Source organism: Alexandromys fortis, unplaced genomic scaffold (genome assembly GCF_014885135.2).
Source record: "Alexandromys fortis isolate MF-2015 unplaced genomic scaffold, M_Fortis_MF-2015_v1.1 scaffold_146, whole genome shotgun sequence".
Taxonomy (NCBI): domain Eukaryota; kingdom Metazoa; phylum Chordata; class Mammalia; order Rodentia; family Cricetidae; genus Alexandromys; species Alexandromys fortis.
In genome coordinates, this window is record NW_026068042.1 from 856,676 (window position 1) to 984,182 (window position 127,507).

At 46.7% G+C, this 127,507-nt stretch overlaps 6 protein-coding genes and 1 non-coding gene across 22 annotated transcripts; 5 read left to right on the forward strand and 2 right to left on the reverse strand.

The window, feature by feature from the left end:
• The first annotated feature begins 9,376 nt into the window (after window positions 1–9,376).
• Window positions 9,377–60,149, forward strand: Srcap (Snf2 related CREBBP activator protein). 7 transcript variants are annotated; one of them, XM_050165820.1, is made up of 34 exons: window positions 9,663–9,800; window positions 11,259–11,334; window positions 12,894–13,156; window positions 16,134–16,385; window positions 20,257–20,442; window positions 20,874–21,014; window positions 23,342–23,564; window positions 23,679–23,953; window positions 26,313–26,406; window positions 26,733–26,822; window positions 27,929–28,111; window positions 28,191–28,519; window positions 28,619–28,796; window positions 29,040–29,176; window positions 29,405–29,574; window positions 29,864–30,056; window positions 32,099–32,235; window positions 32,328–32,514; window positions 35,844–36,013; window positions 36,373–36,638; window positions 36,818–37,105; window positions 37,879–38,043; window positions 38,321–38,506; window positions 38,726–38,992; window positions 39,523–41,006; window positions 47,287–47,552; window positions 47,691–47,893; window positions 51,052–51,221; window positions 51,379–51,575; window positions 51,668–51,782; window positions 51,972–52,091; window positions 56,534–56,728; window positions 56,883–56,966; window positions 57,068–60,149. In XM_050165820.1, the coding sequence occupies exons 3-34, from the start codon at window positions 13,103–13,105 to the stop codon at window positions 59,789–59,791; spliced, it is 9,729 nt and encodes a 3,242-aa protein (XP_050021777.1). In that variant the 5' UTR covers window positions 9,663–9,800; window positions 11,259–11,334; window positions 12,894–13,102; the 3' UTR covers window positions 59,792–60,149. The 7 variants fall into 7 exon arrangements, with proteins under 7 accessions (XP_050021773.1, XP_050021771.1, XP_050021777.1 ...); XM_050165814.1 differs by lacking the exons at window positions 9,663–9,800; window positions 38,321–38,506 and adding an exon at window positions 9,379–9,520 and having other exon boundaries at window positions 36,352–36,638; XM_050165813.1 differs by lacking the exon at window positions 38,321–38,506 and having other exon boundaries at window positions 36,352–36,638.
• On the forward strand, window positions 25,788–25,916 carry LOC126515995 (small nucleolar RNA SNORA30/SNORA37 family). Its single transcript, XR_007595976.1, has one exon. It is a non-coding gene; the product is annotated as a small nucleolar RNA SNORA30/SNORA37 family (small nucleolar RNA).
• A 124-nt stretch (window positions 60,150–60,273) lies between the features above and the next one.
• Tmem265 (transmembrane protein 265) lies at window positions 60,274–64,032 on the forward strand. Of its 2 annotated transcripts, XM_050165821.1 has the most exons (3): window positions 60,274–60,735; window positions 62,008–62,178; window positions 63,543–64,032. In XM_050165821.1, the coding sequence occupies exons 2-3, from the start codon at window positions 62,011–62,013 to the stop codon at window positions 63,702–63,704; spliced, it is 330 nt and encodes a 109-aa protein (XP_050021778.1). In that variant the 5' UTR covers window positions 60,274–60,735; window positions 62,008–62,010; the 3' UTR covers window positions 63,705–64,032. The 2 variants fall into 2 exon arrangements, with proteins under 2 accessions (XP_050021778.1, XP_050021779.1); XM_050165822.1 differs by having other exon boundaries at window positions 60,274–62,178.
• A 10,337-nt stretch (window positions 64,033–74,369) lies between these two features.
• On the forward strand, window positions 74,370–85,528 carry Phkg2 (phosphorylase kinase catalytic subunit gamma 2). 5 transcript variants are annotated; one of them, XM_050165934.1, is made up of 10 exons: window positions 74,370–74,549; window positions 74,909–75,021; window positions 78,723–78,898; window positions 79,153–79,207; window positions 81,043–81,108; window positions 81,185–81,348; window positions 84,351–84,441; window positions 84,523–84,676; window positions 84,751–84,876; window positions 84,962–85,528. In XM_050165934.1, the coding sequence occupies exons 2-10, from the start codon at window positions 74,927–74,929 to the stop codon at window positions 85,253–85,255; spliced, it is 1,221 nt and encodes a 406-aa protein (XP_050021891.1). In that variant the 5' UTR covers window positions 74,370–74,549; window positions 74,909–74,926; the 3' UTR covers window positions 85,256–85,528. The 5 variants fall into 5 exon arrangements, with proteins under 5 accessions (XP_050021891.1, XP_050021893.1, XP_050021895.1 ...); XM_050165936.1 differs by lacking the exons at window positions 74,370–74,549; window positions 74,909–75,021 and having other exon boundaries at window positions 78,735–78,834; XM_050165938.1 differs by lacking the exons at window positions 74,370–74,549; window positions 74,909–75,021; window positions 79,153–79,207 and having other exon boundaries at window positions 78,737–78,876.
• Cfap119 (cilia and flagella associated protein 119) lies at window positions 85,290–90,373 on the reverse strand. 3 transcript variants are annotated; one of them, XM_050165941.1, is made up of 9 exons: window positions 90,143–90,373; window positions 89,852–89,883; window positions 89,070–89,135; window positions 88,557–88,726; window positions 87,629–87,699; window positions 87,375–87,491; window positions 87,227–87,281; window positions 87,062–87,148; window positions 85,290–85,819 (listed from the first exon to the last, which is right to left on the reverse strand). In XM_050165941.1, the coding sequence occupies exons 1-9, from the start codon at window positions 90,371–90,373 to the stop codon at window positions 85,641–85,643; spliced, it is 1,008 nt and encodes a 335-aa protein (XP_050021898.1). In that variant the 3' UTR covers window positions 85,290–85,640. The 3 variants fall into 3 exon arrangements, with proteins under 3 accessions (XP_050021898.1, XP_050021899.1, XP_050021897.1); XM_050165942.1 differs by having other exon boundaries at window positions 87,375–87,461; window positions 89,064–89,135; XM_050165940.1 differs by having other exon boundaries at window positions 89,064–89,135.
• Window positions 90,374–90,954: 581 nt separating this feature from the next.
• On the forward strand, window positions 90,955–108,649 carry Rnf40 (ring finger protein 40). The gene is made up of 19 exons (XM_050165933.1): window positions 90,955–91,100; window positions 91,210–91,413; window positions 91,917–92,084; window positions 92,160–92,301; window positions 94,204–94,410; window positions 94,923–95,044; window positions 95,145–95,291; window positions 95,375–95,449; window positions 96,224–96,343; window positions 96,429–96,608; window positions 98,741–98,876; window positions 100,225–100,346; window positions 100,443–100,870; window positions 100,951–101,068; window positions 101,226–101,375; window positions 101,529–101,867; window positions 105,341–105,481; window positions 105,567–105,668; window positions 107,571–108,649. The coding sequence occupies exons 2-19, from the start codon at window positions 91,282–91,284 to the stop codon at window positions 107,745–107,747; spliced, it is 3,006 nt and encodes a 1,001-aa protein (XP_050021890.1). The 5' UTR covers window positions 90,955–91,100; window positions 91,210–91,281; the 3' UTR covers window positions 107,748–108,649.
• Window positions 108,650–111,732: 3,083 nt separating this feature from the next.
• On the reverse strand, window positions 111,733–121,200 carry Znf629 (zinc finger protein 629). Of its 3 annotated transcripts, none has more exons than XM_050165842.1 (3): window positions 119,620–121,200; window positions 117,283–117,389; window positions 111,733–117,149 (listed from the first exon to the last, which is right to left on the reverse strand). In XM_050165842.1, exons 2-3 carry the CDS (start codon window positions 117,353–117,355, stop codon window positions 114,616–114,618), a joined length of 2,607 nt encoding a protein of 868 aa, XP_050021799.1. In that variant the 5' UTR covers window positions 117,356–117,389; window positions 119,620–121,200; the 3' UTR covers window positions 111,733–114,615. The 3 variants fall into 3 exon arrangements, with proteins under 3 accessions (XP_050021799.1, XP_050021800.1, XP_050021797.1); XM_050165843.1 differs by lacking the exon at window positions 119,620–121,200 and adding an exon at window positions 119,533–119,558; XM_050165840.1 differs by lacking the exon at window positions 119,620–121,200 and adding an exon at window positions 119,276–119,502.
• Window positions 121,201–127,507: the final 6,307 nt, after the last annotated feature.

The following is a 127,507-nucleotide window of genomic DNA, read 5'->3' on the forward strand; positions in this document are numbered from 1 at the left end:
AAATGGCTAGGTTAAATGCTCAAGCAGGACAGGCACAGTGCAACCTAGACATGCTAACTGGAGCAGGAGCTTATGCTGACTTGGCCAATCAAATTGTGCTTGATCAGTTGGGCGGTGGTGGTGCACGCCTTTAATCCCAGCACTTGGGAGGCAGAGACAGGCAGATCTCTGTGAGTTCGAGGCCAGCCTGTTCTACAAGAGCTAGTTCCAGGACAGGCTCCAAAGCCACAGAGAAACCCTGTCTTGGAAAAAAAAAAAGAAAAAAGAATGCAAATAAATATTGCAAGGAAGCCTTGCAGCCACATAAGGCAAAAAGATTAAATGAACACATCCGCATCTGCTGGGATATTGATGGGTACTTCATTCAGACCCAGGTGATTGCTGCTGCCATCAGGCCTGGCCGAGGACCCTGGACAACTGGGGATAAAACCTGCTTTAACTGTGGTGCCCCTGGTCATTTTAAAAGGGAATGTCCACAGCTTCCTCGGGGAACTACTGCCAGACCAGGAAAGTGCCCACAATGTAAAAAGGGTGCCCATTGGGCAAATGATTGTAGATCTAAGACAGATATAGATGGAAGGCCTCTGCCTGTCCAAGGCCAACAGCAGGGAAACTGGTGGAGGGCCCCACTCCAGGGCCCCAGAACCTCAGTGTATGGAGCAATGACACCAGGAGTCAGGGGGTCACACCCCAGCTGTGGTCGTATCCAGTTTGTTCCACAGGGCAATCCTTTAGCGTTGCAGACCTTGCTCACACCACCCCAAGAAGTGCAGGATTGGACCTCAGTACCTCTGCCCGAGCAGTCTTAACAGCCCAAATGGGGGTTCAAGTTTTACCTACTAATGTTTTGGGGCCACTCCCTAGAGGGACCTTGGGGTTTATCTTAGGAAGAAGCAGTACCATCTTGAGGGGAATTCAAATTCATCCTGGGGTTGTTGACGCAGATTATCAAGGAGAAATAAAAATTATGACATTGGTTACTCAAGGAGTTACAGTAATTCCTCAGGGGGATCATATTGCCCAACTGGTTTTGGTACCCCTCGTTAACACCTCCAACCCTGCAGCCAGTTCCAGTCGGGGTACTAAGAGTTTTGGGTCATCCAGCACTGCAGCCCTTTGGGTAACTAATATAAAAGAAAGGTCACAATTAGAATTGATTATTGATAAGAAGTCATTTAATGGGATTTTTAGATTCTGGAGCTGACGTCTCCGTCCTTTCCTTACAATCCTGGCCTAAGAAGTGGCTATTAGAAAGCACTACTGCCACCCTACAAGGAATAGGTCAAGCAACTCCCAAGAAGAGTGCAAAAATAAAATGGCAGGATAATGAAAGCCATGAGGGTTACTTTCAGCCATATGTCCTCCCAGGACTCCCTGATAATCTCTGGGGAAGAGATGTCCTGAGTGAGATGGGAGCTGTCTTGACCACTCAGCCCACACCACCACCAGCAGCATCCCAAATTATGCAGCAACTGGGACGGAGACCAAGGCAGGGGCTGGAGAAAAATCTGCAGGGCTGGTCGCAGCCAGTGACACCCAAATTACCAGACTGCTAGGAGGCCGAAGTGGTCTAGGCCATTTTTAGTTAGGGTCACTGTTCCCATGCCTTCCCCAATTCCTATAACTTGGAAAAATCTGGAAAATGGAGACTATTACAGGACCTTCAAGCTGTCAATAAGGTGATGCAGCCTATGGGTCCTCTTCAGCAGGGATTGCCCTTCCCTTCAGCCATACCCTGGGGCTGGCATACAATTACTATTCCTCTAGCCAAACAGGATTGCTCTCATTTTGCTTTTAGCCTCCCTTTAGTTAATTTTAAGGAACCAGCTTTGTGATTCCATTGGATCATACTCCCACAGGGCATGGCAAATAGTCCTACCATATGTCAAGCTTTTGTTGCTGCTGCCTTGGAGCCTGTCCGCTGTCAGTTCCCACAATTATATATTGTTCATTATATGGATGATTTATTAATAGCAGGGCTTGATCAAGATCAAATGCAACAGGATTGAGAGAAGGCAGGGCTGATCATAGCTCCTGAGAAGGTCCAAATGCAAGCCCCATATATTCCTACCTTGGGTACCAATTGGCCATGGATGGAATTAAACCAAAAAATTAACTATCGACACCTCTCATCTTAAAACCTTACATGATTGGCAGCAGTTACTGGGAGACATACAATGGATACGCCCCTCCCTAGCAATCAAAACAGGTGACTTAAGATATGATATACTCTTGGGAGATCCCAACCCAACCTCTCCCTGAATATTGACACCTGCAGCTAGACAGGCCTTAAGGCTTCTTCTGGACACCATTGAAAAGGTCCATCTCCAGCAGATTAATTATGATCAACCCTTAAATTTTGTAGTTATTGCTTCCAATTTTGCCCCCACGGGAGTCTTTTGGCAGGATGGACCTATTTTATGAGTACACATGCCTGCCTCTGCAGCAAGGGTAGTCACCCCATACTATGAAGCTATATTACAATTGCTTTGGAAAGCTAAGGTTGCTGCCCAGACATTTGGGAAGTGCCCTGACAAGATTATAACACCTTATACTAAAGACCAGCTAGCACATTTTACAGCAGCACCATGATGAGTGGACCCTTTTTTCTCACCTCCCTTTCCAGAAGTTTTGATTCTCATTATCCTAAGCATCCATTAATGGTCATATTCAAAAATCATCCCGTTATATTCCCCTGAGTGATTAGAGGATCTCCCATACCCTCAGTGTGTGCTGTCTTTACAGATGCTTCCCCTAAAGGTAATGTAGTAGTGATTTCTGGAGGAAAAGTATGTAAACATCCTGTGGGGGATGCATCAGCCCAAGCTGCAGAGGTAACAGCCTGCCTCATTGTACTCCAGTTCTTCCCTGGGGAACCTGTAAATTTGTATACTGATAGTGTGTATATGGCCCACATCTTTAAGCCACTGGAGACATCTGCATATATATCACATACCTCTAACGTCCATCATTTGCTCAGTTGCGTTCAGCATTTGATTTGGCAGCAGACCAAGCCTTTGTTTGTCAGAAATATCCACAGTCATACCTGGCTGCCTGGGCCATTGTCAGCAGGTAATGATTTAGCTGATAAACATAGTCATTTGCTTTACTTTTGACCACGCCCAAGAATAAGTACAATAACTATATACAATATATACAGGCATACATCAACAATGTCTAGTCCATTTGCATTTGACAAATTCAGAGAAAATACTCCATATCTATGCTATCTTGGTGAGTCTGAAGTCTTATACTTAATTTATTTTCTATCATAACTTGCATTATTATCCAAAACTTTGATATCTCTTAACTTATACACTTTACACTTCATTAGTGAATTTCTTTTCTGAGTCTCATAAGCAATGAAAACTATAACTATCTAGTCTTCAGCTACCTAAGAGATGCGAGAAGGAAATAATATAAACTGAGTAAGTGGGAAGTATGAGCAAGCGACTTCCAAAATATGTGAGAAATAAGAAACAGCTGGCTGCCTGGACAATCGCCCAAAGTTCTTCTGTCTTCAGTCTAAAGGCTTGGACTATGACACTTTCTTTGAAGCAGGATTTATTTATTTATTTATTTATTTATTCATTTAAGATTTCTGTCTCCTCCCCACCACCGCCTCCCATTTCTCTCCCCCTCCCCCAATCCCCCTCTCTCATAACCCTGAAGAGCAGTCAGGGTTCCCTGCCCTGTGGGGAGTCCAAGGACCTCCCATGAAGCAGGATTTTTAAAGAACTGTCCTATTTATTATGTATACACTATTCTGTCTGTGTGTATGCCTGCTGGCCAGAAGAGGGCACCAGACCTCATTACAGATAGTTGTGAGCCACCATGTGGTTGCTGGGAATTGAACTCAGGACCTTTGGAAGAGCAGACAGTGCTCTTAACCTCTGAGCCATCTCTCCAGCCCCCGCCCCCCCCCCATCTTGTCTTGATAAGGTTTGACAGTCAATCTTTTGTGTCCTGCTTGTCCAGTTAGGACAGCATACTATCAGCAGTTGAGGCAAGGGCGTTTTCTTGCCCAGTGATTTACTTTTGTCAGAAAGAAAGTAAACTCCATGTAGAATTAATTCAGTGCCTATTATCTTCTCTGAAGTAGATTGGTGCTGCCAGGAGTAGACATGTCTCATTGTCATAAAAAAAGAACCTACGTTATTAAAACATGTTAAATGGTACATTCTGCAATCTTTGAAGTGTTTGAAGACAACCTGTCTATTTAAAATATATGTAGGGTCTGTGGAGATTGCTCTGAGGTTAAGGACACTGCCTGTGCCTCCAGAGGACCTGGTTCAATTCCCAGCACCCACTTGCAGTTTACAACTCTCTGTAACCCCAGTTCCAGGGGATCTGATACCTTCACACCAATTCACATAAAATAAAGCTTAAAAAATTAAAAAAAAATGTGTTTAACCTTGAAAACATTTATTATGCCAAGTTTAATTGTAATAGGTAACTAATTACTAACCTGCATTTCCTTATTATCCTAAACATTTGGTAATAATAGCTTCCAAGAACCAGAAATTTGCATTACATTTTTTTTTAAAGATTTATTTATTATGTATACAACATTCCTTGCATGTATGCTTGCTTGTCAGAGGAGGGCACCAGATCTCATTACAGATGGTTGTGAGCCACCATGTGGTTGCTGGGAATTGCTTTGGAAGAGCAGTCAGTGCTCTTAACCTCTGAGCCATCTCTCCAGCCCTTACATTGTTAAATGAGCTGTATAGGAACAATACCTTGACAAGATTGGAAACAAATGTACAGTATATTCTAACAAAATTAATCCCAAATTTGTATCAATATACAAAATTTGTATATAATATATAAAAGTTCAATTCAATCCAATACATTTAAAACTAATAGTTGGGTTTTTTTTAAAGGTTTATTTATTTATTATGTACACAGTGTTCTGTAAGGCCATACTACCCTGAATGTGCCCAATCTCCTCTGTATATTGTCAACTGGTAAATATGTTGAGAGGGTTCTTAAAATACATTAGTACCGAGCCAGGCGGTGGTGGCGCACGCCTTTAATCCCAGCACTTGGGAGGCAGAGGCAGGCGGATCTCTGTGAGTTCGAGACCAGCCTGGTCTACAGAGCTAGTTCCAGGACAGGCTCCAAAGCCACAGAGAAACCCTGTCTCGAAAAAAACAAACAAACAAAAAAACCAACCAAACAAACAAACAAAAAGAGCTAGTGCCAGGACAGGCTCCAAAGCTACAGAGAAACCCTGTCTCGATAAACTAAAAAAAAAAAAAAATTAGTAGTATGAGAATAGTATATAATTCTGACTTTTGGACAGATTCATTAGGGCTTAGATCCACTTTATTTAACATTCCCTAAGAGAGAATCTTCCATTGATGTCTCTTAGGAGGTTGAGAATTATTATAAATAATCACTGTGACGGCAAATTATTCTTTTTCTTGTAAAGGTATAGTGAAGAAACAATCTTTTTTTTTTTTTTTTTTTTGCTTCCCTTCTCTCATCCCATTAGCCCCACCTAATCCCACCTTCCATCTGCTCCTTAGAGAGCATAAGGCCTCCCGTGGAGAGTCAACAATGACTGTCCCATCACTGCATTGAGGCCTGACCAATGCCTCCCGAGTCCAGGCTGAAGAAGGTATTTTTCCATAGGAAATGGGTTCCAAAAAGCCAATTCATGTACTAGGGATAGATCTGAACCCATTGCCAGTGGCCTCATAAACTGCCCAGTCCACTGTTACCTGCATTGGGGGGGGGGGTCTAGTTTAGCCCTCTGCAGTCCATAACTATCAGTCCAGATTTGGTGAGCTCTCATTAACTCATGTCACTTCTTTTTGTGGGCTTCCTCATCATGGTCTTAACTCCTTTGCTCATATTACTGCTCCTCCCTCTCTTTGACAGGACTCTGGGAGTTTGGCCTGGTGGTTAACTGTGGATCTCTGCATCTGCTCTCGTCAGTTACTGGGTAAAGGCTTGGCAATTATGGCAGTTCTCAATCTGAAGGCATGGGAAGGCCAGTTCAGTCCCACTATCCACTATTAACTTAAGAGATTCATCTGTGGTCATCCTTGTGTATTCTTGTGAATTTCCCTAGTGCCAGGCTGACCACAAGTTTAACATTTGCTTCACAAAAGGTGAATGCATGCCTTATTGCTGCCTTGAATCTCCTCAAATTTAACATTGACACAGGAGTCCAGTTAGCTCTTACATAGTCTCTATCATTTGGCAATTCCTGTAAGGTTACTGGATATATTAAAGCTGGTTGTTTGAAAACCTTAGACTGTTCCTCTTTAACTTAAAATGCAACACTGAAACTGGTTCTCCATTAAATTCCTGTTTGGATTTGAGTATCTCTATGATCGGTTTTATTAAGCTTTTCTAAGGCCTGTATCTGTGAGTTTGAAACCAGCCTGGTCTACAGAGCACGTTTCAGGACAGCCAGGGTTACAGAGAAATCCCATCTCAAAACACAAACAATGCAATACCAAAAAGAGTTTTTTGGACCAAGCTCAGGTGGCTAGCACTTTTACCCACTGAACCATTTCCCATTCCCCAGGCTGACTCTTGTAGAGTCCTGAGCTCTGGGAATTTAGGCATACAGCGCCACACCCAACTTTCAGCTATTCCAAAGTGAAGCAGAGCTCAGTGTACATTATTAATTATTACTCTGGTTTACTGAGGCAGAATTTCTCTGTATATCCCTGGCTGTCCTGGAACTCATTTTGTAGACCAGAGTGGCCTTGAACACATAGATTTACCTGTCTGTGCCTCCCAAGTGCTGGGATTAAAGAAGTGTGCCACCAGCACCCAGCTCTTCTGTTTTTGGGAAGGAGAAATCACTGTGGACCAGAATGGTATTGATATCTGTATCTCCATGCTTCTGCCTCTTGAATGTTTGGGATTAAAGTTGTTCATCACTTTTATTTAAAAAATTTTAAAATGTCGGGGGCTGGAGAGATGGCTGAGTTTAAGGACTGTGGCTGCTCTTCCAGAGGTCCTGAGTTTAATTCCCAGCAATCACATGGTAGATCACAACCATCTGTAATGAGATCTGGTGCCCTTTTCTGGCCTGCAGGTGTACATGCAGGAGGAACACTATACAATAAATTTAAAATGTGTCTTGGGTGATTTGTCTGTGTGCATTGTATTGTGTGCTTTCAGTGACAAAGAGGCCAGAAGAGTTCAAAATGTTTGCAAGCTTTCTTGTTGGTCCCTTTTGTTCCTAGGAACTGAATTTGGGCCCCCTGGTCTGTGTCAATGCTCTTAACTACTGAGACATCTCTCTTCCGCTACCTACCTTTATCTTATCTTTTTTCCTTACCTTCCTTCTGGCATATCTGTGGGGGCTTCACTATGTAAACAAGGCTGGCTTTATATTCACAGAGATTTGCCCTGTTCAGTGCCTCTTGAGAGCTGGGATTAAAGGTGAGTGCCACACCTGGTCCCATTATCTTTTACTATTATCTGGAAAGGTATTACATATATATTACAACCAAAAAGGCAAAGTGTAAAATAATATATAGTATGGTATCATTTAAATATGAGGGACTCAACACTGATTACTTCTGGGCAGGCACTGAGGACATGTGGGGAATGCTTTTGCTAACCCAAAGAAAAACATATAGGTATCTTCCTGAATATTAACCTTCATCAGGAATGCTTTTGCTAATAATTTATACTATATCTTTACAAAGGCAAACATTTATTACCTCTGTAATTTGAGATTTTATTTTTGAGTGTTTGTCTGAATGTGTATGGCTCTGATTCAGAAGAGGGTGTTAAGATCCCTAAGACAACACTTAGAGACTATTAGGAGTTTCCATGAGGCTGCTGGGACTCAAATCCTGGTTTTCTGGAAGAGCAGCCAGTCTTAACCACTGAACCATCTCTCCAGCTCTGCCTTTATAATTATTTAAAAAAAACCCAACAACAACAAAAAACAACTTTCCTCCAGAGGTCCTGAGTTCAATTCCCAGCAACCACATGGTGGCTCACCATCTGTAATGAGATCTGGTGCCCTCTTCTGGACTGCAGGTTTACATGCAGTCAGAACATACATAATAAAGAAATATTTTAAAAAAAGTACTAAATTGAAAAAAAGCAAACATACTTACTGCAAGACTATATATATATGATAATCTTGAAGTTTAGAGTATTTCCTATTGTATGTGTCTATGTGCACACCCTAGGCTGGCTTCTACCAGTGAGTGCTGGGATTCTAGGCATACATATACCACCACACCTAGCTGTGAAGAATCTTTCTTCCAGTCTCTATTCAATTGTCATTTCACCACTGTCCACAATGTCTTTTCCTATGTTTGTCACTGACTTATTTTATCCCACATGCTTTAATTATTATGTTTTGGGGCAGGGTCTTGCTATATAAGCAAGGGCTCTCAAGATCTTTCTTGCAACTGTTGCTGATTATAAACAGGTCCTTAAAATGGGGAGGGAATATCAGATTCTCAAAGGCATTTTTTTAAAAGGATTTTTATTTGATATGCATGGGCGTTTTACAAGCATGTGGGTCTGTTGTACCATGTGCAGTGACCTTTGAAGCCAGAAGAGGGTGTCCGGTTCCCTGAAACTGGAGTTATGGATGGTTGAGCTACTGTGAATGCTGGAAATAGAACCTGGGTCCTCTGGAAGAGGAACTAGCCAATATTCTTCGTCGCTGAGCTCTCTTCCCAGCCTCTCAAAAGTGTTCTTAATGCAGAAAACCTGCAAACTAATGGCACAGATGTTTGGGGGCTCATGAAAAACCAATGCTACAAAGTCAACTGCAGTTAGTAGTGATGGCTCGCACCGTTGATCCTAGGCAGAGGCAGGAGCGTCTGTTGAGTTTTAAGGTTAGCCGGATCTACGTAGCTAGTCCAGGTCAGCCATAGAACATTGTGAGAACTTGTCTTTAAAAAAAAAAAAAAAAAAGCTACTGTTGGCTAAGGTTCCACAACTAATTTGACTTCACTGGATGATCTGAAAAAAAAAAAAAAAAAACAAAAAACTCACAAACCCAAAGGATGTTCCCCAGAGCAGCTGCAAGGCAGCTCGAGTTAAAGTGGCTTCAGATCCGCGGAAGCGTGCTGGGCAAGCATGGAACCTAGGGAAGGACTACAACTCCCACCTTGCTTTGCGCTCCAGACAAGAGTCCTACGCTAGCACGCGAGCCTACCCGCCCCTCCAGCCTCCAGTTACTGTGTATCGCGAGAAGACGGGCCGCTCCGGCGGTAGCGATAACGAGCCTTGGTGGTGGTGGTGGTGGTAGTGGCGGTGGCGGCCGAGAAGGCGGCGGCCATTTTGGTGAGGCCTCGGGAGCAGCGGCGGCGGCGGCGGGGTCGCTGGGAGTAGCGTCTCCTCTTTTTCCAACTTACTGATCGCATCTCCGTGGCGCGACTAGAAGCGGCGGGAGCACGGGGGTGGCTCTAGCGGCGGCCCTTAGGGGGATTTAAAGCGGTGAAGGCGGCGACCAAGAGGGGGCCCTCCCCCCTCCTCGGCGGGAGGGGGGGTGGTGAGCACGCCCCCGAGGACGCAGGTAAGGAGAGGGAGACAAGATGGCGGAGGCTTCCCAGCTCCCCCCTCCCCTGGCGGGTGACTGCGCGCGCATCGCCCCGCGCCTCTTCCCACCTTCCCGGGGTGCTGCGCGCGCACCTTCAGCCGGGGCCCTGGGGCCGGTGAGCAAGGCTGCCTGCGCGCGCCCATAGAGACCAAGGGGAGGGGGTTGTCAGGCCTGGTGGCACCTGGTCTCTGCGCGGCTTCCCTGCCCTTCTGCGCACGCGTGCGTGAGCGAGCAAACCCCGAGAGGACGGACCCAGGTGCGCTTCTGCCCGCCCACCAACCTGCCTCCCCTTAGGGGAGAGAGAGAGGAAGAGGAAAGGGTGCATGAGACGAATAGTCCGGGCGCGTGCCCCCCATACTCCATTTATGAGAGCCCAAGGCTTGGCGCTCGAACCCTTCCTTCCTCAGCTTTTTGCGGTCTGTTGGTGTTAGGGCGCCGACGGACGCGGACTTCGGAGTCCCGCGACCCAGTCTTTGGTTTTGGGTTCTGGCGGGAACCCCCCCAGGCCGTGCGCGCCGCCGGCACACTCCGCCTCCAGCCGCGCACGCGCGGGCCCCTCCCCCCCGCTTGGCGCGCACGTTGGGTGGGGTGGGCGGCCGGACGGGGGCGTGGCTACCGTCTGAGTGGCGAATGCTTGGGCAGAGGTCGGGGGTCAGGCTGGGTCACTTTCCTGAGAGGTCTTGGGAGACTGCAGGGAAGACTAAGGTCAAGAGTTCAAACATCTAGGTTTCGGACTTCCTCCGGGCCCCGGAATGTGGAGGGTGAAGCCAGGCAGCGCTGCACCTAGACAGGAGTTAACTGGGCAAATACTTCCGGGCCTTGTATAGTTTAACTGCTTGTTTCCGGAGCATGGATCTCATTGGAGCCTGCCTTATGTCGGCTCTTTGTAAAGTTCTTTGGATGTTCCATCCCGCGTGTACAGATTTCGAAGGATCCTTTCCTTGTGACCAACTATTTTGTTTTTGGGAACTCCACCCTCATTCCTATTAAGTCCACAGTGAAAAGGCAAACCTGCAGTCGGACATCCAGAAGGCTTTGTGAACTTCTGGATGTAACGTTTCTGTCCGTCTCTTCAAGTAGTTTAGCTTTTAAAACTTTGTGTTGTTTCGTTTCCTCGCTGCCCTTATTCAACTAGAATGTACAACCCTGTGAAATTCTCTACACAAAGCACGATTTTTTGTTGCCACCACGCTTTTCAAAAAAATTATTTTGCTTTTGCATGTATTTTTGAATTCCTGCACATATGTACATATGCCACATTCATGCCAGGTGTCCATACAGGCCAGAAGAGTGGGTTGGAGCCACTGGAATTGGAGGTAAAACTGTTGTGAGCTGCCACATGAATGCTGGGAACCAAACCCAGAATTCTGCAAGAATAATAAATACTCTGATCGCTCATACATTTCTCCAGAAATTCCCCCAAGGCCTAGCTGAAATCATTTTTTTTTTTCAAGACAGGGTTTCTCTGTGGCTTTGGAGCCTGTCCTGGAACTAGCTCTGTAGACCAGGCTGGTCTCGAACTCACAGAGATCCGCCTGCCTCTGCCTCCCGAGAAATCAGTTATTTTTATTTTTCTGAAGCATGAACTGTTCCTACTACTGTTATGTGAGATGACTTTGAGTGTGCGGTCCCGGAAAGCTGGTGTGAGTAGTCTTAGACAGGCCTTGACAAATGTGGATTGCTTGCTCACTGCTGCTTTCCTCTACTGTTTTAGGTGTGATTTCCCTCTTTACAGCACGGCACCGTGGAAGTGCAGACTTTCACAGGGGGTGTGGTCTCTGCTCACACAGGTGAGCTCACTTCAGATACAATTTTCTGTGCTTATGTTAATAGAGAAACTGTTTGATAATGAGAGAGAGGTTACTTGTGGGTTTTTACCCAGGTAGACTTCAAATCTTTGCATGTGTTTTCACGGGAGTGTGACGATTATGGTCCAACAGTGGAGTCTCAGCACTCCCGGGAAGAGTACTAGGAGCCCAGTGTTCTGCAGAGGTTCGGTTTTTTTTTCTTTCTGGCATAGGGTCTCTCTGCAGAGCCTTGACTGTCTTGGAACTTACTGTATAGACAGGGCTGGCCTGAAAGTCACAGAGATATGCCTGCCTTAGAGTCCCAGTGCTGAGGTTAAAGGCATGGGCCAAAAACAAACAACAAAACAAAAAAATAAATTGGGTAGCACTCTAGGAGGCAGAGGCAGGCAGATCTCTGAGTTAGAGGCAAGTTCCAGACAGGCTCCAAAGCTACAGAGAAACCCTGTCTTGAAAACCCAAAACAAAACAAAGGCATGTGCCACCAAACCAGCTTCTTAATGTTTTGGAATGAAGCTATCAGGATTTAAGTTCTCCCACTATTTTCTTCTTTATTTTTAAGACAAAACAAAAAAAACAAAAACAAAAAAAAAACACCCAAAAACCCTCCCATAGTTTAAACTGGCCTGAAGCTGTATAGCTGAGAATAACTGAATAGCTCTGATCCTCTTGCCTCAGTTGTACAGTTATGGCACTCAACTTCATGTGATTCTGGGGATCAAGTCTTGGGCTTTGCTAGTATTTGCTAGAGTCAAGTATTCTACCAAGTAACCAAGTTCTTAGCCCTTTATCATCCCCCCCCCCCCCCCCCGCCTCAGTTTTTTTTTTTCCTTAGGGGAAGGGATCTCAGTCTGTAACCCCAACTGACTTCGAATTCATAGCAGTCTTCCTGCGTTAGCCCCCTAAGTGCTGAGATTATGGGTATGAACCACCACACCTGATATATATCATCATCCCCCATGCACGCTCAGTTTTTTGAAACAGGATTTCTCTGTGTAGCACTGACTGTACTGGAACTCACTCTGTAGACCTGGCTGGCCTTAAACTCAACAGAAATCCAAACCTCTACCTCTGGAGTGCTGGATTCAAACAATCTTCTTCACCCTATGTCGCAAATATGTTCTTCCTCTTCTAGCTAAGCAAGTACTTCCAAGTATTTGACACATAGTAAATGCTCAAGGAACATGGGGATAAGTAGCATTTTGAGACAGGACTACTGTGTAACCAGGGATGACCTGGAACTCCTGATCTTTTTGCCTCTACTTCCCAAGCTTGAGATTTAAGGTATATGCCACTATGTTTTATGCTTTGTTGGGGGATTGAACCCATGTTTTACTTGTGCTGGGTAACCAACTGAGCTACCTCACGATCCCAGGAAACAGTTCAGCTTTTTGGAGGCTGAGCCAGGAAGATAGTAAGTCCCAAACCAGCCTGTATGGTGTACTAAGACCCTATTTGTCTAAAAAAAAAAAAAAAAAACAAAAAACTTTTAATAGCCTTTAATTTTATCTTTACTTTTTTTTTTCTTTTTAATCCAACTGTAGGTGCTCCAGAGGTTGGTGGACCTGAGCGGAGGCTGGGACGCCCTGGTGGGCCCCGGGCCCTGGAAGGCAGGTCCCGGTGGCTGGTGGCCCAGAATGAGGCCAGCTCCCAGCATGCCCTGCAGCCGGACACCAGCCCCTCGGCCTGCAGCAGTGGTGATAATAACCCAGTCATTCTTCAGGCATCCAGCAAGGAGCCTGGGAGTGGGACCATGCAGAGCAGCCCCTCCCCTGCTCATCCTCAGCTCCCAGTCCTACAGACACAGGTTTGAAAGTGGGGAGGGTTCTTGTGCTTATTCTCTGTGGACTAATGATTTTGAGAAAGAAATGGTTTTACAGGTCTTATTACCTGCCTGAGGAGTTGAGTTTGGATTTTCAGATAGATTGGACTGTAACATGTCAAGCCTGTTAGATACTTTTTTTGTTGTTTTTCAAGACAGGGTTTCTCTATGTAACAGTCCTGGCTCTCCTGGAACTCACTCTGTACCAGGCTGGCCTCAAACTCAGAGATCCTCCTGCCTCTGCCTCCCAAGTGCTGGGGTTAAAGGCATGCTCCACCATTGCCTGGCTTAATTTTTTTTTTTTAAAGATTTATTTAGTTATTATGCATACAACATTCCATGTATGCCCGCATGCCAGAGGAGGGCGCCAGATCTCCTTATAGATGGTTGTGAGCCACCATGTGGTTGCTGGGAATTGAACTCAGGACCTTTGGAAGAGCAGCCAGTGTGCTCTTAACCTTTGAGCCATCTCTCCAGCCCCTTAATTTTTTTTTTTTTTTAAGACAGAGTTTATCTGTGTACTGTCCTGAAACTCTGTAGACCACACTAGCTCTGAACTTGGATCCATTTGTCTCTGCCTCCTAAGGGCTGAAATTAAAGGCATGTGCCACCGTGCCTAGCTTTAGAGATATATATACTTTCTGCTTCACATAATAATAATGTAGGCTTCCAAGGGTTCAGATCTTGAGAAGTACGGTGGCACATGCCTTTAATCATGGCAAACAGAGGCAGAGACAAGCAGATTTCTATGAGATCAATGTCAATCTGGTCTACTTAGCGCATCTTAGACCAGTTAAGGAAAGAAGGAAGGAAAGGAAAGGAAAGAAAAGACATAGGTCTTTCTTACCTTAGAGGTCGAATTAGGACAGACTGGAAATGGAGGCAGGAAAAATGCTTCTAAGACTGTAGACTCTGAGAATAGGTTAACTTCATTTGGAACTAGAACAGGGTAAACCTTAAGTGAGGCATTATTTCTTTCCTCATACTGTGGGAGTGTGGAGTTGGGGGGGTATTTTTTAAATTAATTAGCTCTACATTTGTATTTAGTAGGCTTTTCCCTCTTAATAAGACAGGGCTTCTTGTGGAGCTGGGGTTTAACTTAATTGGTACAGTGCTTGTCATGCACAAGGCTCATAGTTGGGCCCTGGGTTGGTTCCTAGTACTATATATACCATGTATGGTGACACATACTTGTAATTCCAGCACTTTGAAAGATGGAAGCAGAATGATTCAGAAGTTTGAGGTCCTTCTCAACTACGTAGGGAGTTCTAGGTTCACCTGAAGAACATGTGACCTTATCTAAGGAAGGAGAGGGAGTTGGATGTTTCCTTATGTACCCCAGCCTTCTAAGTCCTAGGATTGTAGACCTGTACCACGAAGGTAGCTCAGTTGATAGTTTGTTCATTTACTGTACTGACCTTTGAACTTAGGGCCTTGTACATGCTCAGGCAAACTTTATAATTGAACCATATCCCTTTGGGCTTTCAAATATGTTGCTGGGAGTTCAGTGCATAGCCTTGCACAGTCCAGGTACGTAAGCATTCTGTCATTGCTCCAGTGGGTTTGATACTTGGAATTTTTCTTAGCTTCTGGAAAATTTTGATTCGTAGTCTTTAAGCATTTAGCTGGAGTAGGAATTTGATGCTCTCTGAGACTTTCTGTTTTGTAGTGAATTTCATGAGTGAGTTCATTTTCCCTGTTGGGACTTTGTTTGTTTTTTAAGCCAGGGTTTCTTTGTGTAGCCCTGGCTACTCTGGAACTCAGTCTATAGACCAGGCTGGCCTTGAACGCAGAGATCTGCCTGTCTCTGCCTCCCGAGTGCTGAGACATTGTTTTCAATTATTGCTTTTATGGTCAATACTGTGTAAAATAATGTATGGATATTTGAGAGTGGTGTTTAGTTCCGTCCCCTGCATCTTCAGTGAAGAGGTTTAGGGGGCTTTTTTTCCTATTATTTGAAGTTAATTTAAATTTATTACATAGGTGGATCCTTAGTTTATGTAAGTAAAATCAAGGTTCCCTGGGTGGTGGTTGTGCATGCCTTTAATCCCAGCACTTGAGAGGCGGCAGGCGAATCTTTGAGTTTGAAGACAACCTGGTCTACAGAGCAAGTTCCAGAACAGCCAAAGGAAGGCTGCACTTCTTCTCTCAACCACCCCTCCCCCAAAAAATAAAAAATCAAGGTTCTAAAAGAACCATTAAATTTGAAATCATAGCATTCTTTTGATCGTAACACTCATGAGGTACAGACAGGCCTACCTCTGTTACTCTCTATAAGTGAGACTGTCTCATGGGTTAAAGAACAAAAGAAATCATGCTTTGTAGTAGTCTTGTAAAACAAGTTTTTGTGTTTGAGCTATACATCTAACCCTGTGGTAACAGTCTTGAATACAGGTAGTGTGTATCAGCATGTATGTCTTACATGTTAGATATTTACTAGAAATTGGGCTCTACCATTTTAATTACTTTGTTTTAAAAACAAAAAACCTTCATTTCCAAGCCTGGTGTGGTTGCACTAGCTTTTTAACCCAGTGTTTGGGAGGTGGATTGTAAATCCTAGACCAGACTGGGCTACATAGTGAGACCTTATCTTCAGCTGTAACAACTTCCTTCCATCATCATCATCATCATCTCCCCCTCCCAAGAAACAAACCAACAAAGTGTTGGCGTTGATTAAAAAATGAGACTAGGCCGGGCGATGGTGGCGTACTCCTTTAATCCCAGTACTTGGGAGGCAGAGGCAGGCGGATCTCTGTGAGTTCGAGACCAGCCTGGTCTACAGAGCTAGTTCCAGGACAGGCTCCAAAGCCACAGAGAGACCCTGTCTCGAAAAACCAAGAAAAAAAAAATGAGACTAATAGGTTTTTTCTTTTTTTGTTGTGAAGTGGAATAGAAAAATGTACTTAAAACATTTACCACAATGCTTCTCATCCTTTTTGTCCATCATTTTCCCCTTTTCTAGATGGTGTCGGACGGCATGACAGGCAGCAATCCTGTGTCCCCTGCCTCATCTAGTTCTCCAGCTTCTAGTGGGGCAGGTGGCATCTCCCCCCAACATATAGCTCAAGATTCCTCTCTGGATGGACCTCCAGGCCCTCCAGATGGTACCACAGTTCCTCTGGAGGGGTTCAGCTTATCCCAGGCTGCTGACCTAATCAACAAGGGCCCAAAGTGGGAGAAGAGCCATGCAGAAATCGCAGAGCAAGCTAAACATGTATGTATGGGAAGGCCAATGAAGATTCATGGGAATTGTCTGACTTAATTCTATTATCCCATAGATATTTTATGTGTCTTTGTTTTTAGCTGTAAGTTCAGGGTGTGAATTCCTTCTTTATCTTGAGTATATTGCTTGAAGTAAACCAGTCCCTCTCTCTCTCCTTCCCTTTCTTTGAGGACTGGGGAAATGGTTCTGTATTTTTGAGCACTGGTTAGTCTTCCAGAGGACCTGTGTTCTATTCCAAGTACCCATATGGTAGCTTGTAACTGTTTTTAATTCCAGTTCTAGGGGATCCAGTTCTCTCTTGTGCATCAGGCAGTCAAGTGGTGTTCAAACATACTTGCTGGCAAAACACTCATACAGGAAAGAAAGGGACCAACCTTCTTTCTTTCAGACTAAACTGAGGTCTCATATATGCTAGACAAGTGTTCAATTTTTTTAAAGGTTAATTAGTATAATTTTTTGTGTATATGAGTATTTTGCTTATGTGTATATATATACTACATTCATGCCTGGTCCTCCTGGTGTTCAGAGAGGACATCAGATCCTCTGGAACTGGGAGTTAGAGCCACTATGATGGTGAATATCAAACTCAGGTCTTCTGCATGAACAATTGCTCTTAACCACTGAACCATCTTTCCAGCTATAGGCAAGTGTTGTTATCACTGAGTTATACCCCAGTTTTTATTTTTCAGAATAAGAGTGTCTGTTAAGTTTACTCTCAGACTTTGTTTTCTTTTCACACTCCTGGGGACTGAACTCAAGCCTTTACACATACTAGGCAAATTCTCTACCACCAAGCTGTACCCTGAGTTCTGTTACCAGACTTAAAGTAAGAAGCAGGTGTATTGGCTCTCCCTTTTAATCCTTACAGTAGGAGGTGGAAAAAGGAGGGTCGTGAGTTAAAGTCAGCCTAACTTCACGCGGGTGGTGTATTTTTGAAAGTAAATAATTGAAAAAATTAGGCTGGGTGTTGACGCCACATACCTTGAATTCCAGCACTCAGGAGGCAGAGGCAGGTAGATCTCTGTGAGTTCCAGTATAGCCAGGGATACACAGAGAAAGCCTGTTTCAAAATACCAAGAAAATTTAAAAATTTATTTTAAGTAGATGGGGTAGCTCATACTTCTATGTCTAGAGCTCTGGGGTGATAATGCACGATTGGAAAGTTTGAACCAATCTAGACTACAGAGTGAGATATTATCTCAAAGAAAACAAAAAGTCAAAAAGTCAAAAAAAAAAAAAACAGCCGGGCGGTGGTGGCGCACGCCAGAGGCAGGGATCTCTGTGAGTTTGAGACCAGCCTGGTCTACAAGAGCTAGTTCCAGGACAGGCTCCAAAACCACAGAAACCCTGTCTCGAAAAAAACAAAAACAAAAAAACCAACAAAAAGCCTGAAGTACTGAAGTACTTTGTAAGTTGTGTTGGTATTAAAATTGATTGTTTCCTATTTATAGTCTGTAGCCTGTTAAATTTCTGTAACTGCATGTAGTTACATCTGGGAGCTTAGTAAAAATATATATCCCCCCGATTCCCTTCCGGCCTACCCATTTAAACTTTGGTTTGGTGTCCATTAACCTTTTTATTTCCTTTTTTTGTGTGTGTGTGTCAGGGTTCTCTTTGTATCTCTAGCTGTCCTGGAACTCGCTCTGTAGACCAGGCTGGCCTCGAATTCACAAGAATCCTCCTGCCTCTGCCTCCCGAGTGCTGGGATTAAAGCGTGAGCCATTATGACCTGGCTCTGCCTCTGTTTCTTGAGTGCTGGGACTAAAGGCATACACCACATTGCCCAGCCTTATTCTTTCAGTTATTATTTACTTTGTTCACTCACGTACATGATGTGGGGGGGGGCTTGCATGCTGTGTCACACATGTGTTGGTGAAGAGGACAATTTTGAATATTTATTTATTTATTTATTTATTTATTTATTTATTATGTATACAATATTCTGTGTATATGACTGCAGGCCAGAAGAGGGCACCAGATCTCATTACAGATGGTTGTGAGCCACCATATGGTTGCTGGGAATTGAACTCAGGACCTTTGGAAGAGCAGGCAATGCTCTTAACCTCTGAGCCATCTCTCCAGCCCCAAGAGGACAATTTTGTAGAGTTAATTTTCTACCTATACTTGGGCTCTGGTGATAAAACTAAGGTCATCAGATTTGGGTAGCCATGCTGTAGTGATTCCAGTGTATCATGGTCCTGTACATACATACTTACACAAACTTGTTATTTTTCTAGTCTGACTTCCCTTTGTGACTGAGGATGACCTTGAACTTCTGATCCTCTTTTCTGTCTGCCTCTTTCCTGCCTTCCTTTTCTTTCTTTCTTTCTTTCTTTCTTTCTTTCTTTCTTTCTTTTTCTTTCTTTCTTTCTTTCCTTCCTTCCTTCCTTCCTTCCTTCCTTTCTTCCTTCCTTCTTTCTTTCTTTCTAATATTTATTTACTTGTTACGTATACAGTGTTAGCTGCATGTATGTCTGCCGTACAGAAGTGGACACCAGTTCTCATAGGTAGTGGTGAGCCACCATGTGGTTGCTGGGAATCAAATTCAGAACCTCTGGAAAAAACAGACAGTGCTCTTAACCTCTGAGTCAACTCTCCAACCCTCTTTGGTCCTTTTCTGTTTGTTTTGTTTGATTTTGATACAGGATCTTAATTCTAGTTCAGGCTGCCATAAATCTAGAACTAAGTATATAACTCCCTGTGGCCCACCCATCTCAGCACTCAAAGTGATGGGATTACCGTTGTTAACACACTGATTTAGTCTAAATTTTTTTAAAACTACTTGTTAAACAGTTTTTTTTTCAAATAATTTAATGTTCTTAATGAGAAATTTAATGAATTACAAAAGCTTTTAGTAAAAATAAGAGCTTTTTGTTATTGGTAGCCATTATTAATCTAGTTGCATGTATCTTCAGTGTTTTCCCATAAAATAAGTTTTTCTAAAATTATTTTGTGTGACTTGTACTCCATCTGCTATTTTTCTGGTTATCCCTCCATGGTGGAAAGCATTATACCTGCTAACTATAACCTGTAGCTCTGTATCCAAAATAGTCTTTTTAAAAAAAATAAATACAGCTGGGCTGTGTTGGTACACGCCACAGTTTTTAATCTGGAGGCAGAGGCAGGCGGATTTCTGTGAGTTTGAGGCCAGCCTGGTCTACAGAGTAAGGTCTCGGACATCCAAGGCTACACAGAGAAATTGTGTCTCGATAAACAATAGCAACAACACAGTGTGTATAGGTATTTGTGCGTGTGTACACACTTGCATGTGCAAATCAGATGTCAGCATTTAATTGCTTCTTGTTTTTTTTTTCTTTAAAACAGGGTCTCAGAATGTAGCCCTAAATGCCGGGCGATGGTGGCGCATGCCTTTAATCCCAGCACTCGGGAGGCAGAGGCAGGCGGATCTCTGTGAGTTCGAGACCAGCCTGGTCTACAGAGCTAGTGCCAGGACAGGCTCCAAAGCCACAAAGAAACCCTGTCTCAAAAAACCAAAAAAAAAAAAAAAAAAAAAAAAAAATGTAGCCCTAATTGGTTTGGAAGTTGCTATGCAGAGTAGGTTAGCCTGGAACTCAAAGAAATCTGCCAGCTTCTGTCTCCTAAGGTCTGGGATTAAAGGCATGCCTCAACATACTAGGCTTCCTAGACCTGTTTTTGATTGCCAGTTCTTTCTTAGCTGTACCATCTCAGAAACACATTTGATTTCCCAGATATTCCCCACACCATCTGCCAAAAGAATCTATTACCTTGTAGAATTTGTAGGAGCATAAAACAGTCCATTCAGGGGTCAGGAATTCAACCATGGCAGTGAGTTGGCTTGTATGTCCAGGAAGTCTTAATCAATGTCGTTACCCCTCATTAGGAAGCTGAAATTGAAACTCGGATTGCTGAACTTCGAAAGGAGGGATTTTGGTCTTTGAAAAGACTACCTAAAGTACCAGAGCCTCCCCGTCCTAAAGGCCATTGGGACTATCTCTGTGAAGAAATGCAGTGGCTTTCTGCTGACTTTGCTCAGGAGCGCCGATGGAAGCGAGGTGTGGCCCGGAAGGTATGTCCTGTTTGCTCTACTGTCCATATATTTTTCAGGTGTGCCTTTGAAACCTTAATGGTTATCCAGGTGGTGGTAGCTGCACACACTTTTAATCTTAGCACTAGGGACATAGAGGCAGGCAAATCTGTAAATTTGAGACCAGTTTGGTCTACAGAACAAGTTTCAGGACAGGAAGGGCTACACCAAGAAACCGTGTCTTGACCCCCCACCCCCCACATCTACCATACCCCCTAGCAAAAGAAAAAAGAAACTTTAATGGGTGAATTATTTAGAAGGTGAAAGAGATGAAATTATAAATCCCTTCTTGGTGTTTTCTGCATTTAGAGGCAGTTTTTAACATCTGTGTTTTTTTACCCATGATTGTCTTTGATTGGGTGGATAAGTAGATTTAGCTTGAGTGATCTTATCCTGGGTATTTATTTCTATAGGTGGTACGTATGGTAATCCGTCACCATGAAGAGCAGCGACAAAAAGAAGAACGAGCTCGGAGAGAAGAACAGGCCAAACTGCGCCGAATTGCTTCTACCATGGCCAAGGATGTTAGGCAGTTCTGGAGCAATGTGGAGAAGGTGAGGAGTGAGGTTGGCCAAAAGGAGATGGCCTTGCCTAAGTTAGAGGGAGGCATGTTGATAGGACTGACCAGAGTTTACCAAGGAACTCAACACTGCAATTCCAGTTCTTTATGATATTTCCTTATATATTGGACCTTTCCACCACAGAATGTCCCAAGGAAGAAGAAATTCTTGGCTTCCTTTTCCTCAGTTAAAACTTTGAGTAGCATCCAGCGATCTGTTTTATAGTGTCAAAATATATGTTGTGCCTTTGGGGATGAGTAGGACTCTTGACTCCTAGACCATTTACTCTGTAGGGTGTGTAGTATGTTTTTTCTAAGATATGTTTTTGTTTACCTGCCTATGCCACTAAAGTTCCTTCTGCTTACATGTTAAGTTGTAATTATCTCTGAAGCCCTTCTCTCCCTTTTTGTGTTTGTGATTGGTTCTAGGACTCCCCGTGGGTATCTGATCTGGAGATGCTCAAGTCCAGTATATAAAATGCATATAACATATGAACAGATAATTGTGGAATTTTAAATATTTCTAGATCATTTTGATATGCATATTTTGGTATAAAAGTACTACATAGATAGTTGTCATGCTGTATTATTTGAGATAGGTATATATCTACATTTCACAGATACATTTTTTTCTTCCAGTTCTGAGACAAGGTGTCATGTAACTCGCATTGGCCTCAAATTTGATGTGTACGCAATGATAACCTTGAACTCCTGATCCTCCCATCTTCTAAGTACCCTTTATTGTTTATTTTTGAAACAAGACTTTTATGTAGACCAGGTTTGCTTCAAATTCACTGTAGCAGAGGCTGATCCTTTTGTCTGTTTCCTCTCAGGTGCTGAGTTATAAGAGTATGGTATCTTGTGGTTAGTCTAGAACTCATCTTTTTGTCAGTTTCCATTCCTGGCTACAATGTCTGCTTTGTAGTTTTTGAGACAGGGTCTCCCTATATAACGTCCCCTGGCACAGAGCCATCTTCAGTCTCCTGAGTTCTGAGATGTGCTATCTAACAACACCCAGGCTTGAAATTATTTGAGGCAAAGCAGTTCTTTTATTAGCATTTACTTATTGTATGTGTATGTAGACTTGGGGAGATACACCATGTTACACATGGTGAAATTAAAGAACAATTTGTGGGAGTCTGTTTTCTGTTTCTACCATGTGAGTTCTTTTTTTTTTTTTTTGGTTTTTCGAGACAGGGTTTCTCTGTAGCTTTGGTGCCTGTCCTGAAACTAGCTCTTGTAGACCAGGCTGGCCTCGAACTCACAGAGATCTGCCTGCCTCTGCCTCCCGAGTGCTGGGATTAAAGGCGTGCACCACCACCGCCCGGCTACCACGTGAGTTCTAAGGATTGAACTCAGGCCATCGGGCCTCCAACTCTTAGAGATCTGTCTTCCTCTGCCTCCTGAGTGCTGGGATTAAAATATGTGTCACCAAGCCCATCTATAGCTTTAATTTTATTAACCTAGGACCTTGTGCTGCTAAGTTGGTGCATTGATCACTCTGTTTTGACTCCAAGCTTTATTTTTTTAAATGGTTTTTAAGACAAGGTTTCTCTGTGTATGCCTGGCTATCCTGGAACTCACTCTGTAGATTAGTCTGGTTTCAAACACACAGAGATCTGCCTGCTTCTGCCTCCTGAGTGCTAGGACTAAAGGCATGTGCCACTACTGCCTCACTTGAGGTTTGTTTTTTTTGTTGTTTTGTTTTTTTTTTTTTGAGGTTGGTTGATAGGCTTGGCTGTTCACACATGGTCTTTCTACTGCTGTTGCTTGCCTTGTTGTTAAAGAATACACACATACACTTCCCCCCAACTAGGGCTTTGTTTATGCTGAGCATGTGTCTTCCCACTGCTCTCCACTGGTAGCCCCCTATACTCTATTATTTATTTATTTATTGGTTTGTTTATATTTGGTTTTTCAAGACATGATTTCCTCTGTATAACCCTGGTTGTTCTGGAACTCACTGGAGTAGACCAGACTGGGCTTGAATTCAGAGATCTGCCTGCCTCTGCTGACACTAAATGTGTGCCATCACTGCCCAACCACTTTTTTTTTTTAAAGGTTTAACTTCAGATAGATTTGCTAGTCTTCTCCAGGTCCTTGATACTAAGTTGACCTTGCATTTATTCAGTTTCTGGGTTTTTTTCTTTTTCCAGAAGTACTGTTTAAATCATAAGCCCCTTAAGAATTTTTAGCTTTAATTTCTAAATCACTAGGCCAAAGCCTTTCATAAAGGTAGTATCCCTAAATATTTGGCTAAAAGAGTATGTAAATTAAAAAAGTGAATATATGGGTGACTGATGCCTTTTGTGTTTATGGTAGGTGGTACAATTCAAACAACAGTCCCGGCTTGAAGAAAAACGTAAGAAAGCCTTGGATCTGCACCTGGACTTCATTGTGGGACAAACTGAGAAGTACTCGGACCTTCTGTCTCAGAGCCTTAACCAGCCACTAGCCTGCAACAAAGCTGGCTCCTCCCCTTGTCTTGGTTCTTCCTCAGCAGCATCCAGTCCTCCACCCCCTGTTTCTCGGCTGGATGATGAAGGTGTGTGTGCTCTTTGGTCCTGTTACTTTTCCCAAATGCCCTTTCCAGAGCTGAAAAACCCACCCTGTGGCTTGCAGGGCCCGTGGATTTTGTGACCTTGTTCTCCTGCTATAGATGGGGACTTCCAACCCCAAGAGGAAGAAGAGGATGATGAGGAGACCATTGAGGTTGAAGAACAGCAGGAAGGCAATGATGCAGAGACCCAGAGGCGTGAGATTGAACTGCTTCGACATGAGGGAGAACTGCCACTGGAAGAACTGCTGCGTTCCCTTCCCCCTCAGCTATTGGGCGTACCTTCCAGCCCCTCTCAAACACCCTCATCTCATGACAGTGATACCCACGATGGGCCTGAAGAAAATGTTGAAGAAGAACCGTCTCAGGATTTGGAGGTACATATAGAAGAGGTACAGAAAGGAAGATTCAGAGAGGAAGTAGATGGAGTTTCAGCTCTCAAATCGTGGTTGTGGGTCTTAGGTTGATCCCTGATTTTGAGAATCTGAATTAAAGACAGTTGGGGTTTCATTGCTAGGGAAGATGATGATTTGGGTCAAGTTGCAGCCTACAGTTGACAAGGTTTCTAATAATATAATAAGCACATTTATTGTACTTTAAATTTGCAAGGGAAGAGCTAGGGAGATAGCATAGTTGGTAAAGTACTTGAGTTCAATTCCCAGTTTCCCACACAAAAAAGGTTTGTGCAGTGGTATGTTTCAGGAGTTTTGGCTTTTAAGAGGCAGAGACAGGAGCATCCTTGGGGCTTGCTGGCTAGCTAGTCAAACTAAATCAGCTCCAAGTTCAGCCAAGAGTGATTGAGGAAGACAACAGATAATGAACTCCGATTTCCACAAGCATGCACAAGTGTGCAAACAAACACGTATACACACATATATAAATTGTTTGGTCATATGAATTTGGAAATTGTGATGTTCATCCTAAAAATCTCTTCAAACTAGATGTAGTGTCATATACCTTTATCCCAGCACTCAAGAGGCAGAGTCAGGTAGACCCTGGAGGCCAGTTTAATCTCCATAATAAATTCCAAGATAGCAAGAGGTACATAGTAAGATGCTGTCTCCAAAAAAATAAAATCTCGGGCTGGAGAGATGGCTCAGTGGTTAAGAGCATTGCCTGCTCTTCCAAAGGTCCTGAGTTCAATTCCCAGCAACCACATGGTGGCTCACAACCATCTGTAAAGAGGTCTGGTGCCCTCTTCTGGCCTGCAGACATATACACAGACAGAATATTGTATACATAATAAATAAATATTTAAAAAAAATAAAATCTTTTAGACCTTTGTACCATGGGGTTCTAATGCATATTAAGGGCCTTTTAAAAATTACTATTATTATTTTTTTTAGCTTTTTTTTTTTTAATTTATATGGTGCTGGAGAGATGGCTCAGTGGTTAAGAGCACTGGCTGCTCTTCTAGAGGTCCTGAGTTCAATTCCCATCAACCACATGATGGCTCACAACTATCGGTAATGAGATCCGGTATCCTCTTCTGGCCTGCAGGCATATGTGCAGACAACATCTTATGCATAATAAATAAATCTTTTAAAAAAATTTTATGTGCTCTTTTATTTGTAATTATGTGTAGATTTGTCTTTCTCTGTGGATGTGTATAATTGAGTGTGGTTGCCAACAGAGGCTAGTCTTCGAATCCCCTGAACCTGGAGTTACAGATTGTTGTGAGACACTTGATAAGGGTACAAGGAATTGAACTTGGTTCCTTTGGAAGAGTAGCAAATATTCTTACTGATAAGCCACCACCCTTCATTTATTTACTTTTAAATTTCATTTTATTATTTTATTTTTGAGACAGGATTTTGCTACATGGTTCTGGCTGGCCTAGCATTTATTTAGACTAGATGGACCTAAAAAAAACTTACTAGAATTTTGTTTTTGTGGGTATACATGTGGAAATCAGAGGACAATTTTGTAGTGTTGGTTCTAGCCTTTGGTTACATGAGTTCCAGGAATTGAACTTTGGTTGTCAGGCCAGCTAATGACCATTTAGCCATTTTGATGGTTCCCTCACTCCTTTTCTTGCTTTTTTCTCTTCTTTTTTTCTGTTTTGTTTTGGAGACATATTTACTGTGTATCCCTGGCTGGCTTGGAACTCATTGTGTGGACCAGGCTGGCTTCAAATTAAAAAAGCTCTGCCTCTAGAGTGCTTGGATTAAGGGCATGAGCGCGCATACTTGGTTCCACTTTATTAATTTCCTAGCACTTTCACAGGTCCTCCCTCAGTCAGTAGGGTCAGGATTTGGTAGCTGGTGCTGAGATAAAATCCTTGATTACATCCTTGCCCTGATACTGTATCAGTGCAGCTGTTAACTCAAGGGAACAGTAATGCTTTTCTGATCTTCAACTCTGTGTCTTTCAGGGTTTTATTTATTTATTTTGTTTGTTTGTTTGTTTTTGCTTGTTTTTGGATTTTTGAGAGAGGATTTCTCTGTGTAATAGCCCTGGCTGTCCTGAAACTTGCTTGTTGACCAATCTGGCCTCAAACTCAGTGATTCCCCCCTCCGCATACTGGGATTTAAGGTGTGTGCCACCATAACTGACTTTTTTGTTGTTACTGGTTTTGACTCTGGCTGTCCAGGAATTCACTATGTAGACCAGGCTGGCCTTGAATTTACAGACTTGCCTCTGCCCCCCAATGCTAGGATTAAAGGCTTTTGCCACAACACCCCAACTTTGTGCTCAAATGTTGAGTCCTTCCACTTTTTATCCTTTCCCATACAGGTAAACCCTCCACCTTCCTCTGTCACACAGCACAACCAACAGCGTTGGCATCCAGATGAAGATGATGAAGAGTTTACTGCTAATGAAGATGAAGGTCAGACCGGTTTTGTCTTTTTTGTTGTTTTCTTGGAACAGGGTCTATTGTGTATCCATGATTATAGATCAAGCTGGCCTTGAACTAAGATCCACTTGTGTCTGCTTCCAAGTGCTGGGATTAAAGGCCTGTGTCAACACGCTCTGCTCTCTTGTAGTTAATTAGGCTTATTCTCTCACCTTCCCCCTTCCCTACAAATCCCTTTCCTACATTTTGTGTCTTTGTTTTGTTTTCCACTGAGTTTTTAACCACAACTATGTGTGTGACTGTGGTTTTGGAACTATCCTTTTGGCCTCACCAATGGAAACTTCATTCTCTTTTTGTAGCAGAGGATGAAGAAGACACCATAGCAGCTGAGGAGCAGTTAGAAGGAGAGGTGGATCATGCCATGGAACTAAGCGAGTTGGCTCGAGAAGGTGACATTTACCGGATATTTTACTGAAAATCTACTTTCTGTCACTACTCTGCCGAAAATTGGTGGATAAAAAGACAGTAAATCAACTGGGCAGTGGTGGTGTACACATTTAATCCCAGCACTTGGGAGGCAGAGGCAGGTAGATCTCTGTGAGTTCAAGGCCAGCCTGGTCTACAAGAACTAGTTCCAGGACAGGCTCCAAAGCTACAGAGAAACCCTGTCTTGGAAATTAAAAAAAAAAAAAAAAAAAAGACAGTTGATTAGATAGTTTTCTCTTTATAGTTCCAGTTACTGGTTATTACATATGTTTCTTACGTATGCAGGTGTAATGACCAAGAAGATTTGTAAATGAAAGGCACTAAGTAGGGAGTGTGTGTTCATGATAGGAGTTTGAACTAATTGGTCTGAGAGCTCAGTTGAAGGGTTACTGTAGCAAGATACGAGTTATTTGACCAGAATTTTAAAAGGGTAGTTCAGTGGCTCAGGTGACAACGGTAGGTTCAGCATTGGTGGCTTGGCATCTGAGAAGTGAAGATCCTGCCAGCTGAGGCTTGAGCTCAGACTGGTAGGAGAGTTTAGACATGGCGCTCTTTCTGAGAAAGCAGTGGGGCCTTTGGAAGAGAGAGAAGCCTAAAGAGGATCCAAACGTCTGGGAGAAGACTAAAGAGCACCTGGCTGCCTTAAAGCAGAAACAAATTGAGCAGAGTCACCTGAATATTAAAAACACACAGTCATCCACTGAATAGCCTGTATCATTGCCCATTTCTGTAGAAACACAGTTTCTGAATAATTACTATTCAGTTTGTGTGCTACTAGCAGATAATAAGTTACAGTCAGTGAAAAAAGGTGTTTTTGTGTGTGTGTGTGTAAATTTTCTTTTTAATTTTATTTTTACATGAGTGGATACTGTCCTTATGAGAATGCTGCACTTACTATGGTTGTTACAAGTATTGGTTTTATTATCTGGTGCTAAAGGCAAACTCTGTAGACTTCCTGTAGATATGGGCCTGGGAGTTGGAGCTTAGGTTAAATAAACAAGCACCACTCAAATAACTCTTTCCCAGTCCTAACAAAAGAACCAAATTTTACTTCTCTTCTCCCTATCAGGTGAGCTTTCTGTAGAGGAGCTACTACAGCAGTATGCTGGGGCCTATGCCTATGATGCCTCAGCTCCAGGTTCAAAGCATAGTGAAGAGGAAGATGAGGGTGAAGCCAATAGTTACGACTGTGAACTAGAGGAAACAAGAGAAGTTGAAGAGGCTGCTCAAGAAGATAGTAGCAATCAGTCTGGTAAGTATGTAGTTCAGAGGATAACTGGGGTTGGCAGCTGTTGGAGAAACAACTTACTAAACTTTTGTTTGTGATTTAGATTCTGCTGAAGAGCAGAGTGAGGATGAGGAAGATGAACATTCAGAGGAAGAAGAAATGAGTGGGAGTTCACAGTCAGAAGAGTCTGAGTCTGAGGATGCTCAGTCGCAAAGTCAAGCAGATGAAGAACAGGAAGAAGATGATGATGATGATGATTTTGGGGTGGAATACTTGCTAGCTGGGGATGAGGAAAGAAGTGAGGCAGATGGAGGCAGTGGGCCTCCTACTCCAGGTCCCACCACTGCTCTAGGACCCAAGAAAGAAATTACTGATATTGCAGCGGCAGCGGAAAGTCTCCAGCCTAAGGGTTATACGTTGGCCACTACCCAGGTATCCATAGGTTATGATTCTTTTTCTCATATCTTGAGTTTATTGTTTCCTATAAAAATGCCTCATATCCACCATGTGTGATAATTTCCTCTCTCTTAGGTGAAGACACCAATTCCACTTCTTCTACGAGGCCAACTCCGAGAGTACCAACACATTGGCCTTGACTGGCTGGTTACTATGTATGAGAAAAAGCTTAACGGCATTCTTGCAGATGAGATGGGACTGGGGAAGACAATCCAGACCATCTCCTTGCTTGCTCACTTGGCCTGTGAAAAAGGTAGATACCTCCAAGGGTCTCTTAGCTAATTACTGGTAGGACATCTTATTTACTGGAGATTTTCCCCACAGAAAAGTACTACTGTCATGGTAGCCTCCTTGAGTCTTGTCAGTAATGATATAAGGACGACAGCATAGGTGCTGAAGTCTTAAGTAGCATCAGAAGATGCTAGTCAGGGTCTGTTTAAGAACCAGAGCTAAAAGGTTTACATAGTCTTACTATGTCTTTTCTTTTGCTAAACAGGTAACTGGGGTCCTCATTTAATCATTGTTCCTACCAGCGTGATGTTGAATTGGGAGATGGAATTGAAACGTTGGTGTCCAAGCTTTAAAATCCTCACTTACTATGGAGCTCAGAAAGAGAGGAAGCTCAAGCGGCAGGTTTGATCTTCTGTGTGGTCACTTTCCTTATTAATGTCCTTCAGTTTTAGATCCTTATGTTAATTACTTAGCCTTATTTTCCTGTTGCTTCATTCTCTTGCTGGTACTATTTAATTTCTTCCAACCTGATTTCTGTCTTTGAGTACATGTCTTCCCTTTCCCCTTGTATTTTTCTGTGTGTTTTTTCCACTTTATTATATGCTGCTTTCTTTCTCTTTGACCTCTTAGGGCTGGACCAAGCCCAATGCTTTCCATGTGTGTATCACATCTTACAAGCTGGTGCTACAGGATCACCAGGCTTTTCGTCGCAAGAACTGGCGCTATCTCATTCTGGATGAGGCTCAGAACATCAAGAATTTCAAGTCCCAACGGTGGCAGTCACTGCTCAACTTCAACAGGTAAAAATGAATATAGAGATTTGTCGGAGAGTTGTCTTAGATGAAGGGTTGGCTGCCTGGGTTAAGAGTATATTAAGAGTCGGGTGATGGTGGTACACACTTTTAATCTCAGCACTGGGAGGCAGAGGCAGGCGGATCTCTGTGAGTTCAAGGCCAACCTGGTCTACAGATTGAGTGCCAGGACAGCTAGGACTGATACACAGAGAAACCCTGTCTCGAAAAACCATAAAAAGAAAAAAAGTTGGGATTCTCTTGACTATCTTCATTCTAATTCCTTCTCTCTTTTCAGCCAGAGGCGTCTGCTCCTGACAGGAACTCCCTTGCAGAATAGCCTCATGGAGCTGTGGTCCTTGATGCATTTCTTGATGCCACATGTCTTCCAGTCTCATCGAGAGTTCAAGGAGTGGTTCTCTAACCCTCTAACTGGCATGATTGAGGGAAGCCAAGAATATAATGAAGGTCTAGTCAAACGCCTTCACAAGGTAGGGCCTATGTTGTTTGTAAAAGTATTAATAATAATAAAAATTAAATAAGGACAGTAACCTAGTAAAGTTTTAGAAGTCAGTGCTAGGCTGAACTAAGTTGTCAAACTGTACTGTTCTAGATAATAACCATTGCCAAGCTGAGCTGCTTTGCATTTGATAATCTTTGTTTTCTGTAGTTGTGGTTTTTTTTTTTTTAATTTTCTTTGGATCTTGATACTGAACTATGATTTCTCTTTATCTGGATAAACTTATTTTTTAGGTTTTCATTTTTATATGTATAGTGTTTTGCCTGAATATGTTATGTGCATTACACACTTTGCCTAGTGTTCAAGGAAGTCAGAAGAATGTGAATACTCTGGTAATGAGTTACAGACAGTTGTGAGCCTATGTGATGCTGGGACTTGAACCCAAGTTCTATGTAAGAGCAGCCAGTGCACTTAACTACTGAGCCATCTCTAGCCCCAGTCTGGACTTTTTGAATGTGTGTGTGTGTTTGTTTGTTTGTTGTTGTTGTTGTTGAGACAGGCTTTCTCCCTGTAACTAACCATGGCTGTCTTAGAACTCCATATGTGTAGAACAGGCAGTCTGGCCTTGAATTCACAGAGCTGCTTCTTCCTCTGCCTCATGAGAACTGAGATTAAAGGCATGTGCCTCTATGCCCTTTTGTGGTCCTTGAAATTAAATCTAGGGCCTTATTGCACGTGCTAGGCATGTACTCTATCACTGAACTGTATCTCTTGACTCTTTCTGTTGAGGGTGTTGTCTCTGGCTTTTTCAGCTTTTCAACAACATATTTCAACATTCTGAAGCACCCTGTTTGTTTCTTTTTATTTTTTTCCTTTGGTTTTTCAAGGTAGGGTTTCTCTGTGTAGCCCTGGCTGTATTAGAATTCACTCTGTAGACCAGGCTAGCTTCTGCTTCCCAGGTGCTGGGATTAAAAATATGCACCATCACTTTCATGTGACTTATTTGTGTGTGTGTGTGTGTGTGTGTGTGTGTGTGTGTATACACACTCATTGGGGACCTTGGAGCTGAAGTTACAAGCTGTTGAAAGCCGCATAACATGGATACTGGCAACTGAACTTAAGTCCTCCACAAATCTATGCATTTATTTATTTTTGATTTTTTTGAATCAAGATTTCTCTGTGTAGCTTTGGAGCCTGTCCTGGAACTCGCTCTGTTGACCAGGCTGGCCTTGAACTCACAGAGATTCACCTGCCTTTGCTTCCCGAGTGCTGAGATTAAAGGTGTGCGCCACCTCTGCTTGTCTTCAGTATGCCCCTTTAACCACAGTGTCTCTAAGTAACCCTGGCTGTCCTGGAACTGGATCGGGCTAGCCTGAACTCACAGAAATCAACCTGCTTTTGCTCTTTTTTTTTTATTTTATACCCTGATTACAGATTTACTCACCTCTAGAACTTTAGACTGTAAAAACCAGTTTTCCCCTACCCCCAAAGTATTGACAGTTGAGTCCAGTGCCTTAGACATGTTAAGAATACACTCTCTTTCACTGAGTTGTATATTGCTCAGAGCCACAAGTTTTATTTAGCTTCTCACCTGGGTTATTTATTTATTTACTTGTTTGTTTATGTTATTCTTTTTGTGAGGATTTCATTAGGTTGCCCAGATTGGTCTTGAACGCCCAGATCCAAGTAATTTGCTTGCTTCACTCTTCCAAAGTGGCTGGGTTTACAGTCACACAGACTTAACATGCCTGGTTTATTTTTGTAGGCATGTAACAAAGAGTCATTCCTCCAAATGTAATTTGAGTCATCTCTCTTTCAAAGTTAATTTGCTCTTGGTGCATCTTTGTATGTTGTGGTATAATTATCTTTGTGTTCATCTTCTCTGTAAACAGTAAGTTACATGAAAGGAAGATTTGCATCTGTGTAATTGGTATCTGACATGCCTGCTGACATTTTGCTGATGAATTAAACCTGTACTCTGCTTATCGTGGGCCCGAAACACATCTGATCTAGATGGACTATGGGGAGCTTAGTGCCCACTCTTCTGTTAGCACCCTGCTTATTTGCCTTTAGGTTCTGCGACCTTTTTTGCTTCGCCGAGTAAAGGTGGATGTTGAGAAGCAGATGCCCAAAAAGTATGAGCATGTTATCCGATGCCGGCTTTCCAAGCGCCAGCGCTGTCTCTATGATGACTTCATGGCACAAACCACGTAAGGGAGGACTGAGGGTAGACCCTGGTACTCTGGGTTAGAATGCAGGTAGCTGGCAGAATGTCCCTTATTTATTTTTCCTCTCTCCCCAGAACTAAGGAGACACTAGCTACAGGCCATTTCATGAGTGTCATCAACATTTTGATGCAGTTGCGGAAAGTCTGCAATCATCCAAATCTATTTGACCCTCGGCCTGTTACCTCCCCTTTCATCACCCCAGGCATCTGCTTTAGCACCGCCTCTCTGGTGCTAAGGGCCACTGATGTCCACCCACTCCAGGTATGTAGTTGCCCCTAAGGTTAGTGATTTCTTATCTAAACTTCCTACCTCTTATTTAGTGTCTGACCTTTGGCGTATTTACTATTTCCATATTTCATCAATCAGTACTATTTTCCTAGCTTCATTATTTTCTAGCCATGTGAACCTTTGGCAAGTTAATTATTAGCCTGAGCTTCCTTGTTCATAAAAACAGGGATTATAGAGCCTAGCCTATAATATGCTGGAGAGTCAAGTTAACACTTTTTGAAAATGTCTGTCATTTCTATAACTATTTGGTAAATATTAATTTTTCTTATTCCTTTTTCTTTTTTTTTTTGTTTTTGTTTTTGTTTTTGAGACAGGGTTTTACTATTTATCCTTGGCTGATTTGGAACTTACTATATAGACCATGCTGAACAGGTCTGCCTGCCTCTGCCTACCCAGTACTGAGATGATAGGCATGTACCACCAGGCTTGCTCTTTTGGGATAGGGTCTCATCTGTTCCAGGAAAACTTCAAACTCCTAATTGTTCTGCATCTACCTTCTAAGTACTGGGATTACAGGCATGTGCTATCAACCTGAATCCCTTTATTTTGTAACTGTGAACCAGACTCAACAAATTATCATTTTAACCTATTTTAAGTCTACATTTCAGTAACATCAGGAATTTTTGTTGTGTAGTCATCTCCACCATCCATCTTCAGAGCTGCTTTTGTTTTCTTAAGCTGAAACATTATACCTATTGAACAACTGTTCCCTTTCTCCTCATCCCTGACATCTGTCATTCTATTCTACTCTGTTACTATTCTGAGTACTTGATGAAACAGAATCGTAAAGTACTTATTTATCTATACCTTAGCATATATGTAAAAAAATTCCTCCCCGACCCATTTTTAAAGTTAATACACCTTAAATGAGAATGTTAGGCCTAGGGTACATACAGCTCAGTTGATAGTGTGCTTCCTTAGCATACACAGATCACCATATCAACTGATCATGGTGGTCCTTACTTGAGGTGTGAAGGTTAGAGGACTAAAAATTCAAATGCATTCTCAACTATATAGTTTTAGCCTAGCCCTACAGTATCTGAGACTTTGATACCCTGCTTTCAATACCAAAAAATGTAGGGGTATTTTTATCAATCAGATCATAATGGCATAGTTTTTAATCCCAGTGTTTAGTAGCAGTGTAACATACATCGCCACTCTTTTTCCCCTAAATAAATGATACTGCTATTTAAGAGACTGTGGTTACCAAGAGTATAAAGGTCACCACAAAACACTTTCTTAACGTATATTTGCATTCTCAAATGTGAACTAGGTAGAGACTAGGGCGGGAAATAGCTCCTTGGAGATGCTTTTTTTTTTCTTGAAGTACAAAAAAGGCCTGGAGTCTTAATCTTCAACAAAGTGGTACTGGCTTTCATATTTACAAATAGCCTGAGAAATGTAGCAGGCTGTCAGATCACCTTTCAGTTCCTATTTCAGAGCCAACTACTGAGTGAAAGTAGCAGAGTTACTCTTGGGACCTCTATCAGAATCATGGCGCCGTTTTGAATGTAAATCTTGGTAATAGCGGAGCCTCTCATTCCCATCCCATTAAATAGTGCTCCTTGAGACTGGCTAGTTAAAAAACCTGGAACTCTGCCTAGCCCTCTCCCACCTTCCTTTTTTCTCCATTGGGAAAAAAAGCAAAACAAAACCTGATTTTCACTTTGAAGCTTAGAGGCTAGTGTCCCTTGCAGTAGTATTAAGTGCCCTCTCACTGCATGGCTAGTAGGTATACCGGATTCCTTTTCCATACTAATCAGCTGTCCTATTTAGGGGAGGGCAACAGAAACTAGAACTCAACGAGGCCCACAATTTTGTCCACTTCACTTCCTCACTTCTCTTCCAGAATATATGCTAGCCTTACTTTGACTTTGAAGAATTGGCTCACTGGGGGCTATCAGCCTGGGAGTTTTTGTAGGGCTGGCCAGCAGGGTGGAAATCAAGGAATTCCAGGTGAGAGTTTTTGTTGGAGAAGCCAAAGCCAAACAGGGCATCAGATCCTCTCCTCAGGCAGATTTCTTTTCTTAGGACTAAATAGTATTTCATTGCTTGGATAATGTCACATTTTATTTACTTATTTTTCAGTGGGCATTTGACTTGCAGATTCTACCTTTTGAATGAATGAATTTATTTTTTAAATTTGAGACAGGGTGTTGCTATGTACAGGTCATCCTTGAAACCAAGATCTTTCTGCCTCAGCCTCCTGAATGCTAGGGTTACAGGCATGCACTGCCAAACCCAGCCTACCTTTCAGGTTTTATGAATAATGCTGCTATGAATGTACAGATAATCTGTTTGAGTCCCTGCTTCCTATTTTGAGTCTGTGCTCAAAAACAAAGTTCTGCACGCCTTTAATACCAGCACTTGGTAGGCAGAAATAGGTAGGTCTCTGTGAGTTTGAGGCCAGCCTTCAGCCTGGTCTACAAACAGAGTTCCAGGGTAGCCTGGGCTGTTACACAGAGAAACCCTGTCTTGAAAAACCAAAAAAAGAAAAAGAGGAAAAAAAAGAAAAAGAAATAATGCTAGGTTGTTTTTTTTTTTTAATGAAGTTGCTACATCATGTGATAATTCTGTTTTAATGTTTTGAAGAGCTGCCTTATTTATCCATAGCTGCTGCTGTATATTATTTTACGTTTCTACCAGTAGGTGTCCCTGGATTCTGTTCACATCTTTTCCAATGGATTTAAAGAAATATATGAATATTATGTGAAGTGATATTTCATTGTAGTTTTGATTTGCATTTCTCTAATGATTATCCACTTTTGGTATCTTTCTATGTGCTTATTTATTTTTTATATTTATTTATTTATGATATACACAATATTCTGCCTGCATGTATCCTTGTGGGCCAGAAGAGGGCACCAGATCTCATTACAGATGGTTGTGAGCCACCATGTGGTTGCTGGGAATTGAACTCAGGACCTCTGGAAGAGCAGCCAGTGCTCTTATCCTCTGAGCCATCTTGCCAGCCCCTCTATGTGCTTATTTATATGTCATTGGAAATGTGTGCATATCCAAGACATTGCTGAATTTTCTTTTTATAAAGCTAGTTGTTTTTTCAACAAGCTGTAGTTCTTTGTATACTTTAGAAATTAACCTCTTTTCAGATATGTGATGTACCAGGTACCTTGTTGCTTTCTGTGTGTTACCTTTTTACTCTGTCCTTCCATTCATGTAAGTTTAAATTTTAAATGTCCAATTGTCCATTTTCTTTTGTTACCTTTATTTTTGGTGTCATATCCAAGACATTATTACCAGAATGGTTCCCTTGATAACATGCTTTGTGTTTCTTGTGGCAGCGAATTGACATGGGTCGGTTTGATCTTATTGGCTTGGAGGGTCGAGTCTCTCGATATGAGGCTGACACATTTCTACCCCGCCACCGTCTTTCCCGCCGCATTCTGTTAGAGGTAGCTACTGCTCCTGATCCCCCACCTCGACCCAAGCCAGTCAAGATGAAAGTCAACAGGTACGTGCATTAAAGGAAAAAGGGGCTGGGTTTCTTGAAATAAAAGGAGAACTTGGAATAGAAAGATTTGTAAGCTAGGTTAGTTCGTACAAGTTGCTTAAGAGTGTACTTGCTGTAAAGGGATTGGGGAAGCAGAATGACCAAGAGCTCTGAGAGGGGCTACTGGTGTTTTTGTTCTCTCTTCTTGGTGCTTTCTGATCATCTTTTTTCCTGTCCCACTTTCTCCTTAAAATGGGGGGGGGGGCGAGGGCCTCTTCTTTCTTCTTTTTGTTTGTATAGTCTTTCTGCCTTGTCTTAATTTCTATTGTTACTTATTCATTCCTTCTGTGTCTATTTAGCCCTTTAATTTTTTCTCATAGGATGCTGCAGCCAGTGCCCAAGCAAGAAGGCCGTACAGTGGTGGTGGTGAACAGCCCACGGGCACCCCTTGGCCCTGTCCCAGTCCGCCCCCCTCCAGGCCCTGAGGTGTTAGCCCAACCCACCCTTGGTCCAGTACCCCCAGTGCTGCCAGCACCACTCATGGTGTCAGCTTCGCCTGCTGGAACCCCAGTTGTTCCTGCATCCCGGCCATCTGGACCTGTTCTCTTGTCTCCCTTGCAGCCAACTACTGGTCCTCTCCCCCAGGGTGAGTTAAAATGAAAACAAGGGTTGCTTCTGGGTCTGAACTAGTTAAATTAAGAGAGTTCAAGAATGAGGGAACATACATAGTGTTTAGTAGACTGGAAGGAATAGTAGTAGTATGGACTTTTGCAGCCCAGCTAAGGCATTTGTCAAGTTGTATCTGACAGATGTTTGTATCTGCAGTGTTGCCATCCCCCATGGGAGTCATGAGTGGGACCTCACGGCCTCCCACACCAACCCTGTCACTGAAGCCAGCCCCACCTGCCCCAGTTCGCCTGAGCCCAGCTCCACCTCCAGGCTCTTCTAGCCTGTTGAAGCCCCTCACAGTGCCTCCAGGCTACACTTTCTCTCCTGTTGCTGCTACCACCACTTCTACCACCATAGCAACTGTTACCACTACAGCAGTGCCAGCTCCAAATTCTACACCACAACGCCTCATCTTATCTCCTGAAATGCAGGCTCGTCTGCCCTGTAAGTTTTCAGACCTCTGTGATGAGGGTCTTCAGATAAAGAAGCTGCATGCTAGAGAGCTATAGGAAAAGAGGAGCAGGAAAATATAAAGTTTTGGCAGCTAGTTCACACTGGGTGTTTTGCTAAATAGTGGTAAATCATAAATAAAAGACCTCAAGGAATTCGGTTTATTATGTGGGGGAGATGGCTCCCATAAGTGAATGGTAGTAAGCTCAGCAAGATGAATGTTTGGAGGAGGATGACATAACTCATTCGTAAATTACTTACCTAGTATGGATAAGATCCTGAGTTTAATCTTCTGAATGCAAAATCATAAGAAAAATAAATGTAAAAAGGTGTTACAGATGGGCTGAAGAGATGGCTCAGTGGTTAAGAGCACTGCCTGCTCTTCCAAAGGTCCTGAGTTCAATTCCCAGCAACCGCATGGTGGCTCACAACCATCTGTAACGAGATCTGGTGCCCTCTTCTGGCCTGCAGGCATACATGCAGACAGAATACTGAGAATACTGTATACATAATAAATAAATAAATCTTTAAAAAAAAAAAAAGGTGTTACAGAGCAAAAGGTAGTCTTTGTCTGGTAGCAAGCCATTGGAGAATGTAAAGGAGATTGCAGGTGGCACTGGACACAAAGATTCTGAGTGGAGGCTTTGTTGAGTATGATAAATTATGGAAAAGGTTTAGGCTCAGGAAGTAGGTGCTTTGGGGGGGGGTCTGAGATGTGGTTTTGAACAGCATGAGCCCTGTGTATATACGGCTTTCTCTGTTTGTAGCTGGAGAAGTGGTCAGCATCGGGCAGTTGGCCTCCTTGGCACAACGTCCAGTGACGAGTGCTGGGGGAAGCAAACCTCTCACCTTCCAAATCCAGGGCAACAAATTGACTTTGACTGGTGCCCAGGTGCGCCAGCTGGCTGTAGGGCAGCCCCGCCCGCTGCAAAGTAGGTAAAACCCACCCCCTGTCCTGCCTTTTTCCTCTTTATTCTGTCTTCTTTGTTTGTGTGACTCTTTGGATGTCAGCCTTTATGTCTCTTAGTTTGGTGGGTAGGGCCAGAGGGAATGGTTGGAAGGGGTCTTTGCTAAAAATAGGAAAAGTTAATTCTAGAGCTGTTACTCCTTGCCTATTCTCTCTCTTGCTCTTGCCTCTGCCCTCAAGCTGATAGGTGCTTCTTTCTTTTTTTCTTTCTCTCTTTCTCTCTCTCTTTTCCCTTAACCCAGGGAATGTGGTGCACCTGGTGTCAGCAGGGGGGCAGCACCACCTCATCAGCCAGCCTGCCCATGTGGCCCTCATCCAGGCCGTGGCCCCGACCCCTGGCCCCACCCCTGTCTCTGTGCTGCCTTCTTCGACCCCCAGCACCACCCCTGCCCCCACTGGCCTCAGCCTTCCGCTTGCTGCTAACCAGGGTGAGGCTCTTGGCCTTTGTATTTACTCAGCCCTTACCTGGCCTTGGTCCTTGCAGGCATGTCCTGGGCCAACTGTGTGTCTAGCCTTCCTTCAGTGTTGTTTCTCTTGCTAATATCTCCAGTATCTTGTCTACCACTTTTTCTTTCCCCTGGACTTCTTGCATTCTTGGGTCTCTTGTTTCTTTTCTACCTTCTTCTCAATGTAACTTCCTCTTGCAGTGCCGCCATCCATGGTGAACAATACAGGCGTGGTGAAGATTGTAGTAAGACAGGCCCCTCGGGATGGACTGACTCCAGTTCCACCACTGGCACCAGCACCCCGGCCTTCAAGTTCTGGGCTTCCAGCTGTGTTGACATCACGCCCTACATTAACCCCTAGCCGTCTAACGACACCAACTCTGGGCACTACTCGTGCCCCCATACCAACACCTACTCTGGTGAGGCCCGTCCTCAAGCTGGTCCACAGTCCTTCACCTGAAGTCAGTGGTAAGTTCATAACAGCTGAGGCCAGAAATTTTTTATCAGAAATGAACGAGACATTGGTAGCCCCGTATGTTTCATAGTCACAATCCCTAATGTCTTAATTTGTTTAGTCTCAAACCTTGACCTATTTAAGATACATTTGTCAGACTCTTAGAGAAAGAAAGGCCAAGCTATCCTGTTCCTTAAATTTTTGACCTTGTGGGGCTGGAGAGATGGCTCAGAGGTTAAGAGCATTGCCTGTTCTTCCAAAGGTCCTGAGTTCAATTCCCAGCAACCACATGGTGGCTCACAACTATCTGTAATAGGGTCTGGTGCCCTCTTCTGGCCTTCGACCATACACACAGACAAAATATTGTATACATAATAAATAAATAAATAAATATTTAAAAAAAATTTTTGACCTCGTATTGTGGGACTGAAGAGTTTCTGGAAGTTGGTAAAGCTTGTGGGTTAGTGGAAGGATGGGGACAGATAGTAGCAGGAGCTGAAAAATAATTCTTTATGAAGCTAACTTGTCCTCTGTGTCTCCACAGCATCGGCGCCTGGAGCTGCTGCCATGACCATGTCTTCTTCTCTGCACATGCCATCCTCACTCCCTGGACCAGCCTCTTCTCCACTGACAATTCACAATTCCTCTCCCCTTGCTAGTCCTGTGTCCTCTACAGTCTCAGTCCCTGTGTCATCTTCACTTCCCATCTCTGTCCCTACCACACTTTCCACCCCAGCTTCTGCTCCGCTAACCATTCCCATCACAGCCCCCTTGCCTGTTTCAGATTTAGGTCCGGCTCTGTTGACCAGTGTGGCTCCAGCATTGGCTGTTGTCTCAGCAGCCTCTGGACCACCTTTGGCATCAGCTGGGGTTCCCCCATCAGTGTCAGCCTTGGCTCTAGGTTTGGCTACTACTCCAGCCCTATCCCCACCTCAGACATCTGGTCACTCTCTGTTGTTGGCAACCACCTCTTCACATGTTCCAGGATTGAACTCAGCTGTGGCCCCAGCATGTTCACCTGTCCTGGTGCCAGCTTCAGCTCTGACCAGTCCTTTCCCAGTATCACCAAGTTCAGCTCCAGCTCAGGCTTCTCTTCTGGCTCCAGCACCTTCTACATCTCAGGCATTAGCCACCTCTCTGACTCCTATGGCTGCTTCACAAACAGCAATCCTGGGCCCTTCTCCAGCTTCTCCTTTGGCTCCACTTTCAGTCCTAGCTCCTTCACCAGGCTCTGTTCCTATTCTGGCTCCATCACAGACTCCAATTCCAGCCATAACGCCACCATCAATGCCAGGAACCCCTTTACCTTCATCATCACTGGTATCAGCCTCAACTCCTGTGATGGCTCCCTCATCAACTCAAACTGTGGTATCAACCCCAGTTTCATCACCTCTCTCAAGTCAGACATTGACCCTAGCCCCAACTTTAGCAAGTCTTGGTGGATTGTCTCCGTCTCAGACACATTCTTTGGGAACAGGGAGCCCTCAGGGGCCATTTCCAACTCAGACATTGTCATTGACTCCAGCATCATCCCTGGTACCACCGCCAGTGCAGACACTGTCTTTAGCACCAGGAGCACCACTGGGTCCAACTCAAACACTGTCTCTGGCTTCAGCACCCTCTTTGGCTCCAAGTTCTCCAATAGGCCCAGCTCCAGCTCACACACTGACTTTGGCTCCAGCATCATCGTCGGCTTCACTCCTGGTCCCAACTTCGGTGCAAACACTGACCTTGAGCCCTGCCCCCACTCCTGTGCCCACTCTGGGTTCATCTACCACCCAGACTTTAGCACTGGCCCCAGCCTTAACACAGGCTGCAGCTTCCCAGGCGTCTCCCCTCGTCGTTTCATCATCTGGTGCCGCTTCCATACCTGTCACCATGGTAAACAGGTTATCTGTTCCCAAGGATGAGCCTGAGACACTGACTTTGCGATCTGGTCCTCCCAGCCCTATTCCCACTGCTACCTCGTTCAGTGGGCCCCGGCCTCGGCGCCAGCCCCCACCACCACCTCGTTCCCCTTTCTATCTGGTAAGTTTTGTTTTCACAAAGGAAATTGAGTTTTCTTGTGTTGATAGAGTGCATGGAATAGTTACAAAGCTTAGTGTGTCGTGGCCAAGTCACATTTGGATAGACTTCTCTTTTGTGGGTGTGTGTTCCAATCTGTAAAACAAATAGTAATGTCTTATTTTCTTGGGGGGTTGTTTAGTTTGGGTTTGGGTGCTAGGGATTGTAGTTGATAGTAAACTCAACAGTACGAAATTAAATAACCCAGAATAAAAAGGTCTAGGTATTCCCTTCGTATCTTATCCTATCTTTTTCACCCTATCAGAGATGTTGCTTATTCTTTGTTAAACCTCCACACTTTATTAAGCAAAAGTTCCACCACTGAAGTATATCACCAGTGCTTGGCCACTCTTTTTTGTTTATTGCTAATTTGGTTGATGGTTTTGGTTTTTTTGTGAGAGGGTTTCTCTGTATAACCCTGGCTATTCTGGACTTTGTTCTGTAAGACCAGGTTGGCCTTGAACTCAACAGAGATCTCCCTGCCTTTCCCGCCTCCCAAGTGCTGGGATTAATGGCATGTGCCACCACTGCCTGGCACTTGCCCTCTCTTTTTAAAAAAGATTTTTTTTTAACGTTTATTTTTGAGTATGTTATGTATCTTTCCATATATGTGCACATTGTGCAGATGCTCTTTAAGGCCAGAAGAGGGCATCAGATCCCCTTGAACTGTATTATAGTCTGTTGTGAGCTTCTTGATATGAATGCTGGCATACCTTTTTTGAAGACAGTTTCACTATGAAACTCTAGCTATCTGGCTATCCTAGAATGTGTGTCATAGTGACCAGCCCAATGATGGCACTGGAACCCACAGAGATCTGCCTACCTTTGCCTCCAAAGTGCTGGGATTAAAGTCATGCACCAAAAATGTCTGACAACAATTTAGTTTTAAAGCCAAACTAGAAAGACAGAAGTGGGAAAGAAATCAATCAAATCTTTCAGATTTCCAGGCTGATAAGTTGCCCCCCCCCTTAAGGTTTGTTTGTTTGTTTGTTTGTTTGTTTGTTTGTTTGTTTATTATGTATAGTGCTCTGTTTGTCTGTATGCTTGCTGGCCAGAAGAGGGCACCAGATCTCATTACATATGACTGAGCCACCATGTGGTTGCTGGGAATTGAACTCGACCTCTGGAAGAGCAGTCAGTGCTCTTAACCTCTGAGCCATCTCTCCAGCCTGATAAGTTGCCCTTTTAAAGCTTTACTATACCTAGGTGACTCGTTAGCAAATTCCCAATTTTATTTTCTGGCTCTTGTCAAAAATTTTTGGGATTAGCCTTTCTGTAACTGTTTTTAAACCCTTAAAAAGTAACAAGTGGGGGGCTAGAGAGAGATGACTTAGTTGTTGAGAGTACTGACTACTCTTACAAAGGATCTGGGTTCAATTCCCAGTGTTCATATGATGGCTCATAACCATCTGTAACTCCAGTCCTATAGATTATCTGACACCCAGCTCTGTGGGCACTGCACATACATGGTGCACAGTTATCCAGGCAGGCGGAACATCCATACACATAAATATTCTTTAAAAAATACATGCATGGGTGTGGGTATGGATGCTAGCCATTTTCCACCCTCCATAAATAACCTCTTTGAATTCCTTCCCACTGTGGTTGAACCCTTTCTTCCCAAGTCCCCTATAGCAGGCTTTCTTGAACCTCCAACCCCCAAATCGTGACAGAGACTTAGTGTTAATTATGAGTGCTTAACCTTAACTTAGGTTTGTTTCTAGCTGCTTTTTAACTTAAACGAACCCATTTTTATTCATGTGTGTGCTGCGGTGAGACTAGTTTGCCTCATTGTGTACTGTCCATCCTGCTTCTTCCCTGGCTGGCTGGCTGGCTGGCTTCCCTTTTCTCTCTGTCTACCAGCTCTGTTTATACTCTGCCTAGCGATTGGCCATTCAGTTTTTTTATAAGACTAATCTTGTAGTGAGGCGCTGTGGGCAGGCCTGCTTTTCATCCCGCCCAGCTCCCACGTGGCTAGCTTAACCCTGGAAATAACAGACAAATTGTATTCATTTAAACACTGCCTGGCCCGTTAGCTCTAGCCTCTTATTGGCTAACTCTCACATCTTGATTAACCCATTTCTATTAATGGATGTAGCACCACGAGGTGGTGGCTTACTGGGAAGATTCTAACCTGCGTTCACCTTGGACCAGAGCTTCATCTGCCTCACTGCCTTCTTCCCAGCATTCTGTTCTGTTTACTCCACCTACCTAATTTTCTGTCCTATCAAAGGGCCAAGGCAGGCTCTTTATTAACCAATGAAGATAACACATAGACAGAAGGCCCACCTACATCATAATCTGGTGCCTTAGGCAGGCAAGGTGAAATACCAACACATCTCTACATAGTAAAATAAATGCAGTATACGCAAATGCAACACTTCTTTACATAGTTAAACAGTCCTGTGACACAAACAAATACAACACATCTTTATGGAAAGAAGCAAATACTCTATTCCATAACAGTTCCCTCTTTAATATCTTTTGTGTTTTATTTTTGGTGGTCCACTGAATTTAATTAGGCTCCCTTACCTGAACATGAGTAGGGTGGTTATTAAACTGTGACCGTACTACTGAAGAAAATGGCTCCCCATTTCCTCATGTTGCTATGAGTTCCTGAGGGTAACAGCTATGTCCAGAAGACACTGTTTCGTAGCACTCCACCTTAATATCCAGCTCTTAAATTCTTTCTCTCTTGCTTGATATTTTCTGAGCTTTGGAAGCGGTGATACAAATGACCTATTTAGGACTGAGTACTTAACATTTGCGTTACTACCCTCAGCAAACAGAATCTTCTCTGCCCAAAGATGAGAGAGCAGTGCTGATCTCAGTACAAGATGGTCTAAACCTAGAAGTGTTTAGGATGCACCTTTTATTGTGAACTCAGGTAGTCAGGTTTGTCTGGCAGTACATTTACCCACTGAGCCATTTTACCAGCCCAGCCATGGACTTTTTGGGCAGGTTTAAAGTACCAACCTTCTTCCTGTGGAAGATGCCTCAAATCCGAACAAATCAATTGGATACCTCTATAACATGCTACTGTTAACTAATGGGCACATCTTTCTTGGTATGTTGGTTTTATAACTTGTAGGGTTCATGACCAGAAAAGGCTTTTGCTGACTTTACTTCCCCAGCAGTTTATTGAACATTTTGTGGTATGCTATGACAGCTGGGTCTACCCAAAATGTGTGAAATCTTCTGCAGTAGAGTTTTACCACCTTGTCTCATGGGGAACCACGAGCAATACGAATAGGGGCCTTCTGGGTTCTCTCTGACCAACAATTCATAGGTAGATATCTCAGACCTGGCAACTGGATTTCATTTGCTAACCTACGACTTTTAGAAATAGCCTTATCCACCCATGCAGGTTACCTGCTTGTGCCTTTTTTTCTTTTTTTTTTTCTTTTTGTATTATGTATGTGGACTGGAGAGTTGTCCCAGTGGTTAAAAGCACCTGTTTTTGTAGAGGACTGTAGTTTAATTCCCAGCATCCACATGGTAGTTCACAATCATCCATAACTCCAGTTCCGGGAGATGCAACACCCTCTTCTGGCTTTTAAGGCTTTTAATGCATAGACATGTATGCATGCAAAAACACCCACACAGAAGAATGTATTAAATTACGTGTTTGTATGCTTTAGGGGGAAAGAGTTTAGAAAAGGGCATCAAGGGTCACACTATTCACTTAATTTGAGACCTGATGTTCTCTCTGATTCTGGGGTTTACATTTTCTTGACTAGCCTGGAGCCAACAAACTTCATAATTCTCCTGTCTTTTCCCTTTCCATGCTGTGACCACAGGCATTTGTAAGGATGACTAGTGTGTTACTTGGGGTATTGGGATCCAAATTCAGTAACTCATGATTGTAGAGCAAATACTCTTAAATGCTAGGTCATATTTCTTACCCCTTTAGTTATTTATACACACACAATTTATTTTGAAGCAGGGTCTCTATGTAACCCTGACTGTTCTGTAACTTACTCTATAGACCAGGCTGGCCTGGAATGTGTGCCCTCAATAGTGTTTTTACATATATTAGTTTACAAGTTTCTTTATGATTTCCTCATTTGTAATTTTAGTTATTTCTCCCTTTATCCTCTGCTCTCTCCCATTCTCCACCCACGTACCTTTCCATACCTGATAGTCTCTTCTAATGCAGTGGTTCTCAACCTTCCTTTCTTTAACACAGTTCCTCATGTTGTGGTGACCCCCAACGATGAAATTATTTTTGTTGTTACTTCATAATTGTAATTTTGCTACTGTTATTAATCACAATGTAAATTTTTAATATACAGGATACTTTATACAACCCCTGGGAAGGGTTTGTGACCCACATGTTGGGAACCACTCCTCTCAGGTCATAAATTCTATCCCCCTCATAGCTTCTATAAGCGCTCCGAGTTAAACTCAAATTTAAAATTTCAGCACTAAGATATACATATGATAGAAAACTTATAACATCTCTCTAAGGCGGGGTTACCTCACTCAGTATATTTGTAGTTCCATGCAATTTTCAGAATTTGATTCTTCCTTATAGCTGGATTAAAACCCAATTGTGTAAAAATAACACATTAAAATTTTTGTTTTTACTTTTGTGTTGGTGATTAAACCCAAGGCCTCTATCTAATTAGAAGTAAAGTGATCAGAACAATGTAGAAATGGCTGACTCTTGTTAAGTCTACCATATGCCTTGCCACTATGGGGATTATAGAATTATAGAGCCTGAAATATCTGTCGATCTTTTCGAGTGTATCTTCAGTTCTACTGTAATTCATGAAAGAATACACTGATAAATTATGATATATGTGTGTGTGTTTATGAATGCTAAATGCTAAAACGTATATTTGTGGGGGTTGTGGTTAATCTTGTCAAGGAACATGGGAGTAGTTTGATAAATATGACACTAATTGGTAGCTATATAACTTTAAATACAAATTTGCATGAATAGTTAGTATATTATAAATGTTCTATAATACTTACAGCTTTTGATTTGAACTTACTTGGTTTATCATGTACTTCTAGTTAGAATGTTAATTTTTATTGTATACCCCACTGATTATATTGGTTAAGATAAAAATTATGTGCATATAAGGAAAATAGCCTTTTATTTATACAGTGGATGATATTACTAGTTCTCATTAACAAATCCTCCCCCCATTTTGGAAATATAGTTGTCTAGCCATAAATTACTATTAATGTCTACTGTGTAGTTTCTAACTTCACATTAACAGTGACAGAACTTGAAAACGAAGTATTACAGTTAAATTATGTTTAAAAAAAGTGTGCATATGTTTGTGTGTATGTGTATATATATATGTGTGTGTGTATACATTTATAGAAAGTCTACCCAAAAAAAAATCATTAAACCAAAATACAAAAAAGTGTGTTTATCTAAAATCATAATTTTTAAGGTTATCCTCTAAGTAAAGCATGAAGCATGAAGGTTTTTCCTTGCTTTTTCCCACACTTCTCTCTACCATCATACAGAAAGATTTTACTTCATAATTAGAAGGCCCCTCCTTAGCCGGGCAGTGGTGGCACATGTCTTTAATCCTAGCACAAGGAGGCAGAGGCAGGAAAATCTCTGAGTCTGAGGCAAGCCTGTTCTACAGATGGAGTTTCAGGATGGCCATGGCTACAAAGGAAAAAACTCTGTCTCAAACAAAACAGAAAAACATCCTTCTTTATTTCATGCTTTCACATTCTTGCTTTTCACATTCTTGCTGTTTTAGTCAGCCCCACCCCCTGATTTTTTTCTTCCTTTTTTGAGACTTCCCTCCTTCCAGAGTACTAGAATAAAGGCTGCACACCTGACTCAATACCTGTTGACTTTTAAATTACATTTATTTATTTGTGTATGTGCATGCAAGTGCCCATTTGTATTCTATAGACCTACTACAAGAAAATAAGTTATATGTCCTAAAGTTGAATGTTACATAACAAAATTGCCACAAATCAGCTATGCTATAAACTGGGATATTTAGGTCTTCACTTTGATGTTCAGCAATTCTGCTTTAACAAGCATGCAAGGAAAGATGAGTTTTCTCTTGTAGAGGATGACTTCGTTTAACATTGTGAAAACAACAGTTTTCATTGACAAATTTTGAAAATGATAAAGCACATGGTAGATGCCTTAGATCTTATTACTACAGACTCCATCTATAAGAGTTTAGGTTTTTATAAAGTTTTGTTGCAAATTCTTGAGTACACCAATTTTTGGTTTTTTGTTTTGCTTTTCCTTTAGGATTCTCTGGAAGAAAAGCGGAAGCAGCAACGATCTGAACGCTTGGAACGGATTTTCCAACTTAGTGAGGCTCATGGGGCCCTGGCACCCGTGTATGGGACTGAAGTCCTGGATTTCTGTACCTTGCCCCAACCTGTTGCCAGCCCCATCAGCCCTCGTTCTCCTGGCCCCAGCCACCCCATCTTTTGGACTTATACTGAGGCTGCCCATCAGGCTGTACTGTTTCCCCAGCAGCGTCTAGACCAGCTGTCAGAAATCATTGAGAGGTTGGCAGGGCTAAGTGATGATGGGGAGTGGGTCTTGGGGCTACAGTGGATTTAGTTCCTAGGGTTAATGAAGGTGCTAAATTCTGTGATAATTTCAGGGTCATATCTTTTACATTGTTTACTTTCTTCCTTTCACAGGTTCATCTTTGTTATGCCTCCTGTGGAGGCACCTCCCCCTTCCCTGCATGCCTGCCACCCACCTCCTTGGATGGCCCCTCATCAGGCAGCCTTCCAGGAGCAATTGGCCAGTGAGCTCTGGCCTCGAGCCCGTCCTTTGCACCGTATTGTATGTAATATGCGTACCCAGTTCCCTGACTTGAGACTCATCCAGTATGATTGTGGTGAGTTCTTGGCTGTTGCAGGACCACCAATATTTTCTTTGTTTTGCTTTGTTTTGTTTGAGGCAGTAGCTCATGTATCCCAAGATTGCCTGTGATTTGCTTGGATGAGGATGACCTTGAACTTCTGATTAACCAGATTATTCTGTACTCTTAATGACAAGACAGTTTATATCAATGAGATGCAGCATAGAGGTAGCATTTTGGTAGCTTTTGTGGAAGTTAAGTATATGTGATGTTGATTTATTGACTCAGTTATTATCATCACATCTGTCATTTTGCTTTTCATTTGGGATAATAAGTGAGACCAGCATAGCATAGAGTATAAAAGCACACCTTCAATCCCAGCAGAGGCCAGCAAATTTTTTAATTCAAGGCCACCCTGGTTTACAGAGCAGGTTCCAGGATAGCTAATACTACACACAGAAACATTGTTTTGAAAAAGCCACAAGTTATAGGAAAAGGCAGCTGTGTGTGATGGCACACACCTGTAATCCTAGCATTTAGGACAAAGGCAGGAAGATTACTCCCAAGTTCAAGACAAATCTGGCCTATATAGCAAGTTTCGGCCATCTAGGGCTACAAATTATGACCTTGTTTTAAAGAGTTCATGGGAAGGTCTGGAGAGATAGCCCAGAGGTTAAGAACACTGACTGCTCTTCCAGAGGTCCTGAGTTCAATTCCCAGCAACTGCATGGTGACTCACAACCATCTATAGTGAAATCTGGTGCCCTCTTCTGGCCTGTAGGCATACATGAAGGCAGAACACTGTATATATAATAAATAAATAAATCAAAAAAAAAAAAGTTCATGGGAAGCACTGGAGGTTAAGAGTGCTTCCGGAAGCCTTTAATCCCCGTTTTTGGGAGGCAGAGGCCAGCCTGGTCTACAGAGTGAGTTCCCAAACGGCCAGAGAAACCCTGTCTAGAAAAGAGAAAGAAAGAAATCTTTACCTCTTACTCTTAACTTATTTATTCTCCTGATTATTTTTGCAGTGTTACGATGACTACCAAAACTGACAATTTCCTAATGTCCTAGAATATGAGAAAAGATGAATTTTTATTCATGTTTGCTTAGTAAACAAAAGACCTTTTTATGTCTGGGATGGTAGTACATGCCTATAATCCCAGCCTCTGAGAAATTTGAACAGGAAGATAAGTTTGAGGCCTTATTTACACAGTAAGGCCTGATTTGGGGTGGGCGGGGTGGGAGGGGAGGTTCTGTGTATGTGATTTGTGTCTGTGCCTGCGTGTCTGTGTAAGTTCTTGTGTCTGTGTTTTGAGGGTGAAAGCCAGAGGCCAATATCAGTTTTTCTTTATTACTCCATCTTTTTTCTATAATTAAATTTGTTTTTCGACAATTTTATTATTGATTGGTACATATTTATATATACATGCAGATGTGTGTGTAGCTGTATCATTCTAATTACTCTCACATACATTTTATTTCCCTCTCGCTTCCTACTTACTTTTTTTTTTTTCCTCGAAATTATTTCTCCTAGAACTTGTTCTTTAGGCCAGGCTGGCCTTGAACTCAATGAAAACTGCCTCCCTCTGCCTCCTAGAGAGCCAGGAATAATTTTGCTGCCACCACCTGGTCCCACTTCCTTTTTTGTTTGTTTGTTTGTTTGTTTGTTTTGTTGTTGTTTGTTTGTTTTGTTTTTCAGGACAGGGTTTCTCTCTAGCTTTGGAGCCTGTCTTGGACCTAGCTCCCGTAGACCAGGTTGGCCTTGAATTTACAGAGATCCTCCAGCCTCTGCCTCCCAAGTGCTGGGATTAAAAGTCTGCGCCACCACGGCCCAGCGGCCCCCCACTTTATTTCTTGTCATAGGGTCTCTTATTAAACCCAAAGCTTACTATTTGAGCTAGCTTGGCTGGCCATCAATCCCCCTTGCCCTATCTTCCTGTCTTCACCCCCACCCCAGCTTTTCCATGGATGTTAGGAATCCAAACTGAGGCGCTCATGCTTACATAGCAAATCATTGCGCCATCTCCTCAGCCACCCTCTCCCCCACCTCACCCCTAACCATAATGGGTTAATTGAAGGACTTTTGAAACTGGGTTAGGGGTTTAGCTCAGTGATAAGTGCTTTCCTAGCATGCACAGGGCCCTAAACTCAATCCCTAGCCCTACTCCCCTCACCACACACACACTGAAACTTGGAACTAAGAATGAAGTAACTCCAGGTTTCAACTGAGGTTGTCCTAGATCTCCAACACTGCCAGAAATTCTTATTATTTTGTTAGTTTCCTGTGGGTGTCTACATGGTAGGTATGAGGTCCAAGGTAGTTTTGAGAGTTTGCTCCATATGGGTTCCAAAACTAACTCAAGTTGACAGGCTTGGCAGCAAGTACCTTTATTCGTTGGTCTTCTTGCTAGTTAGCTCACTAGAAATAATACGTTATTTCTGTTTGTCTTAATTTTAAAAAAATTAGGTTTACTTACTTGATGTGTTTTGCCTGTGTGTATATGTATGTTTGTTATCTGCATGCCTGGTGCTCAAGGTCAGAAGAAGACATCAGATTCCCTGGAACTAGAATTACAGATGGTTGTGATCCACTGTGTGGGTACTGGAAACCAAACCTGGTTCCTCTGCAAGAGCAAGTACTCTTGCAATTTCTCGAGTCTTAACATAGCCTTAGCATCATTTCTATGTGTTGGAACATTAAACTAGATTACCTCTTGGCATCCTAGCCTGAGTCCAGCAGTGATAGTGCACCCCTTTAATCACAGCACTAGAGAGGCAGAGGCAAGTGATTCTCTTAGGTTGAAGTCAACCTGGTATACTGGGTACATTCCAAGACAGGATTGTTAAACAGAGAAACCCTGTCTCAAAAAAAAAGAAAGGAAAGAAATAAGGGAGGGAGGGCGGACAGCATCCATGTGGTGAAGACCTGCTTGTTGAAGGATACTGATGGTGGAATAGGGCAAAGGGTCTGAAGAGATGGAGAGGGAGGGAGGGAGGGAGGGAGGGAGGGAGGGAGGGAGGGAGGGAGGGAGGGAAAGAGACTAGAAAATGGAGAGGGAATTGTCTTTTATTCAGTGAACCAGTTGAAACCTTTGTGCAAAGGCCTTTCTTACCTTTCAACTGTAGCTTTCTAGTATTGTTTTTTTCTATATCATCATGTAGCTAACTGTTTGTGCTCCTTCCTATTTCTTCAGGGAAGTTGCAGACATTGGCAGTGCTGTTGCGGCAGCTCAAGGCAGAGGGCCACCGGGTGCTCATTTTCACCCAGATGACCCGGATGCTGGATGTATTAGAGCAGTTTCTCACCTATCATGGTCACTTATATTTGCGTCTGGATGGGTCTACTAGAGTTGAGCAGAGACAGGTAATTTAAGCATCCTTATCCCTCCAGAGACTCCCCTCAGCTTTTGTGTCTTTTTCTCAAACTTCCAGCTTAGAGAAGGGACCTTAAAAATTAAAAAGCCTTTGGTTTGTTTTGGGAATAAGTCTCCAAATACCATCTTTTTTCCCTTTCCTTTTAGGCCTTGATGGAACGGTTCAATGCAGACAAACGCATATTCTGCTTCATCCTTTCAACTCGAAGTGGGGGTGTGGGTGTGAACCTGACGGGAGCAGACACTGTTGTTTTTTATGACAGCGACTGGAATCCCACCATGGATGCTCAAGCCCAGGATCGCTGTCATCGAATTGGTCAGACTCGGGATGTCCACATCTATAGGTATTATTGCCCGATCTTACCTCAATTTACTTCCTCTTTATATACAGGAATCTTGATATATTAACTGTTCACACCTCACTTCCATTTCCTAGGCTTATCAGTGAACGAACAGTAGAGGAGAACATTCTTAAGAAGGCAAATCAGAAGAGAATGTTGGGAGATATGGCCATTGAGGGAGGGAACTTCACTACAGCCTATTTTAAACAGGTACAAAATAAAATCCTTCGGTCTAGACAGAAGAGAACTTTTCTTGAAGGGTTACTCCTGTTTGCTAGACAACTGTTGCTTTGACCTTCACATCTGTCTCTCAATCTGCAGTGCCTCCATACCTCAAAGGTTTTTGCCTAGAAGTAATATTTCATTGGTTGACCTCTTCCCTTCTGTTCTGTCTAACAGCAGACCATCAGAGAGCTGTTTGATATGCCTCTGGAAGAGCCACCTGGCTCATCTGCATCTTCTGTTCCTGAGGAAGAAGAGGAGGCTGTGGCCAGCAAGCAGACTCATATTTTGGAGCAGGTAACAAAAGAGGGGGTTCAATCCTAAAATAGTACTACTGCTTAGATATATGTTGGCTTTCATTTATATTTGAGTTTGTCCATGAGAAAGTACAGTTTCTATTGGTTCCCAGTTTATAGGCAGTGGATTTTTGTTTTGTTTGATACTCTTTATTTGCTTGCTTATTTGTTTGTTTGTTTTGTTTTGTTTTTCAAGGCAGGGTTTCTCTGTCACAGTCCTAGCTGTCCTAGAACTTGGCTCTGTAGACCAGACTGACTTTGAACTCACTGAGATCTGCCTGCCTTTGCCTCCTGAGAGCCAGGATTAAAGATGTGCGCCACTGCCACCCAGCTGATTTTCTTTTCTTTTTAAAGTTTATAATGTGATTATATCATTTCTCTCTTTCCTTTTTTCCCTCCAAGCTTTACCCTCCTTGCTCTCATTGAAATTCATGGCCTCTTTTTTTTATTATTCTTGGTATACATACATATATGTATACATGTGTTTTTATATATGTTTATTCCTAAATACATAAGTACAACCTGTTCAGCCCATTTAATATTACTCATGTATGTTTTCAGAGCTGAAAGTATTGTAACCGATTGATGTGCTCTTCCCTGGGGAAGACGAGTCCTCCTGCTCTCACCCATCATTTCTTAGTTGCTTCTAGTTCTTTGTGTAGGATTGGGGCCTCGTGCTTTCCCCACCCACTTTGGCACATCTATTAATGTTGTCCTGTTCAACTCATGCTTAGGCAGTCATGGTGGTGAGACTTCGTGGGTGTAACTTCTGACATTTGTAAGAGACACAGTCTTATAACAAATTGTCTGATCTCTGGCTTTTACAATCTCTGCCCCCTCTTCCAAAGTGTCTTGGGCCTTAGATGATGTATCCTTTGGGATAGGGCTCTACTACTGCATTTTGATTGGTTGCGATTTTCCTGGAAAGACACGTTTGGTTTTTGGTTTTGTTTGTTGTTGTGGGTTTTTGTTTGGTTTGGGTTTTGTTTTTTGAGACAGGTTTCTCTGTGCAGCCTTGACTCTGTAGATCAGGCTGGCCTGGAACTCTCAAAGATCTACCTGTCTCTTCCTCTGAAGTGCCAGGATTAAAGGTACGAACCACCACCACCCAGCTCTTTTTAACTTTTTAAAAACTATATTTATACTTTGTGTGTCTCTGTATGGGTATGTACACCTTTGTGTATGTATCCAGAGAGATGCACAAAGTAATAAATATAATTTTGTGGAGACCAGAGGACAGCATGTAATAGTTGATTATCTCTTACTGTGTGCATTCCAGTAATTAAAAGCAAGGATCTTTACCTGCCGAGTTATCTTCCCAGGCCAGATTTTAAAGGCTGTGTTTTAAGGGAGGAGGCCACTTGTTTGTTCCTAGCTGTTCAACTCCGAAATAACCTCACAGAAACTGTATTAATTAAATCACTGCTTGGCCCTTTAGCTCTAGCTTCTTATTGGCTCTTTCATCTTAATTTAACCCATTTCTATTAATCTGTGTATCTGCCACGAAGCTGTGACTTACCGGGTAAAGTTCTGGCATCTCTGATGGGGCTACATGGCGTCTCTAAACTCCACCTTCCTTCTCCCAGCATTCAGTTTAATTTTCCCTGCCAACCAAAATTCTGCCTTCACAGACCTAAGGCAGTTTCTTTATTAACCAATGGTATTCGCAGCATACAGAGGGGAATCCCACATCAGGGTTGTTTGTTTGTTTGTTTGGAGACAGTGTCTACTTCCTGGAGTACAGAACAGGCTACAAATATGACTCAAGGACTTCAAAAAGAAACTGGAGCCATGGGTGATCTCTGTGTGTCTGAGTCCAGCCTGGTCTATAGCTACACAGAGAGACTTGTTTCAAAGTGGGAAAGAAGGATCTAGAGAGATGGCTTAGTTTTAAAAGCATTTACTGTTCTTGCAAAGGATCTAGGTTCAGTTCCCAGCACCCACATGCTGGTGCTCAATCATCTGCAGCTTTAGTTCCAGGGAATCCAGTACTCATCCTCTTAAGGCATAAGGCGTACAGACATGCCGGGCAACACTCCTACACATAAGTCTAAAAGGTTGATTCCTGGGCCTCCATTTCAAAACCTACTAAACTGTAACTCTTAAGTGCTAGATATAAGTAAGTATTAACCTCTTACATTTTTTTCAGAACCACCTTTAAATGTGCCTACGGGAAAGGGTTTTCCTTGAGGTAAATGTATAAAGATCTGATTTGATATTGTCCCTGAATTCTTCGGCACCATGGGTATTCTTGCTACTCTTAACCTAGAATAGCCACTGAATGAATCCCTAGGTTTACTAATGGGATCAAGAATAAAGGTGTTGCCCATTTCCTTATTAGTGAAGTTTAATGGAAAGAGATAGGTGCATCTTTAAGTGGTAACTATGTGTCTCAAAGCTTGGAGAACATTGATGGAAAAAAGTCACTTAGTTCCCGGTGGTGGTGGCGGTGGCGCACGCCTTTAATCCCAGCACTCAGGAGGCAGAGGCAGGCGGATCTCTGTGAGTTCGAGGCCAGCCTGGTCTACAAAAGCTAGTTCCAGGACAGGAACCAAAAGTGTCTCGAAAAATAAAAATAAAAAGTCACTTAGTTATGGTCATCTGCCTTTACTAAATTTTGCAGGATATTATGTAGCATGCAGTATGTTGTATAATTCTTAGAAAAATGGAAAATAAACTACAGATGTAAAAGAGTATCTTGAAAGGTTACCTACCAGATGCTTTCTTGTTGGTGAGCATATGCTTTAGACTTTTTTTTTAACGTTTATTTAATTATTGTGTATGGGTAGGGTAAACACATGACACAGCTTACGTGTGGAGGTCAGAGGAGTTGTGTGAGTCAGTGATCTTTTAAAATGTGGGTTTCAAAGATTCAATTCTGGTTGTTAGGTTTGGTGGCCATTGCCTTAACCCACTAAGCTAATTCAGTAACCCATAGGCAGATTCTTTTAGTGGGTTTGATGTGAATTTAATTATTGGTCGTGTGTGTTTGCATGTACGTGTAGATTCATTAGTTTCTAGAGTCTAGAAGAGAGCATTGGAATGAATCCCTGGAGTTAGAGTTTACGGGCTCAAAGTAGGTACTAGGAACTGAAAGGATCTTCTGCAAGAACAGCAGGTGTTCTTCTGAGCCGTCTCTCCAGCTCTTACTTTGTGATCTTGTTCTTCATGTTTTTGTTGCTGGGGATGGAACCAGGATTTAGGCAAGTACTCTAACAGCTGCACCCTCAACTCATTCCTAATCTTTTTTTTTTTTTTTAAGAGAGAAACTCTGAGGCTAAATTATAAAGGAAAGGAAGCAGAGAATAGGGGACTCTAAAATAGTCATTTGTTCCTTAGTGGGAGAGTTAGTGAAAGCCATTCTGCCTTGTGTTGAGCTTTGAGTTGCTTTGGTAACTCTAGTGTTGCAGACCATTGCTGAGTTCAGCTTTAAATCTGTTTTTATATAAACTTGGATTCAAATGTTTTTTGTTTGATTGGTTTTTGTTTTTACTTGAGATAGAGACTCATTGTTAAGGCTTGGCTGATAGGAATCTCTTTAGACCAGGCTGGCCTCGAACTCACAGGTAATCTACCTACTGTTGTCTCCTCAATACTGGGGATTAAAGGTGTGTACTGCCTCACCCAGCTGTCTCTTGTTTCTGTATATTCTGTATATTCTGTCTCTGTATATTCTGTTCAGGAATACAATGCACGCATTCAGGAGGCAAAGGTAGGTGGAGCTCTGTTCGTTCAAAGATAGCCTAGTCTACACAACACATCGATGTCCAAGCAGGGCCACATAATAAGATCTTTGTTATCCTTGTCATAAATAAAATGTAATTACAAGATATTAATAGTTTATTTTGTTTTGTTTTGAGACAAGGTCTTGTCATGTGTCTCTGGTTTTCCTGGAACATTTTGTGTAGAGCAAACTGACTTCTGACTTCAGCAATCCTATTTATGCCTCCTAAGGGCTGAGATTATGGGCATGTACCTGCATTATGCCTTGAAAAGTTTGTGGTTTTATTGTTTTATTTAAATAATTTTTTTCTTCTTAATTATGTGTATATTATATCTATGTGTGGGTATTTACATATGAGTGCAGGTACTGTGAGAAGGCAGTGGGGCTGGAATTCCCCTAAAACTGGAATTGAGCCATCTGATAGGTCTTCTGCAAGAGTGGTAAGCTTTCTGTAGTTCTGAGGCATCTCTCCAGCTCCATTCCCCTGTTTTTTCTTTGCAATTTTTTTTATTATTATATGCATATGTGCCATTACATGCATATGGAGGTCAGAGAGCAAATTTCTAGAATCCATCCTTCCACTATGGGTTCTAAGGATCAAAGTCAGGCTGTCAGACTTGCTGGACAAATGCTTTTAACCAGTGAGCCGTTTTGCTGCCATCCAGATGCTTACATTTCTTATTTGTGTGTGTTTTGTTTTGCTTCTGTGTACCTTGAAGGCATTGTGTCGGGCAGAAGATGAAGAAGATATCCGTGCAGCCACCCAGGCCAAGGCTGAACAAGTGGCTGAGCTTGCAGAATTTAATGAGAATGATGGGTTTCCTGCTGGTGAGGGAGAAGAGGCCAGTCGGCCTGGGGCTGAGGAAGAGGAGATGTCCAGGGCTGAACAGGAAATTGCAGCACTTGTAGAACAGGTCAGTATAGATCCACTACTTCTTCTCTTCATCTGCCAAAACTTACGCCAGGACTCAGACCTGTTTTTCCCCCATCTTCCTTGGTGATAATAAATACTGGTGATAGGCCCCGCACTCTTGGTCCTTCTGTTTATCCAGTTACTCTTCTCTACAGCTGACTCCCATTGAGCGCTATGCCATGAAGTTCCTAGAAGCGTCATTGGAGGAAATAAGCCGAGAGGAGCTCAAGCAGGCAGAAGTAAGTCTTTCTGGGGAATGAAGTAGTGGGGAACTGATCATTTCTACTATGCCTGGCTTTGCTCTACCTCTTGCTGACCATATTGGACTTGTTGTTGGTAGGAACAAGTGGAAGCTGCCCGAAAAGACCTGGATCAAGCCAAGGACGAAGTGTTTCGACTGCCCCAAGAAGAAGAGGAAGGACCAGGGGCTGGGGATGAGATGTCTTGTGGGACTAGTGGAGGCAGCCACCGGCGCAGTAAGAAAGTCAGGGCTCCTGAAAGGCTGGGGACTCGTGTCAGTGAGCGTCTTCGTGGAGCTCGGGCTGAGACTCAAGGAGCAAACCACACTCCTGTCACATCTAGCCATCTTACCTGCAACACCATCATGCCTCCCCAATGCAGCCCTGTGAGAGAACGAATTCCCAGGCCAGTGCCTAGGCCTCGACCTGCCCCTGCTCCCGCCCCTGCCCCTGCCCCTGCCCCTGCCCCTGCCCCTGCCCCTGCCCCTGTCCCTGTCTCTGCCTCCACTCCCGCTCCTACTCCTACTATAACTTCTGCTCTAGCCCCAGCTCCCATACCCATTTCAGCCCCAAATCCATTAACCATTCTTCCTGTCCACCACATCTTGCCTACTCCTGCACCTCTGCTTCAGCTTCCTCCATCTTGTTCTCCTAATTACATCCCTCCTGCTTGTGCCCCAATACCCACTTGTGCCCCCTCACTAGCTCAGACCTCTCATTTGACCTCTTCACCAGCCCTGCTTGATTCCCTCCCCATTCCCATCTCTCCTGGAGTTACCAACCTTCCCTTGGACTCAGGAGACGTGGAGCTGTGTGCACAAGAGTTGGTACCTATGGAGTCTCTAGAACTGCCTGGAACCGCCAATTCTGAGGCTTCCCTAGTTAGCCTTGCTCCCCCAAATGATCTTTTGCCAGGGCCTGTTGATATTCTGCCTGAGTCAGAGAAGAATCTTCTTCTAACTCCTGTACCCAGTTCAAACCTGGAGGCTGACAGCATCCCCAATGGCCAGGAGCAGGAGGTGCCAGGTCCTGTCGAGGGGACCAGTCCCACACTGCTACCTGGTAGTGAGGAGTTGACCACGAGTCTGAATGAGAGCAATGGGCTGGAGCTGCCACCCTCAGCAACATCTGATAAGCCACTTCAGGAGGTTTTGGAGGTTCACAGGAACTTGGAAAAAATGGGAGAGGTTCAGATCCCAATTTCTAACCCAGAAAAACCACAAGAACTTGTTAGAGCTGAGGTTATAGCCCCATCAACCTCATCTTCAGCCACCTCCTCTCCTGAGAGTCCTTCGCCTGCCCGTCCCCCACGGCGTCGCACCAGTGCTGATGTAGAAATCAGGGGTCAGGGGTCTGGCCGGGCAGGACAACCCCCAGGTCCCAAAGTGCTTCGAAAGCTTCCAGGACGGCTAGTAACTGTAGTAGAGGAGAAAGAGCTTGTGAGACGGCGGCGACATCGGGGAGCTGCCAGCACCCTAGTTCCGGAAGCTAGCACCAGTCCAGGAAGCCCATCAGCCCACAGCATATCAGGGCCAGAATCCTCACCTCCCAGCAGTGGGCCCTGTGAAGCTGCTCCGTCATCCTCACTGTCCACCCCAACCCAGCATCCCTTCATAGCTTGTCGACACATTGAACTGGGTATGACTGGTGGGGGCAGCCCAGAGAATGGAGAAGGAGCAGAACTTGCCATCACTCCACCTGCTGTGAAACGTCGGAGGGGGAGGCCCCCTAAGAAGAACAGGTCTCCAGCAGATGCTGGGAGAGGGGTGGATGAGACACCTTCGTCCGTCTCTAAGGGGAAGACCAATGGGGTTGACCCAGTTCCTGGGCCTGAGACAGTAACTGTTGCAGAGCCTGCCCTCAGGTCTCAGGTTGTTCCTGGACCCCAGCCTCTTGGACCTGAACCAGTTCACAGACCAGAGCCCATCCTATCACCTGTGGAGAAAAGACGACGTGGGCGTCCCCCTAAAGCAAGGGATTTGCCTGTTCCTGGGACCATATCCTCTCCAGGGGATGGCAATTTAGAGAGCCGGACACAGCCACTCCCTTTCCCAGCCCCCCTGACACCACTCCCACCACTCCTAGCCTGTCCCACTGCTGTCGCCAACACTGTCACCACTGTCACCATTTCAACATCGCCACCTAAGCGGAAGCGGGGTCGACCTCCCAAGAATCCACCATCACCACGGGCCAGCCAGCTCCCTGTCTTGGACACCGACAGCCCTTCTGCCCTTGAGAGTTGTGGATCGGGGGTGCGGAGGCAACCCCTGGGCCAGGCGGAAAGTGAAGGCAGTTCCTCTGATGAGGACGGAAGCCGTCCTCTCACCCGCCTGGCCCGCCTACGGCTTGAAGCAGAGGGGATGCGGGGAAGAAAGAGTGAAGGGTCCATGGTGATGGCCGTGATTCAGGATGACCTGGATTTAGCAGATAGTGGGCCAAGTGGGTTAGAACTGACACCACCTGTGGTCTCATTAACTCCCAAATTTCGGTCAACCCGTCTGCGTCCAGGGTCTCTAGTTCCCCCACTAGAAACTGAAAAAATGCCTCGCAAAAGGTCAGGGGCTCCAGTCGGGAGTTCTGGGATGGCAAAGCGGGGCCGCTTGCAGCCCCCAAGTCCCCTGGGGCCTGAGGGTTCAGTAGAGGAGTCAGAGGCAGAAGCCTCAGGTGACGAGGAGGAAGGAGATGGAACCCCACGCCGCCGAACCGGTCCCCGCAGGCTCGTTGGGACCACCAACCAAGGGGACCAGCGTATCCTGCGTAGTAGTGCTCCTCCCCACCTATCTATCCCTACTATTAGTCACAGAGGTCGCAAGGCCAAGACGTGAGTGGGTAGGCCCTTCACCTAGGTATTCCACCATGGTCGCTTCCCCACGCCCAGGCCTGACTCTGTTAACCACTACTTGAAGTCTGAGGGGAAAAGCCTCTAGGGAGACATAGGGGGCTGTCTCCCTTTCCACCAAAGTAGGGGGTAGGTAACTGGTTGTCATGGAAATGGGGCTTGTCACAACCCCCCTTCTACCCTACATGGCTGGGCAGTGTTAAGGGTGGCAAGGTAGTCTCTGACCCCACCCCCTTGTACTTGATTCCCCAGCTGTCTCACAGCCTCAAACCCTTAGGGAAAAGGGGGAGGGGCTTTTCTTCAATGAGGTGGGGTGGGTTTGGTTTTTTTTTTTTTTTTTTTTTTTTAAAGAAAACATAATAAACTTAGTTTCTGTACAAGCATCCGTGTAAGGAGGCTTCTGATTTTATGGTCTGGTGGAGGGTTGGGTGGGAACTTGGATGTAATTTTTCACCTCCCTCTTGCAATGATCCCATACCTGATCTTTAATACAAGATTGTATACTTTTAAGTCAGAACTTAACTCCTCTCTGTCAAGAAAAGGGAAGATTGTCAGATATGATCTGTTAGGCTGGTAGTTCTCAGTTCACTCAGACATACTCTTTCTCAGACTCTTGAACTTGCCCTCAGCTCCCCACACCTTGGAGTCCCTTTCACCCTCCTTGCTCAGGTGCTTCCTTACACTCCTTTCTTCAGAAAGCAGGCATCCTCCACTTGCTTCATGCCTTGGCCCTCCTCTGCTCTCCACCTAGCCAAACTGGTTTGAGTTGGCCATGCCCCTTCCCAGCTCCCTGGGCTCTTCACATGGTGGCTGGCCCCACAACTCTACCTTGGCTTGGCTTGGAGCCATGAGTCAGCTTCATCTCCACCCAAGCCAAATCAAACCTGAGGCAGGAGCCGAAACTCACAGTCCCTCAAAGCCTATAGCCAGGTAAGAACCTGTTTGTGTTTATAGTTTCTGACCTAACTCCCTGGGCCCTCTTGGGCTCTTCTCATTGGCTGACAACTTCAGTTCTTGCCTCAACTTGCACTGCAGCTTTGCTACACGTCCTTTTGTGCTCTCGTCTCTCATTTTGTGCAGTCTCTTTACTTGTGCTTGGCGAACCACAGGTGGTTTCACTTTGTCTAAGCCGTAGGAGAATGATTGGGCATGAGAGTGGAAAGGTATTGTGATGAGCATGGAGGGCCTGAGAAGGAGTAAGAGAAAGGCACTATGCAGGGGTCTGTGGGCAATGAGACCAATTTGGACTCTGGCACAGTCTGATTTATCTTACGCGGCATGGGTTAAAATGAAGAGAGAAGGTGACAGGAAGGCATCATTACAGAGCTATGTTCAGCGTTTGGGTTTTGTTTTTTTATTTTCTGTTATGTTTTTGTTTTGAGACAGGATCTCTTATATCCTCAAACTCCAAGGTAGCAATGCTAGTCTTGAACTCTTGATCTTTCTGCTTCCACCTGTCCAAGTCGAGATTAGAGATGTCTGCCACTACTCTTGGGTCAGATGTTTGTTTTAAATTTTTTGGTTTTTTTGTTTTTACTTTTTATAAACAGCAAGAAAAGAAAATATCTTAACTGTGTGATTTTTTTTTCCTTTCCTTCCTCCCAGAACTATTTTCATGCTGGGTGTGGTGGCGCACGCCTTTAATCCCAGCACTACCACTCTGGAGGTAGAGCCAGGTGAATCTCTGAGTCCTAGGCAGCCTGGTCTACATAGTGAGTTCCAGAACAGTCAGAACTATATAGAGAAACCCTGTTCAAAAAAGAATTATCCTAGCACAAGGGAACAAAGGCAGGCGATCTCTGTATTTGAGGCAGCCTTGTCTACATACTGAGTTCCAGGCCAACCAGGGAGAGCTAAACGGTGAGACCCTGCCTCAAAACAAAACAAGGCACCTTCTTAAAAGGTTTTGAAATTTTATATCCTGCTTCTCAATATGCATGTCAGTTTGCTTCTTTGTGCTTATCAAACGAGTATATTCACATATTTGCCTTCAGAGACCTAGACTCTACAGTGAAGGAAAGCAGCCCACCCACGTATTTATTAGTTTCCTGCCTTGAGTCATTGGAGGAATTTCCCAGTACAACAGCATTCCTAAGTATAGGGGTAGGACAGTAGACAGCATGGTTTGAGAAGGGTGGAGTCACCACGCCAGAACAAGAGCTCATTTGTTGGGCTTAAAAATACCTTGACTATCGCCCACAGGTGATGGAGGACGAGGAGAATGCAGCGGAGAGCTTGATGAGCAACATGGAAGCTGCTCATTCTCCATCCCCTATCCACTGCTGCTGGCTCCGCCTCCGATACTTGGCAGCTACTAGCATTATCTGTGGCTGTTCTTGCCTGGGAGTCATGGCTCTTGTGTTTGCTGTCAAGGTGAGGAATAAAATTTCTGTGGGTACGGGGGTGGGTATAAGAAAATGATTTTGTGTATCTGATCAGTCTACAGTTAAACAGTTACTAAATACCTAGTGATGCTTAGCTATGGGCTTAGTGTCTGAATAGGAATTCATTCACAGGACCCATGTCTTAATGAAAGAGATAGCTGTAGAAACGGAGGATTAGTAGAGTGCAGCTCACCAATACTATGGGACAGGGGAAGCACAGGGTACTTTAGGAACAAAGGAACAAGGAAAGTTGTTTGTGTGTGGGGGTGGAGTGAATCTTTTAGAGTGAGTGGCTTCCAAAGGCCCTAAAAGACAACAAGGAGAAGGTAATTTTAAAGGTGAATGAGGGTAAAAGGATAATCCAGATAGCAGCAGAGTGAGCACTGGTGTGGGCTAAATGAGGAGCACTCAAGATTGACACCAGAGATCTAGATTCCTGAGGGCTTCCAGTTCTGTACTTGGAAATTGTGACTTTATCTCGAATACTAGAGAGCAATGTAAAAATTATTTCAGGGGAGTGACATGACCAGATTTGTGTTTTTGGAAGATCTACTCAAACCCTCCTTTGAGGTTGAACCACAAGGGGCCAAACTACAGGCAGACAGTTGAGTAGTGATGAGAGCAATATCCAGGATGTGGAAGAAGTTCAGTTGCTAAAGATTTGCCTGTCCCCTTTTTGTGGCTGGGGTGGGGATGGCATTACTAGGAATTGAGCCCAGAGCCTTGCCCATGGTTAAGTGCATTGTCACTGAACCCAGCATACAATGTATGCCTCCTGAAAGACTATTCAAGTTAACATTCTGGGATTTTTCTCACCCCTCTTGACAGTCAGAAAATAACCCTGCTGTCACCATAGGAATTTCACTGGGGCAGACTCATAAAAAAGAATCCTTGATGATAAAAAATGATGATACATATTGGACCCTGAGTGATCTGACTGGATGTGACTCACTTGAGTTACAAATTTCAAATTCTGAATGAATGAACATAGGATAGATAGAAAATAATGGGACTAGATGGACTCAAAAGTATTTTCCAGTCCAGAAATGTAATTCAGCAGAGTACTTGGCTGGTGTGCCCAAGCCCTGCTTTCGGCACCATACCATAAAACTAGCCAAAGTCATTAAACAGCACTTTCCCCAGTGCAGTCTTCTAAGCTGACTATGGCCAATTGAAAGGTACGCAGGAAGGCAGTGAATGGTTTGTGTTGTAGAGGAGAAGAAAGACAAACGAAAGGATGTAAGATGTTTGGATGTGCGGTCATGAGCTGTGATATATCAAAGAGTGGAATGGGCAGTGGACACTTTGGGCCTGAAGCAGGGGGAGAATCTAACCAAGAACCTGCCCCCACAGGCAGAAGAGCGGCATAAGGCAGGCCAGTCGGAGGAGGCCATATACTGGGGGGCCCGGGCCCGGAGACTCATTCTGGTCAGTTTTGCTGTCTGGTTTGCTGTCCTTGTTCTGGGTCCCCTGCTGCTGTGGCTTCTCTCCTACACCATTGCGCAGGCTGAGTAATCCTGGATGGCCTTTGCTGAGAGCCAGTCAAGACCTGGATCCAGTCCAACAGTGTGGCAGTGCTCGGTTCTGGTGACAGGAGTGGTTCGTGGTTCTTCCTGTCTGGAAGGACATTGCCTTTCTCGGGAGCCATTGGAAGAGCCCATCTAGGCTACTCAAAGCACCTGAGACTTCACGGGGAGGTCAGCCTGCTCTGTTCTTTCATTACCCTCTGCTTTATCTCTCCTGCCCCTCCATCCTAGGAGCCTCCATTCAGAGAAAGGGTTGAAAACCAGGCTTGATTTTGTTAGAATTTGTTTTGTAATAAAAATCTTTTTTGGTGGTGAAATATTGTCTTGTTTTTTTTTCCTGCTTTCCCTTGGGCCTTTGATAAAGGCAAGACTCATACATCTAAGCCTTCATCCGCCTTCTAACTTCTATCTAGTTGCCCCCAAGACAAGGATAGGATGATTTTGTGTGTGTGTGTGTGTGTGTGTGTGTGTGTGTGTGTGTGTGTGTGTGTTTTGGAAGTTTCCCTTGGGGAGAAAGGGGGGAACAGCTTCTTATCTATCAGCCATGACTGTTAAGTCAGACAAGAATAGTAATGGTAGCTAGCACATGTTTATTGAATAGTTGCTGCTAGGCTATGCTCCAGGCACTGTTTATTTCTTCTGAGTCCTCACAGTGACTCAATAGAATAGGAGGTACCACTGTTCTTTATAGTTAAGGAAACGTGTATATGTGTGTCCTTGGTCTGAAAACTTGAAAATAGAAAAGGTAGGTTGAATTCAGACAGAAAGTTTGATTCCAGAGGGATGAAAAGATTAGATTACAAGAACATTCACCCTTTATGCTGACGGTTATATGATTAAGTATATTTTATATTCTTCATCTTGGGGTCTACAAATTTACATATCGGGATATGTTTCTGGGTTTTTATTTTGGTGGTTTAGTTTTTTCTGTTGTTGTTATTGTTGTAGTTTGTCAGATTATGCTCAGAGTTGCTGTGCCTGTGCTGGAATTACTGGTGTGCACTACCATGCTTGAGTGTTGTTGTTATTTTTCTTATTGTTGTTTTGTGTTTTAACATAACAAGATCATGTTGCCCATTCTGGCCCCAAATCTGATCCTCCTGCTTCTGCCTCCTGAGAATTACAGAATTAATTATGGTAGAATTACAGATGAATGCCACCACATTAAGCTTAAATATTTTCGTAAAGTTTTGAAACGTAACCCACAGGCAGATTTCCAGACAAATACACAGTGTAAATTCCCACTTAGCCAGTACCTGAGGCTGTTATCCAAACTGATTGTTGTCAGCACTGGGAAACCTTGATACCCTCTGATCATTCCTCACAAGTAGCTACTATTCTGACTTCTCACAATGTAAGTTGGCTTGAATTTGCTTTAGAGAGATGACAACCAATCAAGAAATAAATGTGGCGCACACCTTTAATCCCAGCACTCCGGAGGCAGAGGCAGGCAGATCTCTGTGAGTTTGAGGCCAGCCTGATCTACAGAGCTAGTTCCAGGGGGCTGGAGAGATGGCTCAGAGGTTAAGAGCATTGCCTGCTCTTCCAAAGGTCCTGAGTTCAATTCCCAGCAACCACATGGTGGCTCACAACCATCTGTGCCCTCTTCTAGTCTGCTGGCATACACACAGACAGAATATTGTATACATAATAAATAAATAAATATTTGCCTGGCAATGGTGGAAGAGCTAGTTCCAGGACAGGAACCAAAAGCTACGGAGAAACCCTGTCTCAAAAACAAAAGAAGAAATGAATGTTTAAATTGGGATATATGGGCTGGGTGTTGGTAGCGCACCCCTTTAATCCCAGTACTTGAGAGGCAAGTGATAGGAGAATCTCTGGAGTTTGAGGCCAGCCTGGTTACAGAGCAAGTTCCAGGGCAGCCCAGACTGTTACACAGAGAAACCCTGTATCAAAATCAGAAGGGGGGGGGGTGATATATGAAGGCCAGAAAAAACTTCCACAATTGAGAACACTTGTTTTTGCGGAAGACCTGGGTTTCGTTCCCTGTAGCTACATCCTATTCCCACCTCCATAATGGCAGTTCCAGGAGTTTCCAGTGCCCTCTGATCTCTACAGGGCAGACAGTCTTACACAAAGTATATATGCATATATACACACAAAAATCTTAAGGGGATACAAGAGCACCTTCCTCAAAAATAGTGGCTAGAGAAATGAGTGAGGGAGTTAAGAGCACTACTGCTCTTACAGAGGACCCAGGTTTAGTCCCCAGCACCCACATTCAGCAACTCTCTGCTCCTAAGGGCATACACATAAATAAAAATAAATTGGGCTTTATAGAGATGGAGTCATATCTTTGTTGTCTTTGCTCTTAACATTGCATAGTGAGTATTGTGTATAGCTGTAGTTTTGTTGCTGTTATATGAATGCATTACAATTTGTTAATTTTCTGTTGGTAGCATTTGGGGGTGTTTGCAATTCATGAACATTATAGAACCATGCTACTATGGATGTCCTTGTATCCCTACCCCCTCGTTGTTTTTTACACAGGGTCTCACTATGTAGCTCTAGCTATCTGAGAATTCACTATTTCAACCAGGCATCACCATGCCTGCCTGGGCTCTTGTACTTGTCTTTTGAAGTTTATGTGCCTCACAAGTAGAATTTTGAGTGACCTTACCATAATTCAGAAAGAAAACAGAAAAGATACAGCTAAACAAATTAGAGATGCATACACTGATGAGAGAGAGAAGCACATGATGTCTGTCTTCAGCGTTCCAAAGTCCTGTGTTACTTCTGGAGAGACAGGAACAAATATGTTCATCCTAGATAAGACACCAACAGCAGACCAAGGAAACAGTTCAAATCTAGTGTGATGAACCAGTGAGTTTATTGGGGTCATTTGCAGGAACATGGTAACTCAAAAGTTATTGAAAAATCCACCTCACCATGGAAAATAGCTCATGAACACTGCAGCCCTGGAGCTCATTGACCATGTTTCCTCCACAGTAGTTGCTTACTGATCGTACAACTTAAAAGAAAGATTTCATGGGTCTTATCTTTCTGAACTTCCTCATTCCTAAGGGCCTCCTTTCTCTTGAAGGGAGCAACTTTCAGTTAGACCGAAACAGCTGTACAACACTCCACCGCTTTAGTTCTGAGACATCGATTTCACCGCTTTAGTTCTGAGACGTCGATTTCACCTCTTTGAGGACATTCCCTGGGGGATTTTTTTTGGGGGGAGGGGTGTTTTGGTGACTTGTATGATAGCAATGTCTGATCAGTTTTCTTCCATTTGTGGTTGAGAATTGCCACAATGCCATAGCAACAGTCACTTACTTCCAGTAGCTTGAGTAGCTCTGAGTGTCTGCCATCATTGCAAAAACTTTGCTGGGCTAGACAGATGACTTTGCAGTTAAGATCTATATCACCCTTGCAGAGAGGTTCTGGCTTCAGTTCCCAGCACTCTCACTACCAACTTTGAACCCGCCCTAGGGAATCTGCTGTTCTCTGGCCTCCACCGCAGCTATATACATGTATACACATATGCATGCACAGAGTTTAAAGTTAAAAAAATGGTTTTTTGTTTTGTTTTTTAGTTGTCCTGGAACTCGCTCTGTAGACCACGCTGGTCTTGAACTCACAGAGATCACTTGCCTCTGCCTCCCAAGTGCTGGGATTAAAGGTGTGTTCCACTACCACCTAGCTAAAATAAAAAAAAAAAATTAAGTTTCTTTTTATAACTGAGGCTGATAGTAGCAGTAACCAATGGATGTAAGCAAAAATCATTGTTACCCACATTGTACCTTCTGGTGTTTTTCGTTGTTGTTTTCTTCTTGTTTTTGTTTTTTTGAGACGGGTTTCTCTGTAGCCCTTACTGTCCAGGCTGACCTTGAACTCAGAGACCTTCCTGTCTCTGCCTTCTGTGCTGGGATTAAAGACTTGCACCACCACTGCCCCGCTGGTATTTTTGTTTTTTGGTTTTTCTTTTGTTGTTGTTTTGTTTTGTTTTGTTTTTCCCTAAAAAGCTAGCCAGCGGAAATGGGAGCTCATGACTCAGTCTAGCCTGATTTCTTCATATCCTACAACCAGTGTAGTGTTTCAGCAACAGAACTGCCAACTAGTTTTGGGATGCAAACAACAGCAATGACAAACTCTCCTGAGTAAATTGGGAGCCTAAGGATCTTAGGAGAAGGTAGAAGGGGAAGGGAGAAGAAGGGAGGGAAGCAGGGAAAAATATATAACTCAAAAAATTATATATAAGGGGGCTGGAGAGATGGCTCAGTGGTTAAGAGCATTGCCTGCTCTTCCAAAGGTCCTGAGTTCAATTCCCAGCAACCACATGGTGGCTCACAACCATCTGTAATGAGGTCTGGTGCCCTCTTCTGGCCTGCAGGCATATACACAGACAGAATATTGTATACATAATAAATAAATAAATATTTAAAAAATTATATATAAAAAAACCCTCCATCAGAAACTCAGTGTGGGGTTAATTTCATTGAAAACTTCCATTTTCCCTGGAGATATAGTCTTAAAATAGTTAAATTCTTTTAGTTGGATATTCTGGAAGTACATGTAATCAAGACAAGGACATTCTCCACCCTAAAACAGTCTGCATCTAAAATCATCAATAAATAAAACTAACAAAAAAAAAAAAACCAGCAATAACAATGGCCTTTAAGGTTTACAGGGCTCCAGCGGTATTCGGTCTTCGTTGCAACAGCTCTAAGAATACAGTCCGTCCCTGGCACCATGGTTTCAGAGAGTCACTTTCTAAACACTGGGTACCCCTGCTGAAATTACTTCATTGTCGTTGTTACTTCTCTTTCAGATGTTTCCCAGGTCTGTGAGACAGTCCAGGCATTATATATAATGAGATATATAGCATTATATATAATGAAACTTTTATCACAGAGGACCGGTGGCTCTCTTAAGACCTTTCCAGCAGAGGATACTATGAGAACATTAGCAAGATCCAATACAACATATGAATTAATTATCGGGAGTGTAATGTTGGGTGCACAGTCAGGACAGTACCTTCCAGAATTCACTTTTTCCTTGAGCCATCTGGTCCCATTCCTAGGACACTGCCTTTGGACTGATAGGGATACGTCATCTCCAGCATCCTGAATGATCTCAGGAGAGATAACCTGCATTGCCTAGTCAGGTCCAAGTGAAAGTAAGGCCAACGAGGCACGTGTTGTCAGTGTTGTCACTGGAGCCAGCTTCCAGGGTCCGTGGGTCCTAAACTTAGGCTTGACTACTACTCTCCATTAATCACACCTAACTGCACATCAGCTCCACCCTTTGTATCTTTTTTCATAGGGAAGTAATGTGCTCTGGGGAGACTTGCCCACTTCTCGGAAAAACTTTGGTGAGGCTTTTCAGGTTTTTTTTGTTGTTGTTTAACAGGAATGCTGGCTTTATAGAAATCTTGCTACATTTGTCTTAATTTCTTTTTGTTTGTTTGTTTCTTGTATTTTTGAGACAGGGTTTGTCTGTAGCTTTGGAGCCTGTCTTGGAACTAGCTCTTGGAACTAGACCAAGCTGGCCTCGAATTCACAAAGATCCCCCTGCCTCTGCCTCCCAAATGCTGGGATTAAAGGTGTGTGCCACCACCGCCCAGCTCTCAATTTCTTTTTTATTCTTGTAATTTAAAATTTTTATTATTTCATATCTGAGTGTTTCGCCTGTGTACGGGTATTTGTGCCACACGCTTGCCTACTACCCAAAAAGGTCAGAAGCCGGCGTTGGATCTGGAACTGAAGTTACATATTGTTGCCAGCCACTATGTGAGTGCTGGGAACCAAACCTATGTCATCTACAAGAGCCGCTAATTCTTTTAACCACTGATCTATCTCTCTTATCCCCATTTTTATTGGTCTTGTGTGTTGTGTGAGGGAGGGCTCCAGCACAGCATGCATAAAGAAATGAGACAATGTTCAGGAATTGGTTTTCTTACATCACATGGGACCTAGGAGTTGACTCATCACTAGTGTTGGTGACAAGTACCGAACTATCTCACAGGCTGTTTTTAGTTTTTCAGATACACTCATGTATCCCAGGCTGACCTTAAACTCCTGAGTACTGACAGACATGTCACCAAGGGTAAACAGAAACAGTACTTTCCTTTTATTCCGACTGCTCAATCCCAAATAATAACACAGAGGCTTACATTAATTACAAAACATTGACCTATAGCTCAGATTTATTACTATTTAGCTCCTACAATTTAAATTAACCCATTCCTATTTGTCTATATTTTGTCACATGACTCATGGCTTTACCTATCCTGTAGCATCTCGCTTCTCTCTCTGGCTGCTGGCTCACATCTCTCTCTCTGACTCTGCCCCTCTTCCTCTCTGTATTTTCAGTTTGACTTTCCCACATAACCTTATTCTGTCTTGCTATAGTCCAAATCAGTTTTACCACTAACCAATGAGCGTGATACATATTCACTGCATACAGAAGGATTATCCCGCCTGGCAGTGGTGGCGCAAGCCTTTAATCCCAGCACTCGGGAGGCAGAGGCAGGCAGATCTCTGTGAGTTCGAGACCAGCCTGGTCTACAAGAACTAGTTCCAGGACAGGCTCCAAACCACAGAGAAACCCTGTCTCGGAAAAACAAAAAAAAAAAAAAAAAAAAAAAGGATTATCCCACAGCAACCAAGCCCAGGTGTAGTTGTCTTTAAGTGATCCAGACGGACCCTTTTGCCTTTCTTTATCCCCTTTGATTGTTTTCACACCTTATAAACTTGCTTTACATGTCTCACCATGGGACTCTGCAAAAGCTGTTAAAGCTCCATATGAGCCATGAAGTCTCTGCTGAATTAACTTGTTCTTCTCTTGTGTCCCCCATGAAAATAGTCCTGTCAGGCCTGGTACACTTGGTACTGAGCACTGACTCTTGAATGCCCAATTTCCCTAGTAATGCCTGTTATTTTTCTGGGGTCTTCCAGAACTTGATATTATGAAGCTTTAGCTACTGATAACTAAGCTTGGTGTTTCATATGAACTAGTCTACGAGGAATTCTTTGTTTGTTTGTTTGTTTGTTTTTCGGGACAGGATTTCTCTGTAGTTTTGAAGCCTGTCCTAGAACTAGCTCTTGTATCCCAGGCTGGCCTCAAACTCACAGAGATCCGCTTGCCTCTGCTGGAATTAAAGGCGTGCACCACCACTGCCCAGCTCCTACCAGGAATTATTTTTCCTTTATTACATCAGATTATGCAAATTTACATTATTAATTTCTTTGCTCACACACACTCAGATTCCATCTGTAATAGTAACAGTAAAATGCTGCAGGTCCCTGAGTGGCAACATGGGACAGCGGACCATGAGACCATGCCACCACAGGTCCCCTAGCAGGTCTGGAGACCACAGCAGGCCACGAAGGCAGCTGGGTCCTAGGCAGGAAGCCACATGGTGGGTGAGAAACTGCCGAGATGGATTAGGCACTCCATGCAGAGTGAAGTTGGATATTTATTTAGTGGGTTATGGAAGGGGAGAAGGGGAAAGAGGAGAGAGAGAGAGAAACTGAGGTAAGGAAAAGAGTGGGGGAGAAGGGAGAGACAAAAGCTGCCTCTTCAAGAGAGAAACAGAAAAGAAGGGACTCAGGCTAGAAGCTGAAGATGAGCATGCCCGGGTGCACAGGGGAGGGAATGGGTGTCACCATTGCGCCATCTAGTCCCATGGCTCACAGTATTATGAAACAGGCCACTAGGGGAATCTCATTTCTTTAAAAGATTTATTTATTATGTATGGTCTGCCTGCGTGTATGCCTTCAGGCCAGAAGTTGGCACCAGATCTCATTATGGTTGGTTGTGAGCCTACCATGTGGATGCTGGGAATTGAATTCGAGACCTCTGGAAGAGCAGCCAGTGCTCTTAACCTCTGAGCTACCTCCCCAGCTCCATCTCTTCCATTTCTTGTTTAAAAATCTTTTTCAAGGCCAGCAAAATAGCCAGGGAGTAAATATTCCAGTCACCAAACCTGACAGCGTAAGTTTGATCCTTGGGACCCATATTGTGGAAGTGGAAAACCACCTCCTGTGACATGGCTGTTGACCACACATTCTGTGGCATGTGCATGTCCACACACAGTACACACAAACACATAAAATTTAATTTAAGGGGCTGGAAAGATGGCTCAGAGGTTAAGAGCACTGCCTGCTCTTCCAAAGGTCCTGCGTTCAATTCCCAGCAACCACATGGTGGTTCACAACCATCTGTAATGGGGTCTGGTGCCCTCTTCTGGCCTGCAGGCATACACACAGACAGAATATTGTATATATAATAAATAAAATAAATATTTAAAAAATTTAATTTAAAATAGTCCTTTCCAGTTCAAACATCAGATATTGTTTTCTCTGGTTATCATGGCTGCCTGTCTGGTCTGTTACTAAGTGCCCCCATCTGCTTACTGAATTAATGAGTTTTCCCTTTCTCTGTATTAAAGATCAGATCCAGGAAGTATCTTCTGTAACTTCTGCTTCTCTCTATCTTTACTTTCTAGTGAGTCCTATGGGTTCCAGGAGTCTGGAACTCAAGAAGAATATAAAAAACTAACTTGTAGCCCCTCGACCGAAGAATGGATAAGAAAAATGTCGTACATTTACACAATGGAATACTACACAGCAGAAAAAAATAACGACAGCTTGAATTTTGCAGGAAAATGGATGGAACTAGACCAGAGAACTTAAACAACAATACGGACACTAAGAGAGACTTAGATATAATCTACATGGGAAGTAGAAAGTAGAAAAAGACAAGATCTCCTGAGTAAATTGGGAGCATGGGGACCTTGGGGGAAGGTTGAAGCAGGGAGGGGAGAGGCAGGGAGGGAAGCAGAGAAAATTGTAGGGCTCAATAAATATGGAAAATAAATAAATAAAAAGACAACAAAAAGAAAACATTATTTGAATGAGGTAACCCAGACACAGACAATTATCACATGTACTCACTCATAGGTGGTTTTTAAACATAAAGCAAAGAAAGCCAGCCTACAAACCACAATCCCAGAGAACTTAGACAACAATGCGAACACTAAGAGACTTACATAGATATAATCTACATGGGAAGTAGAAAGTAGGAAAAGAGGGCTGGAGAGATGGCTCAGGGGTTAAGAGCATTGCCTGCTCTTCCAAAGGTCCTGAGTTCAATTCCCAGCAACCACACGGTGGCTCACAACCATCCATAATGAGGTCTGGTGCCCTCTTCTGGCCTTCAGGCATACACACATAATTTTTTTTAAAAAAAGTAGAAAAAGATAAGATCTCCTGAGTAAATTGGGAGCATTAGGGACCTTGGGGTTGGATTGAAGTGGAGGGGGTGGAGGCAGGAAGGAGAGCAGAGAAAAATGTAGAGCTCAATAAATATCAATAAATAAATATATAGAAAATATTCCACTGTTTCTCACTACAACAATAAAAAAATAACTTGTACTTCTTGCTTTCCATCTTGCTAGCTGTGAGAAATAAGCCACTATATGAAATAATAAATAACAAGAAATAATCTTCCTCCCCATTCTCACTTTGTCAAGTCAGAAGCTAGTGCGGAAGTAGCCAGGTGCTTGTCTTTGCCGCCTTGCAATAAATACCTTCTCATACCCCAGTACCACAGGGGAGAAGAAGACAAAAGGCTGATTTAACTGGACACAAAGGACAACTAGAACACTCGATTGTTTTGATATTTTGAGTCATCAAGTTGTTAATTCATGAGAAAAAGCATTTTTATTTAGATGGTATCCTAGGCCAAGTATCCTGAAGGCAGCCACTCTCAAGATCAAACCTCCTATTTCAAAAGAAGTGGCAAGCCGGGCGGTGGTGGCACTGGCCTTTAATCCCAGCACTCGGGAGGCAGAGGGAGGCGGATCTCTGTGAGTTCGAGACCAGCCTGGTCTACAAGAGCTAGTTCCAGGACAGGCTCCAAAGCCACAGAGAAACCCCATCTCGGGGAAAACAAAAAACAAAAAAACAATATCCTAACCTCTGGTCAGGGTGGAGTGGATTTACCTCTATGGACCATTTTAATATCCAAAACATCAAGTAATAGCACCCTAGGGCTGACCTTCAGACAGGTGGAGGAACATTTTTTGTGTCTCCGCACATAATGAAATATTTTTAATCTATTTTTTTTTTTTTCGAGACAGGGTTTCTCTGGTTTTGGAGCCTGTCCTGGAACTAGCTCTGTAGACCAGGTTGGTCTCGAACTCACAGAGATCCGCCTGCCTCTGCCTCCTGAGTGCTGGGATTAAAGGCGTGCACCACCACCGCCCGGCTCTCTATATAACAGTCTTGACTGTCCTGGAACTCGCTGGCCTGGATCTCAGAGATCTGCTTGCCACTGCCTCCTGAGTGCTAGGATTAAAATCGTGAGTGATCACACTTGGTTACATGCGTTTTAAGGTTTCCACAATAAAAGAATTTTGGAACAGGCTGTTATTATAATAACGAGCCGAATTAAGATGAGGATTCCAGTCGGGCGATGGTGGCAGACAAACAAATGATGAGGATTCCTGGAGGAAACTGCTGAGGTCCGTGAACTACAACAGTGGAGATGTCATACTTCCGGTAACCTAACTTCCGTGTCCCTTTCCAGACCTGCAGCACCACTAGATAAAAGCAAATGCAATACATTGATTGGCTGTTTTTGAGGCTCCTCCTTATGGTGGGGACCTTTAGGGAACTTCTAGCTTTAAGGCCCTCGCCTGCCCTGGATTCCCGGCTTCCTATTGGACTGCCACTTTCCAATCGGCAGGGCTTCTGAGTCTTAGTCCTCAAGCAGCGGGGGGTCAGTGGCTGCAATGACGGTATTGGAGGGTTAAAAGCAAAGGAATAAACGCGAGCCAGGCGGCTGAAGAGTCTTTGCCCAGGTGAGACTGTCTTTGCCCCATCCTCACGAGTCACTCTGCTCGAGACCCCTCTCCTCCTCCCAGTGGTTGCCAAGTGCGCTTGCGCGGTAACAGCCGCCCGCACTTGTGCCTTCTCCCTCCCCCCTTCTTCCGAGCCACCCCCTCCCTTCCCTGTCCCCTTCCCTGCCCTGCTACCCTCCCTTCCCCCTTGGCCCTACTGTGTCGTCTCCCCGGTCCTGATCCTTCCCCTACCCCACCCCCCACCCCCCAGGACCCTGGCGCCCCAGCCGCAGGTGTTGCGCCCCCGGGAGCCACGATGTGCTTCGTCTCAGAATCTGTGGGTCTCTCTGCCCTCACTGTCCTCCGTTTCCTCCGCGCAGGCCCCCACATCCCTCAGAATGACGTTGGACGTGGGGTCGGAGGATGAGCTGCCCGACTGGGCTGCGGCCAAAGAGTTTTACCAGAAGTACGACCCTAAGGACGTCATTGGCAGGTGAGCCTTGGCCAGGAATACAGAGGTACAGAGGAGTGGGATCCTAGCCAAGGATAAAGGATTCATTCTGAAGCCGGCTTGCTGGGAAAGGGGTCAGTGGAAAACAGTGACTAAACTAGTATTCTGAGTTAACCCTCTTTTTTTTTCTCACTTTCTCTAACCTATTCATTTATATAGTCAACAAGATTGATTGAAGCATCAAACTTGATTGTGTGCCAGGCACGCCGGACACTGGGAGGGTAGAAGATGCCTGTCCTCTGTATTTCAGTTAAAGTGACAGAGAGAAGCACGTGGGTGCTTTTCACACGTGGGTGCGTTTCGAAGGTGTCCAGCTAGGGGTCTGTACTGTGGCACCACCACCCCGGGGGCGCTCTGGGTCTTAGTTGCGAAGCATAGCATGTTGGTTATGTTGTGTTAGACACTACTAATGGTACCAGGTGAGGGGGTAACAGGAACCCATAAAGCCTCTGTCTTGGAGTTTACATTCCAACAGCAGAGAGATAAAGCAAGATAAAGGGTCATGCGAGTGTTAGGGGGAAAGCAGGCATAAGGATTCAAGCAGGGAAGCCTCCCCAGACAGGAGGGCTGGGGTTTGGGTGCTGGGGATCAAAGTTAGTGTCGTGGCAGACAAGCGCTTGCCCACAGAAGTGCTCTCTCAGCTCCAAGGAACTGAGTTTTGAGCTGAAAGCTGAAGTGTGAGAAGAGGAAAGTCATGAAAGAAGCGGGTGACCGTCTCGTTTAGAGGAGGGGGTTAGTGCAATGCCCAAGGCGGTGGCTAGGTTGTGCCAAGTGGTGGCGCACGCCTTTAATCCCAGCACTCAGGAGGCAGAGGCAGGTGGATCTCTGTGAGTTCGAGACCAGCCTGATCTACAAGAGCTAGTTCCAGGACAGGCTCCAAAACCACAGAGAAACCCTGTCTCGAAAAACAAAAANAAAAAAAAAAAAAAAAAAAAAAAAAAAAAAAAAGAGTTGGGAAAGGAAGCCAGGAGTGGCGTCACAAGCCTTTACTCCCACCACTGGTCTACAGAGCGAGTTCCAGGACTGGCTCCATAGCTACTGAGAAAAGAAACAAGAATTGGGAAAGACAGACAGAAGAAATGGAGCTGGAGAAGTGGGTACCCTAGGGCACCCTAGGGCTCTAGGCCATGATAAATTTCATGGGGTGCCCTGCATGCTTTCACACTGGTGACATGGCATGAGGGTGTTTGTGAGCAGGGCCCAAATTCGTCCTGCACCTCAGTTAACTGAGAATAAAAGCAGCTAAGGCTCAGGTCCTGGGTCATGTCACCATTTAGTGATCACTTAGAAGAGCTACCAAGGGACCTGGGGAGGTAGCTGTGAGCTAGAGAGAAAACAAGAATTTCCTCTTAGAAGCCTGGCAGGATCTGCTATGTGAAGTACTTCAGAGGCCTGGGACAGACAGGGGCGTGGCATTAGACCCAGCCAGACACGTTTAGATATCACGTGGAGATGTCAGTTTGCAGTTGGAACCACGATTCTGATGGGAAATTAAGGATCAAAGACAATATAGTGTGTGAATTGCCCATAGATATTTAAAGCTTCTAGAACTTGAAGAAGGTCGACAGACTGTCTTAGGTACTGTTCTGTTGTTGTGAAGAAACACTAGAACAAGGCAACTTATAAGAGAAAGCACTGAATTGCGGACTTGCTTTCAGTTCAGAGGGTCAGTCCATTATCTTGACAGGGAGCGTGATGGCAGGGGGCCATGGCACTGGGGCAGTACCTGAGAGTTCACATCTTTTCCACACACAGCAGGTAGGGGAGAGCACACTCATCCCCAGGGACACAGCTCCTAATGCTTCCCAAACAGCTCCACTTACTGGGGAGCCTGCCTTCAAAAGGTGTGCCTGTGGGGGTACCCTCGTTCAAACCACCACAGAGTGGGTTAAGGAAAAGAGCCCACGTCCAAATCCTGAGGCGTTACAGGATTCGGGACGACGGGAGGAGGATGCAGAAAGCTGAGACCTGTGGGGAAACAAAACTATGATTTAAATTGAAATAGAATTATTTATATCACTTCTCCCTTTCCTCCATCCAGCCCCTTCCCACTACCCTCCCTCAAACATCTGTCATGCCCTCCACTTTAAAACTGATAGTCTCTTTTTCTTTATTATTGTTGTATGTGTGTGTGTGTATATATATGTGCATTGTGGAAGAGGGGCAGAAATATTGTAAGAAGAGGGAAGAAAAGAAATATTGTAAGAGCCAGAATACCAGGAAGTCTATTAGGGTTTTATCTTTATCTTTCAGGTAATAGGGTGCGAGGTGATCTTGAGTGAACCCCACAGTTAGTTGTAAGCTTGTGCATATAGTACATGGTACATGCTTTTTTTTTTTTCTCTTCAAGACAGGGTTTCTCTGTAGCTTTGGAGCCTGTCCTGGAACTAGCTCTTGTAGACCAGGCTGGCATAGAACTCACAGAGATCCGCCTGCCTCTGCCTCTTGAGTGCTAGGATTAAAGGTGTGCGCCACCACCACCCGGCATGGTACATGGTTTTAATGCTAGCGCTCAGGGAGAGGGAGGTAGAGGCGGATGAAATTCTTTGGAGTTTCAAGCCAGCCAGACTTTACAGTGAAACTATGCAGGGGGCTGGGCTAAGTGTCGCCCTACAGGGGACAGACAGGTGGTAGGTAGAGAGAGCTCTTGCTCGGCATGTATGAAGCCCTGGGTTCAGTCCCCAGAACTTTAGGGGGAGGAGGAGAGAAGAGGCTATTACCCTTGTTAACTGATAAACTGGGAAGTTTTCAGACAATGAGTAACGTGATTGAACCTCTGTTTATGAAGCTGTTGGAGAAAGAGCACAGAGGTAAGGCCATGTAAGGGACAACTCGGGAACCAGCAGAAGTGTGTTTTGATGGCCGAACCCACGCGTGGAAGTCCATGAGCCTCTCACAAAAGCCACGTGGGCTTCCCTGCTACATTTCCAACATCCCATTGAGATGTTTGAGATGAGTCATATTGGGTCATTTCTGGATCTGTTGGTGGCAGATTTGTGACCTACACTGAGGTCTTAGTCTCAGCAGCTCTTGCACGCAGAGTGTCACAGGGAGGTCTGGGATTTGGATGGAGACTGAGATAGTTTCTTAGCAGTCCTGCCAGGGACAAACTCTGGGATCCTGTCAGAAGTCTGCTCAGGGCTTACACATGGTAGGAAGGATAGAGCCTGGATGTCACCAGGTCTTCTGCCAGGGTTCCTGTGGGCTCTGTGTGCCACCTTGCTGGTTGGTACTCAGGCTGGTTGGCCTGAGGACACTGTGAAGGCCAGGGTTTGTTCCTCTGGCACTTGTCCTGGTGCCATGGGTCTTCAGAGGCGGGGATAGCAAGCATAATGGTCCAAAGGCTCCGTATGGAAGAAGCCAGATGGTGGGGCATGCCTGTAATCTCAGAATTTAAGCAGCTGAGGCAAGAGGATTGAGTTCAGGGCCAGCCTGGGCTACATAGCAAGACTCAGTCTTGTGGGTATAGTGGCACTCATCTTTAATCCTAGCACTTGGAAGGCAAAGGCAGTCTGATCTCTGAGTTTGAGGCCACCGTGGTCTATGTAGTGATGTCCAGGAGAGCCAGAGCTGTGCAGTGAGACCCCGCCTCGGGGAGAAAAAATGGAAGCGTGAGGAAAGGATAAGGACACTGGCGCTGGCGAGAGTAGGGAGGCCTGACATGACTCGTCTGACTCCGCCAGAGGGGTGAGCTCCGTGGTTCGCCGCTGCGTTCATCGAGCTACTGGTGATGAGTTCGCCGTGAAGATCATGGAGGTGACGGCTGAGCGGCTGAGTCCTGAACAGCTGCAGGAGGTGCGGGAAGCCACCCAGCGAGAGATGCGCATTCTTCGCCAGGTCGCTGGCCACCCCCATATCAGTGAGGCTGCATTCCCTGGTCCTGCTGGCTGACAGCCCTGTTCCGAACCCACACCCTAGAATTGCCTCTAGGTCTCTCTGCTCTTCCTCCTCACTCTCTACCTCCAAGAGTGGCCAGTCTTTGGGTCCCTGTGGCCTCCTCGGTACTCCTTCCTTCCCCCTAGAATAGTCTAGCGCTGCCTTTGGGTGGAAAAGCGCCTGTGGTGTGTATCTGCTCCTTCCCATCTCTCTCTGCCTTTCTGCCTCTTTCCCCAGTCACTCTCATCGATTCCTACGAGTCTTCTAGCTTCATGTTCCTGGTGTTTGACCTGTGAGTATCACCCTGCCCGACTGAGAAGCCTGTTCCTCGCCTCCGTGTACAGCCCAAGAAGTACAGCTCCGTCCGTAGGCAGACCACTCTGTTTACATCTTGCTCTGCCTCCCTGAAAGCCCAAGGCACAGGCCTTCGTCTTAGGTGTCATGATTGAAGCAAATATTTCAAGAGTAATACTGAGCCGGGCAGTGGTGGCGCACGCCTTTAATCCCAGCACTCGGGAGGCAGAGGCGGGCTGATCTCTGGGAGTTCGAGACCAGCCTGGTCTACAGAGCTAGTTCCAGGACAGGCTCCAAAAGCTACAGAGAAACCGTGTCTCAAAAAAAAAAAAAAGAGTAATACTGAACAACAAAATGCCAAGAGTTCTAATGACCCAAGGGGTCCCTGTCCCAGTCCCTCAACCATGAACTAATTCCTTATAAAGTTTCCTACTCAGCCGTCTTTCCTCATTTAACACACTGCACTGCTGGCTGCTCTGTCTGTGGGTTCTTCTTTGGTTTATCTGAATCTTATCTTATATGATAGAGTGCAAACTCATGGCCAAAGTATTTCGAAAGTACTAATCTAGCCAGGCATCATGCCTGTAATCCCACGACTCCAGAGGCGGAGAATTGCAAGACGATTATAAATTCAAGGCTAGCCTGGGCTATGTACCAAGACCCTATATCTGGGAAAGATTAACAGAGACCTTCAGGAAAAAAAAAATGCATGACGCTATTAAATTGCCCTCTGCAAAAATCTAAGAGGAAATGGGAAATGTCTGTTAACTGTCCTGCAGAGCTGCAGGACAAAGACAGTCTGCTTTGAGCATTGGTCAGAATTGTAATTATAACCTCAGTTTGGTTGGGGTTTTTTGGTTGGTTTTTTTTGTTTGTTTGTTTGTTTTGTTTTGTTTTTTGTTTTGTTTTCGAGACAGCGTTTCTCTGTAGCTTTGGTGCCTGTCCCGGAACTAGCTCTTGTAGACCAGGCTGGCCTCGATCTCCCAGAGATTCGCCTGCCTCTGCCTCCCGAGTGCTGGAATTAAAGGCAGTGTGCCACCACTGCCCAGCGAACCTCAGTTTTATTTATTTTGCTTTTGGGGATTTTTTTTGTTGTTTTGTTTTTGTTTTTTGTAGCCCTGGCTAGTCTAGTCTTTATTTTTTTATTTTTTTTCAAAGTAAATATTTATAACCACTGCGCTTGTTTTTTTTTTTAATACTTATTTATTTATTTATTATGTATACAATATTCTGTCTGTGTGTATGTCTGCAGGCCAGAGGAGGGCACCAGACCTCATTACAGATGGTTGTGAGCCACCATGTGGTTGCTGGGAATTGAACTCAGGACCTTTGGAAGAGCAGGCAATGCTCTTAACCACTGAGCCATCTCTCCAGGCCTAGTCTAGTCTTTAACTCACAAAGATTCTCTTGCCTTTGCCTCCCAAGTGCTGGGATTAAAGGTGTGCAGTCACCACACCTGGCTGCAGCCTCAATTTAAAGGAAATGAAAATAAACTCAAATAGTCTCATTCTACCTTTGGTAACTGTTAGCTGAGCTTTTGGCCAATTTTCTAGATGGCCTTAAGAGGTCTCTTGCAGCTGTAGTTGCTCTCAGATATGGAGGAACTCCTGGAAATTACTGTCACAGTTCTTTCTAAAAGTGTCCCCTCATGGCACATTGAGAATATTTCAACCACCAGCCCACTGTGTCAAAAACTGCCATGGAATCCAGCGCACTCCTGGGATGTTGTCTCCCAGGCTCCTGATGGCCACAGAGGTGGCTAGCGCTCCTCACTAGCCCTGTCCTCTTCTCGGTCGGGTGCATCTGCCTCTTCTCCCCTCCCCCACCCCCTAGGATGCGGAAAGGAGAGCTGTTCGACTATCTCACGGAGAAGGTGGCCCTCTCAGAAAAGGAAACCAGGTACTGGTAGAGCCTAATGCCCCTGGGATGGACAGGGGAGTGGTACAGGGAGAGACAGGAGTCTGTTCCTCGCCAGGGCCATCATGAGGTCTCTGCTGGAGGCCGTGAGCTTTCTTCATGCCAACAACATTGTCCACCGAGACCTGAAGCCCGAGAATATTCTCCTAGATGACAACATGCAGATCCGCCTTTCCGACTTTGGATTCTCCTGCCATTTGGAACCTGGCGAAAAGCTTCGAGGTGAGGGGACCAGGTGCCTTAGACTTGGGGGGGGGAGGACCCATGCTTGGGAATGGAGTCCCAGATGCCAAGGCTTTGGGCAACTCAGTGGACGTCTTTACCTTGGAGAATGGAGATGGATAAGCAGAGGACTATGCCAAGGAAACTAGAAGGAACACTGTTCAATCTGAGGGATCCACAGAGGAGGGGGCTCCAGAGCTGGCCTTTGTCCTAGGAGGAAAGAGTAGGGCTAGAAGGGCCCAGCAGTTTGTTTGAAACGTGGATAAAGCAAGAGCTCTGTGTGGTGCTTCGGTGCTGTGCGGAGCCTGGTGTATCCAGCCAGCCTTGGGTGACATCTCCCCTGGGGCCCCTGATGCTGTGCATTCACTGTGATAAGAATGTATCTGGGGCCGGGAAGAGGGTCCAGTGGAGAGAGCGTTTGCTGTTCGAGTCTGAGGACCAGAGTTTGGATGCCAGCAACCACGGGATAGCAGCATGCAGGAGGCAGGGAGACGGGATAGCAGCATGTAGGAGGCAGGGAGCAACCATACGATACCAGCATGTAAGAGGCAGGAAGCAACCGTGGGATAGCAGCATGTAGGAGGCAGGGAGATGGGATAGCAGCATGCAGGAGGCAGGGAGATGGGATAGCAGCATGCAGGAGGCAGGGAGACGGGTTACCAGCATGCAGGAGGCAGGGAGCAGGGATCCTTGGGGTAAACTGGCTAATTAGGTGATCTCAGTCAGTGACGCTTTGGGCTCAACTGAGAGTCTTGCCCAAATACATAAAGTAGAAAACATTCGCGGAAAGCATTGGGCCTACACATGTGTCACACACAAGCATTTCTAATACAGATGGAAAACTTTTTTTTTGTTTTTGTTTTTTCGAGACAGGGTTTCTCTGTGGCTTTGGAGCCTGTCCTGGAACTAGCTCTGTAGACCAGGCTGGTCTCGAACTCACAGAGATCCGCCTGCCTCTGCCTCCCAGTGCTGGGATTAAAGGTGTGCGCCACCATCGCCCGGCCCAGATGGAAAACTTTAAGCAAATTCAAATCTAAGAATTCCAAGAGCTATTCATAACCTTTATGGTTTTATGCTGCACATACTAATAGCTTTCAAGTAATGGGCATTAGGGGCTGGGGAGATGGCTCAGAGGTTGCTCTTCCAAAGGTCTTGAATTCAATTCCCAGCAACCACATGGTGGCTCACACCATCTGTAATGACCTCTGGTGCCCTCTTCTGGCCTGCAGAACACTGTATATGTAGTAAATAAATCTTTAAACAAACAAAAAAAAAAATGGGCATTTACCATGGGCAGGTGCCACACCAAACCTCTATGCTGTGATTTATTTCCATGTCTTCTCAGCAGTGACCAGAGATGAGTAGTGTAAGGTGCCTTAGAACTAGACATGGAAACATGGAATACCTTGCCCATACTGCTCCCCGATTTTGCACCTGGGCATCCCGACTTTACCTTGAGGTGCTGTGCTCCATTTACCTTTGGGCTTCCACACACTCATCTTTGGAACCCTTTGCCCTGCCTGCCTCACCCCCTTTCTTGGCCTGAGTGATGCAGATCTCACTTTCAGCCTCCACTCAGGGAGGCTCCCCTGCTTTTTGTATTTTCCTGATCACATGACTTACACTGTTACTTCTTCCTTGCTTCCTGGAAGATAGTTAGCTTGGGAAAGGTAATCCACCTCGTGACCGTCTAATAGAGCTCTCTTAGTAGATACTACATAGTCAAATACTTGCATTCCCAGTTTTTTTCAATTTAGGCTTATTAAGTTTTCTTGGAAGTACAACATGAAATAGTTTGGAATTTCTGAAATCAAAGAATTGGTACCCTTGAGTGGTAAAAAGAAACTAAAAATACAGATTTGTTTCAAGTGATGGAGGAACGGAGCCTTGGTCCTCATGCCATGATAGAAAACCAAGGAAGGGTTTTTGTGGGGTCTTTGTTTTGAGACAGGGACTCTCTCTGGAGCCCTGTCTGTCCTGGAACTAGCTCTGTAGATCAGCATAGCACATGTGGACCGTACCCAACTGAAGGATAAACTTTAAACAGGGACCATCCCAGTATATGCTTTAAGAAATTCCGGCTTGGGCTGGAGAGATGGCTCAGAGGTTAAGAGCATTGCCTGCTCTTCCAAAGGTCCTGAGTTCAATTCCCAGCAACCACATGGTGGCTCACAACTATCTGTAATGGGGTCTGGTGCCCTCTTCTGGCCTGCAGGCATACACACAGACAGAATATTGCATAATAAATAATAAATAAATAAATAAATAAATAAATAAGTAAATAAATAGAAATTCTGGCATGTGCTGGACATGGTGGTGCGCTCCTTCAATGCAAGCACTCAGGAAGCAAAGGCAGACAGATCTGAGTCTGACTTAGTTCTCAGCCAGTCAAGGCTACATAGTGAGATCCAGTCTGAAGGAAAGAAAAGTTCCAGGCCGGGATGGAGCTCAGTGTTAGAATACTTGATTAGTATGTGTGAAAACCCAGGCACTAGAAGAAAAAAAAATCTTTTCAAATTGAAGAGACCCAAAAAGAACCCCAAATTTTTATTTGTTCTCCTTTGGCTGAATGGTGGTACTACTCACCAGAATGCACCCTGGGAAAGGGAGAGTAGGCTTGGCAGAAAGTAATGCAGCAAAACTTTGACTTTTACTTTTCACGTGTATTATGTATCTAATAACATGGCACGAGTTGTCCTGATGAATGGGTAATTTGGCTTGGCTTCAGGAGGTAAATGATGTGGTTGTCATTCCCAACTGGGCATTCCTGGGATGGCCACTGTGAGCTTTGGTGGGAATGTGAGCTGGTTAGCTAGGGTCATGGTCTTGCTCTGCGGCTCCGCGGGGAACAGGAGCAGATAGGGAGCACGTGTGAGCAGGCTCTGGTATGCAGGGCTCCGGAGGGGTCTAAGACCATTCCCTCTCTCCCCAGAGCTGTGTGGGACCCCCGGGTATGCAGGGCTGCAGAGGGGTCTAGCGGCATTCTCTCCCTCTCTCCCTAGAGCTGTGTGGGACCCCCGGGTATCTAGCACCAGAGATCCTTAAATGCTCCATGGATGAAACCCACCCAGGCTACGGCAAAGAAGTCGACCTGTGAGTTCTGTCCTCCCCTCCCCTTCTGTGTCTCATTCTTGCTTGTTACCTAGGCCAGTCTAACTATGGTCTCATTTTCAGCTGGGCTTGTGGGGTGATCTTGTTCACACTTCTGGCTGGCTCGCCACCATTCTGGCACCGGCGCCAAATTCTGATGCTACGTATGATCATGGAAGGGCAATACCAATTTAGTTCTCCCGAGTGGGATGACCGCTCCGACACCGTCAAGGACCTGGTGAGTAGCGGCCATGAGAGCGAGCCCCTAGGGAAGACCCAAGAGCTGTCTCTCATGCTGTGAGGTTTCTCTAGATCTCAAAGCTGCTACAGGTGAATCCTGAGGAGCGCCTGACAGCTGAGCAAGCCCTGCAGCACCCCTTCTTTGAGCGCTGCGAAGGCAGCCAACCCTGGAACCTCACACCTCGCCAAAAGTTCCGGGTAAGCCAAGGAGTGGTGGGGTCTGCACCTGGGCTTTGCCCTGTGCCGGATGCTCCATTGGGGTGAATACTGTCCCTTTTCCCAGGTGGCAGTGTGGACAATCCTGGCTGCTGGACGAGTGGCACTGAGCACCAACCGCTTACGGCCACTGACCAAGACTGCACTGTTGGGAGACCCCTACGCACTGAGGCCAGTGCGGCGCCTCATCGACAACTGTGCCTTCCGGCTCTACGGGCACTGGGTGAAGAAGGGGGAGCAGCAGAACCGCGCAGCCCTCTTCCAGCACCAGCCTCCTAGGCTGTTCCCCGCCTTGGCCACTGAAGAAGAAGGGGACTCCAACACTATCACAGAGGACGAGGCTGCGCTGGTGCTGGGCTAGAACCTCATCCCTGGCAAGCTAGAAAGCAGGACTCTCCAGGAGGAGATTTTTTTTTTTTTTTTTTTTTTTTATCATTCCAGACTGTTGGGACTCAGACCTGAGCCCTGCCTTGCCAAGCCTACCACTGCTATCACTGGACTGCTACCACTACTACTTATCCTGGACTTGGAGATGGGGCTCACTGAGATGGAAGGGAACCTCTTCCAGAGTTGTGCCAGGCCTGGTCATCGCTGTCTGTGCTGCATCTGAAATAAAACTGCTACAAGCCTGGGAGAGCCGGTGCCCGTGTCCGCTGTCTGGTTGCATCGGGGAGCACAGAAGGTGCTCATGAAGGTGGGGGATGGGATGCTCTGGCCCAGGTCTTTATTGGAGAAGATGTTGGGGATCACTTGGTCTTGGTCTTGCCTTTGCTGGGAGGTGGCTGGTAGGGCCGCTCCAGGGCAGCCAGTTTGCTGCTCAGTCTTTCCTCGCTCTCCTTGAGCCGCTCCTCCACCAGCTGCTGCAGCTGCCTCAGCTCCTTGCTCAGCTGTGTCTTGATGTAGGTTTGAAGGATGCACACCTCGCCTACGGGGGAGAGAGGAAGGACAGGAGAGCTGGGAAATCTGGGATGAGCTGTGCAGAGTGGCGCTGTAACTTAGGAACTGTCAGCCGTCGCTCTGAGACAGATGGCTGGGCAGAGTGGCCAAACTACACTTTCTGGATTCAGATCCTGACTACTTTCGTTTGACATCAGGCAGCCCATCCATCAGCTTCTTAATGAAAAACATGGATGGTAGCAATTCCTTGACTATAGGATTGAGTTGATAGGCACAGCAGCGTGTTTAAAACGGGGGCTCCTGGGACCTAGTACTACCAGAGCTGTACTTGCCTTTGTCAACCACTCCCCCATCACTCTCTTTCAGGGGCCACCTTTCCTATGCATAGCAACACCCCACTGTTGTCTGAACTTTTGTATAATGAGTTTGTATAAGAATTGGAGACATGGGGCCGGAGAAATGGCTCAGTGGTTAAAGGGACTAACTGCTCTTCCATAGAATCTGGGTTCAGTTCTCAGCACCCACATGGTGCTCACAACCGGGGCATTCAGACCTCTTCTGATCTCTGGGAACTGCACACATGTGGTGCACATGTAAGCAAAAGTCCCAAACAAATAAAAATAAATAAATCTGAAAAAATTTTAGGGGACACTAGAACTAAAACTTAAGTCCTGAGCTGCATATGCTGGAGCCCTCTACAACCCCATCACTCAGGCTGGACAGAGGGATCATTAGTTCACAGCCAGCCTGGGCTACACAGCAAGACCTTGTTTCAAAAAAAATAAATAAAATAAAATAAAACAAGCATTGATGGATGGTTCAGTGGGTAAAAGAGCTTGCTGTGCAAGCCTGCCAACCTGGGTTTGAGCCTCAGAACCCACACGAAGGTGGAAGAACTGACTCCCAAATTCTCTGGGTTCCACACACTCTCATTCTGTCTCCAATAAAACAAGGGACTGGAGAGATGGCTCAGCAGTTGAGAGGCAGGAGGATCTCCAGGAGTTTGAGGCCAGCATGGTCTACATAAGTTCCAGAACAGGCAGGACTTTTGAGACCCTGTCTCAAAAAAGGGTGGGGTGTGGGCTGAGGATACAGTTAGTGGTGAAAGCGAATGCAAATGCCGCTCATTTTGTTCCCCAGTATTACAAAACAAAACAAATCAGCAGGGGGAAGGGGGGGGACACGAAGACTCAAAGAGACCCAAACCCTTCATTCAACCTTGATGGAGTCCCAGGGCTCCCAGGGCACCTCAACCCCTGACAGTGCTCACTTGGCTGTTGCTCTGGCTGGATCTCAGTCTCTGGTTCTTGCTCCTGTGGAGTAGCTGCTTGTTCCACTGCCTCCTCGCCCTCTTTCTCTGCAAACCAGAAGCGGGAAGAGGCCTTAGTCCCAGCCCTGGCCTAGTCCCAGCCTGGTTCATCTGTGCCCATCTTACCCTCTGACTTAGGTAGCTGTAGCCCCATGTAAGTCAAAGATAGGTCCAGCCGAACCTGGGGAGACACAGGAAGGAGGAGGCTGAGAAGACAGCACCTACCGTAAGAGGAAGGTGGAGACAGGTGGCCTCACTGCCCCGTACACAGTACCTGGGGTGTGAAGACGTATTTGTAGAGCTTGAAGTGGCGGAAGTAGGTGTTGACCACATAGTCTGCCAGTGCCAGCAGCTGTTCCTCCTTAAAGAGGTCGATGCTGAACGGAGGCCGCTGTGACGGCAGTTAGGAGTTAGCACCCTGGCAGCCTCCAGAAGTTCAGCACTCTAGAATCAGGACAGACCTCAGGGGGCCTTTAGAGGAGAGGAGGATGGTGGTAGGAGAGAACAGGAATTTGGGCTAGATCTTACCCTGACTCCATGGCAAAAGAGAACGCTGGTAAAGTAGCGGTAACATTCCTCCACATTGCCCAAAGGGGTGGCTGGAAGGAAACCAGGAGTGGCAGTCAGGCCCTTCTACCCCAGTAAGGCCTGGCTTCTTCTCACTGTACACTTCCCTAGGCACTGAACAAGACAGACAAGGTCCTTCCCTCCTTCCCGAGGTTTAGCTTTGTTTCTGGGACAGCATTTCATTCATTTAGACTAGACTGAAATGCACTGTGTAACTCATGCCAGCCTCAAACTAATGACACTGCTCCTGCCTCGGCCTCTGAGCACAGGGCTTTCAGGCTTGGGCCCACCATACCACCTGCAGGAAGGCTACTCTGTTCTTTTTTTTTTTTTTTCTTCGAGACAGGGTTTCTCTGTAGCTTTGGTGCCCGTCCCAGAACTAGCTCTTGTAGACCAGGCTGGCCTCGAGCTCCCAGAGATCCGCCTGCCTCTGCCTCCTGAGTGCAGGGATTAGAGGCCTGGGCCACCACCGCCCCGGCACTACTCTGTTCTTGTGATCTTGAGATTTCCTGTTGCCCAGGATAGCCTTGAACTGAGGATGACCTTGAACTTCTGATTTTCCTGCCCCTACTTCCCAAGTGCTGGGGTGAGAGGTGTGTAATGACTTCGACAGTGCTGGAATTGGACCCAGGGTTTGTGTATACGAGATAAGGGTTCTCCTAACTTTTTATCTCTTTCTTAGAACAGACCCGCATCATCAGTACCACGTGTTTCATCTACTGATAAGGAAACAGATCTCAAAGGTGATGAAAATGTGGTGCTATGATACTAGTTATGGTGAGCCAAAAATCCCAGATTACGGTCTCCCTGCTTCCGCTTCCCACAGTCACGTGTGCTAGCCCAGCCTCCTCTCCTGGGGCTCAGAGCTTGGTGGCTGCCTCCCTCTCACCAATACAGGCCTTGTGAAGATCTTGGAGCAAGGCACAAGCTGCTGAGGTCTGCTCTAGTGAAAAGCCCTGCTCGCGGCAGAAGATGAGTGCATAGGAAAAGAGGTCCAAGATAACAGCATCCCGTAGGCTCTGTTCAGGATAGCCAAGCTCCAGGAGCTCAGCTAGCACCCTTGGGGTGAAGAGGAAGGAATGAGTAAGGCTGTGAGCTCTCCCCACCCTGCCCTTAGGGTTTATTTCTATTATATGGGGATGGGCATTTTGTCTGCATTGTGTGTATTGCGTACCACATATTTGTTTGGTGCCAGGGAGGCCAGCAGAGGATGTTTGATCCTTGGGAACTGGAATTACAGACCATATGGGTGCTGGGAACCAAACCTGGGTCCTTTACAAGAATGGCCAGTGCTCTTAACCACTGAGCTGCCTCTGCAGCCCTAGACACAGCCTCCTCTCCGTCAGCTCACTCTGTGTCTTCCCTCCCAAAGGGTCCTGTCTCTCCCAACACAAACCCATACTCTCTCATCTCTTCCACAGTGGCTGCCTTCTCCAGTCTGTGCATAGAATGGAGGTCCAGGTATTTCCTGTCAGGAAAAGATGAGACAAATCATTGATGGCTCGTGTAACTTTCTGATGGGGCATCAGACTGGGAATCAGGACTTGAGGCTTAACTAACATATTAACTACCCTTTGGCAAAATGGGCCTCACTTCCACTGTAAATGAGGACTATCGTGGTCTAGGATCTAGACTCTAGATGAACCCTCAGGAGACCTTTTATTTATAAATCTAATAGTCAGAAAACTTGAGTTTGCTGGGCGGTGGGGGTGCATGCCTTTAATTCCAGCACTCAGAAGGCAGAGAAAGGTGGATCTGAGTTTGAGATCAGCCTGGTCTACAGAGCAAGGTCCAGGACAAGCTCCAAAGCTACAGAGTAACTCTGTCGCGGGAAAAAAAAAAAAAAAAAAAAAAAGGAAGGAAGGAAGGGAAAGAAAGAAAGAAAGAAGAAAAAGAAAGTGTGAATTATTGTTTTGCTGTGTGTGACCATGGTGAAGTCCCCCAGGGTCTTGGCATCAATCTGCACAGCGCTCTATCCTGTTTGCATGCACCAGCCTGTCTGTCTGTCTTCTCACACCGCCACTTTGGAACACCGGTGACTTGGTCACCTTGAGCATCGCTCTGCTCTGTCTCTTCATCTGTAAAATTGGGGTGCCCTGGCTGCTGGACAAGACTGTTGGGGAGACCTTAAAGGAATAATACAAATGAGAACTGTAATTTCCCCCCAGGGCTCTCCACACTCACCACATACAGATCCGGGGCTGGGGTAGAGGTGGCTGTGGAGAGAAAACAGATAAACGGGAAGAAGAGCTATTACAGTATGTGGCTCCTCATCCTGGTCCGTGAATGCTATAATTTTATGTATAGTAAAGGGGGCGAGGCTGGAATTTGGAGGGCTCTAAATACTATTTAGTAGCCTATTAACAAGGCAACTCCAGAAATATCTCGAACGTTGGTAAATGTAATGACTGGAGGCGCCTTACCGGGAACTCTTTTATAAATATTCACTAGTGGACAACTCTGTCCGGCCCTCACCGGGAACAAGTTGGCTCCGGGATCTTCAGGCACTTCCACAGAGGTGGTGGCCGCTGCGTCAGACTCAGACATCACGTCTGTTTCAGTCCTCATGGCCACTTCACACACCGAGCTGGGACACCTCTCCAGTTCCTGCTGCATTTGGGGGAGCTGTTCAGATTCCGGCTGCATCTTAACTCCCAGGTTCTGGCTGGATTGGGGGCTGATCATCTCTTTGTCCTTCTGAGCCATTTGTCAAGCGCTCTCCCGTCCGGGCTCTGGGAAAGCCAGCTCTACCACTGCAATGCCCGGACCTGTCCCTTCTAATGGTTCTCCGCCGGCGATGAAGACAGAGGCAGCCAATCCGCAGTGGGCGTCTTCCCAATCTAGTCTCCCCGGTGACCGTTGTTAAGGAAAGTAGAAAGTACAAGCACACGCCAATCATTGAGAAGATAGAGCGCATGCGTAACAAGTTACACGTGCCTCTTCAAAGTTGCTTATGGGATGGGGGATCGCTGTTTTTAAATACTGAATTAAAAAGAAATTTGTGTGTGTGTGCGCGCGCGTGTTCGCGTGCGTGTGTTCCTGTGCGGGTGCGTAGGACGTTCGCGGATGTCCACGGAGGCCAGAAGAGGGCGACGGATCACCTGGATCTGGAGTTACAGACTGTCGTGAACCCGGGCTCCTGGATGGCTGTAAAGGCTCCAATTGCAGGTCCACCTCTCCATCTCCTGGGCTGCAAAGTGCAACTGCGGTGTCAGTAACTATGGGAACAGTCTACTGGCCAATCATTGAGAGATATACAATCGATCGCGAAAAAGACCTAAAAGACTCAAGAGGCGGAACCAAGAGCCTCCAATAGAAACAGGAAATAAGTTTCGCCACATCCGGAGCTGCTCTGACGCCTGCGCTGTGCGTCTGGCGGCCGGTGACGTCCGGTGAAGTCCAAGATGGTGGCGGTCGGCTGACCCTACCGTGGGTGCGGACACTGGGCCAGCGGGGGCGGGGTCCGGCTGGTGTGCCCAGCGGGACGCTCGGGGCTCCGGGGCTCCGGGCGCCTCCGTAGCTCTGCTCTCTGTTTTCTGCAGGTGACGGAAGTGCTGCCTCCGCCCGCCTGTCGGCCCCGGGGAGCCCCGAGCTGCCCCGCCGCCACCGCCGCTATGTCTGGCCTCAGCAACAAGCGCGCCGCCGGCGACGGGGGCTCAGGACCCCCAGAGAAGAAGCTGAACCGCGAGGAGAAGACCACGACCACTCTGATCGAGCCCATTCGTCTTGGGGGCATCTCTTCCACGGTTGGTGGGCTTTGGCTAAGATCACGTTTGGCGTCAGTCCAAAGCGTTCAGAATCTTGTGTGTGCACGTGTGTGTGTATATACACAAAACGGGGGGGGGGGGGGGGGGGGGGGGGGGGGGGGGGGGGCTCTGGGAAGGGGGGTGAGGGGGGGGGGGGGGAGGGGGGATGGGAGGGGGGGGGGGGGGGGGGGGGGGGGTGGGCGTGCCATGGCGCGCGTGTGAGCAGAGGACAGCTTTATAGAGTCGTTCTTTCCTTCCACTCAATGCTTTAATGTGTTCCCATCAGTCCTGCGATTTATCAAAAACTTCAGTTAGACAATGTTAGTGGTAGAAACAGAATGAGAAGCACTCATGACCAAAATATTTTCTCTGTATGTTCCCGAGTCTTTATAAATTTCACTGGTTGCTAGACTTCGTATATACCTCCTTTTCAATCTACTTATCTTCCCTTGTCTCTGTGACGGTTCAAGACCCTGTCTAACACTCCTCTTCCCCCGCGGTAGGAGGAGATGGATTCCAAGGTGCTGCAGTTCAAGAACAAGAAGCTGGCAGAGCGGCTGGAGCAGCGGCAAGCCTGTGAGGACGAGCTCCGAGAGAGGATTGAGAAACTGGAAAAGAGGCAGGCCACTGATGACGCCACGCTCCTCATCGTCAACCGCTACTGGGCCCAGGTGGGTACCCGAAAACCGCCCTGTTGGGAAAGGCACCGAAGCGTTCATAACCTCTTCGTTGCTTTCTTCTTTCAGCTGGATGAAACTGTAGAAGCTCTTCTCAGGTGCCATGAGCGCCAGAGGGAGCTGTCTTCAGGATCAGAGGCGCCTGGGTGCCAGGAGGGGCTAACCCGCGATGTGATCCCTCGAACAGACCCAGGGACATCAGATCTGAGGGGTAAGATCAGAGCCCTGGGGACCTTAATTTCTGAGAAAAGTCTCGAGGAGGTGGCTTTGACGTTGGTCCCTGAAATGCCTACCCCCACCCCCACAACTGTTTTTATTTATTTATTTATTTATTTGGTATACAATATTCTGTCTGTGTGTATGCCTGCAGGCCAGAAGAGGCACCAGACCCCATTACAGATGGTTGTGAGCCATCATGTGGTTGCTGGGAATTGAACTCAGGACCTTTGGAAGAGCAGGCAATGCTCTTAACCTTTGAGTCATCTCTCCAGCCCCCCCCCCCTTACAACTGTTTAAAAGTTGAATTCATACCAGATGTGATGATACACACCTTTTTTTTGTTTGTTGTGTTTTGTTTTTCGGGACAGGGTAAGAGCCTTAGCTGTCCTGGAGCTAGCTCTTTTAGACCAGGCTGGCCTTGAACTCACAGAGATCCGCCTACCTCTGCCTCCTGTGTGCTGGGATTAAAGGCACAGCACCTAGCTAAGTGGAGCACACCTTTAATCCCAGCACTCAGAGGCAGAAGCTGGTGGCTCTCTTCTAGAGTTCCAGGCCAGTCGTGGCCATATAGCTACATAGTGAGACTCTGTCTCAAAAACATTATGGTGAATAAGAACAAAATTTTGGAATCTACCTGACTTTTCATAATCCAAGCACTCTAGACATAGAGTCAGGGGCTCTCTAATGTTTGTTTGTTTTTCTAATTTATTATTTATTTATTTATGGTCTTTTGAGGCAGAGTCTATGTCACCCTGGCTGTCCTGTCACTCCATCTGTAGACCAGGTGGGCCTCAAACTCAGAGATCCTCTTGCCTCTGCCTTCTGAGTGCTAGAATTAAAAGCGTGCACCGCCACTCTGTTTAAAAAAAAAAAAAAAAACTGAACTGGGCACTTGTGCTTAGCAATCTTAAACACATCACAGATAAAAAATTAAAATATAAAATAAAAATAAGTACTCTGTAGTAATTATGGGTTTAGAGGGATCAGAAGTAAGCAGAAAGAAGTATATTCTTGCCATAAAGAATAACTACATAAACTATAGTAAGTAAAACATATTAGGCTGGAGAAATGGCCGAGCGGTTAAGAGTACTGCATGCTCTTCCAAAGGTTCCAAAGGTCCTGAGTTCAATAATTCCCAGCCAACCATCTGTAATGAATTCTGGTGCCCTCTTGAGGAAGAGACCTGGTCATCAACTTAGACCATGAAGCCCAGTATGGACAAGTTCAGCAGAACAGCTGTCAAGGCTGCCCATGCTTCAGCATTGCCAGGGCATAGATGTCATTCTTTTTTTCAAATAAAAAGTATTCGGACTGCTGAAAAGAAATAAATGTTGTGGAAGGCTGGGTTCTACTTTAGGTTGGGAAGGGAAAGGGGATTTCTCTGAGGATGTGATACTGGTGATCTTTAGGAAAATTAGCTATTGTTAGGCATGGTGCCCGCCTTTAATTCCAGCGGCTGGGCTCAGAGGCAGCTGGATCTCTGTGTGTTTGAGTGAGGCCAGAGCTATATAATAAGATTTTGTTCTCTCTCAAAAAAGAAAAAAAAAAAAAAGAAAATTTGTTATTTAAATTTTAGGTATCTCGGCTGGGCAGTGGTGGCACATGCCTTTAATCCCAGCAGAGGCGGGCGGATCTCTGTGAGTTCGAGGCTAGCCTGGTCTACAAGAGCTAGTTACAAGACAGGCTCCAAAGCTACAGAGAAATCCTGTCTCGAACAAATAAACAAAAAGAAAATAAATAAATTTTCGGTATCTCCCTGTCAAGGTGGGACTAGAGTACACTGCAGGTTGTACTAACTAGGTTAGCCCTGGGAGTAAAGAGCTCAACTGGGACTTGGTGCAGTTTGCTGGTCACTGCCGCCTTTATTCCTATGGGGGTTGTCTGTCCCTTCCAGAACCCCTGCCAATGCAGTTTCGAACCCCTCTCAGTGAGCCAGCCTTGGCTTTTGTGGTGGCACTGGGTGCCAGCAGCAGTGAAGAGGTGGAGCTGCAGCTGCAGGGACGCATGGAGTTCTCCAAGGCTGCCGTGTCTCGGGTGGTAGAGGCCTCGGACTGCCTACAGCGTCAGGTGGAAGAACTCTGCCAGCGAGTATACAGCCGGGGTGAGTTCTTCAGACGCAGTCCTAGAGAAGGCCACTCCCCACCTGCATCTCGAGGAGGCCCCCTCCCTAATCTCAGTAATTCCTGGAGATCAGAGTTCCCAGTGAATAGTCAGCCTTGTTCTTGTTGGAACAACTTAGTTCCAGGTGAGGACTCGAATTTGATTCCTGAAGTGGGGCTCCAGAGAGATGACTGCAGGAACTGCTGGTTTTGTGGGGGGGTCACACCCCTCCAGGGAAAGGGCTCTCTGCAGCACTGTACAAACCTCAGGGGGAGCTATTGCCCCACTAGACTGAGGCGAGTACGTGCCCAGGCTTTCTGTGACAACCGGCTTCTCCCTACCTAGCACCAGCCGTTTGGCTGAAACGGTTCCTTCTCTGAGCTAGCTTCCGCTCCTAGGTTTGTCTCAGCAAGTGGTGAGACTGCAGGTGATCACGCCCATACATAAACTCCAAGATTAGTTTAACACTTGGTTATCCAGGGCTTGACTCTCATCTGGGCTCTGCATTCCTAGGGGACAGTGAGGCCCCTGGGGAGGTGGCACGTGTGCGCACCCGGGAGCTGGGCAGAGAGAACCGTCGACTACAGGACTTGGCCACCCAGCTGCAAGAAAAGCACCATCGCATCTCACTGGAGGTGAGAATCAGGGGCTTTTGGATGCAGTTAGAATTTGGGCAGGGCTTGGGTTTGCCATCTAAGGATCTCAGGAAACCAAGCGACTTTCCATTGCCCCCAGTACTCTGAGCTCCAAGATAAAGTGACATCAACAGAGACCAAGGTCCTGGAGATGGAGACAACGGTGGAGGACCTGCAGTGGGACATCGAGAAGCTGCGCAAGCGGGAACAGAAGCTCAACAAGCACTTGGCAGAGGCCTTGGAGCAGGTGCGGGAGCGGGTGGAGCCAAAGCGGGTGCCTGGGGCCCTAGCTTCTGCCCCTCACATCCATTGTGTCTGTTTTCTCTTCAGCTCAACTCTGGCTACTATGTGTCTGGGAGCTCCTCAGGTTTTCAGGGAGGCCAGATCACACTTAGCATGCAGAAGGTGAGCATCTGCATTCCTCCCAGTTCTTAGCCCCTCAGTCCAGCCTTTGACATTCCCTAAGGGCGAACATCTGTAGCTGAGTCTGTTTCCTGAAATTGCTGCATAGTTTTCTTTCATTTATATACTTTATTAAATAATTCCAGAATTTAAATGCTAGGAACTAGGCAAATGGAAGAGGACGAATGAAAACCGGAGCTTTAGTTGTCTTTCTCTTGAGAGGCCGACGTGGATACTTGGGTGTGCTCTGTCCTCTTGATCACATCCTGCCTCGATGCTGGGCTTCAGTCTGGGTTTGCAATCCTTTTAGGTTTCGTGTCTTTGTTTTTGAGGCAGAGTCTCACGATGTAGGACAAACTGGCCTCAAACTCGATGTGTAGCTGAGGGTGACTGACTCTTCTACTTTTGTCTCCCGAGAGTTGAGATAATAGGCTTTGAACCACTGTACCCAGCTTCAAATCAGTTTGACAAACCCAACTCTGTTTCGTGTTGGGGAGCAATGAAGCTTCCATGGGAGTTAGGGTCTATTAGGGACAGCCTCCGTGTAATAAATAGTACATAAGTAGGTAATTAGAAGCATAAAGAAAAGAGGTACAAGAAAGATGTTCCCAGGCAGAACTGATTCCCTCCCGTTCCCTAGTGCCTTAGGAAAACCGTTGGCCTGGGGGTTTCTGCCAGTGCTGTGCACAGGGGAGCTTGGGAGGAGTGCACGGTGGACTTTTGGGGAACACCCTGCCCATCCTGGTCTTGCCTACCACAGCCCCTTCCACTCCTTAGTTTGAGATGTTGAACGCGGAGCTGGAAGAAAATCAGGAATTGGCCAATAGCCGCATGGCAGAACTAGAGAAGCTTCAGGCTGAGCTTCAGGGGGCTGTTCGGACCAACGAACGTCTGAAGGTAAGCTGGGGTCGGGACTGAAAGGGCGTGGACTGAGCCTCTGGTGCTGGGGCTAATACAACCCTGTTGGGCGACTTCTCCTCAGGTGGCCCTGCGGAGTCTTCCTGAGGAGGTAGTTCGAGAGACGGGGGAGTACCGCATGCTGCAGGCCCAGTTCTCACTCCTCTACAATGAGTCTTTGCAAGTGAAGACGCAGCTAGATGAGGCCCGGGGGCTGCTACTGGCCTCCAAGAACTCCCACTTGAGACACATCGAGCATATGGAGGTATGGTCTTGGGATGAGCGGCCTGGGGGTGAGAACTGACTTTTAGAGCCGAGACAGTCCCGAGCTCCATGTCTCCTTTGCACCTGCTAAGAGTCATTCAGGCATAGATTCTTCCCTGGCCAGAGGTGAGACTGAGGAATGGATATCTTCGTTTTTGTTCCAATTTTAGTCATTAGCTCTATTATTTTACAACGTATTTTTAAAAGTACCATTCTATCCACCGTCAGTGTTCTGTAAGACCGAGGCGAGACAACACTGAAATCACAGGACTGCTGAGATGAAACGGGATTTGAGCCCTTGCTGCTGAAGCATTACTTTTTTTCTTCCTTTCTTTTTTCTTTTTTCTTTTTGGTTTTTGAGATAGGGTTTCTCTGAGTAGCCCTGGCTGTCCTGGAACTTGCTCTATAGACCAGGCTGGCCTTGAACTCACAGAGATCCATCTGCCTCTGCCTCCCAAGTGCTGGGATTAAAGGTGTGCGCCACCACCGCCTGACTGAGTTACTGTTTCTTTAATAATCAGATATGAACTAACACAGACTAAAATACAAGCCCATTAAGACCATGCTGCTTTAGCGACTGTAGAAAGAAGCTGGGTTTGTTTTCTTTTTTCCACACATCTGGTTCTGGTAGCAAGTGGTATGCAGCCTGGACAGTTAGCTGTGGGCATTGGATCAGCCTCACACAGGAAAGAACTTGTTCTACACCTCTGCAGCACCGCTGCCTCCAGAAGCCAGTGTTAATGAGAAGGACGCTTTCTGGTAATGGTACTGTACAATTATTTGTCTCCAGTCAAGTTTTCCATTTTCTCTAAGAGAAGTGGTGGAGATGCACAGAAGGCTGCCGAGTGCAGGCTCCACTGCACGCGCTCCAGGTGCACAGCAGCAGCTCTGCATGGCCATGCGAATGAACACAGCACAGTTCTGTTTTCAGTCACACTGACTCTGGAAGGAATGGAGTGGATTTCCACAAAGAATATTAGTGCCAAAAATTTTAGGACTTGGAAAAAGGATTGCATACATGTATTAGTTCTTATTTAAAAAAACAAAAACAGCCAGGTGATAATGATGCACACCTTTAATCCCAGCACTCAGGAGGCAGAGGCAAGCAAATCTCTATGAATTCAAGGCCAGCCTGGTCTGCAAAGCAAGTTCCAGGACAGCCTGGGCTGTTATACAGAGAAACCATGTCTCGAAAATGCAAAAAATAACCAAAAAGAAAGCCAGACAAAAAAGCCAACCATGTTCTGTATGTATGTATATATGTATCTTTGTATCATTTAAAGTTCTTATATTTATGGGTGTTTGCCTGCATGTTCATCTGTGCACCACTTGTGTGTCTGGTGTCCGCTGAGGCCAGAAAGAGCATCAGATCCCCTGGAACTGGAGTTACAGATGGTTGTAAACCACCATGTGGGTCCTCTGTAAGAGCAGCCAGTGCTCTTAACAACTGAGCAATCTCCCCAGTGCCTCCTCCCTTTTCACAGTTTTATTCTTGAGTATAAGAGTTGTGCTTGCATATGTGCATGTGCAGCACGGTTTGCCTAGTGCCTGCAGAGACCAGAAGAGGGTGTTGTATCCCCTGGACTAGTGTTATAGAGGGTTATGATCTGACATATGAGGGCAGGTCCTCTGCATGAGTAGCAAGACCTCTTTAACCACTGACTGAGCCGTCTATCTATCGAGGTGTCTGTATGCAGTCTCGAGTGGCCTGGGACTCACTATATAGACTAGGCTGGCCTCTAGTGCAAGACACCCACAAGCCGTTGCTTCCCGAGTGTTGGGATTAGAGTCATACACCATGATGCTTGGTGTATTTATCTGTTGAACGTTCATTCACTGGAGCCCTTTTTCTCTGGAGACATGAGAAGATTAGATAATCAGTGTGAGCTTGTTCTTTTTTCTTTTTGAGACAGTGTTTCTCTGTGTATCCCTGGCTGTCCTGGAACTCGCTCTGTAGACCAGGCTGGCCTCAAACTCAGAGCTCTGCCTGCCTCTGCCTCCCAAGCACTGGGATTAAAAGCGTGCGCCATCACCATCTTGCAGCTTTATTTCTTTATAAGTAAAAATTAGGTCTCTTCACCAGTATGAGGGTAAGATTTTCATAGGGTTGTGTATCTTTACTGCCTCGACCAGAGTGATGAGCTGGGGCTGCAGAAGAAACTGCGCACCGAAGTTATCCAGTTGGAAGATACGCTGGCCCAGGTACGCAAGGAGTACGAGATGCTGCGCATTGAGTTTGAACAGAACCTTGCGGCCAACGAGCAGGCTGGTACGTGCTGGGAGTGGGTAGAGGTAAGCCTGGAAGGGTGCCAGAGCCTTCTAGCTGCTTATCCAGAACCAATAACTCGAACTTTTCTCAGAGCCTCAGTCCCCACAGAAAACAGGCACTGTACCAACTGTGTCATCCAGTGTCCTGAGCAGCCGGGGTGGTAGCTGAGCAGGTGCCACCCGACCGTGAGCGGTTTTGACCTCTATTCAAGAGATTCATCTCATAGATTTATTGAGTACTCCCTGTGAGCCACATTCAATTCTGGGTTTTTGGGGTTTGTTAATAAACAAAACAAAAAAATCTCTGCTGTTGTCAATGAGTCCAGTAGAGAGGTGATAGACAATGAAGGAAAAATCCGATTCTTATAAAAGTGAAGCAGGGACCCAGCATGATGCACACGCCTTGAATCCTAGTACTCAGGAGACAGAGGCAGGAGGATCTCTCTGAGTTCCAGGCCAGGCAGGATACAAAGGCAAAACACATAAAATAAAAATATTTTTTTAAAAAGTATTGTTCTGTCTTTGAGCTGGAGAGATGGCTCAGTGGTTAAGAACACTGACTATAGCCAGGCGGTGCACACCTTAAACCCAGCACCCGGGAGAAGAAGCAGGCAAATCTGTGAGGCCAGCCTGGTCTACAGAGCGAGTCCCAGGACAGCCAGGGGTACAGAGAACCCCGTCTCCAGAAATTTTTTTATTTTATTTTATTTTGGTTTTTTGAGATAGGGTTTCTCTGTGGTTTTGGAGCCTGTCCTGGAACTAGCTCTTGTAGACCAGGCTGGTCTCAAACTCACAGAGATCCTCCTGCCTCTGCCTCCCAAGTGCTGGGATTAAAGGCGTCAGAAAATTTTTTAAAAGGGGGAACTAATTGCTGTTCCAGAGGACCCAGATTTGATTCCAGTACCCACAATTCCCAGCGACCCAACACCCTTTTCTGGCTCTGGTTGTACTACACTGCACATACATGGTGCACAGACATACATGTAAGTAAGCTACCCATACACGTAAATTTTACAGATTTAAAAAGATTAATGTTTATGTGTATGAGTGTTTTGTTTGCGTGTCTGTGCACCTCATGCATGTGTGCCTGGTGCTCACAGAGGCCAGAGGCACCAGGTCACCTGGAACCGGAATTACCGACAATTGTGAGCTGCTGTGTGGGTGCTGGGAATTTAACCTGGGTCCTCTGGAAGAGCAGCCAATGCTCTTGACCGTTGAGCCATTTCTCCAGCCTCTCTGAGGCTTGATTTCCCATCTGTACAATGGAGTGTTGGCTCTGGCCCAGGTCCTCTCCCTTCGGGGAGCTGGAGAGTTGGGGGGTCCTACAGGCCTACTTCTGACGTTTTCAGGGCCCATCAACCGTGAGATGCGCCACCTGATCAGCAGTCTTCAGAACCACAATCACCAGCTGAAAGGGGATGCCCAGAGATACAAGCGGAAACTTCGAGAAGTACAGGCTGAGATCGGCAAAGTGAGGAGAGGGAGCTGCCTGGGAAAAGCTTTCACTAGACCTTAGTGAGCACTGGCTCACTGAGAGAAAAATTCTGATTTTTCTCTGTCTTTACAGCTCCGGGCCCAGGCCAGTGGCTCTTCCCATTGCATCCCCAACCTGAGCCACCCAGACGACCCTGGCCTCAATGCCCTAGCCCCAGGGAAAGAAGATGGTGGGCCAGGTCCCGGAGGTACCCCTGACAGCAAAAAGGAGACAGCTTCAGTACCTGGAACCGTCTCTGCTGCTGCTTCCGTGAAGAAGGAGGAGCTGGTCTCCTCTGAAGATGATGCCCAGGCCCAAGCCACTGGGACCCAGGGCTTGCCCTCCCGGGGCCGAGAACCCGAGGCCAGACCCAAGCGAGAACTTCGGGAACGGGAAGGGCCTGGCCTGGGGCCCCCACCTGTAGCCTCAGCTCTCTCCAGGGCTGATCGAGAAAAGGCCAAGGTGGAGGAAGCCAAGAGGAAAGAGTCAGAACTGCTCAAGGGTCTCCGAGCAGAGCTCAAGTGAGGACCTGTTGCTGTCTCCTCCCCGTCACGGTGCTTTCAGCGCATCTTACTAAGCTCCCTCCTGTACCCTTCCCTAGGAAGGCCCAAGAAAGCCAGAAGGAGATGAAGCTGCTGTTGGACATGTACAAGTCAGCGCCCAAGGAGCAGCGGGATAAGGTGCAGCTCATGGCAGCCGAGCGGAAGGCCAAGGCTGAGGTACGGACAGGTGGGGCACGCAGAGTCTCTCCCAGGGACTTCAGCGCCTTGGGTCAACAAGCTTGCTTCTTTTCTTATTCTCTCACCTTGCAAAGCAAGCTAGTAGTGATGTTGCTGTGCGGACCAGTGTTTGAGGGCTTCCCTCCTGTGGGTGCAGGTGGATGAGCTTCGGGGCCGCATCCGAGAACTGGAGGAAAGAGATCGAAGAGAGAGCAAGAAGATTGCGGATGAGGATGCCCTGCGGCGAATCCGGCAGGCGGAGGAGCAGATTGAACACCTGCAGCGCAAGCTGGGTGCCACCAAGCAGGTGACGTTCCCTGTGGTCTCCTCTCTTCTAAATCCTGGGATTCCCTTAATTCTCCATTATGTGCCTTTAGTGCATGACATTGTGATCGTCTGGGTACACACTATTTTCTTGGGAGTTAATCTGCCACTTGCCACCTTCCCTTCCCACTTGCAGGAGGAGGAGGCACTGCTGTCAGAGATGGATGTGACCGGGCAGGCTTTTGAAGACATGCAGGAGCAGAACGGGCGGCTGCTGCAGCAGCTGCGGGAAAAGGATGATGCCAACTTTAAGCTCATGTCAGAGCGGATCAAGGCCAACCAGATTCACAAGCTGCTCCGAGAGGAGAAGGATGAGTTGGGCGAGCAGGTTCTTGGCCTCAAGTCTCAGGTGGATGCCCAGCTGCTGACGGTGCAGAAGCTTGAGGAGAAGGAGCGGGCCCTGCAGGGCAGCCTTGGTGGTGTAGAGAAGGAGCTGACGTTGCGCAGCCAGGCCCTGGAGCTTAATAAGAGGAAGGTAAGACGGGGCCTTTGGGCTTGGCAGCTTGTGCGATCGGTTCATGTGATTCCCCGGCTCTGCTTGGCAATCGTGACATGGGTGACCCAGGGTGAAGCCTGGCTCTGCTTTCTGAATAGCTCACAGCTCACAAGTATATGTTTACTGTGTATCGGGCCTTGTACTCAGTACTTGACATGATTGCATGCGCGCGCGCACACCACTCTCCCATAAGGGTGGAATCGCATGCGCGCGCGCACACACACCACTCTCCCATAAGGGTGGAGTTGAGGGACGGATTGTCATCGGGATGCCTTCTTAGTGCTTCTCTGCCTTGGTTTTGAAGCAGGGTCTCTCATTGAACTTGGTGCTTTCCATTGTAGCTAGGCAAGCTGGCTAGCGTGTGAATCCCTGGGCTCTGCCTATCTCCATGGAATTACAGGCATGCACTCGGTTTTTACATGGATCGTCTGGGAATCGAGTTCAGGTCCTTATGTCTCCATTGCCCTCATTTCACCCACTAAGCCAACTCCCCAGCTTCTTTTGGTCCTGTTTTAAACTCAACAGTAATCCTATCAGAGTGGTTTTTCTTTGTGGGAAGTTGTTTTTGTTTTTAATTTCTGTGTATGTCTGTGTGCATGTGTGTTCAGGAGACCAGACGATAGTGTTGGATCTGCTAGATAAGAGTTGGTTATAAAAAAAAAAAAAAAAGAGTTGGTTATAGACAGGTGTAAGCTGCCATGTGGGTGCTGGGAACCAAACTTGGGGCCTCTGCAAGAGCAGCAAGCTCTTTTACTCAGTAATCCTCTTTAGCCCAACCAGAATTATTTGTTACCCTGTCTCCTAACTGAGGGAGTTCAGGAAAAAACAACACTGGAATTGAGATCCACATCAGGATGGTGATGGCAAGGCTAGGACCACTCCTGTGGACATGCGAATGGCTCTAACCCTGATGACCCCAATTGGATCCCTGGGATCTGCTTGGTAGAAGGAGAGAACTAACTCTCAAAAGTTGCCCTCTGAATTCCACAGGTGTGGCATGCCGTGTATACCCACACACACATACCCAGTAAAGTCATTAAAAAACAATTGCGGTCAAGGCCAGCCAGGGCTGTTACACAGAAAAACCCAATCTCAAAAACTAAGTAAATAATCAAATAAGTAAAATGTAGAGGTCATTGGGTAACTGTCAAATAGAGATGGTGGTTGCTACTATGTAGTCATTTTCTGTTCTTTTTAAATGTGGTTCTGGGAATCAAACTCAGATCCTCTGCCTGCGAGCCCTTCCCAAGCTAAGGCATCTGTTCAGCCAGCCCTGTAGTGCTTTCTTGATAGTTTGCTTGTTTTTATTTTCTCACTGTGTGGACTATGATAGAATTGAACTCTGTGTGTGTGTTTGTCTTGAGATGGGGGCTTTCTATTTAACCCCTGCTGTCCTGGAACTCATGTAGAACAAGCCTCTGGCCTCAGACTCGCAGAGCTCTGCTTCCTGAGTACTGAGCACAAAGACACACACCACCACCACCAGTTTTTTTAGATTTTCTTATTTTTATTTTATACATATCAGTATTTTGCCTGCTTGTATGTCTTTGTGCCTGGTGCCCTTAAGAGGCCAGAAGAGGGCATCATGTATCCTTGATCTGATCTGGAGTTAGAGATGGCTGTGAACCACTGTGTGGGCGCTGGGAACTGAGACCAGGTCCCCTGCCAGAACTGCAAGTGTTCTTAACCACTGAGTCCAGGTTGAACTCTTGATCCTCATCGTCCTGCCTCAGGCTCCCAGGTGCTGAGAGTGCAGGTTTTCCATTACACATAAGAGCACTGGGCTGACGCTGTAATCAGTGAGTGGACTGTGGTCGTAGCACACACAGGCTCTGGGCTCAGTTTCTAGCGCTGTATAAACTGAGCGTGATGCTCTATAAAATGTGGCCTATAAGCCCAGCACTGGAAAGGTCAGCAGGAGGATCGAGAAGTTCAAGGTCATCCTCAGCTACAGAACACATCTGAGGCCAGCAAGCCTTGGAATATTTAGAGACCTTGTTTGAAAAGTGGGTGGAGGGAAAAGGGATTGAGATAGAGGATTAACTGGAGAGAAACTCAGCCTTAAGATGGCTGCTTTTTCAGAGGATCTGGGTTCAATTCTCAGTACCCATGTGGCAGCTCACAACTGTCTGTAACTCCAACTCCAGGGATTCCACCACCCCTACACACAGGCAAAACACCAGTACACATAAAATAGAAATAAATTATTTAAGAGAGAATAAAAAAAGACAAAGGATTAGCATTGGTATTAACTATTAACAATAGGATTAACTATTGGTATTCTGGTGAATCGATTCATGTAAAAATGATTTTTTTCTTTTATTATGTATACAAGGTTCTGTTTGCATGTATGCCTATAGTAGCAGAGGGCACCAGATCTCACTACAGATAATTGTGAGCCACCATGTTGCTGCTGGAAATTGAACTCAGGACCTCTGGAAGAATAAGCAGTGTGCTCTTAACCCCTGAACCATCTCTCCAGCCTGTGAACAGGATTTTATTTTCTTAAATATTTATTTATTTATTATGTATACAATATTCTGTCTGTATGCCTGAAGGCCAGAAGAGGGCACCAGACCTCTTTACAGATGGTTGTGAGCCACCATGTGGTTGCTGGGAATTGAACTCAGGACCTTTGGAAGAGCAGGCAATGCTCTTAACCTCTGAGCCATCTCTCCAGCCCTGTAAACAGGATTTTTATGTCCCAATTACATGCTAGGCTTTATGCTGAGACAGAATCTCTCTATGTTGTTAGTCCTGGCTGTTGTTGAGCTCGCTCTATAGACCAGGTTGACCTTTAAATTTTGAGAACTTTGCCTCCCAAGCTCTGGGATTAAAGGCATGCACCGCCATACCAAACTCTTCCTTTTTTTTTTTTTTTTTTTAAATTATTTATTTATTATGTATACAACATTCTGCCTCCATGTATGCCCGCACACCAGAAGAGGGCGCCAGATCTCATCACAGATGGTCGTGAGCCACCATGTGGTTGCTGGGAATCGAACTCGGGACCTCCGGAAGAACAGTCTGTGCTCTTAACCACTGAGCCATCTCTCCAGCCCAAACTCTTCCTTTTTAAAACAAGTTCTTACTGTATTCCATGCTCTCCTTGAGCTCTCAGTGATCCTCCTGCCTTAGCCCCCGAACTGCTGGAATAACAAATACATGCCACTACACTCGGTGCAGTTTGAGGAAGGAAGCTAGGGCTGTGTGAACAAATACTAGTGCTCCTTGGGGACACGATGTTAGAGCTGCATCCCAAGGGAGGGTGAGTGTGTTAGAGTCGTCGATAGCAACGGAGAGAAGAGCCTGTTGAAGGCCACTGTGGGCAGTAAGGAGCTGCGGGTCAGCTCCAGTGCAGATGTCCACGTGATGTTTGACAGAAGCACTCATGAACTGTAGACCCCAGGCTTGGGCATACAGTCCTCCCCTTCCTCTCCTGCCCACCTCAGGCTGTAGAAGCAGCCCAGTTGGCTGAGGACCTGAAGGTGCAGTTGGAGCACGTGCAGACTCGACTGCGAGAGATCCAGCCATGCCTGGCCGAGAGCCGGGCCGCCCGGGAGAAAGAGAGCTTCAATCTCAAGAGGGCTCAGGTATGTGCCCAGGGAGGGCGAGTGGGTTCCCGGTGCGGGAGGCATATAGGCATGCAGTTTCTTAGCCTGCACTCTGCTGCTCTAGGAGGACATTTCCCGGCTGCGGCGCAAACTAGAGAAACAGAGGAAGGTGGAGGTTTATGCGGATGCTGATGAGATCCTGCAGGAGGAGATCAAGGAGTACAAGGTGGGATGTGGTGATGGCTGGCGAGAGTTGGGTAGTCTCTGGGGCTCGAAAATAAGGTAGGACAGCAGAAGACACTAACTGTGGAGCCAGACAAGTGGCCGAGCATTGGTTGTATGTATGCAGTGTAGTGGGGAGGGATCATACCCTGACCCCACAGTTAACTGACAGTGACAGGGAGGTCGGAGGCAGGTAAGAACCCAAGGGGAGTCTCCAGAGTAGCCCTGGCGGGGGGACTGTCACCCAGAGTTGACCCAAAGCTAGGATGGGGCTGAGAGAGCTTCTGTGAAAGGAAAGACCCCAAGCAGAGCCTTGTGGTTGGAGCAGAGGTCAGTGTCCAGCAGCGGAGCCTAGAGGCAGCCTTGGAGCCTGTAAGCAGAGTAGGGGTTCTGTTTGTCAAGTCTGGGGAGGTGGAGGACCATTGTGCGGCCGAGGATTAGACCTAGGGCCTTCCACAGGCTGAGCTCATGTGTCACCATTAAGCCACATCCTCAACGCCCTCAAAGGTCTTTATTCAAGAGAGTGGTCAGGTGTGGGGCTAACAGCAGCTACATGGGGTGGGGGTGGGGCAGGGGAGTTGTTGGAGCAGTGTGCTCACTGGGTCAGGAATGAACACTTGGCTAAGGAAGGCACCAGAGACGGAGATCTGCTAAGCCAGCACTTAGGACTCAGGGATGGGTCATGTGTCTAGAATGAAGGAAGAGGGACCTCAGGGAGGCTCGAATTCCGGATAGTGAAACTAGGTAGACAGCACTCTTCAGTGGATTAGGAACAGGTTGTGGGATGGTTTCAGAGAGGTGAGAACACTATGCCTCTTGGCCCTCGTGGGGGCTGGGAAAGCACCCAGGCAGAGGCTGGGCTGGAGAGCAGTGATCTCTGTGGGGCTGCAGCTGCAGCAGAGTCGGAAGCCACGCAGGCCTCTGGCTGCCCTTTGAGGAAGAACAGGGGACATTCTTCTCTGTTTGGGAATCTCAGGCAGAAGTAATGTTGAAGGGTGGGGAGAAAGTGGCCATGGGAGGGAGCAGGTGAGGAAGAAAAAGGAACTGAGCCGTGTGCAGCCCCGAGGGCTTGATGGACTTGGGTGGAACAAGGGTGTCAGACCACCTGAACTCTGGGCCACCAAGTGGAGGAGGTGACAGAGTCAGCAACAAGGTATCCCTTTGTAGCCGGTGGGCATTGGGGGTGGGGGTGGGGAAGAGTAGCCAGGGCAGCCTTGAAAGGCTTTCTGGTGCTGGTGCAGAGTCCTGAGAGACTGAGAAATAGTCATCTGAGGAAGTGGAGCTCGCTAGCCGGGATTCCAGACAGACCAGACACATGCCCCACAGTGCGGACACCAGGTAGTGACTGGCTGGAGCGGAAGGCGAGTTACAGGGAGGCATTAGGCTAAGAGATGGTCCATCCACAGCAGGATCTTGGGGGTCACACCAGGGTAGGTCTAACTGAGTGTAGAAGTAGTTTCTCATATTGTACCGCATTCAGCAGTGACTTCGGGGTAGACCAGTAGGGATTGTGCCTGAAAAAGCAGATAGAGCAAGAGATGGAAGAGCTGAGCCTGGGTCCTGTCCTTAGGAAGCCAGCTGCTCTGGGGATTGCTAATGTGGTTTGTTTTCTGTTTGGGATTTTTGTTTTTGATTGGTTGGTTGGTTGGTTGGTTGGTTGGTTGGTTTTGTCTTGTGTTCGAAGCAGGGTTTTGGCCAGGCTGACCTAGAAACTGCAGCTCTGCTCTGGCCTTGGTCCCCCTTCTTTGAATGTTTGGCCTCTGAGCCTGTCTCCTCCTTCATACTGTACTGGCTCCCACCTTCAGGAATTCTGGTCAGAATTAGAAGCAGCTGCCACTGGGTGGACTTAGCCTGGAGCGTGGGCACTGCCGGAGCTGCTCTAACCTGCTGCCTCTGTTTGCTCCAGGCACGCTTGACCTGCCCCTGCTGCAACACCCGCAAGAAGGATGCAGTGCTGACCAAGTGCTTCCATGTATTCTGCTTCGAGTGCGTGCGTGGCCGCTATGAGGCCCGCCAGAGGAAGTGTCCCAAGTGCAACGCGGCCTTTGGTGCCCATGACTTCCACCGTGTATACATCAGCTGAACCTGAAACTCAGGGGACTTTGAAAAACCGTATACCCTAGGGGCTGTGCCCCCCAGCTCCCTGCTCCTCCAGAGGCAGTGGCCCCAGCCTCCTTTCTAGACTCCATGAGCTCAGCCCCTATATACCTAGATGGTTTGGGGCTACTGGTGCATGCAGGAAAGGTGGGGTGCCATCTTTTCCAGAAAATCAGATCTGCAGCCTAGGGCACTCTCCCAACATCCAACTGTGGCCTTGGGAGCTGGCCTAACCCTGTTTCTGCTGGGGAGAGAGACCCATCCTTACCCCTAAAGGGGAATTAATCCTCCACTAGGAAAGGGCTTATTGCCTGCATACACAACCTCAGTGACGACCAGGGACCCTTTGCTTGGCATTGGGGCCCAGGGCCCAGGAGCCTTTCTTCACCTAGGTGGCTCCAGGCCCAGGCAGGGCTTTAGCCTTCCTGTGGAGCTTTTGTGCTGAAGAACGCGCAGCCTTGGGTGTCTGCCCTATTCAGGGACGCTCGCAGTTACGGACACTGCCTCCTCATAGCGCTGATTCAGGGTCATCCATTTCTTTATCCAGACACGTCCCAACCCTCTTACTTCCTCCCCTGAGCACCTGGCCCTCGCCCTGCTTTCATCCTGGTTGGTGGTCCTATGTGGAGGTGCAGCTGGCCAGGAGGGAAGGGACAATCTAGCACTTCCAGTCATTCCAGGTAGAGAATTGGCCTTCTGCTCTGTGGCTAGCCTGTACTCAGATGCCCCCTGCGGTACCTGCCTACACAGAGTCAACAGTGAAGACAGGACCCGGCGGAGCTGGGAGCCGGCGCCGCAGAGAGCTACAGGATCTTGTGGACTCACAGCCTCTGTTCTAGAGGTGTTGTGTATGGGCTGCTAATTGTTACGAATAAATATCCAACCGTAGGCTGCAGAGTAGCCAGTCCACTTGTCTACACATAAATCTAGGTGCTACACCTGGCTGGCATTTCCCTGGGTTGATGTAGATCTGGGGTTGGGAGCTGGGCACATCTGAGAACCCACTCCAGCCCACCCAACAACTGTGTGGGCCCCACTGAACAGTGGCCAGCTTATCTGCAGAGACCTGTTTCAAAGGGAAACCCGAGCCAGCTCTCACAGGGGAAGCCTTTGGTTAAGGGTTGGCCACGCCCTTAGCGGTCATTGGGCGTTCCAGATAACAGCTTTTGGGTTGCATCTTGGGAGATGTAGTCCCTTACCTCGCAGGGCAAAGTGCTGGCCAAAGACAAATGAATCTTTGGGTCTGTTACTTGCCGTCTTTACCCACCCCTACTCTGTGAACGCACAGACCACGACACCTCTGCACGGTGATTTTTCATTGTATCCTGCTCCGGCCACTATCTGGACCCTTGGAACCCATTTGCCCGAACGTGGAGTGTTGCTTCTGGATTCAAAGCGCTGCCGGCTCCTCCGGTGGAGCTTTCATAGGACTAGCGCCGTGGCCGGTGCTAAGCGGGGTTGTGGGTGTGGGAGCGGCAGTCATAACCATGGTAGTGGCCTCAGGCTTAGCGGTGGCAGTGCCCTCTCGCGGCTCTTCGGCCTTTTCTGCCGGTTTGCCTTCGTGAGGACTTCGGGCCCTTTCTGTTTTCTGACCCCACCTGGTTTCAGTGGGGTCGCAGTGGCTAAACCAAGTTGGACTGGAGACAGAAATGCGGGCCACGGTGACCTCTGGTGTGGAGGTGGCAGCGATGGGAACGCTGGCGGAAGCACGAGTCGCGGCAGGGGATGACATTGGGCCACCAAGAGAGCCACCCCGACTGCAGTGGTTAAGGTGGGAAAGGTGGGAGGAACGCAGGGTATTGCATCATAGAGCCACAGCCTCCTGAGCTAGTAGAACTAGTGTCCGAGAGCCCCGTGCGCCAGCTCATCACCAGCTCTCCAGCACGATCCTAAGCCACGGCCATATGGACTCCTTAAGTACGTGCACACTGTTCCCTTAGATGCAAGTCCTCTATGAGGTATTCAAACCTCCACGTGGGGTGGTAACCTCTAACAGTAGAAAGTAGAGCAAACCACTTCAGATTCAAAGAGAATGGGCTAAAGGTTCCGGATCCCAGTGCCTGGAGCAGTATTGCCACCTTAGCAGGGCAGTGAAAACAAACTATCAGTCTGTCACATGGGTGCAGGATCTGTCTTAAATGGCTGATAAGCTTTCTTTGTTGTCGGGGTCACGGCTAGGTGAGCCAGACTCTTCCCCCTTCCAACTTCTGGCAAGCTGGAGGTAAAGGTTGCCCCAGCATGTGATGGGACTTCTCCAGAACTTACCCCAGGCTTGCCTCGTGGTCACTGCCCTCTGAGCTCTTCCTTCAGCCATAACCAGACTTCCCTTGGCACTGAGCCTTTCCATGAGGTGTTTACCAAGGATCAAGACTACAGGTGAGCTGCTGATACCCAACCCCGGCAGGTCTTTCCCAAGCACCAGACCCGAAAATCGATGTTTAAAAGAGCATGAGTGATCTCATGACTCAGTCTCTTGCAACACTGACCTTCCTCAGGCTTTGGCCTGTGCCCTGGCTGCATCTCCATCGCTCCCTTATGCTCTGATGCACTGCCTCTCCACCTTCCTAACACTGTGACCCTGGAATACACTTCCTCATGCTGTAGTGACCCCAACCATAAAACTATTTTCATTGCTATTTCATAACTAATTTTGCTGTTATGAATCATGACATAATTATCTGTGTTTTTCAGTGGTCACAGTGACCCCCGTGAATAGGTTGTTGTACTCCCAAAGAAGTCATAACCCACATGTTAAGACTGCTTCTCTAAGTTGGTCCCCAACTGTTTGACTCCTCTAACTCCACCTCACTCCTGACTTCTATACAGAGAATCCCCTATTCCTGAGACCCCTATACCCTGGAGTTCCTCCAAGTGTGGCAGGCATGACCTTGGGCTTTTAAATCAGTTGGTGTCCCTTGCCCAACTGAGGATTCTCCCAGGACAGAGAACAGTCTTGATATTCCTTAGTGTTCCCAGGGCTGGGGACCCAGGGACATGAAAAAGCAAGTCCCCCTTACCAGCCCACCCACCAATTCCAGGAACAGAAAGGAAGAGAGAGAGAGAGAGAGAACGAACTTATGAACTTATTCTGGGATGTGGGCTAGAAGCACAGTAATACCCAAGGGAAGTCTATGGACATGCCTCAGGTGTAAGAGCTCTGGCTGCTCTCTCAGAGGACTTGGGTTCAATTCCCAACACCCACATGGTGGCTCACAACCATCTGTAACTCTAGTTGCAGGGGATCTGTCCCCCTCTTCTGGACTTTGCAGGCACTGCATGCGCATGGATGCTCAAACATGCAAATAAAACACCATGCATATCAAGATTCTTTTTAATTTAAAAAAAAAAGTCAGGGCCACACCTTTCTGTCTCCAGCAAGTGTCTTTAACAGACAGGCAGAGACAGGCTGTGGCCAGTGTTGGTCACAGGCAGCCACAGGGGCCATGAACAGACTCAGAAGACAGCGCTGAAGGCAGCCTGGCACTGAGAACTTCCTTACAGTCATCCCCACTGCCTTAGCCAAGGAGAGGAGTAATGGCTGGTGTGGAGGTGGCCTGCAGGCCTCTAGGCCACTCTGACTTCCCACATGACATACTGTGGGTCTTGGGTGACTGCACTTCCAGAGCATCAGTCTCTCCCATGGGAGAACCTATAGGCTATCCCCAGGGGACCACTCACTTCAGAGAGGACAGGCCACAGGATTCAAAGGAACCCAGAGAGGTAACCGGCAGCTCTGAGAACTAGGTTAGGTCCTGGGGAGGCTGCAGTACTGGGCCACCAGGCAGCCATCCGGCTGACCAAAGTGTTCTCAATCTCTCAGGATATGGATTCTTAAAGCTCCGTGAACATGTCAATCTTCCACAAGCAAACACTGAACATTTTTGGGGTCCTCATGGGCCCTCGTTCTGGAGAGGACAAGTTCTGATGAGCTTGCTGTTGGCGGAACACGTAGGAAGGAATAAGAGAAGACGCCCGGGAATCTCGCTCCCTTTATTCTCTCCAACTACTGAACAGACTGGGGACACAACACTGACTGACACACAACACTCTAAACGGGGACCTCCCCTCACTCCAGAGGGAGAAGGCAAGGGAGGTCAGATGGTTTCAAGTCCTCTCCCCGATTATGATTCATACCCAGTTCCTTTATGAGTTCTTATTTGACCCCACATTCATCATCAGTTCTAAGTTTTCCCTAAGTGCAGGTCAGCTCCACCCTCTCCCATGCTTGGACTCTGCCCACAGCTGCTGGGCTCTTCCCAGGGGCTCTTCTGAGGGCTCTGGCCCAGGATGGAGCTGGCTCCACTATGCCTCCCATACTCAGTTCTGGCGGACCTCTTCCTGAGCCAGCTAGAAGGACGCCGGGCCCTGCAACAGATTCCTCTGTGGCGTAGCAGGGTGTGAGAAGGAGGTGGCCAGAGCCCACGAGGGCTCTGCTCTGCCCTTTTCCTGCTAGGAAGCCCGGCACCACCTATGCACATGGTCCATTCAGTACTGGAGTGGAGACCACAGCCCTCGCTTGTCTCCAGAACATGTGAGCATCCTGTCCCACATGCTACATCTCAGTCCTCAACACTCTAGTTAGCCATGACTATGCTGAGCGCCTGCCCCGTCTTCTGATGACAGACTCTCAGGCCTGGGTCAGAGGGAGCCTGCTCCTACTTTTACAAAGGATAACTCTAGTTTCTGCTACCACCTTAGAAGGGGACAAATCAGCTTATACTTAGGAGAGTATCTACTCCATTTTATAGGGATGCCCTTTTATCAATATTTCTGTCACTATCAGGCAGGCTCCTACCCATCTCATGGTGCTTCCCCCGACCTGATACTTGGGACCCTAGCAAGGCTCTCTCTGTAACTGTGTAAGGCCTGCCCTTTCTCTCTCCCCAGGAGGACTGGCATTTTTCTCCCAGCATTCTAGATTTTGGTCCTTTAAATTTTGAGGGTCATCTATCTGGGCACAGGAAAGATGAAGGATGATCGGCCTCTACCTTTTGAACTTTTAGTTTAGGTAATGGAATGAGATGTCTCTTCCTCAGCACTGGAGGGATCCAGCTCACTCGTGGATCCTAGAGCTCACAGGACTCCTAGAGCCAATCATGTGGTGTCTCACCTCCTACTCTGGACAATGTGTCGCTAACGCCAGCACTGGGTAAGGACACTCTCTTTGCAACCAAAATACAGGGGAGAGTCCTTACCATCCTTAAGGGTCTTCATTACAGATGTTTCTCGCCAAAGGTTTTCTTCAACTACTTTATAGGGCAACTGTCTCTGCTCCATCACGGAGCTCCAGTCATGTGAGCAGGCTTGGCTGGATGAATGGTCTAGCCTGTGCTATCTGAGGAGGAGATGGGCCTGGCAGAGGACCATGTCTCCTCCTTTAATTTCCCTCCAGTGGTTTCTGGCTAAGGAGAGAAAGGCCAAAAGGTGGAATCTGTCCCTTCCCCGAGCCAGGATCAAATTTGCCACCCCATCTCAAGGGCATCCAGGTACTGGGGTTGAGAAGGTGGTCAAGTTTCCATTGCCTCTTCGGGAACTCTGGTCCAGTCTGTGCCACGTGTCCATCCGCCATGTGCAGCCTGGCTCACCCTGCAGGCAGCCTTACACAGAGTTCACACGAAAGGCTGAGGTTTGACTCTTGTTGCTGGTAAGTCAGAGCTGCCTGTTCTGTTGTCTTGCCGTCCCTCGTCACCAGAGAGCCCACAAGTGGCTCTCTCTCATGAACTTGTAGAAGTCCAGGGAGGACAAGCACATACAAGCCTTGAATCTCTGACGGAATTTATTCTTTGGAAGTTGACTAGCAGCGAGTGGCTCTCTCCACTGAGGACAGAATTTGAGGAAACGGGTTGCCACTGCAGTAAACCTTGTGGCAGTGAGCTTTCAGGTAAAACCTGTGAGACCTGAGAATGTGGCAGAGGCCCCCTGAAACCCCAGAGGCCTCTCAGAGTAGACATCCCCAGCTGGGCTGGGGAAAGGCTGGTCCTGCCTGTCTGAGGAGAACCCTGATGGCCTGAACTGGGATCTGCTTGCACTTGAAGCTTAACACGCTCCTAGGAGGAGGAACTGGCTAGCCTCCAGCTGCAGTTTCCCCACCGTGCTCTGCTTCCCTTCAAACAGACTTAACTTTCCCCCAATAGCTGGGGTGGTTTCTCAACATTTTCTCAATAGTCTTACACTCAAGGTTGCTTATACACCCCAAACTCCAGCCTTTAAAATGGCTTGTCATTTCTGGGGGGCTCTTATTAATAAGGAACCCCCACAGTCTTCCTTCCCCTAGTACATGCAATTCACCAAAGAACCTCTAGTGCAATGGATGTCTGGTCTCACCTGTGGGTCTGGAAGCGCCTAGTCATTCCCTCCCCACTTCTCTTCCCTCCTACTCTTCCCCGCTGAGCACTGCCTCTGTCCAAGGCTGCCAGGAGAGAATACAAGAGTCCAGGTGTTTCCTCCGCCATCCAGGGCACCTCCCAAGTCAGTGCCGACTGTATTCCCTACACCTCCCCCACCTAGAAGATTCTGAGAAGGATTTTAATACAGTTTTATGGGTTTGTCTAGAGACGTGTTAGAACCTCTTCCTACAATTAACAGGGCTTTTACCCACTATGGTTTATAGGGTTTCTCTGCTACAGACTTAAAGGGCTTTTTTCCTACATATGTATAGGGCTTCTAACCCAGCAGTTTTTCTCTACGGCTTATAAGTGGTCCCCACCCGCAATCTCATAGGCTTCTCACTGCTGACAGAAATGCACTATTTCTTCCCAGGGTTCTTGGCCCTCCACTTCTCTACGATCTGATGGGGTTGGTTTCCTTTCCCCACAATTTCTCAGGAGAGAGAGGTCCCTGGTCTCCAGACCTCTTCACAGGGAGACCCCTGGGTGACAGCTCCTGTGGAGGAGGAGCGTTGCGACTTCTGTAAAGCTGTCGCCACACTCAGGGCACAGATAGCGCTTCTCCTCTGACAGAGTTTTCGGACTGTCCTCTTCCCTGTGGTTGCTGCTCTTTGAGGGGGTAGAGGCCTCTCCCTCGTCTTCCTGGTTTGTGGATAAGGTGACTGACTCTGAAGTGGGGTCCTCAGGAGTGGGGGCCCTTTCTTGAGTGTGGGTTTCCTGGTGGCGGGTAAGAGCTAGCCGGTCGAGGAAGGAGGCCCCACAATCAGAGCAGCTGTAGGGTCTGGCCCCCAAGGGGCTCCTGAGATGTTCCAACAGCACTGAGGAGCTCTTCCCCAGCTCCGAGCTCTTCTGGGACTTCCCGCCCGCATGGACCTTCTGGTGCTGTAGCAACTCAGAGCTCAGGCCAAAGCTTTTTTTGCATTCTGGGCATTTGAAGGGCTTCCCACTTAGGAAGGAACTGGGCTCTGCCCCTTCCCCAAGGCCAATCCTACACTCGGGAAAGAAAAAGGGCTTTTCATTGCCGTGGGTGAGCTGATGCTGCAGGAGCACCGCCCTGTCGAGGAAGCTTTCTCCACAGTGGGGACATACATAGGACTTAGAGGACTGCGGACCCAGCTTTTGGCTGAAGCCCTCCTGACCCTCAGGCACTTTCAAGGACTGTCCTGGGGGGTCAGCTCTGCCTTCCGAAGCACCTGGATGTGAATTGCCCCCAAAGGGGAGCCTAGGGGAGCGGAACTGCGGAGGCTTGGGGGTCGGGTGTACTATGAGACCATCTGCATTTTTGTAGGGGTTTTCTCCGATATGAACCCGCTGGTGCTGCATGAAGATGCCCTCGTCATTGAAGCCCTTGCCACAGACCAGACACTTGTGGGGTTTGGCCCCCGGTGGCGGGGTCATCAGGGCAGGATCCCCAAGTCCTAGCAAGCTGTCACTCTGAGCTCTCCGGGCAGGTGTCTTGCCTCGCTCATGGATCACGCGGTGCTGCTCCAGCTCCTGAGCCTCCAGGAAGGCTTTGCCGCAGTCCGAGCACACGAAGAGGTTCTCGTCCATGTGTGTACGGACGTGCGTAATAAGGTTGGAGCTCTGGCTGAAGCTCTTGCCGCACTCGGGACACTTGTAGGGCTTCTCGCCCGTGTGCGTGCGGCGGTGCTGGATGAGGTGAGAGCTGCGAATGAAGCTCTTGCCACAGTCAGAGCACTTATAGGGCTTCTCGCCCGTGTGGATCCGCTGGTGGCGGATGAGAGTGGAGCTCATGATGAAGCTTTTGCCGCAGTCGGCACAGATATACGGCCGCTCCCCACGGTGGATGCGCTGGTGGTTGATGAGATTGGAGCTGACGCTGAAGCTCTTGCCGCACTCGGGGCACTTGTAGGGCCGCTCACCTGTGTGTGTGCGCTGGTGGCGCAGCAGCGTGGCACTCAGCGTGAAGGTCTTGCCACAGACAGGGCACTTGAAGGGGTCCTCGCGTAGGTGCGTCCGCTGGTGCTTGATGAGCGTGGAGCTGTGACCAAAGCTCTTGCCACACTCCAGGCACTCGTAGGGCTTCTCCCCCGTGTGAGTGCGCTGGTGCTGGGTCAGCTCTGAGCTCTGGATGAAGCTCTTGCCGCACTCGGTGCAGCGATATGGCTTCTCCCCTGCATGGATCTTCTGGTGCTTGAGCAGGTTGTGGTTCTGACCGAAGCGCTTGCCACATTCGGGGCACTTATAGGGCTTTTCGCCTGTGTGTGTGGCCTGGTGCTGGATGAGGTCGGAGCTGCGGTAGAAAGCGCGCCGGCATTCGCCGCACTTGTAGGGCTTCTCACCGGTGTGGGACCGCTGGTGCTTGATGAGGTTGGTGCTTTGTGTGAAGGCTTTCTCGCACTCCGTGCACTTGTAGGGCTTCTCGCCCGTGTGCGTGCGCTGGTGCTGGACCAGATTGGAGCTCCAGCTGAAGCACTTGCCACAGTCGGGGCACTTGTAGGGCTTTTCGCCCGTGTGTGTGCGCTGGTGCTGCACCAGGTGCGAGCTCTGGGTGAAGCTCTTGCCACACTCTGAGCACGTGTTGGGCCGCTCCCCCGTGTGGATGCGCTGGTGCCGGAGCAGTTTGGACCACTGGCTAAAGCTCTTGCCACACTCGTTGCAGATGTATGGCTTCTCGGCCCCAGAAGGGCGGCCCTGCACCAGTTCCCGTAGGCTGGGTTCGCTGGCAGCGACTACTGGGGTGCTGTTCCAGGAGGTGAGGGTTCCCCATTGCCAATTGGTTTCACAGGCCTTGGTCCACTCGGAGGGGGAAGGGACTACCTCAGGGGCTGATGGGTCCATAGGGGTCTGGTGGTCAAAGGGGTTGGAAGAAGCCAATGGGGCTGGGGAATCCTGAGGGGCTGAGGCATCCTGAGAGGGGTTCTCCAGGGGCATCTCTGGTGGGTCCTTGGATTCTGGGCTCTGCTCCGGATCTCCCAAGATGATCTCCTCCCCAGAACTTTCCTGCTGAGGGCCTTCCTCTTCATTGCCGCTCTCGGCACCTACAGACAGAAAGGGAGTCTCCAGCCCCAGCTCCTTTCAGAAGATGGGGTCTGGTCTCTCTTCCCTCCCCTGTGACTGCCCAGAGTTTGGACCCCTCCCTGAGCCAGGGTCACTGTCCCTTGTGCCCCTCACCTCCGTGAGCATTGTTCCGGCTCTCTTCAGGACCCTGCAGCTCTGGGCCCCACAGCACCGTCTCAGGCTCCATCCCAGAGCTCCCGACTGCGAAGGTTCCAGGGACTCTGGTGGAAGAGATGGACACACACTGCGACCTGGCTATCTGCTTTTCTTTGTGCTCCCACTTCTGTGACGCTCAGTGACCTGCCACTCATGTTTCTGGCACCCTCTCTCCCTGAGCCCCGTGGCCCCAGAGGCCTGGTTCCAAACACTGTAGATCTTAAGATCGCAATGAAGCAACTCAATGAATGTAAAGAGAGTCAATTAAAAACTCATCAGTCATAACCCTCTGTACCTAGATGGAAGGCTGGAGTTCTAACCAACATGGGGGGGGGGAGGTGCTTTCACACCACACATCCGATGCCCAGAGGCCTGGAACCGTGTTATTTTGCAAATCAGACAAAGCTCATTAAGACTCCAATTTTCTTCCTTTATGGGACTGCTAATTGAGACCAATAAACTTTTCCTTTATGAGCCCCACAGAGAACAACCAAGGCTTGCACTTTTTAAAGGGTTAAAAATAAAAGTTTCCCTGACTCACAAAGGCCAGGGCACTTTGCCATTACCTGAGCACACAAAGAGGGTCGCCTAGGGTAGGAGGGGGGGGGGTCTGAAGTCAGGGACTGGAAAGAGAGAGCAAAAGGGGCGCCTGGCTTGGTGACATACTTGGGGGAAAGAAACAGGAAAATCAGAAGTTCAAGGTCAGCAGCTACGGGAGATCTTGTCTCAAACAAGATGAGAAGGGGGTGGGGCGGAGGGAAGGAGGTGAGCAAGTATGAGAATGCTGGAAGGACAGGGTGACATGTCTGCCAGGTGTCATTATTTCTCTCACTGCCATGGAGACTCGGGAGTCACCTGTTCATTTTACAGATTAGTAGGGCAACACCGGGGGAGACGTCTCCAAGGCCCAGACTGGGAAGTAACAAAGCTAAAACCGCAAATGCAGTGTTCTGCTTGGCTTGCCCCTAGGTCTGCAAACATCGAGTGACCTTGACAGTCATAGGGGACTCAAACTTGTGGGCTACTGGCCGGAGTGTGAGCGGTTGGCAATGCTCTCCCCAAAGACCCACGGGGGACCCATCCTTCTGCTCTGTTCATTCTACCAGTGTTTCATCACGTGCTTAGGAAAGGTGCCCAGGAAAATCTTTGTTGAGTGACTGAATGACCTAGACACCCTTTGCTCATGGAAAACCTATTTGGTTCAATGTCTTTAACGATCAGTTTGTAAAGGGACATCAGAAAAGAAAAGCAACTCCAGCATGAGCCCCTGGGAAAGGAATCATCTGTCACTCTCAAAACCTCCGAAGATCTCCGGGAGATAGAACAGGGCCATAGGAGCAAAGTACAGGCGGGCACTCACATTTACTCATTTAACGGCCCTGGACCGGCCTAGACTTGGGGTGACAGTGGAGCCGGGGAGTCTGTGCACAGGGACAAAAGCTCCCCCGGAGCAGTTGCTCTGTGAAGCAGCTGAAGGAAGAAACAGCTTGCTAAGGAGCAGCAGCAGAAGCGTAAGTTAGAGGAAAGAAAGAAAATAAGTTTCATCTCCACTGTCTCCTCCGGTCTGTGTCTTTAGGGAAGGAAGATGGAGACCACAGGAAGCGCCTCCCCGGAGGGGAGAAAGGTCCTCCGCTGAGCGGACCGAGGACAGGTAGGAGCCGATGGACTTGGACTGCCTGAGAAACTTAGGCTCAGGGGCCTACCTTAGAAGGGAAAGGGTTAATGACAAGGCCACATGCAAGAAGTGGCAAAGACAGGGAGGCGAGAACTACTGGGAAGCAGCCCGGGCCCGAGAGCGCCAGCCTCCGGCCCGGGAGGGTCCCCCGAGGACCGAGGCGGGAAGGACGGCCCGAGGCGGCCGCCTACCCGCGGAGGTGCGCGCGGCCCAGGGTGACCCTGACAAGGAGGCAGCGGGACCGCCCTCGACGCCGCCCCCCGCACCCAGGCGGACCTGGACTTGAGCGCTTCTGGCCCGGAGCGCCGTCCCCGTCCCCGTCCCCGAAAGCCCGGCCGAGCCGCCAGCGTCCCCTCCCCGCCGCGGACGCCCAGGCTTCCCGGTTCCCGGCGAGCTGCCGCCGCCTCGCCGCCCCCGGCCGGACTCGCTCTCCGGGCGCGCACGCCTCCCCTCCCCCACGGCGGCCCTGGCGCAGTTCCCACCATCCCCCGGCCGCCGCCCCCACCGCCCCGGGCCCGGCCTGCGCCCCGCACCAGTCGCCGCCTCCTTGGCCCTATTGTTCCCCGGCGGCTGTCCCGGGCCTCAAGGCCACCCCGGGAACCCAGGCGGCCCCAACTCACGGCTCTGGGGTCTGGGAAAAGCCGGAAGACAGAGTCCAGCCCCAGGGGACTTAACCCCTTAAGTGCCCTGCCTCGGGGGACAGGCTGGTAGCCGAGCACTCTAGGGTCCTTCTCAAGGGGTGATTCCAGGCTGAGGACCCGGGGACCAGTTCAGGGTGACTGGGACGGAGCAGGAAGTGACCCCAGCTTCCCGGGCCCCTCTAGCCTGGAGTCAGAACATCAGCTCTATGGGATTTAACCCTTTGCCTCCCACAGTCTGGGAAAAGAATGGGGAGGGGGTACGGAAGCAAGGAGGTGATTGATGACACCCCTCTTCCCGTGTCTAGTGGGATCGCGCAAGATCAGCTTTTGGGGGAGTTCAGAGGCCGGCGAGGGTCTCCGGATATCTGGCCTTGCTCTCTCTCCAAAGGCTCTGCCAGCCGCCCAGTTAAACTGATCTCAGATTGGGCCGCGGCGGGTCCCCTGAGACCGGCCTTTGTTTGGACTCACCCAGGGCTGGGGCTGCTGTGCCTGAGTTGGTGACTAGGAGGTGGGAGCAAGGGTTGGGTGGGCAGGCCGGGACCAGCAATAAGAGCAGACGCTAACTAGCCTTAATTTAAGGCCAGGCAAGACTAGCCTGTGCTACGTGGTTCCACGCCCCCCTCCCCCGCGTGCCTCCACTACCCTCTGTCCCACTACCCTCTACCCCTACCGGTCCCCCTTACCCTTCCAGTTCTATCTCCTTATAGGAGGAAACCGAGGCCCTGGGTGGCAGCAGAAACCGGCAGTGTAGGTTCCCTGACCAACGTGGGCAAGCATTATTCTCTGCATCCCGGGTAAGGTACCCAATTCACAGCTGGGCAAACCTTCCAAAAACCTAGGAAGCCAGAAGTAGTTCCGAAAGCCTGGAATTCTATTGTTCGGGAGGCTGAAGCAGGAAGATCAGCGAGTTCGAAGTCGGCCTGGTCCCCATAGTTCCAGGCCAGTCAGGGCTAGTGACACCCTGGTTTCAAAACGACACAATGACCTCCCAGGTCCCAGGTCTGTGTCTCACAATTTCCCCACCACAGTCCCGGGGGAGAACTCTGAATCGTCCCTGTTTTATAGACAAGGCAATCAGGACGTGAGATATGAGATAAAATGTGTAAGTCAGCCTAGGTGTGAGGAGAGCAGCGCTGAACAAGAGTTGAACTTTCCACCCTCAAGAAGCTTAATAGTCGCCAGGCTGGGTGACACACACCCGTGGTCTCCAGCCCTTAGTAGGCTGAGGTAGGGGAATCAAGAGCTGAGTTCAAGGTCAGCCTGGGCTGCACGGTGGGTAAAGCCCAGCTCGAACTGTAACTAATCAAATAAATAAAAAGCTCCAAGCCCTGTGTGGGGTGCTGAGACAGGAGGATCACCGTAATTTAAGGCCAGTCTAGGCTCCACAGTGAGATGCTGATGTTAAAACACCAGGAATAAATACTGGCTTGTGATGGGTGAATAACATGTTCAACATTTCAAGACTGCTGTTCTGGGGGCTGAAGAGATGGCTCAGTGGTTAAGAGCACCACCTGCTCTTCCAAAGGTCCTGAGTTCAATTCCCAGCAACCACATGATGGCTCACAACCATCTGTAATGAGATCTGTGCCCTCTTCTGGCCTGCAGGCAGAGTACTGAGAATACTGTATACATAATAAATAAATAAATCTTAAAAAAAAAAAAAAAGACTGCCCTTCTTACAGCATCCACAAGAGACCGGCTTCAGCTTGTAAGCTGCTAGTTGGGGAAAGGGGCCCGGACTTCAGTCCTGCCCCAGAGGTGATGACTTCCCAGAAGAGCCAAGCTGATATTAAGAAACTGCCTCTCAGCCGGGCGGTGGTGGTGCACGCCTTTAATCCCAGCACTTGGGAGGCAGAGGCAGGCGGATCTCTGTGAGTTCAAGACCAGCCTGGTCTACAGAGCTAGTGTCAGGACAGGCTCCAAAGCCACAGAGAAACCCTGTCTCGAAAATAAAAAAAAAAAAAAAAAAAAAAAAGAAAGAAAGAAAGAAAGAAAAAAAGAAAGAAAAGAAAAGAAACTGCCTCTCTTGTTCTTGCAAGACAATGGGTCCTGGCAACTCACCACCGCTTGCTTGCTGGAGATAACTGAGGCACCTGTGGGGTGTCTGTTATAAAATTAGGCACTGCTCACACAAAGGCAGGATGTGAGCTTACGCTCTAACCCTGACCCCACCCCTCAAAAACGCTGCAACTTTGTGGGTTTTCCCATATAAACTCTGTGCTAATGTCTGATCTGGACCATAAGCAGAAAATTCCCAGTCTCTGCTGTGGTATTAAAGTCTCTTATTTGTTTAAAACACAAACATCTGGGCGGTGGTGGCGCACACCTTTGATCCCAGCAGAGGCCAGGTTGGTCTACAAAGCAAGTCCCAGGGCAGGTAGGGCTGTTACACAGAGAAACTCCGTCACAAAACAAAACAAAACCCTCAACAACAACAAATATAAAAGACTGGTGAATCTCTGAAAAAACCCAGACCCATAACAGACTGTGTTTGTGTGTGAGTGCATGTGTGTGTGCATGTGTGTGTGCATGTGTGTATACACACACGTGTACCATGCACAAAGAAATCATAAGAAAATGTGGAAAGGAACATCAGCCCAGGGTGGTAAAGGAAGATGAAGAATCTAACAACCCAAGCGTCAGAAATTGCAAGGGATGCCGTTCTCTGGGCAGCTAGTGTTTAGAGTGTGGCTTCAGGCTTCCCAGCGCAGGCTCCCTTAACACACTTTCCCTCCAGGGACTTCCCTAGCTTTCTCTGGTTCTAGTTCCCCTTAACTCCTCCCACACAATCAGACCCTTGCCCACCTTGGTCCCATACCTCTTGTTCCTCATATCCTGTGACAGGAAACTTAAACTTTGCTTCTCTTTCTACCTGTCGTCATACATGCATGCTGATGTCAACTCTGCTTGGGCAGGGCTTTGCCTTTGTGTTTACTGCAGTGTCCCCAGAGCCCACAACTGTAGCGTGTGCTCAATTTGTTGAACAGGCTGAGATAACTGGGCCCAGCCCTGGGGCAAGGAGAAACCCTGAGAGCAGCTGCTGGAGGTGCGGAGGTTTAATTAGTCCAGCGGTGCTTTTGTTTGTTTGCTTTCTGTTTTAGCTGCGTTAATTGCTATATTTAACAATCAGTACATAAAAGTCAGGTGTAAGCCCAGCAGTGGTGTCGCACACCTTTAATTCCAGCATTTGGGCGGCAGAGGCAGGTGGATCTCTGTGAGTCTGAGGCCAGCCTGGTCTACAAGAACTAGTTCTGGGACAGGCCCCAAAGCTACAGAGAAACCCTGTCTCAAAAAACCAAACCAAACCAAACCAAAAAAGCCAGGTGTAGTGCTTGCACAGGTAGTCTCAGCTAGATCAGGAAACTGAGGCAGGATGACCACTTGAGTCTAGAAATTTGAGATCAGTTTGGGCAACACAGTGAGAGAATCTCACAAGATTCACATCTGAATTCCCTGCTTCTCTGGAAAATCCAAAGACGTAACTGAGTGAAAATGAGGACATACCTGCTCCAAGTTATGGCTGAGGAGAGGGTTTACTGTAGATATGAGGGCGTGTACAGTCAGAGGCTTCCGAAAGAGTCCCAGAGCAGGGAGAGAAAGAAGTAGACTAAATATGGCCAGTAGACTAAACCAGGTCATGAGAGGTGAAAGGGGGGTGGAGAGCGAGAGAAAAAGAGAGAGGGAGACAAGAGATCAAAGAGAGATCCAAGAGGGGAAAGAACGTGTCACAGAAATGACAGGGTTATATAGGAAAGAGAGGCTGCGGGAAGGGAAGCCCCTGAGCTGGGAAGGTGTAGGGTGGGAGGCAGGTGAGAGAGGCAGAGAGGAGCCACAGGTGTTGAGCAAGTCTGGCAGCCAGCGTGCACTTTGCTACGCTACTGGGCACCGCAGACTTTTGTCCCTGGTTTCTTTGGGACCTGACAGTAACAATATATTTAACATTCTCACCTGTCATAAACTGTTGTCAGGCAGAAATGTCCTTACTTAGGTGTCCCAGCGTCACTCAGGCTGAGAGACAGTTTCACTAATAAATGCCCTTCCCCTATTGATTATAGAGGTGCTTTCTTTCATCGGTGTCCCCCACATTCAGAGTAAGAAATACAAGCTGGGGGGAGGGGTTGGAGAGGTGGCTCAGTTAAGAGCACTGGAAGTTACTCCAGAGGACCTGAGTTCAATTCCCAGTACCTACGTGGCAGCTTAAACTGCCTGTAACTCCACCTCCAGGGCATCTGACACCCTCGCAGAATACCAATGCACATGAAGCAAAAATAAATAAATCATTAAAAAAGAGAAATAAAGGGAGCTGGCATCCTCTGACATGTTATATTTTATTTATTTAGACTTTTGAAATAGGATCTCTTCGAGTAGCTCCGGTTGGCCTTCAACTATGTAGACCAGGCTGGCCTCGAAATCACGGAGACCCACCTACCTCTGCCGCCAGTGCTGCAATTAAAAGCGCATGCCACTAGGCCTGGCCGCAATTACGTTTGTTGAGTACGTACTGTGTGTTGGGACAGTGAACAACTGCTTGGACCTCCCCAACATAGGATTCCAACCTTCTTATCAGCCTGATAACAAAGCCACACTGCAGGGTTAGATTGCCGCTGTGGCTCTCAACCATCACTCCTGGGTGAGTTCAAGGGTGTCTGAACTAACACAGAGGCTAACGGTCCCTCCTCTCTCTCCTACTCTTTTTTTTTTTAAAGATTTATTTATTTATTATGTATACAATGTTCTGTCTGCACATGTCCCTGCAGGCCAGAAGTTGGCAACAGATCTTATTAGAGATGGTTGTGATCCACCATGTGGTTGCTGGGAATTGAACTCAGGACCTCTGGTAGAACAGTCAGTGCTCTTAACCGCTGAGCCATCTCTCCAGCCCTCTCTCCTACTCTTGATCCAGAAGCCAGAGCAAAGGCACTGGAGAGGGCAGGAAAACTCCATCAGGCCAAACCTTTCTCCAGGGGTAGTGGGGAAGGAGCGGTCCTGCTCCTAGGGAGGCAGGGGATGCACTGACCATATGCATGGGATGTCTTCTTGCCTGTGGGCAGCTGGTATGGTATCCATGTGACTGACCCTGGCTGGGGGACGATGGGAAGGGTGACGGTGGCCCATCCCCATGCCTTTTACAAACAAGCCATGTTTCAGAAATGCTCTTCCATCCTCCAGCAGGGCCCCTACATGCTGACAATCATGCCCCAAGTGTGAGGTTGCTGTGAGAGTCCAGCGGTTCTGGAGTGAACGTGGTCCATGCCTGTCCTCCAGGCCGTGGAATTAGTTTCCTTTCCCAGAAGAGGTCATCAGTTAACACTAGTTAGAGTTCACCAACCTTGGCCTGTAGGCAGGAGACCCGGGAGTCTCGAAACCACGTCTGGAGGACTTGGGGGGTCTACAATTGTATGCCCAAGCCCTCTGCTCTACAGAAACAGGCAGCATAGAGGGCAGGCCAAGAGTTCAGAGACTGGTGCCGTTTGACCCAACACTGCTGCCTCACTGCAAGGTGAGTGGTTTCCCAGGGTTTGAGAAATGGGGCCTCTGTCCTGGGATCTGTGTCTCAGTGAGATACGCTAGGGGCTTCTTTTCAATATAAGATGCTCAGATAAAGGACCTTCTATAGCCGAGACAGGGCTTTCAGCAATTTTAAAATCAGGAACCTGTAGTGGAGCTGGGTGTAATGGCTCGTGCTTCAGTCCCAACCCCGGAGGCAGAGGCAAGATGACCCTGGGAAGTCTGAGTTTAGCCTGGTGTGCGTAGTGAGCTCTGAGTCAGCCAGGGCTGCGTGGAAAGGTTGTCTCAGAAGAAGCCTGTAGTGGTTCGCGACCTGTTTACTCATTTCTACATCCCCAAGGCTTCCCCTTGTGTGTACTCCACCCCAGAAACCTCCTGTGCAGTGTAGTCAGCTAGCCAACCCCTGCTGCCTCCCAGACTTGCCCTTTGCTCCCCTGGCAACACCTGTCAGCCCTATTTCCCTATGCCAAACCCAGGCATTCTGCTGCCCCAGACCTGGGGTGCCTCCTTCTGGACTCCTCAGCTTGCCCACATTCGGGTCATCCTTGATGACTCTGCACCCCTCTTCCATCCTTTGTCCTAGCCACTGAAGCCCCCTCAGGACACTTCCACGTTCCATGATTATCAACAGAGGAAAATTCGGGTGGGGGAGTACCAGGCGCCAGACCAGAGGAAGAGCAAGCAGCTTTGGAACTCCTGGGATACAGGCTAGCTACCAGTCAGCACAAACACATTGGGTGGCCTTGAGAGGTGAGCCCAGGGGACCTCACGCTGTTTTTTTGAGCACAGCTCTGCTTAGTGCCCGCAGAGGTCACCACGTCCCTCACAATCTAAGAGTTGTGCGAAAACTCTAAAGGGGTTTCTAGCCCCTCGCTGGGCTGCGTTACTGGTACTTACCTGAATAGTGATGGACTTTTTCCAACCATTGCTGCTGGAGCAGATTCAGCCACCACCCTTAGGAAGAATTCAGAGATGGAAACCATTAGTAAATATGTTAAGATATCTTGTTAATGGCTTTGAAGTAGAAAATCTTGAGAAGCAGTTTAAAGTTTAGAAAGGCACTTTTGATAGTTTAATGAGGGAACTGTTGAGGTCAGGGGACGAGAACAAGGGCAGCCTGGGGGTTACCTGCTGACCGCCTTTCTTGTTAGGTTGGCGATCAAGATCAAAGGCGATGATTAATTCCTCTACCTATTCCCCTCAGCTTCCTGATATGATTTAGTAAAACGTTGTTGGGTGGATATACACCCTGAGGACAAACACACACATATATATATATTTGTGATTCTTCTAAGAATTTTTGTAAGATTATCTTTTGAGATAAGTAAAATGATTGAGCCTTTTTTTGTAACCACAAAATGCAGTCTGCCAGTAAAGAAACTGGCTGAGAAAAATGCCTTGCTCGCTTACACTCTGTTCATCTACAAGTTGCTAGACCTGAATGTATTTGAGTCCTTGGGGATAATTTGTTTTTCACCTGTACTATGTAAAATATTTAATCATGGAAAGGAAATGAGAAGCATGTTGTTATTACTTGTATTCACTGTAATCATTCACTTAAAAAATAGAATGTAACCACATTGTAATGTTGTATTGCTTGAAACATTTTGCTGGGGTATACAAACTGTAAGGAAAAAAAGAAAGTCAGGAGGAAAACACCAGGAAAAGTGTAGAAGGAAAGATGTAAGGGAAACAGCAGAAGGAGGCAAAAGAAAAATAAAGAGACCCTGGTGGAAGGGGTGTGTATGTGTGTTTCCTTCTTTTTTGCCCGCTCCAGAGAATTAAGTTTTCTCCCTCAGAGGAAGAAGTCTGTTGTGTGATTGGTTAGTTGCTGACTCTGAACCTCTTCAGTTGCTGACCTGTGGAAAGCTGGACTTTCAGCAAGATCTACGTACAGAGCCCTGGCTATCCTAGAACTCACGTGAGACCGCTTGCATCTGCCTCCCAAGTGTCGGAGTTAAAGGCCGTGGAATGGGGCCAGTTCTCTTTGTTTTGTTTATTTGTTTGTTTGAAGCAGGGTCACACACTGCTCAGGCTGGCTAGAATGACCTTGACCTGATGACTTTGCCCCAGCCTTGCCAGAGCCAGGATTACAGGTTTAAGAGACTCTACCCAGCACAGTTTTTAAAAGTCAAAATAATCTTTTTTTTTTTAAGATTTATTTATTTATTTTATGTATGAGTGCTCTATCTGCATGTATGCCTTTATGTCAGAAGAGGGCATCAGAGCCGGGTGATGGTGGCCTTTAATCCCAGCACTCGGGAGGCAGAGGCAGGTGGATCTCTGTGAGTTCGAGACCAGCCTGGTCTACAGAGCTAGTTCCAGGACAGGCTCCAAAGCCGCAGAGAAACCCTGTCTC

What these genes read in the sequence shown, in the direction of transcription:
- Cfap119 (XM_050165940.1), bottom strand. Translation starts at nt 90,373, where the DNA reads ATGGCTCAGAAGGACAAAGAGATGATCAGCCCCCAATCCAGCCAGAAC. An exon ending in GAAGAGATGAGAGAGTATGG is followed by an intron (nt 88,727 to 89,063) that starts GTTTGTGTTGGG and finishes CTTCACCCCAAG; the next exon opens with GGTGCTAGCTGAGCTCCTGG. An exon ending in TCTTCACAAGGCCTGTATTG is followed by an intron (nt 87,700 to 88,556) that starts GTGAGAGGGAGG and finishes GTTTCCTTCCAG; the next exon opens with CCACCCCTTTGGGCAATGTG.
- Znf629 (XM_050165840.1), bottom strand. Translation starts at nt 119,484, where the DNA reads ATGGTGGGAACTGCGCCAGGGCCGCCGTGGGGGAGGGGAGGCGTGCGC. An exon ending in CCAGAAGCGCTCAAGTCCAG is followed by an intron (nt 117,390 to 119,275) that starts GTCCGCCTGGGT and finishes CTCTTCCACCAG; the next exon opens with AGTCCCTGGAACCTTCGCAG. An exon ending in CCGGAACAATGCTCACGGAG is followed by an intron (nt 117,150 to 117,282) that starts GTGAGGGGCACA and finishes TTCTGTCTGTAG; the next exon opens with GTGCCGAGAGCGGCAATGAA.
- Rnf40 (XM_050165933.1), top strand. Translation starts at nt 91,282, where the DNA reads ATGTCTGGCCTCAGCAACAAGCGCGCCGCCGGCGACGGGGGCTCAGGA. An exon ending in TCAACCGCTACTGGGCCCAG is followed by an intron (nt 92,085 to 92,159) that starts GTGGGTACCCGA and finishes TTCTTCTTTCAG; the next exon opens with CTGGATGAAACTGTAGAAGC. An exon ending in TGGAGCTTAATAAGAGGAAG is followed by an intron (nt 101,868 to 105,340) that starts GTAAGACGGGGC and finishes TGCCCACCTCAG; the next exon opens with GCTGTAGAAGCAGCCCAGTT.
- Tmem265 (XM_050165822.1), top strand. Translation starts at nt 62,011, where the DNA reads ATGGAGGACGAGGAGAATGCAGCGGAGAGCTTGATGAGCAACATGGAA. An exon ending in CTCTTGTGTTTGCTGTCAAG is followed by an intron (nt 62,179 to 63,542) that starts GTGAGGAATAAA and finishes CTGCCCCCACAG; the next exon opens with GCAGAAGAGCGGCATAAGGC.
- Srcap (XM_050165820.1), top strand. Translation starts at nt 13,103, where the DNA reads ATGCAGAGCAGCCCCTCCCCTGCTCATCCTCAGCTCCCAGTCCTACAG. An exon ending in AGCGAGGTGTGGCCCGGAAG is followed by an intron (nt 20,443 to 20,873) that starts GTATGTCCTGTT and finishes TTATTTCTATAG; the next exon opens with GTGGTACGTATGGTAATCCG. An exon ending in TAGTCAAACGCCTTCACAAG is followed by an intron (nt 30,057 to 32,098) that starts GTAGGGCCTATG and finishes ATTTGCCTTTAG; the next exon opens with GTTCTGCGACCTTTTTTGCT.
- Phkg2 (XM_050165934.1), top strand. Translation starts at nt 74,927, where the DNA reads ATGACGTTGGACGTGGGGTCGGAGGATGAGCTGCCCGACTGGGCTGCG. An exon ending in CCTAAGGACGTCATTGGCAG is followed by an intron (nt 75,022 to 78,722) that starts GTGAGCCTTGGC and finishes TGACTCCGCCAG; the next exon opens with AGGGGTGAGCTCCGTGGTTC. An exon ending in CTCTCAGAAAAGGAAACCAG is followed by an intron (nt 81,109 to 81,184) that starts GTACTGGTAGAG and finishes GTTCCTCGCCAG; the next exon opens with GGCCATCATGAGGTCTCTGC.